This window comes from Pelodiscus sinensis, chromosome 18, assembly GCF_052426305.1.
Source record: "Pelodiscus sinensis isolate ZL-2025 chromosome 18, ASM5242630v1, whole genome shotgun sequence".
NCBI lineage: Eukaryota > Metazoa > Chordata > Testudines > Trionychidae > Pelodiscus > Pelodiscus sinensis.
Window position 1 is genome coordinate 30,040,584 of NC_143069.1, and position 139,220 is coordinate 30,179,803.

The following is a 139,220-nucleotide window of genomic DNA, read 5'->3' on the forward strand; positions in this document are numbered from 1 at the left end:
CTGACCCAATGCTGCGTCCCACCCCATGGAGCTCAGTGGACTCACTCTGGTTCACTCTGGTCTGACCCAAAGGAGAATCACTCCAGATTTGCCCAAACCAAAGTCTGCCCCCTGCCTTGACTCCAACACTCTTCTCTGAATCCAGAATTTCAATTTAGAAATAATAAGAGTGCGGCCGTGAAGCAGAGCATTGGTGATTGTTTGAAAGAAGCCACACAAACATTTCTGGATCTTTAAAACTTGCCTCCCTGTGAGCGATTAAACGCATTTGATCCATTTAACTAACTTTAGGACAGAGTACGTGCCGAGAGTGACTTGATCGTGGCCTCTCCAGTGTGTCCATCTCATGATTTTGTGGTGAGTCTCGTGATAGTGATTGTTTTCCTTTAAGCCCCAACCAAGTGGGTGTGTGCTGATTTCAGCCTTCATTCTTCAAAATAAATGACGTTTCTAGCCTCCGTGGGTGTGGTGAAATCTTGAAAACATGACAAATATTCTCTCTAAATTTTTTCATCTATGTGCAGAATAAATGTTAGGTGCACCAAGGTATGTGCAGATGTGCACCACCCATAGAACCACATGCTGCCAACTGTTTGCACTCTGCTAATCTTTCCTCAATGGCTGCCCAAGTGCACAACCTACAGGGAACTCTGACAGTGATCCCAGTAAGGCTCAGAAGCAGAAGGCACATAAAAAGAACACCAATATGCAGGGCTTGACAAATAGTGTGATCTACTCGCCCGTGGCAAATAGATTACACCCCGGAAGAGCTGGCGCAGAACGATCTGCGCATGCACAGAACGATCTGCACATGAGCAGAGTGCAGAACCCCATGGCTGGTGAGCAGGGCTCGCCGCCACTCGGCAAGCCCTGCCAATATGCATGACTTCAGCATCCCCTCATGATTTTTAAAGCCAACCACATGATTTTTGGTAAGCCTGACACATAATTCTGGATCATTTGGCAAGTCTGCCTACCCTAGGATATTTCTGACTGTTCAGTCTTGCCCACAATGGCTACGTCTACAGTGCAAATTATTTCGGAATACGATATTCTAGAATAATTATTCCAAAATAGCTTATTTTGAAATAGAATAGCTACGCTGCAGGGAAGCCTGAAAATTAGTCCAAGGCAGGCTTCCCTAATGTAGACGTGCTATGTCAATTTAGAGCCCCAGGAGAAATAACTTAGAATGGCCCTGGTGAGGCCATATTTCAAAATAGCATAGGTGGAGCATCTACACACGGCAGCTGTGTCTACATTGGCACCCTTTTCCGGAAATGTTTAAAACGGAACAGTTTTCCATTATAAGTATTTCCGGAAAAAGCATGTCTACATTGGCAGGATGCTTTTCCGGAAATGTACATGTGCCAATGTAGACGCGCTTTTCCGCAAAAAAGCCCCGATCGTCATTTTCGCAATCGGGGCTTTTTTGTGGGAAAGACTACTGGGCTGTCTACACTGGCCCTTTTCCGGAACAGTTTTTCCGGAAAAGGACTTTTGCCTGAATGGGAGCAGCATAGTTTTTCCGGAAAAACAATGACGATTTTACATTAGATCGTCATTGCTTTTCCGGAAAAGAAAGCGGCTAGTGTAGACAGCTTTCAAGTTATTCCGGAAAAGCAGCTGCTTTTCTGGAATAAGTGGCCCAGTGTAGACACAGCCGGCTTGTTTTGAAATAGCTATTTCAGAATAGGCATTATTCTTCGTAGAATGAGGTTTGCAGAAGTCAGAATAAGCCGTCCATTATTTCAAAATTATGTCAAAATAACGGAATTGCTGTATAGATGCTCACATAGTTATTTCAGAATAATGGCCACTATTCTGAAATAACTTTGCCATGTAGACACACACAAAGACTTGAAGAAGAAGCTAGATAAACTGAGACAAGAAATAAAACTTGGATTTCTAACAACAAATATCATTAACCACAGAAAATGTCTCATCAAGGGGATGAGCGTCCCCCATCCCTTCAGAGAAGGGGTCCCCATCAGTTGGTGTCTTTAAATCCAGAACAGGTGTCTTTGTCTAAAAGATCTGTTCTAGCTCAATCAGAAAACATGTGCTGGATGCAGGCACCATGGATCTGTGCTATATTGGAAGTTGATGGAAACTGGCCTGGAAATCCAAGAACAATCATATTGGTCAAAACAAGAACTCTGGCCGTGGGTTCCCAACAGTCTCTACGATCATTAAAGCTAATTGGGCTTTTTAAAGACTCATGATTCTCCCCCCCCCTTCATTTTTGCCATTTGATTTCTGTACAATACAAAGAGACCAGTCAGTTTAACCCCTGTGAAACTCCCAGGGTACATCTACAATTCAATAAAAGACTGATGAGTGGCGGACAAGCAGCGGAGCAGAGCAGCTGAGGTGCTGCCAGATTGGTCCTGCAGCGCCGCTCCTTACCCCCCTGCTTGGCAATAACTACTCCAGTCTGGGGGATGGGGAACCCGCTCCCCTCCTGGAAACTCTCGGCAGTGGTGTGGGGTTTCCCCCGCCTTCCTGCAAAACGGGAGAGGGTTCACCCCTCGCCACGTCATTCCCTGCCCACTCCCCACCTCTCAGCCTGACGCAGTGTGGGTTCCGGCGGACCCATCACACGGTATAATCCCCTTCCCCTCTTCTGCCCTGCCCTTTACCAGCCGCGAGTGTCCATGGGGCTCACAGCAGCTCCAATTGTCCGGCTGGCCGGAGCACTTCCGGGTTCCAATTGGTGCTAGACTATCGGGAGTGCCGGACCACTGGATGCCGGACAATTGGAGTCTTACTGTAATTGCTTTCTAAAAAAAAATCAAGTAGAGAATCTGACTTTATCCCAGAACTCCAGGCACTAAAGCTTTCAGAAAAACATTCTCTCTCTCTCTCTCTCTCTCTCTCTCTCTCTCTCTCTCTCTCTCTCTCTCATACACACCCAGCATAGTAAAATTGAGCATATTTCTCCAGGAATAGGGGCTTTGTGTGTTTTTTTTAATTTTCTGACATGTAGGGTAGAAATGAAGGACCCTGATAATCAGGGGATGAGGGGTACACACAGCCCCTGCCATGGGGAGAGAATGGGAGAGACTGCTAGGGCAGATAAGAGAAATGGGGGCACACAGAGCCTCTGGTGGATGGAGACAGTGGGGGATGCTAGTATACGGGACGCGGGAATGAGGGGGTACATATAACCCCTGCCAGAGGCTGCCATTGGAGGAGAATGGGAGAGCCCAGAATGAGAGTTGTGGAGGATTGAGGCGGTACACTGAGCTCCTGGAGGGTGACGACAATGGGGAGATGGTGGCATGGGAAAGTGGGGAATGAGGAGGCACACACGGCCCCTGCCATGGGGGGAATGGGGAATTTTAGTACTGGAGATGGGAATGAAAGGACACACTGAGCCCCTGGTGGTGTGAGAATGGGGGGGCACAGAGAGCTGCTGACAAGAGGCAGGCAGGATGCAGAGTCCCTGAAATCAAAGGGGCTGGAGAGATGGCACCCAAGAAGCGAGTAGGGGGGCAGATGGAGGTATGCAAGGAACTGAGCCTGCACAAGCTATGAAACATGTGACTCTTGGTATATATGAAACAGCAAGCTCTGGATGTGGGATTCCAACTCCACTGCTCTTGCTCATTAAAGTCAAGGGGGGGTTTCCCATTGATGCCCAGACTCCTATTGACCTCTAGGGTAGGGTTGAGTCATCCCAGCCCTATAGAGAACAATGGTTCCCATCCAGCTCAGAAAGGTGATAAAGGCACAGCCCATTCGGATGCTGATGCAGTTAAGTGAAACAGTTCCAGACAAACAGTAATAGAGAGGTAGCCCTGTTAGTCTGATCTTGCTAAAACAAAAGGAAAAACTATGTAGCACTTTAAAGACTAACCATCTTGTTAGTCTTTAAAGTGCTCTATAGTTTTTCCTTTAGTTCCAGACAAAGACATTCATCTCTCTCCACACCAAACACCTTTCCTCTCCTCTGTGCCATGGCCCCAGGGTTCCTGGACAAACAGGCTCTTCTCAGGCTCCCCTCCTATTTCCCTCTCTTCCCTAGCCTATGTAAACTCTTTTCTGGATCACCAAGGATAGGAGAACAATCAGAAGTGGTATTTATAGTTCATACCTCATAATGGGATAAAATGGAAGGTCCCATCATGGATCACTAACTTGTTAAAAAGAGAGGAACTAGTGGGTTTGAATAAATGGTTATTAGGAAAGGAATCGATAATAAGATGGAAGATATCATAATGCCACTATATAAATCCTTAGTATGTCCACATTGTGAATACTAAGTGAAAATCTGGTTGCCCCATCTCTAAAAATATATATTAGAATTGTAAAAGGTACAGAAAAGGGCAACAAAAATAATTAGGGATATGGAACAGCTTGTTTTTAAGGAAAGAGTTAAAAGACTGGGACTTTTCAGCTTGGAGAAGAGATGACAAAGGGTGTGTCTGCACAGCAGGGCTTAACTCAAAATAAGCTACACAAATTGAGCTACATCAATTGCATATCTTATTTTGAAATAGCTTATTTCCAAATAGGGAGCATCTACAATGCACTTATTTCAAAATAGAGCACTCTTCCTCAGACTTCCCTTATTCCTCGTACAATGCGGGTTACAGAAAACAGAGTAAGAAGTCTTCCAGCTTGACAGTATTTTGACACTATTTCGAAATAACTGCCTGCTGTGCTGACTAAGTTATTTCAGAATAGCAGTAGTTATTTTGAATAGTATTGCAGTGTAGACATACCCTAAGGCCGTGGTCACCAACCAGTAGATCGCGATCTACTGGTAGATCTCAGGGGCTCCAAGAGTAGCTCTTGAGCCCTCTCTGAACTGCGCACCTGCGCAGTACATTTACATTAGATTTCCTCATGTAATGTAGGCGGGGCTTCAAGGAAGGGGCGGGGCAGTAGATCTTCGCCTGTTCTGAGACTTAAAAAGTGATCTTGGGTGTAAAAAGGTTGGAGACCACTGCCTTAAGGGAACTTATGATGGGGGCCTATAAAATCATGAATGGTTTGGAGAAAGTGAATAACAAAGTGTTATTTACTCCTTGTTATAACACAAGAACCAGGGGTAACCCAATGAAATTAATAGCCAGCAGGTTTAAAACAAACAAAAGACAATACTTCTTAACACAGTGCAAAGTCAGCCTGTGAACTCATTTCTAGGGAATCTTTTGAAGGCCAAAACTATAACGGGCTTCACAAACGAACTAGTTAAGTTAATAGAAGACAGGTCCATCAGTGGCTATTAGCCTAGAGATATTCAGGGGTACATGCTCTGGGTGTTTCTAAAGCTCTGGTGACCAGAAGCCAGGAATGGACAATCACTAGATAATTAATTGGGGTGTATGGGGTTGCATGGTAGTACTTCTAATGGGGTAGTACCTCTAAAGTAGGGCTTGTCAAACTTCTTCGGGAGTGGCCCATCCTTTATTGATTTTTACTGGCACCCAGCACCCACCTGTGGCTCCATGTAGTTGCTTTGCATGCAGCAGTGGCCACACCAAGGGCAATGGGTTTGACAGGCGGGCTAAACCAGATAAGGGTAGCCGATGGGATTGAAACCCTCGGTGATGTTAGAAAAAAAAATGCCCCCCCCCCCCAGTAAAAAGTTTGGCCAGGACGCTCTTGCTATAGTGGGCTGCAGTACTCCTCGGGAGAAACCGGCCGCACCCTTCCTGCATACCATTGCCTTTAGAAAAAGGGAAGGTGTGGAAAGAGGAAAATAGCCTCAGACTCTCCCACCTGTCACCTTGGCCTGAGAACTGTGGGGCTTACCTGGTCACATGCTTACCTGCAGTTTTGGCCCTACCCCTGGGGCACAGACCCCCCACTTGATAACCATTGGGCCATATATGGTAATATGCAAGTGCAGGAAAGCGATGTGCGGATTTGGGGAAAAATACCCATCGCACAGTTTGCTCAAGGAGGTCTTCGCAACACATGTACTACCGTGCGTGTGCCTTCCTGTATACTTCAAAGCGCTGCCGGCCTGATCAACTGACCAGCCACCTCCCCCGACGCTCAGACGTAACCAAGGCCTTCGCAACCAAACCGATATCTTTGAAATGTTCCGTGTGCTGTGTAAGTTGGTATGTATGATTTGATTTTGTCTTGTTGTATAAGCTTAGTGTTGTAGTTGTTTTGGGTAGTACATAGAGTTTGTAGTTATCACTGTTATTTAATTAGTGTAGCTGGATATTTTTAGAATAGAGACTATTCCCCTTGCCATTCCCATCCTTATATCTCTGACACGTTTAACTAGAAATCATAGAATAAATAGAATAAATACTGTAAATTCATTATTAACATGGTATATTAAAATCTTAGAATAAATACTATACATTCATCATTGTTATAAATCTTTTTTTTTTATTTGCTAAAACGGTCCACCAGGTTCTGTCCTTCCCCACTTGAGTATGCATCATTGGACCTGTGATTCTCGCGAAGACTGCTTCGATAGATCAGGTGGAGGAAATCTTTGATTCAACGGCTGAGAAGGCATTGCAGCAGCACACTATGGAGTGCGTGGGGCAGGTCAGAGCATTTAAGGTGACATGGCCATCCAGTGCAGCCAAGGTAGTCAGCAGAAGTAACAATTTTTTTCATGCCACTGGATTCCGACTTCTGAGGCCGAGAGAGTGGGATAGGCTCTGTGCAAAGGCTTTCCCACTATAATAATATTTTTCACACACAGGTTACATTGTGCAAAAAAGGAAGTTGGTAATGGGAGCATGGAACATCCATACGCTCATGGACAGTGAGGACACAGTAAGACCTCATCGGAGAACAGCCCTAGTTGCTTAAGAGCTTTCACACTATGGTATTGATATCGCTGCCTTGAGTGAAACCAGGCTTGCTGAAGAAGGATTTCTCACTGAACTAGCTAGTGGTTATATCTTCTTCTGGAAAGGGAAAGCGCAGAATGAGGATAGGATTCATGGAGTCGGCCTGGCCGTCAAGACTAGTCTGATGAAACAACTTTTGGACCTGCCTGTCAGTATTAACGAGAGGCTCATGAAGCTACGCCTACCCCTTAGTCATAAGCGGTAAGCAATAATCATCAGTGCATACGCTCCCACCACGAACAGCACAGAGGAGACAATTGAACAGTTCTACACCAATCTCAGTTCCGTTCTGTGCTCAGTACCAGCCAACGACAAGTTGATCTTGTCGGGAGACTTCAACACCCGAGTTGGCTGCGACAACAGTCAATGGGAGAGAGTGTTAGGGAAACATGGCATTGGAAAGATGAACAGCAACAGCTTATTGCTGTTGAGCAAATGTGCAGAATATGACCTCCTCATCACGAACACAGTGTTCAGGATGGCAAACAAATACAAGATCACCTGGATGCACCCTAGATCGAAACAATGGCATGTGATAGATTATGTCATTGTTCGTCAGCATGATATTCAGGATGTCCTTATCACCAGAGCCATGCGAGGAGCAGAGTGCTGGACTGACCATAGGCTTGTTTGCACCATTTTAAAAATACACATTGCTCAGCATCACCCAAAGCACCCATAGCTTATCTGAATAGCCTTTAACATTGCCGGACTCCAGCAGCCTTCTCATCTGCGCAAGTTCCAGTGAAGCCTTGATGAAAAGTTGACTGCCAACGGACCATTGATTGGAGGTCCAATTCAGAAGTGGAGCCAGTTTAGAGAAATGGTGATGGAGACAGCGAAGTCAGTGCTTGGTCCCAAGAAACACAATCATCAAGATTGGTTTGATGAGAACAACAGTGCTATTGAGGACCTGCTTGCCAAGAAGAACAAGGCATTTATGGAGTGGCAGAATGACCCAGGTTCCATCTCTATGAAAGACAGGTTTAAGTCCCTCCAGGCCCAGGCTCATTGAGAAATCTGCAAAATGCACGATCAGTGGTGGGAAAAAAAAAGCTGAAGAGGTGCAACATTATGCTGACTTAAATAACCCAGAGGAGTTCTTCAGTTCTATCAAGTCAGTCTTTGATCCTTCTCAGTTTGGCTTTGCCCCCTTCTTGTCTGCAGACGGAGCCACGTTGATTAGGGATAAGGCTGGCATTAATAACCGATGGAAAGAGTATTTCAGTTAGCTCCTGAATCGTCCATCATCAGTCATTCAGTCAGCACTGGAACAGATTCCTCAGAAGCCAACCCTTGAAGATCTGGGAGATCCTCCATTTACTGACCAACTTAGAAAGGTCATCAGGCAGATGAGTTGCGGCAAGGCATCTGGCAAGGATGGAATTCCCGCAGAACTGTATAAGGCATTTAATGAGGAGTCACTTAAGGTTTTTCATAATGTCTTAACCAGTATTTGGGAAGAGGAAGAAATGCCATCTGACCTCTGTGATGCCATGATAGTTGCTCTGTACAAGAATAAGGGTGCAAGAGCCAACTGCAGGAACTATAAAGGTATCTCACTGCTTTCCGTTGCCAGGAAAATCCTTGCCTGTATCATCTTGAACAGGCTGACTTCGACAGTTTCAGAAGTGAGTCTCCCCAAGTCACAATGTGGCTTCTGCCCTAATCACAGTACTGTCGATATGATCTTCGTAATGAGACAGGTGCAAGAAAAATGCCTTGAGCAGAATAAGAACCTCTACTCTGTCTTCATTGATCTGACAAAGGCATTCAACACGGTTAATAGAGATGCATTGTGGATCATCCTCAGGAAGCTGGGTTGCCCACTGAAGTTCATCTTGCTCATCAAGCTGTTTCACGATGACATGACAGGAGCGGTACTCTTGGATGGTGTACCATCTGAGAAATTTAACATCTCCAGTGGCGTGAAGCAGGGCTGCATACTTACCCTGGTGCTTTTTAACCTGTTCCTCACTCAAGTCCTCATGCATGCTGTCAGAAACTTTTATCTTGGTATTTACATCAGATACCGTTTGGATGGTTCACTGTTTGATCTGAGATGCCTTACTGCAAAGACCAAGGGTATGTCTACACTACCCCGCTAGTTCGAACTAGCGGGGTAATGTATGCATACCGCACTTGCTAATGAAGCCCGGGATTTGAATTTCCCAGGCTTCATTAGCATAAGCGGGGAGCCGCCATTTTTAAATCCCTGCTGCTTCGAACCCCGTGCAGCGCGGCTACACGGGGCTCGAACTAGGTAGTTCGGACTAGGGTGCCTATTCCGAACTACCGGTACACCTCGTTTCACGAGGAGTAACGGTAGTTCGGAATAGGAACCTAGTCCGAACTACCTAGTTCGAGCCCCGTGTAGCCGCGCTGAACGGGGTTCGAAGCAGCGGGGATTTAAAAATGGCGGCTCCCCGCTTATGCTAATGAAGCCTGGGAAATTCAAATCCCGGGCTTCATTAGCAAGTGCGGTATGCATACATTACCCCGCTAGTTCGAACTAGCGGGGTAGTGTAGACATACCCCAAGACACTGGAGAGGCTTATCACCGAAGCGCTGTTTGCTCTCTTAACATTGTCTGTTGCTACTCACCCGTGTCATGTCTTGAGCACCTCCCATGTAAAAATCGCTAGCAACAGCAAAGTGCCTAGCTGACTTCATGGAACATCCAGTCTCTGAGCTTTTAAAAACCAGACACCACTGGTCTCCTTTTCCAAACATCTCAGCTCCAGTGTTCCCCATAAGCTGTGTGCTTATGTGGCTACTCATCCACAGCTAGGTTTTGTGTTTCTACTGGTGGTGCACATGCCTTGGTGCATATAAAAATCATTCTGCACATGGATGGAAACATCTGCACATGGATGGAAAATGTTACAGGGAATATTGCCGTACATGGGAAAGGATTTTTCAGTATAACCAGAGGGTGAATTTAAACCAGTGCAATAATCCCTCATTTTGTACCAGCGTCTGCGAGTGCAGACAATGGACTTGAAGACAAGTTCTGTGTGTGCTCAACACTTGTTCCTCTCAGCCCCAAAAGCTGGTCTGATGAAAGATAATATCTCACCCGTCTTGTCTCTACTACCCAGGGACTGATCCAGCGACAGAGCCACACTGCAAATTGTAATCCCTAGTGCTCATCATATGTAGGTCTCAAAGCACTACACAAGGCAATTCAGTCTCATGATCCCCATGGCACAGCTGGAGAAACTGAGGCATGGAGAAGGGAGGTGGGACTTGCCCAAGGTCACAAAGCAGCAGACCTGGGATGAAAATATTGGCCTCTTCACTCTAGTCTTCTATCCTCGAGGCAACACTGTTCTACTCAGTGCTCTATTCTTGCTGTCAGGATTTGTAGCCATCAGGTGGCAGTTACGCCAGCATACCAGGATGCATGACTGGGAAGCTTTTAGAGGGTAAGGATGAGAAGATCTATCAGCTTTATGAAGCGGTTCAAATGTAGACCAGGTGCCACCAGCTGGGGCTCCCTAAGCCACGCCTAGATGCTACTGCATGCTAAGGGATGACATGTTCTGACATTGTCTCCTACCATCCAGTGACGGGGGTGCTGAGTCAAACTAACTTGGCACCAATGTCCCCTCTAATTTTTTCCAGAAATTTTGTACAGAATCCATTTTGTCATGTGCACAAAAGCATGTGCAGATGAGCACCACCAGTAGAAACACATGCTGCTGACAGTCGGCGTCTGGGGGCTCTGCTACTTAGCTGGGCGGCATTCAAATCTCTCCTAGATGGTCATCCAAGTGCTCAGCTTATGGGGGATATTACTTCAGCAACATTGTCCACCTCTCCAGAAAAGGACAACAAAAATGATGAGGAGTTTGGAACGGGCGATTAAAAAGACTTGGACTTTTTAGCTTAGAAAAGAGGCGACTAAGGGGGGGATTTGATAGAGGTCTATAAAATCATGACTGGTGTGGAAAAATTGAATAGGAAAAGTTATTTACTTATTTCTACAATATAAGAACTAGGGGTCACCAAATGAAATGAATAGGCAGCAGGTTTAAAACAAACAAAAGGAAGTTTTTCTTCCCTCAGCGCACAACCTGTGGAACTCCTTTGGGATTGGTCCTGCCTTGGGCAGGGGGCTGGACTTGATGACCTTCTGAGGTCTCTTCCAGCTCTATGATTCTATGTGGTGAAGGCTAGGACTTTAACAGGGTTCAAAAAAGAGCTAGACAGATTCCTGGAGGTTAGGTTTGTCAATGGCTATTAGCCAGGATGGGTAGGAAAGGTGTCCCTAGCCTCTGCTTCTCTGGAAGTGGGTGACAGGGGAGGGATCATGTGAGGATTACCTGTTGTGTTCCCTCCCTCTGGGGCATCTGGCATTGGCCACTGTTGGCAGACAGGATAATGGGCTGGATGGATCGTTGGTCTGACCCAGTATGGCCATTCTTATGTTCTTATATTCTTATTGTCTGTATTCACTGGGACCTCATAGTCAGGCTGTGGGCAGAGAAGGCCAGTTAACAGAGGGAAGATACAATGGAGGGATATCTCCAGCAGCCAGGAATGTCCAAGCAAACAGGAAGGAAGTGCTGGGGGAGGAGGTTGCTGCAGCCTCCCCCAGATGCTAACTGGGCTACAGATTGTAAAGATACATCTGATAAAACAGGAAGTGGAATGGGTCTGATCAACTAATAGGGCTGGAAAGGACTCTGAGGGGACCAGCCTGTGTTTACCCTATGTGCTGTGTCCCTCCATCCCCCATATCATCTGGAAAGGCAGAAGGCTGTGCTGTCTGTTACAGGGAGGCTGGGGTCCCATTCAAAGAGAGCAGAGTTCAGGTTACATGGCAGGGAAGGTTGATCTCTTCACTGTGCATTTCTTGGGCTTCAATGCATTGTGCAGTAACTCTGCCTGTCCTGGGCTCCATGGTTTCACGGGCCCAGGCCCTCCAAGAGATTTAGGTGCCTCTTTGATTTCAGCCGCTGAGGATGTGGACCAGACAGTTTAAGGCCACAAGGAACCATATCTGAGCTCCTGCCCATCACGGGCCTCTAAACTTGACTCAGAGAGGTTCCCTAGATTAAGCCCAGAAATCGAGGTGCACTTGCCATTCTGGAAGCACCCGAGGCCCTGCTGCTTGTACTTCACTCTGAATTAACAAAGTTTTTGGACAGCAGACTTCCGTTGTTCTTTGAAAAAGCGGTAGGGGCAGGGCGAGGTGTTCCTGGGGATAACTCAGCACCGCTCAGCGACCATCTGTGTCCTCCTCCACTCTCCTGTGTGCCCCTGGGTTGGGCTGATCCTCTCTCCACCAGGCAACACTGCTAGAATAGAGGTGGTAGCCAAAGAGCTGTGAGGAGCATATCTGGAAGGGAAAATTAGTTTAGTGGGGGGGATGGGCTCTGTTTCATCCAGGCAGAGGTGTGAAGTGGCCCTTTCAGCAGTCCATCTGGTTTAGGACAGTCTCTCAGAGCCCCTGGGGTTCACAGAAATTTGAAAATGAATATAATCTCTCTAGAAGACCAGGGGAGGGATCTGAGAAGCTTTTGACCAACTACACACTTCCCACAAGAAGTTTTCCTCAGACCCCTTTTTGGCTTGACCAGGGGCCAAGAGAGTTACCCCATCAGGCCCCTGGATTTTTGGGATTGCTCCTAATTTAAGAAGGCTACAGCATGGGAACCTGTTGATCCAGACACTCCAAATGGAATTCTGATTTAAAGCCCTAACTTGAATTAGCTGGTAAACCTCACTGCAGGAGGAATACCAGCTAATTCGAGTTAGGGCTTTAAATCGGACTCCCGTTTCACTGCCGCGTGTAGACGCGGGCAGTTACTCCGGGCTAGTGAATTTCTAAAATGGCGACCGGCCGGGAACATGCAAATCAAGCGTGGGATATTTAAATCCCGGGCTTGATTTGCAACTTCGGTATGCTTCATTTGCCTCCCTACTTCGAAGTAGGGGGCAAGTGTAGACATACCCTCTCACACACAAGCACACCCTGTCTTGTTACCAAAAGTTGCTCCCCCTAACTGCACTGGCCAAGTGAGTTAGATGGGGGAGAGGTGGAGCCCCTTCTGCCTATCTGGATCCATGCTCCCATGTTGACAAGATGAAAACCCGGGGTCCCTCTGAAAGATGCCTCATATCTATCCCTCTCATGCAGCCAATTAGTCATCACTTTGCCTTTCTTAATGCTGCTTCAAAGAGAGCTCTTTGAAGGGCAGGCACTTGCTGCTTGACTCCCAAGGAGTCTGTATGTCCAGTCTTCTTAATGAGCTCACTTTACAGGTATTGTCTTGGATCTGGCTCCCAGACCTTCTCCACCCTTGGGACTGCTGCTAGAGGTACTCACCTTTTATTCTCCATTCACACCTCATTCATTTCAACAGGACAATCAAGGAAAGGGGAGAGCTCAAAAGACATTTTCTCTTACAAAGATCTATATATATAAAAAGGAAAGTTTCTCTTAATACAAAGTTATAGGAGAAATGTTACAGAGATTCTATAAGAACACTTAACAAAGATATATCTTAATACAAAGTTATATGAGAGTGATAATATTACAGAGATTTATCTACATGGGGACCCTCTCCCAAAGATGGATTGTAGGGACTGCTTCTGGTTTATGTGCTGACAAGTGTGTTCTAAGCTGCATCCCTGTCAACTTTTGTTCTAGCTGCTGGCTGAAAGTCACATCTGACTGCTGGGGAGAGAGGGGAGGCTGTAGGGTCTAGTGACTCCCCCACAGCTTGGTGACACATGGCCTCTTTGGGTCAAGTTGGACTCTATCCCCTCATTGCCCCACCTGAGTTGCACACCCCAGTGCCCAGAGAGGTGGGGAGGAACTCCCCTCCCCCTCCCCATGCAGAAAGTTCAGTTCATCCAGTGAATGACTGGCGCATTCACACTGACGCCAGGTTTCTGCAGGTCCAGGAAACACACGGCTGTCAGACAGGATTCTGCCATAGTCCTGATGTGCTTGAACATGGCTGGCATGCAACAAAGTGGGCACATTGAAAGCCATTCCCAGCAGAGGCTAGTCATCCAGGCACTAGCTGGGGAGCGGAGTTAAGGTGCCACCTTCACAAGTGCCTGGGATTCCAGCCCCTTATCGAATGTGGGGTTATGGGGAGCTGCTGCCCAATTCTCTCATTTACACCAAGACCACAGCTGAAGGCTGCATCATGCTGGGGGGGATGTGGCTCAGTCTCATGAGTGCAAGAGCTGCCAGGCCTTAGGGTTATCCATCTCTCGGAGCATGCTAAGATCACACCCAGCTAAGATCTGCTTCTGCACAGCCTGGGTCACACGCATTCCCAAACACCCTCCCTCAGCACCCCAGTGTTTGCCCAGGGTGGGCTGGGCTGACTTGTCTTTTCAACAAGCCCCTTTCACAGGAAGATCTACACATTGCCCTGGCTTCCCTCGCTGGGGGAGGGGTAGGGGGAGCAGCAAGGTGTGGGAGTTGTCATTTGCCTTCCAGGGGCAGCGGAGGATTGTCCTTCTCTTTGCATTTCAATGGCTGTGTTCCCCTGGACAAATCCCCCTGCACCTGCACTCCAGGGGGAGGGGCAGTCATAAAGAGAAGACAGCACCATTATTCTGTCAGCAGAAAAAGCAGCTTTTATTCCCTACCCTCCTGTCACTGTGCTGGGGCTGAAGGGGTTTTGAGCATGCACAGCCGAGCTGTCCAGAACTCGGGGTCTGGCTACACTACCAAATTTTGTTGACAAAACTTATGTCCACACCCAAAAGTCGACACAACAAAAATCAGAGGGGGTATGTCTAGACTACAGGCTTTTGTCAACAGAAGTTTTGTCGCATCGACAGAGCTTCTGTCGACAAAGAGCATCTGGACTGCATTACGCGGATCGACATAGTGATCTTGGCCAGATTTGCAGGGCTGGGTTTTCCGAACTGCGGTGGAGCACTCGACGGGATGCACTTTCCGAGCCGTGCACCCCTCATCGAGCAGCACAGTATATTAATAGAAAGGGATACTTTTCCATGGTGCTGCAGGCCCTGGTTGACCCCCAGGGACAATTCACAGACATTTGTGTTGGGTGGCCAGGCCAGGCACATGATGCCCGCGTATTCTGGAACTCCTACCTGTACCGCAGGCTGCAGGCTGGGGTACTCTGCAGTCAGGGATGTGCAGATGCCTACATGCATCGTGACCGATGCAGCCTACTCGCTTATGCCCTGGCTCATGAAGTCCTACACCGGCCACCTGGATATGAGCAGGGAACAATTAACTCCCACCTGAATCGGGCTCGCTTCCAGGTGGAGTGCGCCGGTGGCCGTCTGAAGGGCAGGTTTAGATGCCTGCTCACTCGGCTGGACGTGGGGGAACACAACATCCCCGATGTGGTTGCAGCATGCTGTGTGCTGCACAACCTGGTGGAGAGAAAAGGGGAGGCTTTCCTTCCTGCGTGGGGGACCCGGGCTGACGTGGAGGGGAGGCACTTTGAGCAGCCCCGGACAGCTGCCATTAGGCAAGCCCACCAGCTAGGCTTGCGCATTCGAGAAGCCCACGAGGAGTACAGGTAGTTTGGAATAGGAAGCCTAGTCCGAACTACCTAGTCGGTGCCGCGTGTAGCCGCGGGCACGGAGTCCAAACTAGCGGACATTTAAAAATGGCGGCGCCCGGCAACATGCAAATGAAGCCCAGGAAATTCAAATCCCAGGCTTCATTTGCAACTCCGGTTGACTACATTACCACCCTAGTTCGAACTAGGGTGGTAGTGTAGACATACCCTGAGGGAGCAGTTCTCCCATGGAGGCCAATGATGTTTCCCAGGGCCTTCCAAATGTGGAATTGCCCCATGCCCCCGGTGCTTTCCTCCCCAAAACCCCTCCTGGCCCCACATTCACACATTGGACTCATTCATCACACACTGAGAACAAAGACAGGTGTTGGTGAAAACATTTGTACAGTTTATTGCACTGTTGCTTTTTTGAAAAACTAAAATATAAAGCTCTTATGTTCAGAGAAAATAAAAAACTCTTTTGTTCAGAGAAAATAAACTCTTTGTAAACAAAATAAAGTGCTTCCCTCAGTGACTCTCACAGGTGGGAAGGGGGAATGTCAACCTGGAAGAGGGGAGGGAGGCTCAGGGCTGAGGGGGCTGCCTGGCAGTTCGGCTGCGGAGGCCTTCTCGCACCCGGCTGCGTGTGCGGGGTGGGACAGTAGGGGCTGCACAGGAGGTGGGGCTGTACATGGGTATGGGATGGCAGGGGCTGGGGGGGGCAGAGGTTGAGGGAAGGCAGGAGTTCGGGGGGGCAGGGGCTGAGGTGGGGGCAGGTTGAGCGGGAGGAGCAGGACCAGACAAAGGACCGGGGAAGGCCATGACCTCCTGGATCACAGAGGAATTATCAGTGCACTGCTGGGCATATTCCTGCAGCAAGCACCTGCGCCACTCGGCCTCTGCCTCCATCCTCCTATCCATTGAGTCCTGCATCCATTGCAGGACCGTGATGTGCTGGCAGCCCCGACTGGTGGGGCAGGTGTGGGGCCCCCCTCCTGGTCAGCTGGTCCGGCTGTGCAGGGCAAGAGGGAAAAGTTCTCAGTCATGCATGCTCACACTTTCCCTGAGAGGGCCTGCCCTCCTTCTTCTCAACAGGCAGTGCCTGTCCTAGGGTCAGAGGATGCTCATGTGGGTCTCACAGTAAGGCATGGTGTGGCCTGGCCAGCAGCCACGGCCTCCCTGGAGCCCAGAAGGTGTGCAGGCCACTATCCTGCCCCCTCCCTCTCCCCACATACCCCATGGCTGAGCAGCACAGACAAGTGTCAGGCCACGGTTGGGGTTCCTGTGGAGTACTGAGAGGCCTGCAGCTGTGAGGCAATCCCAGCATCCCCAACCCATGCCTGCACCTGGTATCACTGCCTGCCAGGAGTAGGTGGTGCCTAGCAGTCGTGCGGGTGCAGGGGTAGGACGGCCCTCTCTGAGGGCAGCCATGGGTGTACCCTCCTTCCCCCAGGCTGTGATCAGCATGACATGTCACAGCACTGCACCATCCACTTAGCTCCTGCCTGTCCTGCCCTGCATATGTTGGACCCTCAAAGCATGCACCTGATGTTCCCTCCCCGGTGTCCGAAGTTGCCTGGGAGGCCTCCTGCATCTGGGCATCTGGTTCCTGGGTGCTTCGGGTGCTGTCCTCCTCCTCCTCCTCTTGGAGCTCTGGGTCCTCTGGCTGGAGTTGCGGCCGCTGCTGCACAGGAGTCTCCAAGCCAGACTCCACAAGCCACTGGGGAGGTGTTGTATTATGCAAGCAAGGTGCTAACAAACTTCAACAGGCCTTTATTTAACAAAGATGAAAGCTCTTTACAAAGCTGCTGCTGCTCCCCTCTGTAGCTCTCACTCAGGCCTGGCCCATCTCCTCCCCCCTCCTTCCTGTTTCCTGTGCTTCCAGATTCCCAACAGCCAGTGCTCCTAGTTCTAATCATTACAAGCAGCATCTAAAACACCACCGGAGGCAAGGATTCCCCTGCCCCCAGGATCCTGTCCAGGCCCTCATAGTAGGCACAGGAGTGTGCCCTTTCCCCAAAGCGAGAGCTACGCTCACGGGCCCTGACGTACCCCTGCCTCAGCTCCTTCACCTTGGCCCTGCGGTGGCGTGCAGGGGTGGTGGCCTTTCCTGCCCAGGCCGTCAGCCATTCTGGCATATATGTCCGTGTTCCTGTGCCTGGACTGTGGTAGCTAAAGAGCCTCCTACTTAGCCCACAACTCCAGGAGGGCTTTGATCTCGGGCCCTGACGAGGAGGGTGCCCAGCGTTTTGTGCCCCTGGCTTCCTGGGGGGATGTGTCCCTGGAAGGGCCAGGGGAGTCCCTGCAACATGGCTCCGACTTGCCTTACTGGAAAGAGCTGTGCAGTCAGGGTCCTCTCTGTAGCCAGACAGACCGCCCCCGCCCCCCCTCCCCCCCATCTCATCTATCTTATTTGCCTCTCTGAAGCATACAGGACAGAGAAGGAGCAGTAAAATCAGCATAGTCTATGCTGGCTCATCTGATCCTGAGAAGCTGAAAAAAAAAACAGATATGTGGAGAGAGAGCGATTAAGTCGATAAGCTGGCCTCGAGGCTGCGAGAACTGCCCCGGCTGGCACCCATGTTGATTCGAACACACACACAGTCCCTGGGAGAGGAATTTCCCACTGAGAAAAGAATCCCCAGTACTTCAAATTTAATCATCTCAATTCTCTCTTACAAGTGTAAATTAAGTTCACAACTCCCTTGTAAGAACTGGTCTCACAAAAGACAGACCAGCATCATTTGGTATTACAGATAAGAAAGAGAAATACGTGACCCCATGAGTATAAAGGTGGTACAGCAACACACTCTCTTTTGAGTGTCATTCTACCCTCTACCTGCTGGTCGGGTTAGGTGTTTGACCTCCCGAGGTTCCATGGGGACGCCCACCTCGTATTTTCGTCTTTCCTAGGAATTGAGGGACCGGCCCTGGCCTGACATGCTGGAGTCGAGAGGCACAGAAGGGGGTAAAAATTGTACCTGGATGTGGTCCTCTGTCTTAAGTGTACACATAGAAAAAGTAAGCTGTTACTTGGTACCATTATTTCTATTTTTCTATCTTTATCTTCTTTGTAACCATTTTTAAGATCTATATTTTGCTAGTAGTTAAGAAATAGAACAATAGCCATTGCAACTATATGATTTATAAGCTTCCTCAATAAACCTGTAACTGTTTAAGCTTTAACCGGACTCCTTCAGTTGCTGTAACAGAACCAAGCACAATTTAAAAGAACTTCAGCCGGTCATTAGGGACAGATATAGGGAGAGCTTGGGCGTTTGGATTTGTGTCACACCCAGGTGACACAATCCACTGGGGCACCTTTCAGTGTTTCCCCAAGGCTGCCCGCTGCGAAGGAATTACGAATTCTAGCAGCTGAAATCTAAGGTGTAATAAGCTCTTCCTATAAACTTGGGGCGTCTGAGAGCCTGTTGGCTGCCCTCTGCGATGGGACCCCGGTCCTAGCAGTAAAGTCACAGACGTTAAACTATTTTTCGGGGTGCCCTCCAGCCTCCTAGGCTGCCCACTGCAACGAGACTTTGTGTCTCAGCAGTTGAAGACTTGGGTGTAACACACACGCACACACTGCCCTGACCGTTGGCTGACAGAATTGGCGTAGTCGGCAGGATTGTGCTACTGGTTCACATACAGCAACATGAAGCCTGTCATGATAGACATGGACTTTAGTGGTATAGAGAAAGGGTTTGCCCAGGAAGGTTGGGGCAACCCAAAATTGGATAGAGAAATGTTAGAAGAGGATTGGGGAAATCCTGAGGAGTTGTGGGTGCAGTTCTGTAAAGAATGGGACAAAGCCTGAGTCTGTGGAAAGGAGCCACTTTCCATTTAGCAAGGAAAACAGGATCAGGCCCAGACAAGCAGGCAGAAATGGAAAACAGGATCAGGCCCAGACAAGCAGGCAGATAACAGATAAGATTGAAAGCCTTGTGGTAGAACTGAGGAAAAGGCAGTAAGTACTGGAAATCTAAACCCTTAAAACATCCTTACAAGAGTAATAGCTGAAACAAGGCCAGTTTTTATTTTAGAGATAAGAAAGTGTTTAAAAAAAACAGAGAATTTAAACTCTGCAGAGAATGGAGAGAATTGAGCAGTTGTGCAAATGCTAAAATGGTGTAGATAGAAAACTGTGGTTTCTTTACAGTCATTCTGAAGGAAAAATGGGCCCTTTTTCCAAAGGAATGTCTGTAAATAATCCAGGCAGATTTGACTCAAATCTGAACATTTGATTAGAGAGACTGCTAAAAGAACTCTAAAGGGAGGGGGTTCTATTGGAACTGAACTACCCCATTGAATAAAAAGGGAATGTAACTGTTGTACAGCTATGTAGAAATAGTGTAAGAAAGGTTCACAGAGAATGTATGTGTATCTGTGTGTAGATATATATATATATAGTGTAAATAATATGAAGTTTTCAAGGTCCAGTAATCTTGTTTGTAGGTTTAAAACAAATTGGTTTGGTAAGACCATTTTAGTCCAAGTTGTTTAATGAAGGTACAGGAAAACTGTAAGCATAAAGAAAGAGTTACACTCTATGCAAAGTTTAATGTGGCTAAGTAGTGTTGTAAACAAAGATTGCACATTTTCCTGTAACATGCCATGTACACTATAGAATGAGTAAAAACTGCAAACAGATTAAATGCTGTGAAAGCTCCAAGAGCCACAACAGGTTGTGATTTCCTTTGTGATGTAAATGCCCTAGCTGGCAGCACAAAGAAGCTTTGCTGTGCTACCGTTCAGCCTCTCGGCAGCGCCCAGAGTATTCTCCAAGACCCTAGCGGTCGTCGCTGCCTACCTTCAACATCTTGGCATCACGATTTTTCCCTATCTGGATGATTGTCTACTGAAGGCCCTCACCCTAAACGAAGCCATGTCGGCGGTCAACACAACCAGGGCAGTGCTTGAAACCCTAGGGCTCATTATCAACCTAGCAAAATCCTCCATGATGCCCTTGCAATCTTTCGAGTTCATCGGAGCGAGGCTGGATTCGATAGCCGTGAGAACATACTTACCCCTAGACACGTTTCATACCATCCAAGATCTGGTAAACATCTTACTCATCGCTCCCAAGACTCCCATACTTACCTGCCTGCAATTGCTAGGACACATGGCTGCCACTACTTATGTTGTTCTTCACGCAAGGCTCCATTTACGGTGACTTCAACATTGGGTACTCACAGTATATACACCAGGCATCCAGAGCATGCACAAGTCAGTCGTTATCCCCAAACATGTCAGAGACTCATTAGCGTGGTGGCACACCCCCGAGAATATCCTAACAGGCGTTCTTTTCCACGGCCCGAAACCAGTTGCACAGCTCACCACAGATGCATCTTTAATTGGTTGGGGGACTATCATGCTCAGGGCCTGTGGACACCTCAGGAGTCCCTGCAGCACATAAACTTTCTCAAACTGTGGGTGGTGTTCAACGCTTGCAAACACTTTCTACGCATCATACGAGGTACCACAGTACAGATCCTCACCAATAACATATGCACCAATTATTACATCAATCGTCAGGGAGGCGCCCAATCCCGATCCCTCTGCGCTGAGTCCATCCGCTTATGGAATTGGGCTATTCAACATGGGATCACCCTTACCGCAGCGTACCTTCCTGGCAAGAACAACCCTATTGCCATTGCCCTCAGCTGGACTTTTCCCCCACAACACGAGTGGGAACTGCCCAACGACGTTGTCCGCAAACTCTTAGAGCACTGGGGATACCCCACTATAGACCTCTTCGCCACCCGGTACAACCAAAAGTGTCACCGCTATTGCTCAAGGGCGGGCATCGGCACAGATTCCCAGAGGGAAGCCTTCCTCATCGACTAGGGGCAGCACCGCCTGCTGTACGCTTTCCCCCCGATTCCACTCATCCCACGAGTACTACAGAAAATAGCAATGGACGGGGCGAGAGTGACAGTGATAGCACCATTTTGGCCCCAACAAACGTGGCTGCCCCAGTTATCACAGATATCCATATCCTAGCCACGACAACTGTTGGATCTGCACAACTTGCTTTCACAGCAACACGGTGTGGTCATCCATCCTCACATTGACCGCCTACACCTCACCACATGGCTCCTAGCTGGCTCCAAAGTCCCGAAGTGACTTGTTCTCAGGCAGTGAAAGATATCCTCATACACAGTAGACGCCAGACCACTCCAAAGACCTATCTTCACAAATGGCGTCAATTTCAGTTGTGGTGTGCGGCAAGAGGCGTCGATACTCTTTATATACCTATCCAACAAATACTTGCCTATATCCTGCATCTAAAGATGGAAGGCCTGATGCTATAGGGAGGAAGGATAGCTCAGTGGTTTGAGCATTGGCCTGCTAAACCCAGTGTTGTGAGTTCAATCCTTGCGGAGGCCATTTGGGGCAAAAATCCATCAGGGATGGTATTTAGTCCTGCTGAGAAGGCAGGGGACTGGACTCAATGACCTTTCAAGGCCCCTTCCAGTTCTAAGAAATAGGCAATCTCCATTATTATTTATATTATATCCTCCGTTAAGATCCACTTGGCGATGATATCCACCTTTCGACCTCCCATCAATGGCTATTCAATCTTCGCTCACTCGTTAACCAAAAGATTTCTGAAAGGTCTCACAAACCTGTATCCCTCCCACAGACCTCCTCCGGAGACATGGGACCTAGGTCTAGTCCTGGACACTTAAACTCGTCCCCCCTTCGAGCCAGTGGCAACATGCGAACTCCACATGCTCACTATGAAGGTGACATTCCTGCTTGCCATTACCTCCGCACAACGGGTGAGTGAACTGGCAGCACTTTCTGCTGATCCCCCATACACGCTATTCACCGAGCAGGGAGTAACGCTTCGCCTTCGCCTTTTTGCCAAAAGTGAACTCGTCTTTTCACATAAACGAACCTATAAGCCTACCTACCTTTTACCCGAAACTGCATTCCACCATGGAAGACATGTGCTTACATTCGCTGGATGTCAGGAGAGCGTTTGCCTTTTATCTAGAAAGAACACGCGCCTTTCGTAAATCGTGGCCTCTTCTGTTATCGATAGCGGAGCATTCAAAAGGCCAGCAGCTTTCCGCACAGCGTATCTCCAACCTCATGGTATCCTGCATCACACAATGTTACTCCTTGCGCAATAAACCGCTATCACAGACCAAGGGCCCATTTAGCTAGAATGATGGCAACCTCCACGGCCTTTCTCAAGAGTGTACCATTACAGGACATATGCCATGCACCTACCTGGTCCTCTACCTTGACTTTTGCCAAGCATTACGCCCTCGCAAGCATGCTAAGAACCAATTCTGCAGTGGCCCAGACTGTTCTATCCACAGCACAGAGACCTCGAATCCGCAGCACATCACTAGCACTGGACCACTGCTATGTACTCATCTTCAGTGGGGCACCCATGGGGACACTACTCGACGAAGAAGAAAGATTTACTCACCCAGTGCAGTAACATCTGTTCTTCGAGATGTGTGTTCCTGTGGATGCTCCACGACCCGCCCTGCTCCCTGCTTCGAAACCAGCATCTTTGTCTTTCAGATATTTCCAGCTAGGAGGGACTGTCGGAGCTAGACCGCGCTCCGCAAAAGGGCACGAACGGCGCGAGATGGTGAGTGCGCATGTGCTGTCCGGCAGGGCTGCTGCTAGCGAAAAATCTCCAAACTGCGGCGCTGGGACGAGCCCGACACCATCTTCAGTGGAGCACCCACGGGGACATACATCTCGAAGAATAGATGGTACTGCACTGGGTGAGTAACTCTTTCTTTTCCGCTGTTCCACTCTCAAAAATAAAGTCAGTTTTGAATGGGCACAAACTTGGTTGTGGTTTTTTAACAGAAAGTCACTGATTTCTGGAGAAAATTTACACTGACCCTCCCGCCAGCAAAAGCCCAAGATATTTTCTGCCTTGTACATCGCTATTCAGTCCTGTGACTTTATCATGAGTCTTACCAGATTTAGACTTGTCTGTGTTCCCCTCCAGCTGCTGCAAACATGAAAGAATCAGTTTTCATTTAAAAAGAAAAAGAAATGTCTAGTCCTCAGGCCTGCAGAAAACAGTATAAGAGGTTATCCGTAAAAAGGTTCAGAAAGCAGAAGGCAAGTACCAGACAGGCAGGGTGTGTACAAAGAGTGAGAAAACACCCCCATGATCCCCCAAGTAAGCATGCTCTGGCCAGCCAGGGAAAGCCAGGAGTGGCGCGCCTCCCTCTCCCCATGCTCTGGTGGACCGGTGGAAGGCTAGGGCTGATTTCCTCACTTACCTGGGGGACCTTGGAGAGATCATTCACACCCTTGCGGTCCACATTTACAAAAAAGCACCCTCCCTCCCACACACACACACACACACACACAGAAATTCCTGCGTATGAGCCTGCCAGAGTTTATTAGGGGGAAAAAACACATTTTTTTTTAGGCCTATCCCGTTTCGGGGTTGGTTTCCAAGCACATGGTGTTGCTCATTGTGCTGGTCTACCCTGGACTACAACACCCAGCATGCTCTCTGGGTTGGGGGAGCTTGAGAGAGAGAGAGAGAGAGAGAGAGAGAGAGAGGCTGGCAGGGTGCAGGTCTGGATTCCTAAGCAGGCCGGGGGAGGACTGGTTGGTTTGTTTTTTTCCAGGCCAGGCTGCTCCTTTGGTGCTGATGTCCCGCCCTGCTTCTTTTAGGACAAAACAGCCACTAGAAAGGAAGAGAAAAGAACCACAACGATCCTAGGGTTGCCAGGTGGTTTCAACAAAAATACCGGATTCACTTGACATTACATCACAATCTGCATTACATCTTAGCTAGAAAACACCGGCCATTTCTATTTTCTCATTTCTATTGTCTCAATTTGTTTCCCGAACAGAAAGCTCAAATACTGGACTGTCTGATTCAAAACCGCACACCTGGCAACCCTAAAAGATCCAGACAGCCCAGCACATGGTTTGGATCAGCCACTTTGCAGGAGGAAGGGGGATGGGTACAAGGAAAAAGCAAGGAGAAATGACACATGGAGCATTTCAACCCTCTCTTCCCAGGGATTTAGCCAGAGTCTATGGACTGGGTGGTGAAGGTGTCATTATGTAACCTTGCTTGGTCCTGGTCTGTTCTTTTAGGTGCTGGATGATGAAGGTTTGGTCCAGGAGGACTCCAGGAGATGGGTGGAAAGCCATGAAAATCAAAATCTTTTGGCTTTTTTGAAATAGAGGTTGCTGTTTTGTTTTTTCAACCGAGACAAGTGGACACAAATTTGCTAAATGTTTTGAACCGGCATTTTTCCAGGCCAAAGCTTTAGTCAAAAAGTTTCACCTCTCAAGAGCAACCTTGTCCTGCCAACACTAAGTGAAACAAACTCGGGTGATTTTAACCATAATTGTCCCCTCCCATCTCTCATCTCATGGCCATACTATCTGGGGACGTTAGCAGAAACCCTCTACGCCCTTTAGCACCATCCTTTTAAATTAAGAAGCTCAGGTTCTTGGCCAGTCTAATGGCTTCCAACTTTTGCTGGCATTGATCAACAATTAGATGCCAGAAGCTGAGCTGGGCTTTTATTATCCCAGACACCTTAAAGAACAGGCCTCTGTACAACTTTTATAGTGACCTGCCTCAGGTGGGCGGGGAGGGGGGACTCAGCCAGTTCAATGATTAGAACAAGCTGGAACACTGTTGGGGAAACTGAGGCAGGGCGTCTCACTACATGGTGGCATGATCGGGAAGGCAGGGGACAGAGCTGATCCCAATCTTGTTCCCTAGCCATGGGATTTGGAAGTTATGAAAATAAATTTCCACCTAGATACAAAATATTTGCAAATAAACATCACGTCTTTAAGGAACATACAGAGTAACAGAGAGGAAGCAGGCTTTGTTTAGACACAATCAACATCTTCTACAAAACAATGTCCAGCTATCCATGGTCTCCTTAACATTCCAAGACTCAAGACTTTATAGTGTTCCTGAAAGAAAATAATTCCAATAAGAACATGCCTAGCAGGCTTTAAATAGGTTTAAAACAAAGTTTTTTTTCTTGCAAAGACACCAGAATGAAATGAATGTCTACAAGCAAGTTTATGGCTCTAGTAGCATTCATATGCATATTTACATTCTTCTAAAGGTGGGACTTTTCTAAAACAAATGTTTTGCAAAGGCTGTGGCTTGGGATAAGACCTTGATAGCTTATCACAGGCAGCTGTGTTGTGGGTTTTGATAAAAACCAACTTTTGTTGGTCATTTCTTTTTTAACTATTCCACTTTAGATTGTAATCCTTTCAACTTGCAATTACAACCTCACCTTAAATATGGTATGCAAAACCCACAGACTGCAATAACTAATGCATTTATACATGTTTTAAACCCTAGCGGCGGGGGCGGGGGAAGTTGTATAGTATGGAAAGCTGGAGCAAAGGAATAGTTATGAAAACCGCATTTACAGGTTTTATGGCTCGGGAAGCTTATCCCCTTTTGATGTTAGCTGAAAAAAGGTAGATTTCTAAAGAATCCCCTTATCTTGAACATTTCATATTACAGTAAAACTCCAATTGCCGCTGCTGAAACTGACTAGCGGTGGACTTGGGGAAGCCGTGGAGCAAAGCAGCTGGGGTGCTGCTGGGCACCTAGCAGGAGGGTGAGTGGCGGCGCTGCGGGACCAACCCGGCAGCACCCCAGCTGCTCTGCTCTGCCACTTGTCCGCCGCTCATCAGTTTCCGCCGCTTCTCCGAGTCTGCCGCTGCCGCTGCTGAAACTGACAAGCAGCAGAGCAGCTGGGGTGCTGCCAGGTTGGTCCCACAGCGCCGCCCCTCACCCCCCTGCTCAGCGATAACTACGGCAGTCTGGGGGGTGGAGAGCCCGCTCCTCTCCTGGAAACTCTCAGCAGTGTCGCGGGGCTTTCCCTGCCTTCCTGCAAAACGGCGGAGGGTTCGCCCCTCGCTGTGCCATTCCCCGCCCACCCCCCCAGATGCAGTGCGGGTCCTGGCAGACCCGTCACAGCCCCCGCCCCCCCGGAGTACCTCCCGATACTCCAGCATATCCAATAATCCGGCACCACCTAGGTTCCAAAGGTGCTGGATTACCAGAAGTCTACTGTATTAAGTAAGCAACTGAAAACCTGAGGGCATGTCTACACTACGGCATTATTTTGAAATAGGAGGGTGAGCATCCACACAGTAAGCCCATTATTTTGAAATACCAGGCTTCTTATTCCAGAATAATAAACCCTCATTTCACGAGGAATAACGCCTATTTCGAAATAGATGTAGTGTGGACACTCCACTGCTGCTATGTCAAAATAGCTCTTCCCCAGGGCCATTCAAAGTAATTACTCCCCAGTGCTTCCCGGGGCTTAAATCAAGGTAGCGCATCCACATGAGGGGAGCCTGCCTCAGACTAATTTTGAGGCTTCCCTGTAGGGTAGATGTGCTATTTCAAAATAGTTATTTTGGGAGTTTTTATTCCGAAATAGCTTAGTCCGAAATAAGCACGTAGTGTGGACATACCCTGAGTGGTTATACCCTTCAGCTATAGCTAGTATAAAATAACTAATTCTCTCTTAAGACTAAGGCTCTGACAACTTTGAAATGGCCTAACATCAGATTGAACTACAATACAGGCAGTCCCCGGGTTACACGGATCCAACTTACATCGGATCCCTACTTACAAATGTGGTGAGGCAACCCCACACTAGCTGCTTCCCCCCAGCAGACCAGGGAGACGTGAAGAGAACCCCCGCTCCCCCAGCAGACCAGGGAGACGCAGAGCGGCTTTTCTCAGCAGACACCTCAGCTTGAGAATAAAGGACTAAGGGAAGTGAGGTGTGGGAGAATAAAACTGAGCTCTGGAGAAATGTTTGGCTAGAGTTTCCCCTACAATATGTACCAGTTCCGACTTACATGCAAATTCAACTTAAGAACAAACCTACAGTCCCTATCTTGTACGTAACCCAGGGACTGCCTGTATATAATATTATATAAACAACCTTTTGTTCTCCCTCAATAAGGTCTAACTCTTACATGTCTCTGTTTGGATGTGATAGAAATGTAGCCGTGTTAGTCCGATGTAGCTGAAACAAAAAACAGGACTATGTAGCACTTAAAAGACTAACAAGATGGTTTATTAGATGATGAGCTTTCATGGGCCAGACCCACTTCCTCAGATCAAATAGTGGAAGAAAATTGTCACAACCATATATACCAAAGGATACAATCAAAAAAATGAACACATATGAAAAGGACAAATCAAATTTCAGAACAGAAGTCCTTTTCATATGTGGTCATTTTATGATTGTATCCTTTGGTATATATGGTTGTGACAATTTTCTTCCACTATTTGATCTGAGGCAGTGGATCTGGCCCATGAAAGCTCATCACTTAATAAACCATCTTGTTAGTCTTTTAAGTGCTACATAGTCCTGTTTTTTGTTTCTGTTTGGATGTGTCTCTCTGACCATTTATTTGGCACACACAGAGAGAAGGAGGATCCGCCAGCCCTTGAAATGGTTACGATTGGATGGCTTTCAACCACAAGTCTTTGGGCAGGAGGAAGGCAGAGAGGTTGAGGGGGCAGGGAGATATGGGGATGGAGGGGCTGTGGGTCGGCAGGATATGGGGGAGGTCGCAATCAGGAAATGTGGAGGGTTGAGGTGGAGTCAGGAGCAGGAGCAGGAGGAAGGTCTGAAGGGCAGGGGCTGACCAGACAGAGGAAGGATGGGGATTGAGAGGGCTGCAAAAGAATGCAGCTCCACCAGCTCTCTGCCCCCAGGCTAGGCTGCTAGCCTGGATCCTGCAAATAACCAAGCACCAGGGTTTGTCTCCGAAAAGATGCCCCAAGCTCCTGACGTTGAACCAGGGACAGGAGCTCTTCTGGACAAAAGCCTTTCAGGGGGAAATATCTGGTGCCCTAAAGCTGTGGCCAGGAGCTCTCAATGGCAGCTGGGGGAATGTGGGGGGTGCTGCAGAACCTGTCCCAGGGCAGTAAGGTGGGGGAAGGGCCCTCTGACGCTTCAGAGACCCAAGCAGGGGGCAGCAAAGGGAAGTCACAAAAGCTTCCAGGGAAGGGTTAAGAGCTGATGGGCAGGGGTAGGGGAGTTTGTAATTCTGTTCCAGCTGCCAAAGTGCAGGGGGAAGGGGAGGGTCAGTGGTATTTTACTGCCAGAGCTCCCCACCCGAGGTGCTGCTAAACCATTACACCCTACAGCTCAGCCCCCAGGCCTCGTGATGCCCATGAGCTCAGTGTTACCCCCAGGTGTGGATGCAGTCCATGGAGGATGGGGTGCAGGTTGGAGAGGGCTCCCCTTTGCTCTCCAGAGGCTCAGCTTTTTGGGGGGCTGGAGGAGTCAGTTTTTACTGCATTAAGGCTGGGCAGGAAACCTAGAAACGTGAGCTGATCCAGCGCCACTGGCTGGACTTGCCGACCCTGAGCGCATTGCAGCGAAGTGTGACTAACCCAGTAACGCTGCCGGAGTTTGCTGAGAGCCTGAGCCAAGCGCCCTTTGAACTGCCCCATGGCTAGGTCACGGGGCTGAGTCCACGGAGGGATTGGCCGTGCTGGGCCCAGTCCTGTGGCGTGGGGGGAGGTCACTTCAGCCCACTGGCAGACTTTGCACCCTGCATTGTTGGGCCCCGTGTCATGCTGAGATTTGCCCTCCCTCCCCTTGCATCTACCACAATCCCTCCTGGCACTGTTCACAGGGGAAGGGCCCAGCTACTTTCTCCACCAGCCCTGGTTGTTTCTTTTGCCCTGCCCGCCCCCCAGAGGTCAGGAGTGTATTGGCAATCAAAATAGGCCCGGGAAATGGCTTGAGAACTAGGATTGCCAAGTGTCCGGTTTTGAACCGGACAGTCCAGTATTTGGAATAGTGGTAGAGATGTAGCCGTGTTAGTCTGGGGTAGCTGAAGCAAAATGCAGGACAATGTAGCACTTTAAAGACTAACAAGATGGTTTATTAGATGATGAGCTTTCGTGGGCCAGACCCACTTCCTCAGATCAAATAATGGAAGAAAACAGTCACAACCATATATACCAAAGGATACAATTAAAAAAAATGAACACACATGAAAAGGACAAATCACATTACAGAACAGAAGGGGGATGTGGCGAGGGGGAAGGAAGGTGAATGCCAGTGAGTTAATGAGTTAATATCATTAACTCACTGGCATTCACCTTCCTTCCCCCCTCCCCACATCCCCCTTCTGTTCTGCAATGTGATTTGTCCTTTTCATGTGTGTTCATTTTTTTAATTGTATCCTTTGGTATATATGGTTGTGACTGTTTTCTTCCATTATTTGATCTGAGGAAGTGGGTCTGGCCCACGAAAGCTCATCATCTAATAAACCATCTTGTTAGTCTTTAAAGTGCTACATTGTCCTGCATTTTAGTCCAGTATTTGAGCTTTCTATTCGGGAAACAAACCGAGAAAATAGAACTGTCCGGTATTTTCTAAATAGGATGTAATGCAGATTGTGACGTAATAGCAAGCATGTCCGATATTTTTGTTGAAACCATCTGGCAACCCTATTGAGAACAGCCCTGCCCATGACGTCACTCCTGCGTGCCCCTCAAACCCCGCCCCCTGCATCATGTCCGGCACACGGCGCAGGTGGCGGGTTGGGCTCTGTGAGCCGCAAACAGCGCAGACGCTGCAAATGAGGGGCAACACCGTGTGGACACAACGACCCACCGGGAAATTCCTGGTATCCTGCCGGGCCAGTCCGCCCCTGCCAGAGGTGCAGCAGGTTTATGAAGGGGAAGGGATGGAGGAGAGAAGGAGCAGCTAACACAGGAGTGGGCAATAAAATGGCATCAGTTTGCCAGGATTAGCCCTTGGCAGGCTGCTGCCGCTCTATTTACCTGCATGGCCACACATACCGGTGATCGCAGTTCCTATTGGCCACAGGTCACCGTTCCTGGCCAATGGGAGCAGCGGGAAGCAGCGCAGCCTGGGATATCACTTCCCACAGCTCCCATTGACCAGGCATGGCGATCCACGGCCAAGAGGATCTGCAATCACCTGTAACTGCGGAGGCATAAGTAAATACGATAGCAGGGGCCTGCCAGGGGCTAACCCTAGCGGACCGAATCTGGCCTGCAGGCCTGTATTTGCCCACCCCTGAATTCCCACATGGGGGGTAGTAGTGGCAGCAGAAAGAGCCCAGCAGTTCAGGGTGACACTGCCTGCCCCCTCCTCCCCTTCTGTACACAATGGGTCGGCCCACTCCCCCCCTCCTTCCTTGTGCAGTAGGTCAGCCTGCATCCCCCCTCTCAGCAAAGAGCTGGCCCGCTTCCCCTTCCCTCTGTTCACAATGGGTCAGCCCACTCTGCCCTTCCAGCAATGACCACTCCCCCCCTCCCAGCAATGAGCTAGCCCGCTTCCCCTCCCCTCTGTACACAATGGGTCAGCCCACTCTGCCCTTCCAGCAATGACCACTCCCCTCCTCCCAGCAATGGGCTAGCCCACTTCCCCTCCCCTCTGTACACAATGGGTCAGCCCTCTCTCCCCCACTCCCAGCAATGGGCTAGCCTGCTTCCTCTTCCCTCTGTTCACAATGGGTCAGCCCACTCCCAACATTGGGCTAGCCCACTTCTTCTCCCCTCTGTACACAATGGGTCAGCCCACTCCCTCTTCTCCAGTATGTACCCTGGTCCAAAATTTGAAAGTGGAAGGCAGCTTGGTTGAAAGCGATCATGAAATCGAGTTTGTGATTCTAAGGAATGGCAGGAGGGCGAACAGCAAAATAGAGACAATGGATTTCAGGAAGGCAGATTGTAGTAAACTCAGAGAGCTGGTAGATCAGGTCTCACGGGAAGCAAGACAAAGAGGAAACACAACTAAAGAGAGTTTTCAAAGGGACATTATTAAGGGCGAGCTGTTGTGCACAGAGCTCAAAGCAGCACACAGCTATTTGATGTTGCCCTGTTGTTCCTAATGAGCATACAGCACAAGGGAGACCCTCTAGGGCCTGGGGCTATTTTCTATGGCTAGTGCATGTTCATCACCTGCCCCCGCCAAACTGGGCTGAGGACGCCACCCTCCATCGGCATCTGTGCAACCTCGCCTCTTCCTGAGGGGAAATCTCCCATTCCCCAGCTGGCTTGCTGGATTTCTCAGCTGCTGTGGTGCTGCCGGGCAGGGAGGTTGCAGCCCTCATCTCTGCTGGAGATGCTGCCTGGAGGGATGCCTGCGGGGTATCTAGCCCAGGGACCATGGGGCTACAAGGCATGTTGTGCAAAGAGCACCTTTATTTCAGACCGAGACAGACATCATCAGCACGATTAGAAAAGAGGACAGCTGAAAAAACACAGCACCAGGAAAGCAGGGAGCAGGAGGGCATGGGAAAAGAAAGGTTCCCCTGCAGGCCACTCCGTTTCAGCCAGTCGCCTGGGGCCGTTAATTATGCCACCTACCGAAGACAACCGCGGTGAAGTCCCCGGCACTGCCTCGCCCTCCACCCTCAATTCAACACACTGGGAACCAACTCGCCCTGACACCGAGCGAGGGCCCAGCCAGCTCAACCCCCTGGACACGGCACAAAGCGAGCCAGGATGCTCTGGCTGTGGCTCCCTTGTGCCTCCTGGCCCAATGTGGTGCAGAATTCTGGGGAGGAGAGTGGCCGTGTTCCCGCGGCTGAGTTTGGCCTTCGTGATCTCCTTCCCTCCCCGCGCTCTGTGTCCGCTGTAGCAGCTGCCATGTACAGGAGCGAATCCCAGTATCCCCCAGGCGGCCTAAACTGGAGGGGAGCCCTGAGCTGCCTTGAGACAGAGCGGCCGCTGCTCCTGCTGCTGACACATCCTCCACCAGCAGTTGTCCACAGGGTCCTAGATCTCCTGCGGTAGCCCATGGAGCTGCCCCACAGTCAGCATCCTCCTCCTTCAGACCAGCTCTCCATGAGGCACAGCATCACCCAGGACACTCCCGCAGGGATGCCAGTTCTACCCTGCTGCATGGGCATGCCACCTGCTCCTTTGCTGAGGCGCACACCGGAGGACTGGCCATGAAGGTATCCCGAGAGGGGGCTGGGAGCTGCTGGAAGGGGATTGGAGACGCCGCCAGCTCCGAGGGGCCAAGTTCCCCTGCCTGGCTGGCAAGTCAGATTTGTCAAAAAATAATCACCGGGGGAAAAGGAAAACCACCTTGTGGTTCCGGGCTTGGCTGGGGAAAGCACCAGCACCCAATGGGTGTGAAAGTCTCTGGATTCAGCCCGGAATGCTCCCCACCCCCGATTCCACTGCATCCCCTAGAGTCAGGGGCTGCCTCTCTCCCCACCCCAGCTGGCATGCCGTCTCCCTCCTCCCCTGGTTTTCCTGCCTTTTCCTTTGCAGCCATACAGGTTTCTTCCTGCCCCCCCTTGGCACTCACTCACCTCAGCCTCCTCCCACTCCCCACATCCTCCTGCCCTCCACTCCCATGTCTCCCTGAGCCCTCCCTGCCCCCCATCTGTCATCCTGAGCTCTCCCTCCAGCCCCTCATCCTTCTGCAACCTCCTCAGTCCCCATCCCTCTCCTGTCCCTCCACCCCCGCCTTTCAGATGCTCCTCCTGCCCGCGACCCCACCCCAGCCCTTCACATTTCCCCATTGCAACCCCTTATATCCTGTTTCCCCACACCCTTTTCTCCTCCTATACCCCATATCTCCCTGCCCCCTCAACTTCCCTGTCCTCCTCCTGCCCCGCCTCAGCATTTCCTCCTGACCCCTATATCCCCTGCGACCCTCTACTGCTCACCCATAAGAACAGACACACTGGGTCAGACCAAAGGTCCATCTAGCTCAGTGTCCTGCCTTCTGACAGTGGCCAATGCCAGGTGCCCCAGAGGGGAATGATCCTTCTGTCATCCATTCCGAGCCTCTGACAAACAGAGGCTAGGGACACCATTCCTCCCCATCCTGGCCAATAGCCATTGATGGACCTAACCTCCATGAATCTATCTAGCTCTTTTTTGAACCCTGTTAAAGTCTTAGCCTTCACAACACCCTGTGGCAAGGAGTTCCACAGGTCGACTGTGCACTGTGTGAAGAAATTCTTCCTTGTGTTGGTTTTAAACCTGCTGCCTATTAATTTCATTGGGTGACCCCCTAGTTCTTGTGTTATAAGGAGCAAATAACACTCCCTTATCTCCTTTCCTCAAGCCAGTCATTTTATAGCCCTCTATCAGATCTCCCATTCGTCGTCCCTTCTCCAAGTTGAAAAGTCCCAGTTTTATTAATTTCTCCCCATAGGCAGCCCATGTCCTTTTCAGAACCTTTTCCCAATTCCAATCTATCATTTTTCGGTGATGGGATGACTCCATTATCCTCCTGTCCCTGTGATCTCCCTCCCCTCCTTCAGGCTGCCAACATTTCCTCCCCCTTCTCCCCTCTCCCCCCCCCCCCCCCCCACTGCACATTGCCTTTCTTCTGCCCCCACCTGGACTGTCCTGGAGTCTGGGGACATAAAGATAGATCTTTAACTAAAGATCGTGTCATGTGATAAAACCTCCAGGAACATGTCCAGCCAATGCTGGCAACCCGACGTCACCCAAAAACACAGGAGGCAGTTTCTCTCATATACACAGAGATTTCACAGCACACGCAAACTTGGGAGGTTTCTCTCTCTCTCTCTCTCTCTCTCTCACACACACACACTTGGGAGGTTTCTCTCTTTCTCTCTCTCACACACACACACACACACAGAAACTTGGGAGGTTTCTCTCTCTCTCTCTCTCTCACACACACAAACTTGGGAGGTTTCTCGCACAAGAGATTTCACATACATACACTGGACGAGGTTTCACACATACATAAGGTTTCACACACACGTCGAAGGTGTTCCTGACACACACACACAAAAGGAAATTTACACACACAGGATTTGCATCCCCACACCTGCACACATGGCAGGAAGTTTCTCACACATACGAGGTTTCAGGCACACACTCACAGAGAGACATACACACTCCCTCATGGAATTATCACACACACACACACACACACACACACACACACACACACACACACTCCTATGGACAGAGGAAGTTACCCCCCCATGGATGGACAGACATACAGATGAGGTTTCACACGCACATGGACACACAAGGAGGCTTCGCACATGCATATGTTGTTTCACACTCACATGGACATGTGGGAGAAAGAGTCATACAGATGACATTACACACACACACACACACACACATATGTTTCATACCCACAACACACACCCCGACACTATAGGAGGTTTCTCTCTTGCTCGGACACACATGAGGTTTCACACACACACTCCAGGAGGTTTCTCTCACATGGACACAGACAGACAGACAGACACACACACACACACACACACTGTTCTTGTCCTGGCACGCTGGCTGTACGCTCTCACACCATGTCTACACTGTGCGAAGCTGCCTGGCCCAACTGTTCCAGACTAATGACTCCACACTGGCTAACGGAGCTACCCTGGACCTAGCCGGCTTGTTTCTTCCCGGACCAGCACCCTTCGGCCAGCGTGCCCTGCTGGGAAGGGGTGAGGTGAAAACTGCCAAGAACGGAGGGGGCTAGTGCCTGTGACCAGCCTGGCAGAGCGGATGGCGTCTGGGCCTGCTGCCAGGGTGTGGCTTTGGGGGCAGAGCAATTGTCTCAGGACCGAGTTCCATTTCCCGCATAAGAGCGCGCCCACCTGGGGCGGCTGTTTCAGCCAATTTCCTGTCCGGACGAGGCTTTGGATATGGCTGGATTGTCGCAGGGGCAGAGCGGCCACAGCGCCAGTGACCCTGCATGCTCCCCAGGTGGGCCGCGTCGCCATCCAGGCCCCCAAGAATGCCCAGAGCCCAATTCTGGCCCAAATCCTCCTGTACAGTCGCTGCACGGCTGCGGGCATAGGAAATGCCACCCCCCCTCCTTGGTTCCTAGGCCCAGCCCAAGGGAGATGGGGTACTTCAGTGTGTGTCAGCACGGGCACCAGCTCCCTCTGCAGGAGGAATACCCCAGAGGGTGGCAGCGTGTGAACTGGTACCTTCTAAGTTCCCACACCCTTCCTTGAGGGAGGCGCACTCTGGGCGGGGGTGGCTGAGCAGCTGGCACCCCCCTGAGCCCCAAGCCCTCCAGGGGAGCGGAGTGTCTCAGCAGGAAGGGAAACAGCAGCTGGCAACCTCTCAGTTCCCCAAAGGGAGAGGGAACCCAGAGGGTGGCGGTACGGGAACCGGAAAGGGCGCTGGGGGCAGCTACTCCTGGTGGGTCCGCTGGTGGCGAAGGAGGTGGGAGGTGGCTCCGAAGCCCTTCCCGCAGTTGGCGCACTTGTAGGGGCGCTCGCCGGTATGAGTGGCCCGGTGCCGGGCCAGGTGGGCCTCGCGGGTGAAGCCTTTGCCGCAGACGCCGCACGCGAAGGGCTTCTCGCCGGTGTGGATGCCCTGGTGCCGGGCCAGGTGGGCGCTGCGGGTGAAGGCTTTGCCGCAGACGCCGCACGCGAAGGGCTTCTCGCCGGTGTGGGTGAGCTGGTGCCGGGTCAGGTGGGCGTCACGGGTGAAGGCTCTGCCGCAGATGCCGCATTGGTAGGGTCGCTCGCCGGTGTGGGTGCCGTGATGCCGGGTCAGGTGGGCGTTGCGCCCGAAGGCTTTCCCGCAGTAGGTGCACTTGTAGGGGCGCTCGCCGGAGTGGGTCTCCTGGTGCCGGGCCAGGTGGGCGCTGCGCCCGAAGGTTTTCCCGCAGTGGGTGCAGGTGTAGGGGCGCTCACCCGCCGCCGCCGGCTGCAGCGCCAGGGCGGGGCCCTTGCTGCGGTGGCTGCAGGTGGAGAGGCGCTGCTGTCCCCCCGAGTGGGTGCCCAGATGCCGGGTCAGGTGAGAGGTGCGCCGGAAGCCTTTGCCACAATATGGGCACGTGTTGGCCTTCTCGCCCATGGGCGCGGCCAGAGGGGGTCTCCTGTAGCCAGGGGTTGTGGGTGCGGCCAATCCTTCGGCAACTCTGCCTGCAATTCGGCTTCAGTCCCAGAACTGTTCCTTTTGGATCCTCCCAGGCAGCTTCAGGGATCCCACTCCTCCTGCTCCCTGTGAGGACAGAGAATCCAGCTGTGAATTGCTCTTAGCTGGGGGGAGCTTGCTCCCCAAACCTTCCCCTGCTGCCCCATTTCTGCTGAGAGGCAGGGTGGCCTAGCAGATAGAACAGTTGGAATCTGGCTTCTATTCCCAGCCCTGACCTCCTGGGCGGCCATCCAGCTCCGTGCCTCAGTTTCCCCACTTGGACAATGGGGCTTACGCTACTGAGCTCCTTCATCCAGGGCTTTGAGATCTGTGGATGGAAAGCACTATGCAGTATTATTAACAGAGGCTCAAGAGTCTGATTCTCAGGAACAAGAACAAGCCAATATTTCCTCTAATTTTTTCCATCCGAGTGCGGACTAATTTTATGCGCATTGAGGCATGTGCGGATGTGCACCACCAGTAGAAACACAAAACCCAGCTGCGGGCGCTCACCTCATCAGCTGGGTGGCACTGGAATCTCCCCCGTGCGGCTGCACAAGCGCCCAGTGTACACGGAACACTGCTGGCAGCTGAGCCTAGATCAGCTGTTTCCTGGCCGACTCAATATTCTGAGCACCAGCAGAACTGCTCGATGTCTGGCCAAGCTCTCTGGATGAGGGGAGCCAGCAGGCCCTTGCTTTGAACCTTATGCTCCTGCCCCAGTCTTGCCTTCCAGCCCCCTTTCAAACCTGCTCTGATCTGCTCCTTGTCTGTTTCTGGACTCCAGCTCCAACCACTAGGCCTGACGGCCCACAACTAGGTTTTGACACGGATTCTCAGATATGCCCAGACCCTGCCATTGGTGAGTTGAGTCCCCAAACCATAACAGGGCTCAGAAGGAGACACTCCCAGCCTTCCCCTAGTGCGGGGGCTCCAGTCCTGCTTAGGTCTCAGTGCCCCCAGGGAAAGGCCAGGAGTAGTAGGGATTGGTAAGACTGGATCCCCCCACGAGGGAGGAGCGCTCAGGTGCTGACAGAACCAGCCCCCCAGAGCTGTGTGAACAGCTGGCAGTTCCAAAAAAACTGGGGAAAAACAAATAGTTTTTGGATCAACCCGCCAATGATTTTTGTTTAAAAAAAAAGTTGCTAAAGTCCGAACAATAATTGGTTTTAGTCAAGTAAAATCTTTCAATCCATCCAAAAAATGATGGGTCAAGATTTTTTTGAATTAAAAAACCTACCTAGTGCATTTGCCTTCTAAAAGTAAAATGGATGGCAGATCCTAATTGAAATGTCATTGCAGTCGGAAATTCATGCAGAAAACGTCCTGAGGAAATAACTAGGCTTTTGGGGAGGGCTTTTTGTTTCTATTTTTCCCGTCCAAAACCTGCAATCAGACATGAATCTGGGAAGCGTTTTCCACCTCACAGAATCTGTGTTATTTGCTGGGAAAAAAATTCTGTTTAAAAAATATGGTCCAGCTTTAGTTATCTGCTAGAGGAGCTCCAGAGCGCTTTGCTGGGATCCCCATGGTCCCCTGAAAGCCTCCTACTTGGTCTAACTCCTGGCTCACCTGTTTACTCTCAGGTGTTGTCTTTCCCTCCAGGTCCGTCTGTGGTCACATCCGCAGGCGCGCACAACAGGAAACCCTGCTGGGGGAAAACATGGGGGTAAGATCAAACGTTCCGAGACAGCGCCTGAGCAATGTTCCCACTAATCTTTACCATCCAGGGGTGGAATAATTTGATGTGCACCGAGGCATCTTCAAGTGTGCACCACCCACAGAAAGACAAAACCTAGGTTTGGGTGCTCAGCTAATCAGCTGGGCGGCATTTGAGTGTCTTCTGGTCACAGGAGTGATCAGCTTACAGGGAACGCTGCTCCTGAACTGTGTCCGCGCACTCTGCTCCAGGGCTCCTCAGCTGCAGCTCCTACCTCTCCTCCACCTGGGTGCCAGTTCCATCCCCCTCCCTGCAGCCCCCTCAGCTCCCAACCGCCCCTCCTGCAGCCCCGAGCCACCCCCCAAACTGCAGCCTCTGAGCCCCCCTTTCCCAGCTGCAGTCCCCAGCCCCAACTGCAGTCCCCAGCCCCCTTCCTCAAGCCCCTCAGCCCTCAACCTCCCCTCCTGCAGCCCCTCAGCCCCCCCAATCCTCCAACTCTCCTAAGCTGCAGCCCCCTCCTCCCCTCTTGACACTCCTCGTCCAAGCCCCAGCCCCTGCCCATCCACCTCAGCTCCCAGCCCCCCAAGCTGCAGCCCCAACCCCACTCCTCCCCTCCTGCCACCCCCAGTCCAAGCCCCAGTCCCAGCCCCCAGCCTCTCCACATACAGACCTCAGACTCCTAAACTGCAGCCCCCGGCCCCCTCCTCTCTGCAGCCCCTCGTTCCCCAGTCCCCCACCTCCCCAGCAGCAGCCCCCAGCCCCTCAAGCTGCAACCCCAGCCCCCTCCTGCAGCCCCCAGCCCCCACCTCCCCAGCTGCAGCCCCAGCCCCCCACTTTCTCAGCAGCAGCCCCCTCCTGCAGCCTTCAGACCCCCAAGCTCCCCTCCTGCAGCCCCCAGCCCCCCTCCTGCAGCCCCCAGTCCCCCACCTCCCCAGCTGCAGCCCCAGCCCCCTCCTGCAGCCTCCAGCCACCCACCTCCCCAGCTGCAGCCCCAGCCCCCTCCTGCAGCCCCCAGCCCCCCAGCTGCAGCCCCAGCCCCCTCCTGCAGCCCCCAGCCACCCACCTCCCCAGCTGCAGCCCCAGCCCCCTCCTGCAGCCCCCAGCCCCCCACCTCCCCAGCTGCAGCCCCAGCCCCCTCCCCCTGCAGCCCCCAGCCCCCTCCTGCAGCCCCCAGCCACCCACCTCCCCAGCTGCAGCCCCAGCCCCCTCCTGCCCCCCACCTCCCCAGCTGCAGCCCCCCCTCCAGCTGCAGCCCCCCAGCTGCAGCCCCAGCCCCCTCCTGCAGCCCCCCCCCCACCTGCAGCTCTCAGCCCCCCACCTCCCCAGCTGCAGCCCCTCGTTCCCCGGCGCTCACCGCGCATCGCGCGCTGGACTGCGGGGCGCAGGAAGGTGCCTGGCCCGGCCCGGCTCGGCCTCTCCTCCCCCGGCAGCTCCGCTCTGCGCCGCGGCCGCTGCCAGCTCGATGGTTGTTAACCCTTCCCCCGCCAGACGCCAGGCCGCTCTCCCTGCCCCGGACGCCTGGGTCCCGCAGGAGCCCCCCGGGGAGCTGGGCAGCGCCTGGGGGGGGGGTCCCTCGGGGGGGAGGTTCCAATTCACAATCTGTAACATTTTCAGTGACTCAGAGCGCCGGGGGGGGGGGGGGGGGGGTAGAAATCTCCCTTGGGGCCAGATCGTTTCGCTTTGGAGCTTTTCAGAACCAAGCATTTTAAAAATATATAAATACAAATAAAGCCCGGGGCTGTTTCGAGGCCAGACCATGTTGGGAAGTGAAAACTAGAAACCCTCCCCCTGCCTCTGCTAGGGTTGCCAGGTGTCCCACCCCACAGTCCGGTATTTGAGCTTTCTGTTCAGGAAACAAATTGAGAAAATAGAAATGTCCAGCGTTTTCTAAATCAGATGTAATGTAGATTGTGAGGTTAAGGCAAGTGTGTCCGGTATTTTTGTTGAAGCCGTCTGGCAACCCTAGCCTCTGGAGGAGACAAGGGTGTGTCTACACTGCCCATAATTCAGCATCAGAACATAAGAGCATAAGAGCGGCCCTACTGGGTCAGACCAAAGGTCCATCTAGCCCAGTAGCTGACAGTGGCCAGCACCAGGTGCCCCAGAAGGGGTGGACCGAAGACAATGATCAAGCGATTTGTCTCCTGCCATCCCTCTCCAGCCTCTGACAAACAGAGGCCAGGGACACCATTTTATCCCCTGGCTAATAGCCTTTTATGGACCTAACCTCCATGACATTATCTAGCTTCTCTGTTATAGTCCTAGCCTTCACAGCCTCCTCTGGCAAGGAGTTCCACAGGTTGGCTCTGCGCAGTGTGAAGAAGTGTCCTCTAGTTCTATTCTGGGAACTAATAAATAACTTTTCTTTATGCACCCTCTCCACACCACTCATGATTTTATTTACCTCTATCATATTCCCCCTCATCACTCTGTATTGGCAAGGGAGAGGTCCCCTCCATTAAACAAATCCACCCCAAAGGAAGGGTAAAACTTTTGGCTGGGTGTGTATGTTTTTTTCTCACCCCTGAACAACTAAAGCGTTAGTGCTAGGAGTGGCAATGTAGACCCAGCTTGGCTTTATGTCTTGGCTTGATGAGATTTCCGGTTCGGCCGCTACCGGTACCGGCGTGGCAGTAATAGACTCAGCCTTCTCCAAGGCCTTTGGCTTGGACCACCGCACGCCATTCCGGATAAGCAACCTAGAAAGGCATAAAATGAGCATGAGCCACGCTGAATGGATTTAAAAATGGCCAATAGGGTTCAAAATGGAGCTGTAAACGGGGCCTCCGCCCCAAGAGGCTGCATTTCCAGTGCCAGATCCCTTCTTGGCCTTGCACTGCGGCTCCCAGGTGCTACTGGAACACACTCAATAAATAACAGATAGAGCTACATTAGCGCAGCTGGCAAATCATAATTCTTCACATACGGGTCCAAGGAGAACAACGTAGCTGCCCGACTTCTCTCTTCAGGAGATTGTAGCGGAGGGGAGGCCAAAACACAGTTGTTCTGGCTTTGCACCCAGCCCATAAGAGCCGCGCGGTACGTTACGTCTCCACTGGCGAATGCTGCCAGTATGGAACGGTACGAAGGCATTTAATCCCTCACCATTGAAACTGTGCCGGCAGCTAGTGTAGACGGGATGATACTGGCAAAACTGTGCCGTTCCTGGTTGTGGTGCGGGGCGAGCGGCTGTTTTCTCAGGTGGATGACCGATCCAGAAAAACCGGGACCAAACAAAGGGGTGAAATCTGGAAAGGTCAGTTGGGGGGTTGTTCTGGTGCAGGGCCTCAAACTAGGGTTTTTTTCTTCCTGGCTCAGCAGAGGGCCTGAAAGGGGAGGAGTGGGGATTGGCTGGCAGAGCGAGCAGCTGCTCCGGATATTTTGTGACAAGCAGAGACAACTTGTGTCAAAGTTGCAAAGAGTTTTGGGCAGCATATTTCAAGAAATCAGCTATTTACCCACAGGGGAGCCCACAATCACACTTAGTCTCTGGGCAACTGGCTCAGCTCTGCCCAGACTGTCATGCCCCCAACCCCCAGAGTTGACCAAAGCATGCATTGCGCTGCTCTAGCAGTGTTCTTTTGAACCACCAGGCCCTGGGGGCTGTTATCAATCCCCTTTGTTCCCCCCCCCCCGCCATGCACCCACTCTCCCGGCTTGCTTACCAAAAACCGCTCCCCAGCTCTAACCTGCAGCCTGTGTGTGCAGGGGACTGGAATTAGCTACCCCAGTAAACAAGAGCATGAATCACATCTACACATGGAAAAACAACAAATGGTCTGGTAGCACTTTCTAGACTAACAAAAGTCTTTCATGGGCACAGCCCACTTCTTTAGATGACCAGAGTTTGCATCCCATGTAGCTGTTGCCCGCGGGAGAGCGGGGGGCCGGGCGGGGAGAACCACACCCCTGACCTGTTGCAGCGATGTTGCCAACCCCCACCCTGCTGTGGAGACACAACAGTGCTTAGCTACCGTCCCTTGGCGCGTTGGGGTTCCTATACTAGCAGAAAAACTTCTGTCAATGGACCCTGCGTCTACACCACAGTATGGCTGGGGACAATTATAGATTTTCCTAGTGCAGACCGGCCTTTACTGAGTGTGTCTACACAGTTTGGTTAAACCCAGATCTGTGTGCTCCGGTGACTTGTGTTTCCAGCTGGCTTCGGGTCTCCCAGCTGAGAATGTGTCCACCACTCTTGTGACGCAGGGCTGTGGCTTGAGCTGCGTCCACACTGCAGAATGCCAGGGCTTGCATCCACACGGCAGCCGGACACCGTTCTCCGAGCTGCACCCACTCGCAGAGGCCTGGGATCCCGGCCAGGCTCGGTGTGCGTGCAGACTCGAGGCCAACTGGTTTGTGTGTGGATGGGAGCAGGGCTTGAGCTAAGGGTGCAGTGTAGACACCCCCACTTGGTGGGCTTGCATGGCCCCCCTGCGCCCTCTCAGGATCCCGGATTTGGCAGGGGGGGCTGTGACAGGCCAGGCCTGAGCATGAGGCAGGTGATGGGAGAGAGGGAAGTTACTGGACAGCCTGGATGAGGAAGAATTTCCCTAGACCCAGATGGAGCAAGACACTGATTTGGGGGAGGGGCAGGCAGTGAGTGGCCAGGATGTAGGTGTTGGGGGTGTTCTTGGAGAGCATGGGGGGGGCTGTGGGCTTGGGGGTGGATGAAGGATGTTGGGGACAGTGGGGGGAATTATGGGGGCAGGAGGGGAAATGGGGGGGCTGAATTTGTGGGGGGAATGGGGGTTGGGAGCAGAATTTAAGGCAAGGGTGGGGGGAGGGGCTGTTGGGAAAAGTGTGGGGGGTGCTGGAGGAGTGTCTGGGGACCTGTGTGTGGGGTGGGGTTTGTGTGGGATGGGAGGGGCATTGGGCAGGAGGAGTATGGGGGGATCTATGTGCAGAGTGGGGTGGGAGAACTTTGGGGTCCCTGTGCCCGGAAGGACATTCGTGCTCTGTAGGGGGCGCAGAAGAGGCTTTTGGGGGGCAGCTGTAAGTAGGGTAGGAGAGGCCTGGGGGTTGGGGAGCTGCGGCAGAAGCAGAATTAGGCAGCTGGGTGTGGGGCAGGAGAGGCATGGGGGGCAGCAAAGCATTGTTGGGGTGCAGGAGGGGGCACTGGGAGCTGGGTGTGGGTCGGGGGGGCGTTGGAGGCCTGGATGTGGGGCAGGGCTGGAGGGGCGGTGGACTGGGGGGGGCGCTCGGGCTCGGTGTGGGGCAGGCGGGGAAGCGATGGGGGCGGGGGCGCTGTGCCGGGCCGCCCCGGGCTCTGCCCGGCCCCCACTCACCCCGGCGGGGGCTGAACTTCCCGGGTCAGCGGCGTGCGCAGCGCGGCTCGGCTCGGCTCGGCCCCGGGGCCCGATCCCGCCGCGCCGGCTGGGGCTGCCGGGCCCGGTGCGGGGCAGGACGCCTGGGTCCCTCCCCAGCGCCCGCTCCGTGCCTCAGTTTCCCCCGCGTCGCCAGGGGGCTCAGCTCCCCCCTCCCCCCCCACGCCGCAAAGCGCTAGGTAAGGGCTCCGCGCCTCGCTCGCTGCCCGCCCCTGCCCCCCCGCTTTTTAGGGGTATTACGGGAGCGCCCGGAGTGCTAGGCGCTGTGCAAACCCGGACACACAGTCAGGGGGCGGGGCGGGAGGTTGGAGTGAGGGGGCAGGACTGGGAGGTGTGGGGCTGGGTTTGCAGGCGGGCAGGGCTGAGACTGCTGGGGGGATGTGGGGCTGGGGTTAAGAGGGGCAGGGGTGAGCTGGAGGGTGGGGCTGAGATGGGGTACGTGGGGCTGGAGAGAGGGGGCTGGGGTGTATGTATGGGGTCAGAGTGGGGGTAGGGGTGGGGGGCTGGAGTGAGGGAGCACGGTTGAGCTGGGGAATGTGGGGCAGGGGTGAACTGGAGGGTCGGGTGAGATGGGTATGGGGCTGGGCTAAGGCAGTTGGGGGGGTGTATGGGGCTGGAGTGAGGGTGCAGGAGTGGGGGGCTGGAGGGAGGGGCATGGCTGAGTTGGAGGATGTGGGGCTGGAGTTAGGAGGGGCAGGAGTGAGCTGGAGGGTGAGGCAGAGATGTGGGGTATGTGGGGCTGGAGGGAGGGGACAGGCAGCTGGGGGACTGTGAGGCTGGCCTGAGGGGAGGGTGGGTATGAAGCAGCTGGAGCCCTGGAGCAGGATTCTAGTTTGCCTCAGGCTCAAACCCTTCTCCTCCCAGGTCCCTGGGACGCTGGAGGCGGGTCCGATGTATTTTGCCGAGATCCAGTGGGCTCTGCTGGACCCTGCACCGAGGCCCGTTTACAGAGACATGGTTCCGGAGAACTACGGGACGCTCCTTTCTCGGGGTAAGGGTCCCCTGGGCCTTTGGGGCCGGGCAGGCTCCGATCTGCCCAGATTGGCTCTAACGCTGAGCTGTCCCCTTAGATTTAGGGTGTCAGCTCCCCCCCAAATCCAAGCGAGAGGGAAGAAGACAGTCGCCTCCATGCCTGTGACGGGAAGGCAGGATCAGAAATGCCCTGGCTTGAGCTGAGCTAAAAATTGACTTTTTTTTGGTTACGTGGCAGAGCTGGAAAACTGGGAACAAATCTTTTTTTAGCCCCTCCTGTGCTAGTTTGGAATATGGATTAAAAAACAGCCGGTCAAACGAAAAGCGGCATGTGTTAGAAACGGAAACCTTTTCAGGCATTTTTAACGATGTTTTAAAAAACCCAGAATGGAGCGAAAATGACGTGGATTTGTTCCCTGTCTGCCAAACTCACTCACAATTCATCCCGTGTGCGGGTGAGCCAGGCCTGTGGCTTTTGCAGGGAGAAAGGAGGTTTCTCCAAAGAATGTTTCTGCGACGTTGCTCATCCTAGCGTCTGGCTCTTTGTACAGCCCTTTCCCACAAGAGAGCTCCCACGCAGGCTACGGAGAGACACCAAGGTCACCCCTCAGGCTGGTGGCAGAGCTGGGACTAAAATCCGGGTCTCCAGAGTGTCAGCCCAGTGCTCTAACCACTAGCCTGCACTGCTTCCCGCCCGTTTCTTCTCCCCCATCCAGCCGTACACATTGGTCTGCTGTCCGATCTCCCCGGCTTTGGGAGAACTGCATTAAAGCTGAATCAATTGCTATCTTGGCACTTAGAGTAGGGATGGCCAACCAGGAATGGTGGGTGGGTCAGGAATGGGGCTGTAGCTCGGGGTGGGGTGATGGACAAGGGTAATGGGGCCAGACCGGAAGGTGGGTTTGTGGCCTGGAAGGGGGCTCAGGAAAAATCCAGCCAGGAGTTGGGACCAGGAGTCAAGGATGCGGGTAGGTGGCATATCTTCCCCCATCTCCCAGTTCCTCTCTGCCTCCTAAGGGGTGTGGCCAAAATATGATATTTGCATGATTTAAATGAGTGAGGGGCAACCTAGGCTAGTGGGCAGCGTGCATGCATGGCCCTCCTTCACCTCAATGGGTCACAGCAGCCTACTGGGGGATCCACCTGCAGTCCTGTGGCCCCTCCTGGTCTGCCCCTCTCCCCCACGTGCCTCCTGCACAGCTGGGGCACCGGAGCCCCGCTCTTCCCTGCGTCTCTCCCTTCCTCCCTGCACTTTCAGAGCCCGCGAATCGCCTGATTCCTTCTCCTCTCTCCCAGAGCTTGGAACGCCGCAAACAGCTGATTGGCGGCGTTCCAGCTCTGGGCGGGAGGGGCAGGGGTGGGGACGGAGTGCGAATCAGGCAATTCGTGGCCTCTGAAAGTTCTGGGAGGAAGGGGGGAAAGGCAGAAAGTGTGAGGCTCCGGTGCCCCAGTGAGGAGGAGGCGTGTGGGGAAGGGGAGGCAGACGGGGAAGTCACAGATGGAGCTCCAGTGGGCCACGTGTGGTCCATGGGCCACAGGTTGCCCAGCACTGACTTAGAGACTTTGCAGCCTGGCCAGTTCCTATGCCAAGAATCACAGAAGTGTAGGGCTTCAGGTACCTGTGAGAGATGATCAATATATGGAGAGACACTCTCCCTGCAGGATGTTTACACCCTAAGTAGCCAAGACTCGCAGGGCTGGAGAAAGAAAATGGTAGGCAGTGTGGCCTAATGGATAGAGCACTGGTGCTCTGTGACCTATTGCCAGCTCTCCGGCTGCGTGATCCCAGTCAAATCCTGTCAGTTCTGCCTCATTCTATCAGCCTTCTTGAAAAATTAACTTAAATACTCCCCCAAAATAAGCAGAATGTTTAACGTTTCGGAAGGGAAACATTTCAGTTTCTTAGGATGAAATAACTGTTGGTTTCCAAATTTTGTTTATTGCCGGGGGCGTGTCTAGACATGGATATGATGAAAATAGTTTCAAAGGGTCAAACTAAAGACACATTTTGATTTTCTCGACATGAAATGCTCCATTGCACCCAAATCGTTCCTTTTCACTTTTTTGAGTTACTTGAAAAGTGTGAAAAATGGTATTTTTGTTGGACCTGAAATTGATTTTTTTGTGGGGGGGGGGAGGACTTTTCAGAATTGCCAGCGAACTGAAAAAGCCATTTTTTGCTCAGCTCGACTCATGAGTTCTCCCAGTTGTACCTCACCCAGGGGAGGACTACAGTTTTATTGTTATGGTAAAGCTGGGAGTCCCAGGCATGGCTTAGGACCCACTGGGCTTGAGGCCGTACATCAAGCTTCAGGCAACCCAAATGTAGTTTAGGACACCACTGTGCTAGGCGCTGTACATTGTGTATTAGGTGTATTACGGTAGCTCGGGGCACTGAGCCACGGTTCAGAACCCTACTGCACTGTGCATTGTACATTAGGGTTATGTCTAGGCTACATCCCTCTTTCAAAAGAGGGATGTAAATTAGGCAGATCGAAAATGCAAATTAAGCAGATCGAAAATGCAAATTAAGCAGGGATTTAAATATCCTGCACTTCATTTGCATAATTGTGTCACAGCGTTCTTTCGAAAAAGGTATTTTGAAAGTGAAACCTCAGACTACACACGGTTCTTACAAAAAAAACCAAAAAACAAACCCTTATCTCCAGTAACGTCGTGTGAGATGGTGCCGGTGGGGCGGGGCCTCCCTACTGCATAGCTGGGTTCGTCATCCCGCCATCTGCGAGGATAAAGAGATAATCTGGCAACTACTCCTTGGGCTATTGGGAGTACGGGATCTTTCGAAAAAGGGGTTTCGAAAGAACGCTGTGACGTGATTATGCAAATGAAGTGCGGGATATTTAAATCCCCACTTCATTTGCACTTTCGATCTGCCTAGTTTACATCCCTCTTTTGAAAGAGAGATGTAGTCTAGACATGCCCTATGTGTAGTAGGTGTATTTCGGTCGTGCTAGGAGCCCAAGTCGTGGCTGAGGATACTATTGCGCTAGGCGCTGTACAAACCCAGAACAGAGAGGCGGTCCCTGCCCTAAGGGGCACACAATCAGGAGTGGCGGATGTGTTACTTGTGGCTGTCCACCCATCCCATTGGGCAGCAGCTCCCTCCCGTCTTGTCACTGCCTGTCCACGTGCGAGATGGAAGAACAACCGAAGAGGTTCATTAAGGCAGCTGGGTGTATTTTTTTCAGCATTCTCGGTTCTTTTCCATGCCCCTCTGCCATTCTTTCCTCCGCAGCTCAGGCGGCCGATGAGGGGAGGGAGAGGGAAGCTAACACGGCCCTTCCGAGCTCCACACCTAAAACAAACTCTGCCCAGACCTCTCAGCGCCGTTCAAACCGCACGGAGCAAGGGGCTCCGGCTCTCGCCAGACTCAGGCAGCACAGGGGCATCGCTGATGCCCTCAGGGTTCGTGTTCCCGGTTTTCTTCACAACCGTAGCTGCTTGAGATGTATTAGTGTGGGGTTTTTTTTTAAGAGTCCGGGGACCATGGAGGTGTCGGGGCGAGGCGCGGCTGAGACAACAGCCCTAGGATCCTTGCCGGATTCTCTCTTTATCCTTGCAGATGGCGGGATGACGAACCCAACCGGGCAGCAGGGAGGCCCCCCGCCGGCACCATCCCACGGGACATTACCGGGGCTAAGAGCCGACGGGAACGTCTACCCCACCCCAGGCCACACGGCCGCCTGCCAGAGCCAGGTCCGGCCAGCGGGGAAGCCCTGGAGCAAAACGGCAGCCGAGAGCGGGGGCTTGAAGAAACCCAAAGAAGGCGCCGCCGCCCTGCAGCGTATCCTGGCTCCTCATCTCCCCCAGCCAGCGGGGAGCCAGCCCGTGTGCACCCAGTGTGGGGGGAGTTTTGGCCAAAGCGGGCGCCCTGCCCAGCTGCCACCCCAGCCGCGGGTGCCGGCGGCGGAGAGGTTCCATCAGTGCCCCGACTGCGGGAAGGGCTTCTCCGTGAGCTCCCACTTGACCATCCACCGGCGGGTCCACACGGGGGAGAAGCCCTACCGGTGCGGCGAGTGCGGCAAGAGCTTCAGCCAGAGCTCCACCCTGGTGCTGCACCGGCGCACCCACACCGGCGAGAAGCCCTACCAGTGCCCCGAGTGCGGGCGCAGCTTCGCCGTCAGCTCCCACCTGGCCAAGCACCAGCGCACCCACACCGGGGAGAAGCCCTACCAGTGCCACCAGTGCGGGAAGCGGTTTAGCCAGAGCTCCACCCTCAACCTCCACCAGCGGACCCACACCGGGGAGCGGCCGTACCGCTGCGCCGAGTGCGGCCGGGGCTTCTCCGTCAGCTCCCACCTCACCATCCACCGGCGGATCCACACGGGGGAAAAGCCCTACCGCTGCGGCGAGTGTGGGAAGAGCTTCCGGCAGCGCTCCGGCCTCATCACTCACCAGAGGAGCCATGCGGTGCAGAGACCCTACAAATAAAGTGGGTGCTGGTCCCTTTAAGAGGAGGCGGGGCCAGCAGCAGCTGGGCCAGCTTGGTTGTCAGTCACATGCTCTGGGCGTGGCTACAGTGAAGCCTACCCACTCTCTCTTAAAGGGGCTGCAGACCCTATCACCGGCCCAGTGTTGCCAAACATTGTGCGGGGGGAGGGGGGGTTGTTTTTAGAACAGGCCGGCCTACAGGATAAGGCACTGAGCTGGCTTTCAGGAGACCTGGGTTCTCTTCCTAGCCCTGCCCTGCTGCAAGTCATGTCCCCTTTCAGTGCCTCAGTTTCCCCCATCTGCAAAGGTATTGATCCTAAAGTGCTTTGAGACTTGCTGATGAAAAGCACTTGGTATCATTATTAATTGTTTTTTGTCTGGAAAATTGGGTTTCTGATCCAATAAAATGTGTCTGGTTCCTGCAGAAAATGTAAAGTTTTCTTGCAGAAAAAAATCACCGTCAAAACCTGAGTTTTTTCTGATTTGAAATGCTGCCCCACTGCTTCATGAAAACTGTAGTGCAATTTTTCTCCTCATTCTCCATTCTAGGCGGAGCTCCTTAGTTGGACTGCGTTTCCCATGATGCCCTCCCCTGTTCCTGAACCGCTGCAGTGAATTATGGGAGCTGTGCTTTGGTTACCTCCTGCTGTAGGACAGGCTAACCATCAAGACTACATCTCCCATCATGCAATGTGGCCATGTGACTGCTGCAGTGCATGATGGCAGGTCATCTATGGGGGAACCACAATGCATCATGGGAGATGTAGGCCAACCCAGGGGTCTGACCTGTAGAGGAGAATGGGACCATGAGGCACTGCAGTGGTTCAGAGGGGAGACTGTTGTGAATTATCGCAGATGTAATCTCACCAAGGATGCTGGGATATAAAGGAGCATTGGAGCACGAGATCCCTGAACTGCAGCTCCTGTGAGGCACCATTGCGGCATTTCACAATTAAAATATTTTTGACTGGGCCAAAATTATGTCAAGTTTTGGGGGGAAATGTTTCAGTTTTCAGGAAAGACCATTTGTGTATATTTTTAAATCAAAAGCTTGAAATTTCCCGTGGAAAATTTCAGCAAAAACTGTTTTTTCCTGCATTTTTGTCTAAATTTTCTGTGGCAAAAAAAAAAATCCCATTTCTCCCCACCAGTTCTGAATAGAACTGTTCTGCCCAAAGCTGACCAAAACCACCACCTCTCTTTACGACCAGATGTCTTTCAAGTTGCAAAAAGCTGAAATTATAATATAGGATTGTAACTTGCCAGTTACCTAGGAGATCAGTGGCCTGGTGAGGCAGGAAATGCAAGTTACGGCTTTCTGGGTAACCTTAACTCTGCTCCTTTATATGTAAGACTTTCAAGAGTCTTTAATTTCACTGCCACTATTTTCTCTGACCCACATCTCCTATTTCCTCTGTCCTCTTTCAACCTAGCATCTTCGATGGTATTTTCTAGTTCTTTTCTTAAAAAACCAAAACACAGAAAAATATTAGACGGAATTATCCTTTCATGTGGAACTATTTTCACAACTGTATTTTAATGACCGTCTGCCTTGTGGATGATTTTCTCCCATCGATGATTGTGTCATATCTCTGCAACAGTGAAAGTGGCTGCCTGTCTGACAAAGGGTCAGTAGGCCGGGAGTTGACTGCATCTTTTTTCACTTCTTTTCATGTACTTTGGCAGATGGCGTGACAGAAGAAAAAAATTTTGTGTTGGAAAGTCTTATAGGTGTCATGGTTGGAGCGGGGCAAAATATTTCAACTGGATCGTCATTAGTGGTGAAAAATGGCGATTCCGCGGCACCAAAACATTCGGTGACTTTCTGCTGGTTTCCAAAAATGTCCAGAAATATCTTTTGCTTTGACATTTACAAAGTGAAACATTTTCATGTGTATTTTTTTTAATTCAATGTGACTTTTTGTCTCATAATTTCCTTCCACTGTAGTTTTATAAAATGCTCAGAGGTGAAACAAAAACATTTCATTCGAGGTCAAATGAAATATTCCGTTAGATCCAAAATGACTTTTGCCATTCAAATTTCAAAAACAGTCCTTTTAAGGTCACCTTGAAAGTCATTATGTTTGCTTGGGCTTTTTTTTGAGATCACCAGTAAACCAAAAAAAAAAAAAAGTTCTGCACCCAGGTCTAATTAGAATGTTTTTTAGGTCCTTTAATTTTGCAAATATAAGCCCTTTTATGTGCTCCAGGAGTTATGTTGCGTGGTTCTGGTCTGCTTCTGCAATAGTAACTCTCTTATAAAGATGCTTCTAGACTGGGGTTGCCAGGTGTCCGGTTTTCACCATCTTCTGTCTGGTTAAAAACGAGAAAATAGCGGACATGTAAAATGTCAGGTATTTTCTGTTTGTCTCAGACGGAAGGCCGTGAGGCACACTTTTCTACCTCTGGCAGTGGCCGGGAGGGTGGGAGCATGGGAATTTAAAGGCACAGCGACCTTTTTTTTTTTTTTTTGCTTATCAAGATTGGTCTCCTTTTGTTTTTGAAACAAAAAACAGGACTATGTAGCACTTTAAAGACTAACAAGATGGTTTATTAGGTGATGAGCTTTTGTGGGCCAGACCCACTTCCTCAGATCAAATAGTGGCAGAAAATTGGCACAACCATATATACCAAAGGATCATAGAATCATAGAATAATAGGACTGGAAGGGACCTCGAGAGGTCATCGAGTCCAGCCCCCCGCCCTCAAGGCAGGATCAAGCTCCGTCTACACCATCCCTGACAGATGTCTATCTAACCTGTTCTTAAATATCTCCAGAGAGGGAGATTCCACCACCTCCCTTGGCAATTTATTCCAATATTTTGGAATAAAATTAAAATTATTATCAATTAAAAAAATGAACACATATGAAAAGGACAAATCACATTTCATGTGTGTTCATTTTTTTAAATTGTATCCTTTGGTATATATGGTTGTGACAATTTTCTTCCACTATTTGATCTGAGGAAGTGGGTCTGGCCCATGAAAGCTCATCACCTAATAAACCATCTTGTTAGTCTTTAAAGTGCTACATAGTCCTGTTTTTTGTTTCAGCTACACCAGACTAACACGGCTACATTTCTATCACTTTTGTTTTTGGGATTTTTTTTTTTTTTTGCCTCAACCAATTTTTTCCCTGCCATGTTCGGGATTTTTTGTGAAAGTATCTGGCAACCCTATTTCAGACCTTTATTATGCACAGAAGAAATAACCGAAGAAACATTAAAACCCTTTACATTGAAAAACAAAATGGCTCTTGGCCATTATTTCTGTTTCTGTAAAGCTCTTTGGAGCCATCCTTTGGTTTTGCATTTGTACAGTGCTTTGTCATGCCTGGGCCTTCTAGTGCTACTGTACAAAGGCTTGGCTTACATTTACCAACATCTCTGTCAGTTCAAAGTAAAAAAAAAATCACACTGTGACATAGCCATGCTAGGAAAAGCCCCAGTATAGACACAGTCATATTGGCAAGCAAGATCTTTAGCTTATTTCCCACAGGGAATCGGTGTTAAATCAACTTGGCAGAATTCTGGGATTAATCAGAATTCTTGTATCTATCTTTCTATCCATCATTTCATCAAGTAATATAATTTAAAAAGAGATAGAGAATAAGACAGAGAATATCTTATTGCCTCTGTATAAATCCATAGTATATCCACACCTTGAATACTGCGTACAGATGTGGTCACCTCATCTCAAAATATATATAAAAAAAAAAACCCTTGGCATTGCAAAAAGTTCAGAAAAGGGGCAACAGAAATGAGGGGTTTGAAACAAAGGCTGTATGAAGAGAGATTTAAAAGACTGGGACTTTTCAGTTTAGAAAAGAGGAGACTGGGGGATATGATAAGAAGTCTATACAATCATGACTGGTATGGAGTAAGTGAATAAGGAACATATATGTACTTCCCATAACGTAAGAATTAGGAGTCACCAAATGAAATGAGCAGGTTTAAAACAACCAAAAGGAAGTATTTCTTCATGCAATGCTCAGTCAACCTGTGGAACTCCTTGCCAGAGGATGTGGTGAAGGCCAAGACTTTAACAGGGATCAAAATGAGCTAGATAAATCCATGGAGGATAGGTTCATCATTGGCTGTTAGCCAGGATGGATAGCAATGGTGTCCCTAGTCTGGGTGACAGGTGGGATTGCTTGAAGATTCCCTGTTCTGTTCATTCCCTCTGGGAAGGCAGGATTTCTGGGCTAGATGGACCTTTGGTCTAACCCAGCACATGTGGAATAAAGTTTTATGTGCACCAAGGCTTGTGCACGTGCACCACCAGTAGAAACACAAAATCTTCTTGTGGGCGCTCTCTGGGCCAGCCCAAGCCATTTCGGCAGCCCGGGCGCACAGCGCATGCGTGGACCCGCCCCCCAGGGTGTGCGAGCCTGCCCACAGGGCGTACAGTGCATGCACAGGCCGGCCACGGCCACTGGCGCACAGCCCGGGGCCCGCCCCCAGGGCACACGGTGTATGTGCTGCCCAGCCTGGCCTGGCCAGCGCTGCTGGCATGCGCGCTGGGCCGTGCAGGGCCTGCCCCTGGGGCTGGCACTGCGGGTGCCGAGCTCACGGCGCCTGATGGCAGCTACAAGGGACGCCACGCGCCCCTTACAGCTACCATCAGGCGCCTCCCATCGGTTGGCTCCCTGGGTATCTGTCCGGCTCGCCTACCCCTCAGTCCGGCCCTGGGTGCTCTGCTAATCAGCTGAGCGGCATGTGAATCTCTTCAGAGCGGCCGCACAAGCATCCATCTGACAGGTAACACGGCCGTGTACCCCTAAAGGACACAAAGATCTTCCAAGGTTGGGGGGGAGTGGTGTCCATCAGCTCATCTAGGTATTTTCCTAGGTTTACATCAGGCTATACAAAAAGCTCTGGGGAAAGTCTGCGCAAATTAGAATTTCATACAATGGTTTTCTATTGCTCTATTGACCGACCATTGGAATGTCAGTGTTGTACGGCAAGGCCATCCCTTCCCCAAGCCCCTGCCCCGTTTCACTTCCTTTCCCCTTAGCGATGCAGCCCGGGCGAGTACGGAGGGTGCCGGGTGACAGCAGCCGGGGTCACCGCCCCATGCAGGTGGTGGGGCCCACCAGCCCACTCCGCCTCACACTCGCCTGGCCAGCTTCTCTGTGGTGACTGGTAGTGGGGTGCCCTGGGGAAGCCGAGCGCAGCAGGCCGGGAGGGTGACAGGGTGGGTTGGAGCAGGCTGCCAGGCCCCCACAACTCCCTGGGTCCCTCTAGAATGGTTGGGGCTCCACCTCCCCCCAAAAGCACGGGGACAGAGGCCCTACGGCGTGCCCCACGGATTTGTGTGAGGTGCAGGAGCGGCCCTAGACTACCTGCCAGCAACTGGCGCCCTAGGCAAGCCATGCAATCGGCACCCCCGCCTCCAAACCCCTCAATGATATTGCGCCACCATTTGGCGCCCCATTGCACCCCATTTAACTTGGCGCCCTAGGCAGCCGCCTCGTTCGCCTATATGGACGGGCCGCCCCTGGCGAGGGGCGAAAGCCGAGCTCGCTCGCACGGTGACGGCGCACGAGGGGCCGTGACACTTTCGCACGCCGGCGCCTGACTTTGTCACCCCGAGGAGCGCGAACGTGGGGGCGACGCGGGAGCCAACCAGACTCCCAAGAGGGGGCCCGGGGAAACCCGCACCGCCCGGGCCAGGGGGTCGTTCGGGGCTGCCCAGCGCCCTGCGCTTGGAGAGCCCCGGCGCTTGGAGATCGGCGCCTCCGCGCGCCGCCGCGGCAGGATGCTCATTAGCAGCCTGTTAATGACCCGCAGGACGCCCGGGGGGGAGGGGGGGACCAGGACGCCCGGGGGGGGGGGGGACCCGGCGGGCGGGGCCTGGCGCTGCCGGAGCGGGGCGGGTTCAAGGCGGCGAGCCGGGGCGCAGCGCGCTGCGTGGGGCGGGGATGCGACGTGAGCCGGGACTTCCCCGGGGCTGCCCCCGCCCCAGCGCGGCCCCATCCGGCGGCGCGGAGCGGCCGGGGCGCGCAGGTGAGGACGGGCCAGGGGGTCCCCACTGCCCCCCGCCACGCGCTGGGGATCCCCCGGGGCGCGTCTGTGCGGGGATCCCCCTGTCCGCTCCCCCCCCCGGGATGCCCAGGGGCGCGTCTGTGCGGGGACCCCCCTGTCCGCTCCCCCCCCCGGGCTGCCCAGGGGCGCGTCTGTGCGGGGATCCCCCTGCTCCCCTCCCCCCTTCTGCCACCCCCGGCCGGCTTCGGGGCGCAAAATGTGCGGGGATCCCTCTGCTCCACTCCCCCACTGGTGTGTCTGTGCGGGGATCCCCCTGTCCGCCCCCCCCCCCCCGGGCTGCCCAGGGGCGCGTCTGTGCGGGGATCCTTCCCCCCCCTCCCCCACCCCCGTCCCCAGCTGCCACTGGGTTTTTTCTGCCCCAGCCTGGATTTCTTTGCTGCTGCAGGTGGGTGGGGGGCACCTTGCCTAGTGGCTAGAGCAGGACCCCCTGGGGGCCAGTCGTGGCTCTGCGATGTGGCTGTGGGCACGTCTCTGCCCCCTCCGCTGGGACTCAGTTTCCCTCTCTGTAGAAGGGGCTAGCAGCTTCCCCCCCCCCCACGTACGCTGGGAGTGCTGCCGATAGGGAGCGTGGTGCTAATACTGGGAGTCCGGGTGACCCCACCGTGGCGCCGTGCCTGTTCCGGGCCCCGTAGGGTCAGTCTGGGGAAGGCCTCATTGCCTTGCAGGGTACAGAGCCTGGGGGTCTCTTCTGGCCCTGCAAGCCCCTTCTCTCCTGGCCGGGGGGGGGGGAGGGAAGTGATTTGGCCCCCCCACTGACCCAGCCAATCGCAGCGAGTCTGGAACGATCCGCCACTTTCCCAGACACCCTCCCCCTCCTCCCGCCTTAAGACCGGGACTTTAATTCAGGCTCAGGTTTCAGCCTCCAAGGACCCCCTGTACAAAGCGGGGGGGGGTCGAGATCAGGTTCTGTGATGCCTGTTTGACCTTTGACCCTGTCTCCTCCCCCCCCCCCCCCCCCGCGGACAGGTTTCCCAGCCCCCTCTGCCAGCGACGTGCTCATCCAGATGCAGCGAGGGGAAGGGCCTTGGGCCCCACACGCCCCCGACTCCGCAGCACGGGTGGTCCCGAGAGACCCCCATGCAGGTGAGGAACAGGGGAAACCTGCTCGGAACCCTGCTGACGGGGTGGCTCCGGAGCGGGGGGTGGGGGGAGGGATGGACACGCGAGGTTTCCATCCTGCGCGCCCGCTCGGGCTCTGGAGGGGTCGGTCGCATCCTGAATCGGCCCAAAGAAGCCGTGAGTTTTGCACGTGGCTCAACGGAACCCAAGCGCGGCATCGCGGGCGGGAGGCGGGTCCCCGAATTTCCTTCGTGGGACTGTCACGTGTCCAGGGCGGGGTTTACTGGCTGCCGGCCACAGGGAATACACAGAGCTCAAGAGAAGGGCTTCTCAAACCTCCCTTTGAAAATAATTCAGGCTGCTATGACACTCCTGCCCCTAGAAGTGACCCACCGGTGTTCCCTGTAAGCTGAGCACTTGGGCGGTCATCCTGGAGAGATTTAGGTGAGAGCGCCCGCAGCCAGCAGCGTGTGTTTCTATTGCTGGTGCCCGTCTCCACATGCCTCGGTGCATATAAAATTTATTCCACACATCTATGGAAAAAGTTAGAGGGAACGTTGATATCCCCTCCCCCACTGTCCCATGTCACCCTTACTTCCGCGCTGCTGCTGGCGGTGGCGCTGCCTTCAGAGCTGGGCACCTGGCCAGTAGCCGCTGCTCTCCAGCCACCCAGCTCTGATGGCAACAGAGAAGCAAGGGCGGCAATACCGCGAGCCCCCTACGATAGGCTTGGGACCCCCCTTTTGGGTCAGGATCCCTAGTTTGAGAAACGTTGCTCAAGACATTGTCCATCCCGGCCATGCCTTGGTCCTCACTTTGCACAGAGCGGGGACGTGACATGTGCCGGGCAAACCTGGAGAGAAGACCCAGCTGTGCAGAATCCCGTGCTGTAGCCAGTAGGCCACACTGCTATAAAGACTACCCAGTGCATGATATTTGCTGCTGCTGGGTTTGGCAGAGGGCGAGAAGCTCCTTTAAAGTGAAATGGACCAAGCCTGATATAGGTCCCAGACTGACAGCCAGGTCTGCTGGGAGGGAAAAGGTCCAGGTGGGAAGCCCTACTGCCTTGAAGCGCATAGCAAAGCGTTCGGGGCAGTGGATATCCAGAACAAACCAGGCCATTACACGGTTCTCCTTTTAGGGCAGGAATGGGCAGTAACACGGTGGCAGTTTGAGTTGAGTTTCAAGTCAGCTTCCTTGATTCCTCACGGGAGCAGAGTACCAGCCACTGAGGGGGGGGGGGGGGGTGCTCTCTGTGTTTGATTTAGCGAGTCTTAACTAGACCTGGTAAATCAAATTCCAGATGATCGATCGCAGCAGCATCAATCTTAGAATCATAGAACACTAGAACTGGAAGGGACCTCGAGAGATCAGGTCCAATCCTCTGCCCTCACGGTCATCTTCCCTGGAGTGCAAACATGGCTACAGACCTTAACGTGTTTACCGTGTGAGGGCAGGAGGAACTGTTAGTCTTGCAGTCATAAGAACATAAGAACGGCCGTACTGGGTCAGACCAAAGGTCCATCCAGCCCAGTAGCCTGTCTGTCAACAGCGGCCAGCACCAGGTGCCCCAGAGAGGGTGGACCGAAGACAATGATCAAGCGATTTGTCTCCTGCCATCCCTCTCCAGCCTCTGACAAACAGAGGCCAGGGACACCATTTCTATCCCCTGGCTAATAGCCTTTTATGGACCTAACCTCCATGAAATTATCTAGCTTCTCTTTAAATTCTGTTATAGTCCTAGCCTTCACAGCCTCCTCTGGCAAGGAGTTCCACAGGTTGACTACACGCTGTGTGAAGAAGAACTTTCGCTTATTAGTTTTAAACTTGCTACCCATTAATTTCAGTTGGTGTCCATTTCATTTAATTTACCATTAAAAGCTGTTTAAAGCTGAACTCACTTGAAACAAAATGTTTCGGCCGGTTGAGCAATCCAAAATACTTCCCTTTGGGTCAAGCTGACCGGGCACAAAAAATTATGTTTCCATTTTCTCAAGGGAAAATTGGGGAAAATTTTTTAGCAATGTTAACATTGGAAAACCCTGACTGTTATTTTTTTGGGGGGAGGAGAGGCTCATGGCCAGTGTGGACTCTAATTTTTTCCGTGCGCCGAGGCGTGTGCACCACCCGTAGAAACGAAACCCAGCTGTGGGCGCTGTGCGAATCGCGGCGTGAGCTCTGCCCAGCAAGTCCGCCCGAGCTGGACTCCCGGTCAGAGACATGCCTGCCCGTCTGGGACCCCCGCCCCTCTGCCAGTACTTGGTGTCACCAGGATGTGGTTGCAAACCAGAGCAGGGTTCATTAGTGTCTCCGGCTCTGCCTGCTCGCTCTGCCCAGTCCCAAAGCCCCTCCTGATAATCCCCCCCAGCAGCCCCTCCCCCGGCCTTTGTCTTCTTTGCCTTCCCTTACTCCTTGCGACCCCATGGAGGACCAGGATCGAGGGGGGAGGGGGCACCATCAGCATTTGATTTAGTAGGGCTTTACTAGATCCACTAAATCAAACCCTGAAAAGTCGATCTCCGGGTAAATACAGACAAGGCCCAGACCCTAACCTCTGGCTGAGTTATCTGGGTTATTAAAGACTTCAGCGCGAATCCACCATTAACTCTTGTTTAAACCCGCAAATGACCTGTGCCCCATGCTGCAGAAGAAGGTGACCCCCCGAGTCTGGCCCGGGGAAATATTCCTTCCTGACCCCAGTATGGCGATCGGGTGAGAGCCGCCAGCTGGACACCTGGCCGCAAGTTCCCTGCAGTGAGTCAGAACCCGACCTGCCTAGTGACCCGTCACTGTCCAGTGGAGACGGGTTCTCTGCCATTGTCGGCAGGGTCACCCCCCCAACCCCCCCATAAACTTATCACGCTCAGTCTTGAAGCCAGTTTGGGTTTTTTGCCCCCAGCGTCCCATTCGCTGCTCGGGCGGTTGGAACCCTTCCTCTGACGCTGCGCTGGGACAGCCGAACGGCCAGGGGGCGGCCGTTCCTCTGTGTGCCCACGTTGGCGCTTACGTCCCTCCTCCCCCCGTCCCTGGGATGTTTAGGAGAACGCGACTCGTCCAACCTGCCCGTCACCCGCGCTCTGCCTTTCCCGAGCAGGCGGGAACCACCGGGCGGGAAGTTGGCGATTTCTTTGGCCACCAGATGGCGCCGCGGCGCCGCCTTTTCCCCTTCTCTGGCCTGGCCTGACCTGGCCCCGATCCTGATGAGCTGGGATAAACGTTCTGCTCCCAAGGATGGGCGACCAGCTCGCTCCTCGGCCGTCTGTCGCTGGAGTGCAACCGGCCCCGGTCCCGTGGCCCTGCTCCTGCCTTGGGGCGCCCGCCCTGGGGGCCTGTGTGTTGGGGGGCCCCGCAGTCGCTGGCGGCGGCGGGAAACGGGATCACCTGGGCCCAGCCGCGTCGCTCGGGGAATGGGGTGGAACCGCCGGAAGTTACTGCAAGTTGGGTCCTCACCTGCTCATCCAGGGCTGCTTCCTACCTGCGTCGGGCAGCTGCAGCCCCCGGCCCCGGCTTTGCAAGCGAGTCCCTCTGGATCTGGGGGGCAAGGAGTAGGAGGGGAAAAGCAGGGAGTGAAAGGAAGGGGGGCGGAGTTTCAAGGGAAGGGGCGGGGCCTGGCGAGAAGGGGCGGGGCAGAGTCTTGCAGGGAAGAGGTGGGGCAGGGGAGGCTCCGGGGCTCCTGCTGGAGGGTCGAAGTTGTGAAAAGCGAATTGTCCTTTGAATATTTTGCCTCCTCCCGGCGAGTGACTCTCCCCTCTCCTCTCCCCGCAGGTGTCAGGAGCCCCCCTCAGTCGGGGGAGGAAGCGAGGCAGCCGCACAAGATGTCCTGGAGAGGCTCCGCGGGGACCGAGCCCCCCGGCCCGGAGCCAGAACCTGCCTGGGGGGCCGAGGCTGGGGGGCCTCCGGGGGACTCGCCGGGGCAGCGGCTGGCCCAGGACCTAGCCTGGGGGAGCCAGGCCGAGGCCTCGAAAGCGGCGCGTCTGGGCCCAGCCTGGCGGGACGCGGCGGAAGGCGGGTCCCCGGTGGAGCGGCGCGGCCAGGCCCGGGGGGACGAGGCGGGGGAGCCGCCGGGCCCGCCCTGCGCCGGCGTCTCGTCACCACGCCCGCCGCCAGGGAAGCCCTACAAGTGCACGGAGTGCGGCAAGGCCTTCAGCCAGAGCTCCCACCTCATGCGGCACCTGGGCACCCACACGGGGGAGAAGCCCTACAAGTGTGGGGCCTGCACCAAGAGCTTCACCCAGAACTCCAACCTGCTGCAGCACCAGCGCATGCACACCGGCGAGAAGCCCTACCGCTGCCCGCAGTGCGGCAAGCGCTTCTCCTGGAGCTCCAACCTCATCCAGCACCAGCGCCTGCACACCGGCCAGAAGCCCTTCCAGTGCGCCCAGTGCGGCAAGCGCTTCTGCGAGAGCTCCCGCCTGCTGGAGCACCAGCGCACCCACACCGGCGAGAAGCCCTACCGCTGCCCGCAGTGCGCCAAGAGCTTCAGCCGCAGCTCCCACCTCATCCGCCACCAGCGCACCCACACCGGCGAGCGCCCCTACCGCTGCGCCCAGTGCGGGAAGGCCTTCGGCCAGAGCTCCGCGCTCGTCGTGCACCACAGGACCCACGTGGCCGACCCGCGATGAGCCGCCTGGGCGCTGCGGGGTCCGGTGGGGGGCCCCGCGTGGAGGGCAAAGCCGTGCCGGGCACGTGGGTTCCGTGGCAGCGCCGCGTGGATCGCACCTAGTGGCGCGGTGGCCGTGGTTGCTGGTGATCTCAGGGTTTTTTACACCAGGGTGAGTCCACGTGGGCAAGGGACTTTCATGGGATTCCACATGGATTAGATCGTGGAGGAGCCCCGGGGCGGGGAGACCATGGACATGGGACTGCTCAGGGCTTGTGATGCCTCAGAGAGGCCACATGGGACGGCGACTGTGGCCACAGAGAGTGCTCGGTGCTTGCGATGCCTTGGAGAAGCCATGGGGGGGCAGGGGAGGGGGACGAGAGACTGTTCTCCTCGGGGAAGGATTCCCTTTGAATCCACGGCGTACGGCACGTCCCAGCCAAGAGAAACCTGGAGTGGGCGGTTGACGCACAGTGGACACGTCAGCTGTGGATCGGGGTGTGCTCGTGGGTACCCTTAGCCACCCCCAGAGCAGAAACCACGTGAGACAAGGAGGGGGAGGGGAGATTGGGGTTACCCCTGGTAGAGACTCCACGAGGGGAGACATCACTGGACTAGAGGAAAAATAAACCCAAGAAATTCGACTTCTTCACCCCTCCCTCGCCAGTCCTGTGTCCAGCCTAGGGACGTACGCGGCTTGCCACGTCGCTGTATCAGAGGCAGCAATGGAGACGGGGGGGAGCAGGAGCCAGTGCTGGGGGGAGCTGGCTTAAAAGGCATCCCCCCCGGAGTGGGCGGGGGGGCAGAGGTGCAGCGGTCCGGGACCCGGCGGGAGCCAGGACTACTCAGCGTCGGCTCGCGCGAGGTCTGGGAGCGACCCCTGCTGCGGCTCTGCAGTTTAAACGGAGCAGGAGCCGGGCCGCCGCCGTTTAAACTGCAGAGCCGCAGCGGGGCCCCTTCTCGACGAATCACGTAATCGACACGATTAGCCACTTACCCGCCTCTTCACGGCCTTCGTCCGGCCCACGAGCCAAGGAGAAGGGGAGGGGGGTTGGGGAGGGCTCGGAGAAGAGCCGTGTGAAGGAGGAAGGATGGGGCTTAGTCCCGGACGCCAGCGATGCTGTGACTTCAGCCAACGGCTGGGACATCTTTGGATTCAGCACCCCCCCAGGCCGGGGGATCGACAGGGTGATCTGGGGCTGGATCTGTCCCCGCTTCCTTTCTCCCCCAGCAGCTATGGCCTTCCCTCCTCCCCAGGGACTGGGGCCAGGGCTATCCCTCCCCCCTGCTCCAGCATCTCTGGCTGGCACTGTCCCTCTCCTGTTCGCCATATGGCTGCCACTAGTCCTGGAATTGGGACTGCTCTCCCTGATGGGCCTTGGGCTGTCAGGCTCCCCTTCCCCCCCCGACCCGTCCTTAAAAGTCGCAGACAGTTCAGAGGCTTCCTGAGTTTGGGTTTTTTTACCCATGCCCCGTCTGCGATTTTTGCTAAAAATAAGAGTGACCGAGATGGACCAAAGGGCGATAAGACCTGCCCTAGGGTGAGCGAGCCCAGAAGCTCTGTCGGGTTTGCGCCACACGGAGAAGGTTCAGGGGCAATTTGGTCCCTGTCTCCATGGGGAGCATGTCGCTGCTAACGGGCCCTTCAGACTGCAGAGAAAGGTCCAGCCCAAAGCACTAGCTGGAAACAACACTGTCCCCACGAAAACAGAATGACTGTTGGGTGCATGGAGGTATGTGGACGTGCACCACCAATGGACACACAGGCTGCTGGCTAATCGGCTGGGCGGCCTTTGAATCTCTCCTGGGCAAGCGCTCAGCTCACAGGAAACACTGGTGAGGGGAATGAGCCATGGGAACAACGTGCCAGGGGAGTTTGGGAATTCTCCATTGCTGGCCCTTTGAAAGTCAAGGCTGGGCAGGTTTCTTTTCCCCCCTGAAAGATCTGCTGTAGTTCAAACCTTGGGGCAGGTCTCTGACCTGTGTTAATAGCTGAACAGATAGAGCAGTGATCCTCAGAGCCAATGTTCCCTCTAATTTTTTTCCAGCTTGTGTGGAATAAATTTTGTTACACGCACTGAGCCCTGCAGATGTGCACCACCACTAGAAATGCTGCCAGCTGTGGGCGCTCTGCTAATCAACAGGGTGGCATTTGAATTTCTCCTGGGTGGCTGCCCAGCTGCTCCACTTACAGGGAACGCTGCTCAGACCTCAAGGTCCAAACCAGTGAGCAACATGACCCGAAGGCGCCACGGCGGGGTGACTTCAGTGTTTCATTTCCTAGCTCTATGATTACTCACACAGTAAAACAACTGACCGGGTAGTGTTATTTTACCGACTATTTGGTTAATCACATCGTAAGAGCACCCTGACCGGTTAGGGGCCGCAGCAGCCCCTCCACGTGCAGCAGCCTGTGCCTGATGCGGGCCTGCCGGCAGGTCATGCAAACATGCAGGGTGGTCCCCAGCGCTCATCCATCTGCTCATCCAACTGTTACTCTCCATTGGCTGTATCTGCCCCTTTCTGCCCTCTGTTAACCAGAGGGTGTAGACAGGCCTCTATGGCCCCATCAGCGTGAAGTGGTGGGAACTTCTATTCGGCTCTGGTGAGGCCACATCTGGAGTATTGCGTCCAGTTCTGGGCCCCCCACTACAGAAAGGATGTGGACGCATTGGAGAGGGCCTAGCGGAGGGCGACCAAAATGATTAGGGAGCTGGAGCATATGACTTATGAGGAGAGGCTGAGGGATCTGGGTTTGTTTAGTCTGCAGAAGAGAAGACTGAGGGGGGATTTGATAGCAGCCTTCAGCTCCCTGCTGGGGGGGTCCAAAGAGGCTGGAGAGAGGCTGTTCTCAGTAGTGTCACATGGCAGAACAAGGAGCAATGGGCTCAAGCTGCAGTGGGAGAGGTCCAGGTTGGATATTAGGAAAAACTCTTTCCCTAGGAGGGTGGTGAAGCACTGGGATAGGTTCCCTAGGGAGGGGGTGGAATCTCCATCCCTAAAGGTGTTTAAGTCTCGGCTTGACCAAGCCCTGGCCGCGTTGATTGAGTTGGGAATGGTCCTGCTTTGGGCAGGGGGCTGGACTTGATGACTCCTGAGGTCTCTTCCAGCCCGGAGATTCTGTGGTGGCAAAGTCTCCGTTTCGGAGGAGCAGGGAGCCAGTGGGGAAGCCCCTGGAAGCAGAGACAAACAGCTACAGGCGCCGGGACAGGTGTTGGGTTCTCCGACAGGGGATGCAGCAACGTCCGGGTAATGCAGCCATTTAGGTTGCAGCCCAAGCTGGCTCTTCTGACGCAACGGGGGGTGGTTTCCAAACTCCTCTTGGGCTTGGACGCCGACTCCACCTTGAGGGCCTTGCAGAAGAGCCCTGAGGATGCCAGCACAGCAGCTGAGACAGCGTGTGACCTCCCTGTGGGAACTGGGCCTCAGGGAAGGGGCCTTGCAGTGAGAGGTGAGTCCCTGCCTCAGTGTCTTCATTGTGCCCTGGAAGAAAAGAGGCAGCGGTGGGGGCATTCTGGGAGAAAGGTCCCTTCCCAGTGGATCAGGCGACGGAGATTCTGCATCGCGGCCCCCAGCGGCTTGCGGGAAGAGCCAAGTGAGCTGGAGAACGGCTCCCGGGCGGCGACGTTCAGAAGGGGAGCGAAGCACAAAGCCGCGGTGAAATCGGGTCTCTTCCGAACTCCCCAGAGCTGAGGTCAAGGCCCGGCACGTTTATCAAAGCCCCGACGAGAAAGGCCAGCCCCAGATCGCCAACCTGAAACTGAAGGAGGTCACCCGAGACTTGGAAGGGTGCTTCCTGGCCAAGACGCACCGCCCCTGGCTGGAGTGGTATGAGCTGTCTCAGATGCTGCGGGTCGGGAGGTGGATCAGGATATAGCAAGGGCGGGGAACCTTTCTTGGGTTGGGGACTGCACACAAGTGAGAAGAAAAAACAACCCCAAAACCCAGCCTAAACCCTCATTTATATGGCCCCCAACTGAGGAGAAGGACGCTCCCCACGTTCCCCTTGCGCACCAGAGCTTAGGGGGGCCCAGCCTAGTAGATTTCGTGTGCACCAGCCCTGCGGTGGGGCCAGGAGTGGTCTGAGGCCGGCTGCGGCAGCTGGCGCCCCAGGCGGAAGGAGTGATCGGCGCTCCCGCCTGCACAGCTGTCAATGGCCATGACGTCATCATCGGGCACCCGGGCCACCGGCGCCCTAGGCAACTGCCTAGTCTGCCTAGGCTCACGGGCCACCCCTGGGTGGGTCAGTAGAGGGCTGGAACGTCAGTGCAGGCTCCTCAATGCTGGGGGGAGGGGCATGAGCCTTGGGGGCTGGATCCAGGCAAGCCGGGAGCCACATCCGGCCCCTGAGCCTGAGGTTTCCCACCCCTGGGATAGAGCATCTGAGAAAAACCAGCCCTTACTGGTTGCAAGTCTCAGAGGGGTCGCCTCTGAGCTTGTATCTGCAAAAAGAATGAGGAGTCCTATGGCACCGTAAAGGCGCAACAGGTTTATTTGGGCATCAGCTTTCCTGAATAATAACCATTTCATCCGATTCCCGGAGAGCCACTCCAGGGCTACGTCTAGACTGGCATGATTTTCCACAAATGCTTTTAACGGAAAAGTCTTCCGTTAAAAGCATTTGCGGAAAAGAGCGTCTAGATTGGCACGGACACTTTTGCGCAAAAGCACTTTTTGCGGAAAAGCGTCTGTGCCAATCTAGACGCGCTTTTCTGCAAAAAAGCCCCGATCACCATTTTTGCAATTGGGGCTTTTTTGTGCAAAATAAATCTGAGCTGCCTACACTGGCCCTTTTGCACAAAAGCTTTGCGCAAAAGGACTTTTGCCCGAACAGGGGCAGCATAGCATTTCCACAAGAAGCACTGATTTCAGACAGTTGGAAGTCAGTGTTCTTGCAGAAATTCAAGTGGCCAGTGTAGACAGCTGGCAAGTTTTTCCACAAAAGTGGTCGCTTTTGCGGAAAAACTTGCCAGTCTAGACACAGCCCATGGCTACGTCTACACTGGCCCCTTTTCCGGAAGGGGCATGTAAATTTCACTAGTCGTCGTAGGGAAATCCGCGGGGGATTTAAATATCCCCCGCGGCATTTAAATAAAAATGTCCGCCGCTTTTTTCCGGCTTTTAAAAAAGCCGGAAAAGAGCGTCTACACTGGCCCCGATCCTCCGGAAAAAGTGCCCTTTTCCGGAGGGTCTTATTCCTACTTTGAAGATACAAGGGGACTTTGAAGTAGGAATAAGACCCTCCAGAAAAGGGCACTTTTTCTGGAGGATCGGGGCCAGTGTAGACACTCTTTTCCGGCTTTTTTAAAAGCCGGAAAAAAGCGGCGGACATTTTTATTTAAATGCCGCGGGGGATATTTAAATCCCCCGCGGATTTCCCTACGACGACTAGTGAAATTTACATGCCCCTTCCGGAAAAGGGGCCAGTGTAGACGTAGCCCATATGTTTGACAAAGTGGGTTTTACCCGTGAACACTTACGCCCAAATACATCTGTTCATCTTTCCGGTGCCCCAGGACTCCTCCTTGCGTAGACTGGCTAATAAGTCAACCACACGGGCTGTGTCTACATTGGCCACTTATTCCGGAAAATCAGCTGCTTTTCCGGAATAACTTGCCAGCTGTCTACACTGGCCCCTTGAATTTCCGGAAAAGCACTGACGATCTACTGTAAGAAATCAGCCGCTTTTCCGGAAATACTATGCTGCTCCCGTTCAGGCAAAAGTCCTTTTTCCGGAAAACTGTTCGGAAAAGGGCCAGTGTAGACAGCACAGGGGTGTTTTCCACAAAAAAGCCCCGATCGCGAAAATGACGATTTATTTTGCGCAAAAAAGCCCCAATTGCAAAAATGGCGATTGGGGTTTTTTGCGGAAAAGCGCGTCTACATTGGCACGGACACTTTTCCAGAAAAAGTGCTTTTCCGGAAAAGCATCCTGCCAATGTAGACACGCTTTTTCCGGAAATACTTATAACGGAAAACTGTTCCGTTTTAAGCATTTCCGGAAAATCATGCCAGTGTAGACGTAGCCACGGTGTTTTCATACCGTGCTGCCACGAGCCACAAGAGACATATTAAAGAACCACTTGTGAGCCTCGAGCCGCGGATCATTAGAGTAGTTGATCACAATTCCTGGCCTCGAGCTCCACAACCTTATGAAAGTGTCATCGCAAATTTGGCTCTGAGCTGCTACTGATGGCAGCAGTCAAAATTCCACCGGCGTGCTGAGGGGCAGCAGCATAATATTGTCACCCTGCTTGAGGCTTACTTTTTTAATTAATTGCATGGATTAGGGTAGTGCCTCTGGGCCAGCCAAGGATGCAACTTGCAACGCAGACACCGAATAGCAGAAGATCTGTCCCAAACTGTGGACAATCTCAACAGACAGGGCAAGCATAGGATGGCGAAAGGACATAAAGCATCAGCAAAATGAAGAATGGAATGGCGGGCGCATCGTGCTCCAAAAACACCCTGTAGAAACTGTCCATATTCAGAGCAAAGCACAGACACACGGTCCAGGCGAGAGGGGACTGAATGGATGCCCACCAAGGGGACGCCGACGCTACCAAGTCTTGTTGCCCAAACTTGCCTTTTGGTGACCACACAGTGGGAGCGTTCACTCTGCAGTGTGACTTGTGTCGGCGACAAAAAAACCTCCACCCCTGTGAGAGACTTTTTTCTTTTCCCTTCTGTTGTCGACAAAGAGCCAGGGTGTATTCTGCTGTTTGGGTGGTCAACAGAACTAGATTCCGCTAGTATCCCTGATGGCTCTGCTCAGTGTTTTGATCTCTGCTGCCCTGCAGGCATGAGCCTCTCCTGTTTCAAAACACCAAGAAGTATCTGACAACTGAGTGAGCGGCTCCCTTCCGGGAACAAAGAAAGAGCAAGCTATTAGATAGAATGCTTCTGTTCTGCCTTGCACTAGGAGCACAGCGGCAGGCTGACTACTGCTGTGGGGGGGAGGGAGGAAGAGAGATTGCTGGGCCACTTTGATGTTCCTTAGCACGGAGAACACACAGAGCTCCTCCTGATGGGGCTGCAAGCAGCTGAGGCGACAATGAGAGACTCGGGAGGAAATCCCAAGAAGTGCTGGAATCAGCTCTGTCGTCACATGACAGGGCACTGTAGGGTCCATACCCACAATGCATTGCTCACACTGTCGATGAGGGTGCCCCCAATGTAGACAGGATCTGTCGACGGAGGGGGCAAGTGCGAACACCCTCCGGCGATTTTTGTTTTGTCAAGTTTGCGGTGTCGATCCGGTTTTGATTCAGATCAAAAAGCCTTTCTGGCAAATACAGTTTAATGAAGGAGAGGTTATTGGATCCAATGCTGGGGGTGACTTGGTGAAATTTAATGGCAGGTGATAGCTCAGGTGAGATGATCTCAGGGTCCCTTTTCAGTCTTAGAATCTATGAATTCTCAAAAAATGTTAATTATCTCAGGCTCTCACATACTACAGTGCTGGGATACATTCTTAAGAACATTAGAACGGCCAGACTGGGTCAGGCCAAAGGTCCATCCAACCTAGTATCCTGGTTGCCAACAGTGGCCAATGCCAGGTGCCCCAGAGGGCCTGAACAGAACAGGTAATGATCAAGCGATCTCCCTCCTGCCATCCATCTCCACCCGCTGATAAACAGAGTCTAGGGACACTATTCCTCACCCACCCTGGCTAATAGCCATTAATGAACTTAACCTCCGTGAATTTATCTAGTTCTCTTTTAAACCCTGTTATAGTCCTGCCCTTCACAACCTCCTCAGGCAAGGAGTTCCACAAGTTGACTGTACGCTGTGTGAAGAAGAACTTCCTTTTATTTATTTTAAACGTTTGTTGGCCCCTTTGTTGTAGTATCGAAGAATCCCCACCATTTCATAATTTATTTATTCTTCAGCAGAGAGATTAGCTAAGGCAGAGGGTTTCTCTCATCGGAGTTGGTAATCCACCTCTGCTAACTAAGTCAACAGAAAACCATAATGAACAGAAGAACGGCCATACTGGGTCAGCCCAAAGGTCCATCCAGCCCAGGGTCCTTTCTGCCGACAGTGGCCAATGCCAGATGCCCCAGAGGGAGTGAACAGAACAGAGAATCCTCAAGTGATCCCTCTGTCACCTATTTCCAGCCTCTGACAAATAGAGGCTAGGGACACCATTCCTATCCATCTTGATTAAGTATTGATGGACCCATCCTGCATGAATTTATCTAGTTCTTTTTTGAACCCTGTTAAAGTACTGCTCTTCACAACCTCCTCTGGCGAGGAGTTCCACAGGTTGACTGTACGCAGTGTGAAGAAAAACTTCCTTTTGTTTGTTTTAAACCTGCTGCCTATTCATTTCATTTGGTGACCCTTCGTTCTTCTGTCATGGGACCAAGTAAATCACTCTTCCTTATTCACTTTCTCCAGACCTTCATGATTTTATAGACGGCTATCCTATCCCCTCTTGTCTCACCTCTATGTAGCACTGGCCAGAGAATTTGCCCCTATGATTTGCCTCTTCTCTGTTAAAAAATGTGTGCTTTTTTTCTGCTTGTACTGGTCCAGATGCTCCCAGATGTTGGATCTCATTATGCCTCATTGATAGGACGGCACAGTGTGTAGATACCTCCTCCACGATTAGGTTTCTGTTGTGGCAGGTGCTGCACAAACACACAGTGAGGGCCAGTTCCCATCTCAAAAGGATTACAGGGAACCGGTTGCCCTTAGTACATATACATACATCAGGGGCTGAACACAAAGGAGGCAAAGGATCTGTGGAAGCTAAAGGGCAGTGCTGGCACAGGAACAAACTGGGGTCAGCAGATCGTGAACTGACGCTGGACACAAGAAGGACCTTCGGGGAGGTAGGCGGTTCTGAAACAGCCGCTGAATAGGGGGCATGAAGAGTGCCCAGGATAACTGCTTTGAAGATGGTGAGTAATAGTTTCCGAAAAGAATTCTATGTTGGGATCGGCTACACCAGTGTTCCCTGTAAGCTGAGCACTTGGGCAGCCACCCAGGAGAGAGTCCACTGCTGCCCAGCCGATGAGCCGAGTGTTCACAGCCGGCAGCGTGTGTTTGTCCTGGCGGTGCACGTTGCACATGCTTCGGTGCACATAACAAAACTTATTCCGCACATGGGCAGAAAAAAATTAGAGGAAACATTGGTCTACACCAGCAAGGGCTGAACTCAGTGACCCAATGCATCCCTTCAAATCCTGCGGTCTTAAGTTCCTATGTCTAAGGCAGTGGTCTCCAACCTTTTTGAGCACGGGATCACTTTTTGAATTTAAATGCAATCCAAGATCTACCTAAAATATAAATACCCTTGTCCTGCCTCCTTCCTGCCACTTCTCTGAGGCCCTGCCCCTGCTCACTCCATCCTCCCTCTCTTGCTCACCCTCGTCAGGTTGGGGCAGAAGATTGGGGTGCAGGTCTCTGGCCTTGGATTAAGGGATTTGGAGTGCTCTGAGCTGAGTTTGGGACAGGCAGTTGGGGTGCTCAAGAAGGTTCAAGGTGCAAGCTCTGGGAGGGTGTTTGGACACAGGGGGCTCAGGGCTAGGGCAGGGGCTTGGGGCATAAGAAGGGGTTCATGACTGGGGGTAGGGTTTTGGGATGTGGGCTTCAGCTGGGCCCTGCTTACTTCAGGTAGCTTCTGGGCAGTGAGGCTAAGGCAGGATCGCCCCTGCCCTGGCCCTGCACCACTCCCTAAAGCAGCCAGCAAACTCCCTCCATCCCAGACCCTGTTGTGCCCCCTCTCTGTTCTGTGGAGAAAGGATACAGAGTGGGAAGGGGCAGCTTGGCATCAGCGCCCTCCTCTTCCTCTGCTGTCCTGAGGGGCTCCTGAGGGAACAGCTCCAAGGCAAACGGCAGGAGACTCCCCCGGGGAGGGACAGCTGACGCGCTGGCACTTAATAATCTCTTGGCCAAAGCAGTCGGGGTCCCCTGCGAGAGGCTCAAGATCTACCAGTAGATCCCGATGGACTGGTTGGTAACCACTGGTCTAAGGAGACAGACGAGGTGGGTGACGTAATCGCTGTTATCGGCGCAGATCCTCTTGGCAAAAGAAGTTTTCCAGCTCCACAGAGCGTGTCGTAGGCCTGGGAAGGGTGCTCAGAGTCACACAAGACAGAACATCAGAACGGCCACGCTGGGGCAGACCAAAGGTTCATCCAGGCCAGTGTCCTGTCTGCCCAGTGGCCAACGCCAGGTGATCCAGAGGGAGTAAACAGAACAGGGAATCCTCACGTGATCCTTCCCCTGTCGCCCATCCCCAGCTTCTGACAGAAAGGCTGGGGACACTATCCCTGGCCAATAGCCATTGATGGACCCATTCCCCATGAATTTATCTAGCCTTATTTAACCTTGTTGAAGTCAATACCATTGAGAATCAAATGGTGGCTCTTAAGCAGGGGCCACTCCACCAAGCGTGCGCGCGCACACACACACACACACACACACACACACACACACACACACACACGGCTCACACCAAGTACACACACACACACACACACACACACAGGGCTCACACCAAGTATACACACACACACACAGGGCTCACACCAAGTACACACACACAGGGCTCACACCAAGTACACACACACACACACATACACACAGGGCTCACACCAAGTACACACACACACACACACACACACACACAGGGCCCACACCACTAAGTACACACACGCACACAGGGCCCACACCACCAAGTACACACACACACACACACACACACAGGGCTCACACCAAGTGCACACACACACACACACACACAGGGCCCACACCACCAAGTACACACATGCACACACCACCAAGTACACACACACACACAGAGTTAAGACGTTAGCACATATTGCCAGAGACCATTCAAGACAGAGTGGCCCATTAATCCCACAGCAGTCATAGGACAAAGGAGGACGGGTAGGTTCTGATAGTTGACATGCGCCAGAAATCCAGGATTGCTGCATTCATGATATTCAGTCCTGAATATAACCCCCCCCTCTTTAAAAGGTGATGTGCAGATTTCCTGGGGCAGATGGACACGGCGTAGGTGGGTTGGAGGATGTTCTATCCTGGGGCAGACAGACGTACTGAGGACAGGTGGAAGGACATTTTATCCTGAGGCAGACAGTCACAGTGTGGGCAGGTGGAAGAATGTTTTATCTAGGGCTGTCAATTGACCTGAGTTAATGCCTGTGATTAATGAAAGACAGGATTAACGCGTTCATTTTTTGAATGCGTTAATCGCAGGCATTAATGCTGCGCTGTCCCTTTGAAGTGCCGCTTCGGTTTTGCAACAGCGGAGTCACAGATCAGCTGGGGTCCCCCGCTGATCCCAGGTTCCATGCAGCGCTGCCCCGTTGAAACGCCGCCGCAGTGTTTCAAAGGGGAGGTGCATGCAATTAATTGCTCGATTAATTGTGATTAATTTTTTTAATTGCTTGACAGCCCTAGTTCTATCCTGTGGCAGACCGACATAGCATAGGTGGGTGGTAGGATGTTGTATCCTGCGGCAGATGGCCATGGTATGGGCAGGTGGAAGGGCATTTTATCTTGTGGCAGACGGACACAGTGAGGGCGGATCGGAGTTTTAGATGATAGCTATGTGGGAGGCAGCTTTTTCTTTTGCAGCACGTGGGCGATGAATCCAGCTGAGTCAGATGGGCAAGGATTTGCATTCCCAGAGAGCCCAAGGATGTCAAAGAGAGTTTCAGGGTGGCTGGGGGCTGGGAACAAGTGAGTTCCAAACCTCAAGGGGGAGGGATAGCTCAGTGGTTTGAGCTAAACCCAGGGTTGCGAGTTCAATCATTGTGGAGGTGATTTGGGGCAAAAATTTGTCAGGGATGGTACTTGGTTCTGCTGTGAAGACAGAGGACTGGATTCAAGGTCCCTTCCAATTCTAGGAGATAAGCAATCTCCATTAATTTAAATTCAATCCAATCTGAAGTACTGCTCCTTGTTAGCCCAGCTTGGGTTTCTGCTTCTATAGCCCAGAAATAGTGCTGTTTTCCCAGCTCATTTGTGAATGATGGCTAGTACTTTCAAGGCCTTTTACGGCCTATCCCCACTCAACCAACTCTCTTATTAGCTATCAAGGTGTCAGCTCCCACCTCCAGTTGGCCCAACGTACCTCCATTGGTACGTTTTCAAATAAACCTCTCAGAGCTTGATCTAGTTTGAAACACTGGCTCTATATTTGGTCCCCCATGTGCCTCTGCCACGTGGTCTTCTCAGACCTGGCTTTGATTCACAATGCAGCCTGCACCCCACCTCTGAGGATGGGCATGTGGAACGGCGTGTCCTGGGATTGCGTCAGCTCTTTGCCATCTTATCAGACTCTTGCAACCTGCACACAGCTGTTCCACCCTCCGCCCCCCCGGGCGACCGGTCCACTGGGGCACCCGGAGCATGATGCAGGACGGCAGCCCTTTGCACTGGGGTTTATTAAAACACGCGTCAACCTCAGCCTAAATAAACCTCATGGGGACGAGCATAGCCGTCGGAGGCTCCCAGAGAAGTGGCCAGCAAATTAACTGCTTCAGGGGTTATTAAAAGTTTCTTGTGCAGAACTGTAGTTACACTCCAAGTATAGTTTATAATGGCCCTGGGAAAGTTTCAGTCTGATTGGTCTCCATGGGGCCAACTCCTCTTGGCCATGCCTTGCGCAAGGTGAATGTGAACTATTCCCAAAGGCTATGTCTAAGACTGGCATGATTTTCCACAAATGCTTTTAACGGAAAACTTTTCCGTTAAAAGCATTTGCGGAAAAGAGCATGGATGCTTTTCCGCAAAAGCACTTTTTGCGGAAAAGCGTCCGTGCCAATCTAGACGCGCTTTTTCATAGAAAAGCCCCGATGGCCATTTTCGCGATCTGGGCTTTTTTGTGCACAACAAATCTGAACTGTCTACACTGCCCCTTTTGTGCAAAAGCTTTGCGCAAAAGGACTTTTGCCCAAACGGGAGCAGCATAGTATTTCTGCAAGAAGCACTGATTTCAGACAGTAAGAAGTCAGTGTTCTTGTGGAAATTCAAGCGGCCAGTGTAGACAGCTGGCAAGTTTATCCACAAAAGCAGCTGCTTTTGCAGAAAAACTTGCCAGTCTAGACACAGCCAATGGCTGTGTCTAGACTGCATCTCTTTTCCGTAAAAGGGATGCAAATTAGACACATCGCAATTGCAAATGAAACGGGGATTTAAATCCCCCCCACCTCATTTGCATAAAAATGGCTGCCGCTTTTTTCTGGCTCGGAGCTTTGCTGGAAAAAAGCGCCAGTCTAGACGCGGATCTTTCGGAAAATAAAGCCTTTTCCTAAAGATCCTTTATTCCTCTTAAAATAAGGAATAAGGGATCTTTCGGAAAAGGCTTTATTTTCCGAAACATCCGTGTCTAGACTGGCGCTTTTTTCCGGCAAAGCTCTGAGCCGGAAAAAAGCGGCAGCCATTTTTATGCAAATGAAGCGGGGGGATTTAAATCCCTGCTTCATTTGCAATTGCAATGTGTCTAATTTGCATCCCTTTTATGGAAAAGGGATGCAGTCTAGACACAGTCAGTGTGTTTATTCTGCACACCGTGGACTCAGGTAACTGGGGCACAGAGTTCCAGCTGGTTTTAAATCTCAGGGAGAACCTTAGATCATCAAAAGGGCTGGATCTGGTTTGCTAGGGTTAGCCCCTGGTGGGCTGTGGACCATTATTCCTCGCCAACGGGTGTTGCAATTGTCCAGAGCTGCGGAGGCGCAGGTGAATACGGTGGTGTGGGGGCCTGCCAGGGGCTGATCCTAGTAAACGGCTACTGTTTTATTGCCCATCCTGTCACTGGAAAAGCCCCCCAGACTCCCAACAATCTGCCCCCCCCTTATCCTTCCTTTGTTCCGAGGGCCCCAGGTCCGTTCATCGCCACGCTTGTGTTGGGTGACCAGAGAATTTCACCTAGTTACCGGTGCATTAATTCCAATAACTTGTGTTTGGCTAAAGCATCTTCCCCAAAAGCATCCTGGGCTGCATAAACAGGGACATTTGGAGCAGGAATAAACAAGTTTATACTCCGCGCTGGTTAGGCCTCAGAGTATTGTGTTCAGTTCTGGGCACCGTGTTTCAAAAAAGATGTGGAGAAACTGGAGACAGTCCAGAGAAGAGCAACAAGAATGATGAAAGGTCTAGAGAACATGAGCTATGAAGAAAGGCTGAAAGAATTGGGCTTGTTTAGTTTGGAAAAGAGAAGATTGAGGGGGGACATGATAGTGGTTTTCAGGTATCTAAAAGGGTGTCAGAAGGAGGAGGGAGAAAACTTGTTCATCTTGGCATCTGAGGATAGAACAAGAAGCAATGGGCTTAAACTGCAGCAAGGGAGGTTTAGGTTGGACATTAGGAAAAAGTTCCTAACTGTCAGGGTGGTTAAACACTGGAATAAATTTCCCAGGGAGGTTGTGGAATCTCCATCTCTGGAGATATTTAAGAGTAGGTTAGATAAATATCTGTCAGGGATGGTCTAGACAGTACTGGGTCCATGACGGCAGGGGACTGGACTTGATGACCTCTCAAGGTCCCTTCCAGTCCTAGTATTCTATGATTCTATGATTTAAGTTGCGTTTGCTCAGTATTTGGTACAGGTGCGATTGCTGGAGGACGACTCGCCCAGTTCCGATACCTGCGGTTCAAAGAGGAGCTGTAGAAAGTGGAGAGGGGTCACAGAAGAGCCTCAAGAAGGGTTAAAGGACTGGAAAACACCAGCCCAGGAGCTCCTGCTATTTGACTTAACAAAGAGCTGGCTGGATCCCTGGCAATCCTTACCGACCTGGGGATCAAATATTTGAGAATGGGCACTTCACGCTAGCAGACGAAGTTCTAAGCAGATCCCAGAGCGGGGAGTGGAAGCAGGACAAATGCAGACAGGAAATAAGGTAGAAACCGTGTCAGGGCTGTCACAGGCATGTAGGGCCTGGGGAAACCCTTCACCCCACCCTATTCCTACTCCACTTCTTCCCCTAGATTGCCTCAGGGCTGGGGGGTTCTGCTGCCACAGCGAAGCCGAGTGTAGCGGGCTGGGAAGGCAGCAGAGCGGAGCACGCTGCTGGGTCACTCCAGCTCCTGCCACCTCGGTGAGTGCGGGAGGGGAGTGACCCCACTGTTGCCCAGTACCAGACCCCCAGATAATCCCCTAGGCCCCACCCATAGGACAGCTGAGGTGGCTGCTATGGGGGACCCCAAAGTGCAGCCGCCCTGAACCATTCTATGGACAGGACGGCTCCAGTGAGCATAATTCGCCGGTGGAACGTTTCGCCGAGGCATGTGGTGGATTCTCCATCGCAGGCCATTTTTAAACCACGGGGTGCCTTTTCTAAGTAATCAGCTGCCGTTCAAACAGAAACTCATCGATTCCAAGGCCAGACGAGATCCCTGTGACCCTTCAGCTGGGCCGCCTGCTAAACGCAGGTCAGAGACCTGCTCCCTATCGTTCCTAGAGCAGAACGTTTAGAAAAAAGAGCCAGCCAATTATTGGAAGGAAGTTCTCTGGCCTGAGCTATGCAGGCGGTCGAACTAGACGATCTAGGCCCCTTCTCACCTTTGGGTCGTCGAAACCAGTCTGGATGTGAAGCACTCAAGAGATGGCGAGTCTGTGATGTCCCTGGGTAGTTAGTGCCCATGATCATGTCTCATTTGAATTCCTCTCATGAGCAACAACTTCAGCTCAAATTTGCTTAGTATTTTTTTTTAATGCTTAATTGTATCATGAGTCATGGGGGAAGCTCTCTTCAGGGAGGTTAATTCTTCGTCCAAGCCTCTTCTGCTCATGGAAGGAGCCCCAAGGCCCTTCGCCATCGGAGGAGCACCAAACCTGCCACTTTAAGACACTGGCCCAATCCCTCTGCCAGCCTCGGCACCGGTCCAAGCTGCTGGCCCAACCTCTGGGCCAATAATGGGCTTCTTAGTCCAGCATAGAAAGGTCTAACACAGCGATGGGCAACCTAGACTAAAGAGCGGTCTGCGAGAGGCCTTCCATTTCAGTGGGCCGCAAGACTGTTGTAACCAAGACACTCTGCCAAGATACAGTAGTTTTGCTGACGGTGCTGGCGTATTTAGGATTTGCGGGGGGTGCCGACCAAACCGTAGTAGCGCTGTGATTGGCTGCAGAGGGAGCGCACGGCTCTCGCAGCCACTGTTGTGTGCAATCCGCACGCACCTCCCGTCACGGGCCCTGGCTTTAAGTGCGTCACTTCAGTAACATCGGTAGGAAAGAAACGAAGCAGACGGAGACCAGTGGAACCTGGCCATCCTGCCTGTGGGCACCGGTAAACAAAATGTCTCACGGGCCACTTGTAGAACCCCGATGGGCCGCATGCAGCCTGCGGGCCACAGGATGGCTACCACTGTCTAACACAATCCAACAGCTAGAACTTGAAGCTAAACAAATTCCAACCGGATCGAAGGCGTACATTGACAAAAATCAAGGAAAAATATGAAAAACCCATAACTTGATACACTTATAAAAATGTAAATGGAAAAAAAGACTTAAATGTCCATCAAAATTATAAAAAATAAAAATTGGATTCGGCCAAGACTAGCTATACTGAAGATTAGACAGAATCTAATGGTTCCTTCTTGGTTTTGACTTCTGTGACCCCCAATATTTTTGTAGTAGAGGGGACCCCCTTCCCAATCCCCAAACAGCAGCTTATCTGTTGTGTCCCAGTCAGCGTCCTCCCATAGACTCCGAGGCAGAACAAGTGTGTGAGATCCTGGCCTCAGGAGTTGGGAAAGTCCCTCTGCCTGGTGCACTGCTTGAACCAGGCCTTCATGGGAACACAGGAACTGAAATAGGTCAGACGCAGAACTGGGACCTTGGCACCCCCCAGCTCATTGATCACGGCAGAGGGGGTGCTGAGTATTGACGGCATATGGTGGCTTCATTACGTTATTAATGAGGATTTCAGGCACTGAGCCAGCCAGCCTGCAATGTCTTCCTAGCTTTATGGGTGAGATCCAACAAACGCCGGATGAAGACCTCATGGACAACCTCACGCACGCGGGAAGGAGGTCGTGACTTCCAACCTCGGGCCACCTCTGCTTTAATACAGAGCACAACACTGGTAGGAGGTTGGGCTTCTTGGAAATAGGTAATCCAAAGCGTTCACTCGATACTTCACAAGCAAGACAATGAACGGACACTGGGAAATTGGAAGTAAGCGACTCTTTTAATCTTGCAGGGCAAAGAAAGGGGCTTGCAATTTTTTTTTATTCCTAATTTCAAGTTGAATGGAAAAGAAAAATTCCAGCAAATTGAAGTAACATTATTTTAGTTGAAACATTTGGTTTTGAGTATTTCAAAACGATTAGTGTAAAAAGTAAAACGGAAGGATCTTTCTAAACATCAAGTCATTTCCAAACAAATATCAAAATGTTTTGGCTTGATTTTGAGCATCTTTAAACATAAGACCTTTTTTTAAAAGGAAACTGGGAAACAAATCATTTTGAACCAAAAAATATGTTTTCTTTTGAGCATTTAAAAACGCTTGTATTTAAAAAACAAAACTCATGGAAATTTCAAATTGATAAACCAAAAGAATTCCCTCCCCCTCCCCAAAAAGTCAGAATGAGACACTTTATTTTTCAGATTAAAAAAACATTTTTTTCTCAAAACAATTTGGGAAAACTGATAAATCTGTGAAACTTTTTGGAGCTTCCAAAAAAAAAAAAATCTACATTTGCATTGAAAAAAAATTGGTTTAAAAAATGTCCATCCACTCCCACTCTCCGATTTCCATGTAAGTGTTCTCCGGTGTGACATAGGGGTGCGGTATTGTTAGACAAAAGGAGGGATTCACCAGCAGCCGGCGATTCTTTCATCAGCTCAGCGTCGTATCAGTGTGTTATTTATAGTTATTAGCTGTGCCCTTCAACATTCTGTGCAGCGTTGCTCTTTATACAGATGGTGCTGCCCTGTCTTACACGTTATTAGGAGCTCATGGGGGAGAGAAAGCGGGGAGATTTGAGAACTGGGGAATCGTTTGGCGTAGTGGGACAAACAGGTTAGCTGGATGTTACTTCTCAAACTAGCAGGCAGTGCTGCAGTTAGCAATGCCAACATTTCAATGGCCATTGTTAAGTTTCAGAGTTAATAACCAAAGGGGTAGTTTGGGCCTCTCCCCAGGCCAGCTTCAGGTAGACGCCAGGAAGTTCCTCTCTGCGGCACTGAGGGTGAGTCGACGCGTGGGTGACTGCCCGACGCGTGGGTGACTGCAGGAGCACGCGGATGGCAGGCCAGGGATGCTGTAGCCAGGGAGTTGCTAGAACCCCGAGTCACCTCCAAAGCCCGGGAGAGAGAGGAAGAACTGCTCAAAAAGGGGCTCTGTGGTGGTGACTTCCTTTCTAGCACTTCCCCAGGGAGCCGGACACGCTTTGGTCATGGCTAGGGTTGAGGTCGGTTTTAACCCGTGACAATGCATGGTCTGAGGGGACTGCTCCCGGTGGGTGATGTAGCCCCTACGGAGGCTTGGAAGGGAATTGAGCCCACACCAAGAACTCACCTCGGTATCAGAACAAGACTTCCCCCATGCCAGTCTGTTCCGAGTGCACATCGTACCAGCTTGGGGGGGGGGGGGCATTAGGAAAGTCACTGCTACCCCTGGTGTCTCTCTGAGCCAAGGGGGTTACTTTAGGGCTTCCCTTTCCAGGCAAGCCAGGCCCACTTTGGTATCGTTTTTCCTGGGCCCACCCCAGCCAGGCCTCCTCTCTTAGGCTGAGTGTGTTGACATGGTGCCCTCTCCAGCCGGGTCTCCTTTCCATGCGGGTGGGGTGGGGAGAACTCCTTCTGCCCCGGAGTCCCCCTTCCAGGCTGCCACGGGGCCTTCCCCACCTGGGTTCCCTTTCCAGGCAGCCATGCCGGCACCCTCGCCCGGGTCAGGTTTCTCCTTCCAGGCGCCCGCGGCGGCGGCGGTGGCAGCGGGCTCGCCGGCTTTCCAGGCGGTGTGGGTGGCCACGTGGCGCTCCAGCAGGGTGCGGTGGGAGAAGAACTTGTTGCAGATGCAGCACTGGAAGCGCTCAGGGCGGTGGGTGCGCATGTGGACGTTGAGGGAGCTCTTCTGGGTGAAGCGCTTGCAGCAGACGGAGCACTGGAAGGCCCGCACGCCTGTGTGCGTCACCATGTGCTTGAGCAGGTAGTCTCGCAGCGAGAAGGAGCGCCAGCAGATGCTGCACTGGTGGGGCTTCTCCCCTGCAAGACAGCAGCGCGGGAGGATGTGGGACTGGGAGGCAGTGCCTGGGTCAGCCAACTCAGACCCCTTCATCCACCTTCCCAGAGCCCCGTGGCTGAGCCCCAGCCCCAACCCCCCTGGTTCTGGATTCTAGGGCTCAGCATCAGACCTGACACTCCTCGATCCCCGATTTCTAGGGCAGCAACCCAGCCCGGATCCACCCTCGCGTCCTGCCCTGGCCTCTCCGCCCCGACTTCCTGGGGTTCACTGCCCCCCCCCCCGCCCAACTGGGGAAGAAATGGACCATCCACTGGAGACTGGCTTCTGTACAGAGGTAGATTTCCTCCTCTGGGACAGGGTAGGGGGTCCTCTCTCTGCAGCTCTTGGGTCCTCTCCCGAAGCCCAGAGGCCTGCTGTCCAGGAGAAGGGGGAGGAGAGCCCCTTTGGGTGACCCCAGCTGGGGTGGAGCAGACTGGCTCTCAGCCGTGGAGGGCAGGAGTTGTCTCACAGCCTGCCCAGATTCTCCAGGAGAGGACAGCGTAGAGCCTTGGCCGGGGCAGAGCACGTGGGGCAGGGACCCGCAGCCAAGTGGGACAGAGCGCTGGAGCGTCGCCGGGGCGATCCAGACCACCATGGGACCCCCAAACTCCCTGCTGGATACAGGCCCCCACCGTCCCGGCGCCATCCTGCCCTTCGGCAGCTGTGTCCAACGCGGGATCCTGTAGCACGTCCCAGGGCAGCAGGCCCTAGCGGGTAGGCAGGCTCCGCTAACGAAGAGCCAGGTCCATCCGGGAGAACTGCTTCCTATGCGGCTGGGCCTTATACAGGGTCATGTGGGCTCAGGCCGGGCAGTAAACAGGAAGGAAACGCGCCTGGGGAAAGAATTCCTCGGGGGACTTGGCTAGGAAGCCAACACCAATGGGTTTTCCCTAGGGAAGAGTCCCCAGAAGGCAGAGACAGACACCTCTGAAGGCGGGGGAGGGGAGAGGCCTACCAGGAAAGGAAACTGAGGAAGACAAGCCCTCGATGGCTCTGACAAGGCAGGCGGAAGGAGTCTCCGAGGAACTGGCTCACCAGGGTGGAAGAGAAGCAGCTGAGCTAAGGAATTCTGCCCTGTTCTGCCTGCAGGGACCTTTCCCCAGCTGCTGACAAGAGGCCCCGGCTCTGGAGGAGGGCTTGTGGTAAGAGACGGGGGACTGCCAGACAGCGGTTAGTTCAGCCTTTTCCCCCCTCCAGCGGCAGCTTGGGGCTGCAGACCTGTTTGCATCATGTTCTGCCTTTGGGTGACAAAGTTAACTGTTCAACAGCCAGCAGGCTCACAGGATTCAGACAAGGCCCACTTGGGGAAACTGAGGCAGAGACGTAATGGCGGTGCTGCCCCAGACCGCCCAGGGGCTCCCGCCGCACAGCTCTTCCCTCGCTGGGACCGCTGTCCTTGCTTTGCAGAATGGAGATGCCTCTCTAGGAGGAGACATGACTCACCGCATGGGCGCTGGACCCCAGCCCCGCCAACGAGGGTCCCTGGAACAGCCCGCCTGCTCATATAACCCACTGGTGGGTGTGTGTCACAGGTCCCTCCCCTTCTATCCCCACAACTCAGTCTGGCAGCCCTGACCTCTTAGCTTGAGAGGGCCCTGGTATGACCCTGGGGGGATGTTTATTGGCTCAGCCCCGGATTCCACCCCTGCTGAGGCGCTTCCAGCCAATCAGAGTGAGAGAATTCACTCTGCGACCCTTACCAGCTGGGGAAGGAACAAAGGGCACCTGCCCCCAGGGCCCTCCACCCCCCCAGCCCTCTTACCTGAGTGGATGAACATGTGCTTGGTGTAGTTCTTGCGGGAGCTGAAGGTCTTCTGGCAGTGGCTGCACTGGTAGGAGGGATCGGAGCAGCGGGAAGGCCCCGGGCGCTGGGCCTGCTCGCCGTGCAGGGAGCCTGTCACCATGGCGCTGGGGCTGAGCTGCACCAGGTTGGCAGCTCCGGCCTCCTGCTGGCCGCTGTAGAAGCTCTGGGCCACGCCGGGCTGCGGCAGGTGGAACTGAAAGTTGCTGGTGGTGGTGCCGGGCCCAGCGGCACTCACCTCCACCTTCAGCTCCTGCTGGATGCCCAGGGAGGAGACGAACGCCAGGCCCCGGGGCTCGGGCGCCGGGAAGCTGGCCGGGGCTGGCTTGAAGTCTCCAGCCAGCGTCCTCATGTTGGAGGCCTCCAGGCTGCAATCGGAGTGGAACTTCTCGCCCTCCCGGGCTGCCCCCTGACCAGCCTCATCGCTCTGCCAGGCCGGGATGAAGGACTCGGAGAAGACGTCCTGCCCGCTGAAGAAATCCTGCCCCTCCACGGCGGGGTAGTCCAGCTGCACCCCGTCCTTCCTGCCTGCCCCGCCGCTCCCACCTCCAGCATCTTTGGCCTCGCTGCAGCTGGGGAAGGCTCCCCCGCCGCATTCCCCAAAGCAGCTCAGCTTCCCCCGGTCCCTTTCCTCCTCCTCCTCTTCCTCATCCTTGATAATGACTGGCAAAGCGTCGGAAAGCTGGAGCCGCACTGGCTGGCGCTGCTTGCGGCTGTGGCAGCTGGGCTGAGCCTCGGCCGGATGCAGCCCGCTGTATGGCCCCTCACCATCACTGCCGGCTGCTGCCAACTCCCCCTCCGAGGCGGCCCTCTCCCTTGGCTCCCCCAGCGGCCTCTGCTGGGAAAGCAGGTCACGGAGCTTGTAGCGTACCTCCAAGGCACCCAGGAGCTTGGGGGGTTCCAGTGGGGCAGGGCCCGGAGTCTCCATCTCGCCAGGCCGGGAGGCTGGGAGGCTGACAAGGCCTGGGCTCTCCTTGGTTTGCTCCTGGGGCTTGTCAGCCAGTGGCCTGGGGATGGCAAGAGGCACAGAGGGGGGAGCTGTGGGCGGCTTGGGGCTGTGGCTCTGGGAGATGATCTGGGTGCACTCGTCGATGACCGTCTTGATCTGGAGGATGGAAGCGGCCGTCAGGATCTGCAAGGCCTCGGACTGGGCCACCACCAGGGAGCCGCTGTACATGAACTCCACCAGCTGCTGCACCACCTGGCTGGGGACCACAGCGGGCACCTCGATCTCCGAGTAGCCCAGCAGCAGCTTGTCGTGGAAGAAGGGGCTGCCGGCGGCCAGCACGCAGCGGTGGGCCCGCAGCGTGGCCTCGTGGATGTGCACCGTCACGTCGCAGAAGTGCCCGCCCAGGCGCTGCCCGTTCAGCGTCTCCAGCAGGGACTTGCTGAAGTTCTGCAGGTGGATGTAATGGACGGCCTCCGCCATGGCTGCTTCGATCCAGGCCAAATGGGCAAGCGGAGGGGAGGGGGGGGGCGGAGTGTGTCTGTATCAGGGGAGAGCTCAGGGTTCACCGGAGGATTAGACACACATCAATGGCACATGGAGAACCCTGGGGGTGGAAATGTCATGAGATGCTGCAGAGGGGGGAGCTGGGCTGCAGGGACGTGCTTCATGCAAAACCTGAAAGAGAGAGACAAGGGACAGCAGCTGCTGGGGGGTTGTCAATGGCCTGTGATATCAGTCAAGATCTGGTGTCACTCAGGTCTCAAACTCCATGACTTTAGCACAGCTGCCTCTTGCCCAGCTAGCCCCCGCTCTGTCTAGCACCTTACATGTCTCTCCTCCTCCGGAGACCATCCCAGCCCTCAGCTGACACGCAGCAAGGAAAGGCGGGGTGCATGCTGCGTGCTGTGTTTGAAGAGCAAGGCCGCTCGTGGAAAGGGGTGAGCGAGATGTGAGCGATTTGAAAGGGCTGAGTCCAGAGTGAATGGTCCAGAGCGAAAGTTAGTATCAACACCAGCCTTAGCTTAGTGATACGGCTATATGCTCGGGGGGGAGAGCTAGAGGTTGGCTGATCTAATTCCCTTCCTCTAAGACCAGTAGAGTTTGGCTGGTATAAGCTGAATCCGTGCTAGGAGCGCTCTGCCAGTACAGGCTGTGCAGCCTAGTGGAGAGACATCGAGACTAAGGACACTTGGGTTTAATTCCCGGCTCAGCTGGGCGACACTCGGCCCCCATCCCTGTGTCACAGATTGGGATAATGAGACGGACTTTCTCTGCAATGCGCTTCCCCATGCCAAGCACTGCACCAGACAGGAGTGGTGGCGCCAGCTGATCGGAGGTAGCTGCAGTGTCTCTTCAGCCTCCCAGGGCGAGAATCTGCTCCGCTTCCTCCTTCCCACTCGCAGGAGGGACGGTTGAGTCCCGTGGGAAGCAGGGGAGCCCCCGGACGCAACCGGCAAAGGAACCAGCCTGACGTGCCTTGCTGGGCTCATTAAATCCCAAGGGGTTTGAGCCAAAGGCAGGTGTCGGCGGGCGGGACAGGTGAGGTCCTCGGTCCCCCCCCGGCACTCTAGCTCCTGCCCTGAGAACCCGGGTGTCCTGGATCCCCGCGATCTAGCCCCCCTGTGTCCTAGGTCCCCCCCCCGCATTCTAACTCTAGCTCCTCTAGCCCCCCCAACATCCCTCCCAGCCCAGAGCCAGGAACCCGGGTGTCCTGGCTCCCAGCCCCCCCCCCCCCGCACTCTCCCTCCTTGTGCTCTAGCCCCCCCCCCCGAGAACCCGGGTGTCCTGGCTCCCAGCCCCCCCCCGCGCTGCCCCCCCCCATCTCCCCCCCCCCCCGCAGTTCCCCTCCTTGTGCTCTAGCCCCCCGAGAACCCAGGGGTCCTGGCTCCCAGCCCCGCCCAACCGCGCTGTAACCCCCCCCCCCTTGAGCCAGGAACCCAGGACTCCTGGTTCCCCTCCCCCCCCCCACGTCAGGCAGGGTCAGGTGAGGGGCGGGGCCTGCCAGGGGCGGGGCTTATCGGGCCGGTGGGCGTGGCCAGACGGTCCCTGGCGAGGGCGGGGCCCCGCGGGGAGGAGGCGGGGGGGCGGGGCTCCGTGAGCGGGGGCGGGGCCTCACTCACCTCCCCGGGGCCCCTCCGGGACCCGCCGGGCCTTTCCCTTCCGCGACCCGGAACCGCCCCGCCGCCCCGCTTCCGCCCGTCGAGTCACTTCCGGGTTGAGGCGGGCCTCGACTAAGCGAGCGGCCTAGAGCGGCGGGCCCGCGGCTCCCAGGCCGGAAGTGACGGCGGGACGCACCATCGAGAGCGGAAGTGCGGGGGTAGCCGGGCAGGTCATAGAGAGGCCTCTCGGGGGAGAGAGCGGCTCCATGAGGCGGGACCTCCAGAGTTGGCTCCTCTGGGGGAGGGGTTGGATTCTCCAGCCCCCCTCTGGCCCCGCCCCCGAGGAGCCTCCTCCCTGGGGGGGCGGGTATTTTTGTCCTTCTCTCCACCCAGTCATAGAGTTGCCAGATGGTTTAACAAAAAATACCCCCCCCCCAAAAAAAAAACCCGCCGGGAAAAAATTCTGTTGAGGAAAAAAAAAAAAAAAAGGTCCCTGCGCCTTTAAATGCCCTCGCTCCTTGCTCCCCCCCCCCCCCAGATGTGGCGGGGGATAAATGTCCCCGGTGGGGTTCTGTCCGAGGAAAGCCGAGAATATCGAACCCGGACGTGACATTTTACGTGTCTGGTATTTTCTGGGTTTTCTTTGCCGAATAGAAGGCAAACTGTCCGGGTGAAAACCGGACACGGGGCACCCCTACACCCAGACAAAAAGGGGGGGAATGGCTGAAAACAAAGGGACTAACCCCAATTATTGCATTTCTGGGCAGAAAAATAATTTAACATTTTTGGAAATCATCAACCCCTTAGTGCCCATTTTGAAGATAATCTGGGGCCCACACGCGGCCGTGACAGGTTCATGGGGGACCCCGCTTGAAGTCCAGTTTTAAGGTGGGCCGCCTGTCCAGGAAGCCCTGCCCTGCACCTCCTCTGGTTGTTTGCAGCTGAGGGGTTTATTTTGGCAGGCGTCTGAAAGGGGGGCCGTGTTAGTCTGTCATAGAAACAGCTTAAAAAACAACTAACTGTCCTGCGGCGCCCTTAGAGACTAACAAAGACTAACATGATCCCTTAGATGGGATCATGAGCTTTCGAGAGCACAACCCACTTCGTCAGAGGACTGGAGTTTAAGGGGTCCGGGTTCCAAATAAATAGCAGAGAAAGAGAGGGGATGGGGAAGGAAAGGAAAGTAGAAAAAAATGAGAAAAGAATAGTCAATTGGTGTGTCCAAGCTAAATGAAGCTGATAGAGTGGGATCTTAGTGCTGACCCAGCATGGCTGTGCTTATCAATGGGACACATCCGGCTCAACTAATTAGCCTCATTTACATGGGTCCGATATTTGACAGGTATTTTTTTCTGCTGTTCTATGTATCTCTTGCTTTCTGTTAGTTCCATTCCAATTCATCTGATGAAGTGGGAAAGCTCATGATTCTATATATTTTCGTTAATCTCTAAGGGTATGTCTACACTGCATTCCTAGTTCGAACTAGGGATGCAAATGGAGACAATCGAACTAGTTAATGAAGCGGGGATTTAAATATCCCGCGCTTCATTAACATGATCTCGCCGGCGCGCTAGTTCAAATCACAGCTGATTCGAACCAGGAAGTGCGCGCCGGGACGTGTTAGTTCCAACTAAAGCCCTTAGTCCGAACTAATGTTACTCCTCAAAAAATGAGGAGTAACATTAGTTCGGACTAAGGGCTTTAGTCCGAACTAACGTGTCCCGGCGCGCACTTCCTGGTTCCAATCAGCTGTGATTCGAACTAGCGCGCCGGCGAGATCATGTTAATGGAGCGCGGGATATTTAAATCCCCGCTTCATTAACTAGTTCGATTGTCTCCATTTGCATCCCTAGTTCGAACTAGGGATGCAGTGTAGACATACCCTAAGGTACCATGGGATTATTAATTGTTTTGAAAGTTACAGATGAACATGGTGACCGCTCTGAGACTTTTAATGGAGCAATCCTTGCCAGAGGATGTGGTGAAGGCTAGGACTTTAACTTTAAAAGCGCTAGATAGATTCATGGAGGTTAGGTCCATCGATGGCCATAAGCCAGGACGGGTACGGATGGTGTCCCTAGCCTCTGTTTGTCTGGAGGTGGGTGACAAGAGAGGGATCCTGTGAGGATTACCTGTCGTGTTCCCTTTCTCTGGGACATCTGGTATTGGCCACTGTCAGCAGACAGGATACTGGGCTGGATAGACTGTTGGTCTGACCCAGTATGGCCATTCTTATGTAATATCCAACCTAGGCCTCCCCCCCTGTAACTTGAGACCACTGCTCCTTGTTCTGTCACCTGTCACCATTGAGAACAGCCTCTTTCCAGCCTCTTTGGAACCTCCCTTCAGGAAGTTGAAGGCTGCTATGAAATCCCCCCTCACTCTTCTGTTCTGCAGACTAAATAAACCCAAATCCCTCAGCCTCTCCTCACAGGTCATGTGCTCCAGCTCCTGAATCATTTTAATTGTCCTCCACTGAACCCTCTTCAATGCATTCACATCCTTTTTGTAGTGGGGGGCCCCCCAGAACTGGACACAATACTCCAGATGTGGCCTCCCCAGTGCCGAATAAAGGGGAATAATCACTTCTCTAGATATGTTGGCAATGCGCCTCCTAATGCACCTCATTATGCCATTAGACTTCTTGGCTACAAGGGCCCATTGTTGACTCACATGCAGCTTCTCATCCACTGTAACCCCCAGGTCCTTTTCTGCCGAACTGCTACTTAGCCAGTCGGTCCCCAGCCTGTAACAATACTTGGGATTCTTCTGTCCCAAGGGCAGGACTCTGCACTTGTCCTTGTTGAATCTCATCAAATTTCTTTTGGCCCAGTCCTCCATTTTGTCTCGGTTGCTCTGGACCCTTTCTCTACCCTCCAACGTATCTACCCCCTAGCTTAGTGTCATCCGCAAACTTGCTGAGGGTGCAATCCATCCCCTCATCCAGGTCATTAATAAAGAGCTTGAACAAAACTGTCCATAGAACCAATCTTTGGGGCACTCCACTTGAAACCGACTGCCAGCCAGATGTAGAGCCATTGATCACTACCCATTGAGCCATGAGCCCGACAAGCTACCCAGGTTTCTATCCACTTTACAGTCCCTTTATCCAATCCATACTTCCTTAACTTGCTGGCAAAAATATTGTGGGAGACCGGATCAAAGTCAAGGTAGATCATGTCCACCGACTTCCCCATGTCCACAGAGCCATTTACCTCATCGTAGAAGGCAATCGGGTTGGTCAGGCACGACTTGCCCTTGGTGAATCCATGTTGACTGTTCCGGATCACTTTCCTCTCCTGCAAGTGCTTCAAAATGGATTCCTTGAGGATCTTCTTCATGATTTTTCCGGGGACTGAGGTGAGGCTGACTGGTCTATGGTTCCCTGGATTGTCCTTCTTCCCTTTTTTAAAGATGGACACTACATTTGCCTTTTTCCAATTGTTCGGGATCTCCCCGACCTTGAGTTTTCAAAGATAATGGCTTTTGCTGATGTCCTTCATCCATATCTCTCACACATTCCTCTCTCTTGTACAACAAAAACATGAACGAGGATTTACAAACAAAATAATAATAAAAAAAAGCAAATCATGACATGTTTCCACTATGTTATATTATAATGGCTACTGTAAAAACAAAATAATCCAAGTCTATTTCTACAATACTTCTAAATCAAATAATTCAAAATCATTTCTATAACAATAGCAACTATAAAAATCTAAATCTAGTTCTACTTCAAAATAATTTTAAAAAATATTAAAACTTGAATGCTTAAAATATCACTACAAATAAGAAATAAGACTTTCTACAAGACCTCTGCCCCCTTCCTGTCAGTAGCACGGCTGGGGCTGGGAGATGTGTGTGGGGGGGTCTGGGTTTGTGCCCAGAGTTTGACACTGACACCGTGGGGATCTGTGCAGGTGCCGGGACGGATGGCCAGGGCCGGACTCCTGCTGCTGCCCCTTCTCCTCTGCTTCGGGCCAGAGACCGCCGGGAGCATCAACCCAGATGCGCTTAGAGTGATCGTGGATTATGTGAATCTGTGAGTGACCGGCCTGGGGTTCTCTCTTCCCGTCCCTGCCCCTGTCGCCCAATGGGGACGAGCAGCAGGGAATGGCCCTGGCTGTGTCCCTCCAGCTGGCAGGCTGGCCCGGCAGGTCAGGGAGCCCCACAGTGCCTGGCTCTGCCCAGACCCTGCCTGAGAGCAGGGGGCTGCTACCGTGCCAGGCTCTAGAGACACTGAAATGAGGGCTGAGAGCAGCCAACCTGGCAGGGATGCCCCATCCTCTGCATTAGATCATACCCCATCTCCATTCTAGGGGTGATTCTGGGGGCCCTGGGGAGAGGAAGCCCAGAAGAAGTAAGAACATCAGCATGACTATGCTGAGGTCAGACCAAAAGTCCATCTAGCCCAGGATTCTGTCTTCCATCAGTGGCCGATGCCAGGTGCTCCAGAGGGAATGAACAAAACAGGGACTCATCAGGTGATTCCTTCCCTGTCACCCATTCCCAGCTTCTGACAAACAGAGACACCATTCCTACCCATCCTGGCTAATAAGTATTGAGGGACAGATCCTCCATGAATTTATCTAGCACTTTTTTGAATCCTGTTTTAATGTTGACCTTCACCACATGCTCTGGCGAGGAGTTCCACAGGTTGACTGTGTGCTGCGTGACAAAATGCTGCCTTGTGTTTGTTTCACATCTACTGCCTCTTCATTTCATTGGGTGATGCCTCGTTCTTGTCCTACGAGGAGTAAACAATACCTTTATTATTTATTTATAAATGATCTAGAGAAAGGGGTAAACAGTGAGGTGGCAAAATTTGCAGATAATACCAAACTGCTCAAGGTAGCTCAGATCAAAGCAGACTGGGAAGAGCTTCACAAAGATCTCACCAAACTAAGTGATCAGGCAACAAAATGGCAAATGAAATATAATGTTGATAAGTGTAAAGTAATGCACATTGGAAAAAATAATCCCAACTATATATACAATAGGATGTGAACTAATTTAGCTACAGCTACTCAAGAGAGAGATCTTGGAGTCATTGTGGATAGTTCTCTGAAAACGTCCACTCAGTGTGCAGCGGCAGTCAAAAAAGCAAATAGAATGTTAGGAATCAGCGAATATCTTATTGCCTCTATAAAACTATAGGACGCCCACATCCTGACTACTGCGTCCAGATGTGGTCACCTCCTCTCAAAAAAGATCTTTTGGCATTGGAAAAGGTTCAGAAAAGGGCAACAAAAATGATGAGGGGTTTGAAACGGGTCCATATGAAGAGAGATTAAAAAGACTTGGACTTTTCGGCTTAGAAAAGAGGAGACTAAGGGGGGATATGATAGAGGTGTATAAAATCATGACTGGCGTGGAAAGAGTGAGTAGGGAAAAGTTATTTACTTATTCCCACAATATAAGAACTAGGGGTCACCATGGGTACGTCTAGACTACAGGCTTCTGTCGACAGAAGTTTTGTCGACAGATACTGTCGACAAAACTTCTGTCGACAAAGAGCGTCTAGACTACATTGAGTTCTGTCGACAAAGCAAGCTGCTTTGTCGACATGGTAGTGTAGACGCAAAGGACAGTTTACATTCAATAACACCTTCTGTCGACAGAACTTCAGCGGTAGTGTAGACGCAGGTATAGTTTTGTTGACAAAAGTCCACTTTTGTCAACAAAACTCTGTAGTCTAGACACACCCCATATTAAATGAATAGGCAGCAGGTTAAAACAAACAAAAGGAAGTTTTTCTTCACTTAGCACACAGTTAACCTGTGGAACTCCATGCCAAGGGATGTGGTGAAGCCTAGGACTTTAACAGGGTTCAAAAAAGAGCTAGATAGATTCATGGAGGTTAGGTCCATCAATGGCTATTAGCAGGACTCGCCAAGCGGCGGCAAGTCCCGCTCGCCAGCCGCGCGATTTCGTGTGGTTCTGCACTCTGCACATGTGCTGATCGTTCTGCACATGCACAGATCTCTCTGTGCCAGCTCTTCTGGGTTGTAATCTACTCACCACGGGTGAGTAGATTATATTATTTGTCGAGCCCTGGCTATTAGCTAGGATGGGTAGGAATAGTGTCCCTGGCCTTTGTTTGTGTGGAGATGGATGACAAGGGAGGGATCACATGATGATTACCTGTGGTGCTCCCTTCCTCTGGGGCATCTGGTATTGGCCACTGTTGGCAGACAAGATACTGGGCTAGATGGACCTTAGGTCTGACCCAGTATGGCCGATCTTATGTTCTTTATGTTCATTCTGGGAAATGTGGGAGGAGAAGGAGCCCAGAGCTGAGATGTTTTATTTAGGACCTATTCCTCCTCCTCCTCCTTTTGCTTGGCACCTGCCGGCTCACATGGTGACCTCTGACCCCTCTGTGTTGTGCCCTCTTTCAGTAATGGGGGAGTTAACAAGCAATACGCCTTCGCTGCCGCACTGCCCCATGGCACTTGCAGCAATCCTCAGGATGTGTCCACCTATCTGCCCCGGGACCAGCTAGCAGACATGAGACAGAAGATCCGCCAGTTTGGAGACCTGTACAACCCGCCCCGTGGGAACATCGTGGCCGCCCGGCCGAAGAACGTGGTCACCCCCAAGGGGAACTACACGGAGCACAGCGAGTGGCGTCTGCTCCATGGAGATCAGAACAGCCTCGTGGCCCAGCTGAAAGCCAGGACCTATGGCCAGAACAGCTGCCTCATCTTATTCACCTTCAACTCACCCTGCTCTGCCAAGTGTCTGCGTGAGGCCGGGCGCGCCAACATCGTGCAGATGACCAGCGACGCCTTCCGCCCCCTCGACAGCAACTACAAGGCCTTCGTCTTCCAGCAAATATTCAACTATGACCTGAAGCCTGAAGTGACCCGCCAGGCCCTGCTACAGGCCTGGCACCGACTGCACGATGTCCCCTTGCTGCGCTGTGACAACAACGGCTGCAAGGACTGCGCGGTAGCGGAGCCTCAGAACAACCCCTGCCTGGCAGGGAAGAGGTAGATGATGAAGCAGAGCCAGGAACCTGTCACCTGCTAAGATATATCTTTCCTATCCTATCCTTTTCTTGAGATATTTAACGGTATGCCAGTAATGCAAGGCCTACAGGACCTCATGTATCCTGTATGAATCAGCTTTAGCAAGAGCAGTGTGATAAGTACAGGGTTAAGATTGATTTCTTTTATTTTTCGTGTTTTTCTTGAGAGATGCATTGCAGAAGGGTTGTGAAAGGCCTTTGCAGGTAAAACTTACAGTAGATTCGTGACCAGTACTCAATATTGCAGGAATAAACATAAATCAAACATGCGAAGTGCAGGAAAACTTGAGAGATCAGGTTTCTTGGTACCTAACCGCAGTATTTCCCGCCCTTTTCTTTGTTCAGTCCAAGAATCATAGAATGATAGAACACTAGGACTGGAAGGGACCGCGAGAGGTCATCGAATCCAGTCCCCTGCCCTCATGGCAGGACCCAGTTCTGTCTAGACTAGTGGTTCCCAATCTTTTCGGCATCACGCCCCCTTTTTGATTTTTCAGAATCCCTCACACCCCCAAATAGCAGCAAAACTTGTTGAGCAAAAAAAAAAAAAAAGATCACATGACTATGAAAGTCTATTAGGTAATTAAGATCTGCACACTTAGATAAGTCCAGTTTTATAACATAGATTTTGTTCATGTTATCCACAGAGGAGATTCAATTAATCTGGATACTCAGTGCTATATTCTTTGTAATATTTGCCACAGTGATTCCCGTGATAATAAAGCTTATTTTAATTGCATTTCCTGATTTGAAGTGTGACTGTCACTCGGCACCTGCACACCCTCCTGACGGGGAATCTTATTGTTTCAGCAGCTTGTAACCTGGGATAGGGAGGACAAACTTAGAATCTCTGATAAGTTTGAGCCTTATCCACCTAAAATGTCACTATAGTTCCTTCCCAGATTACAAACTGCGGGGGGTTCGCTCCACCACTGGCCTTTCTCTGGCTGGGTGAGTGGAAAAGAAACACGTCCCAACCAGGCTGCAAGCTACAATCTAGAACCAACCCCATTCCGTGTGCCCCCGCTCTAGAACCCCAATCCACAAGAGTGCTCCAATCTAGAAGAGTGTTCCCTGTAAGCGAGGTGCTTGTGCTGCAGCTCAGGAGAGATTCGAATGCTGCCCCACTGATTAGCAAGTGCCCACTGTTAGTTTTTTTTTGTTTCTATTGGTGGTGCCCATTTCAACATGCTTCGGTGCACATAAAATTTTTATTCCACACATGGATGGAAAATATTAGAGGGAACATTGATCTAGAACCATATTCTCGGGCAAGCGTTAATCTAGAACCTGGCACATGATCACAATCCAACCTAGAACCCCTAAGAGGATGTTCCAGTCTAGAACCCCATTCCTGGATGTGCTAAAATCTCCAAGCTAGAGCCCATTGGTGTGTGAGTGCCAATGCAAAAAACACTTCCCTTCTCCGGTTGTTCTCTGGCCAAGAACACCATTCCCTGGCTTTGTCCAGTTCTGGGCTGCCCCTCTCCCCAAGTCTGCTCCAATCCAGAATTGCCACCCCCAGAGTGCGCATCATGATGTATTCTAAACCTTCATCCCCTGCCCTCTGTGTCCAGCTCCAAATAAGAACATGACCCCCATCCCTGGAACATCAATCTAGAACCCACATTCACCAGAACACCACTCTAGAACCCACATCCACCCAGCATTCCAATCTAGAACCCAGCCTCCATCCCTGCAGAAGGCCGGGACAGGGGGTAAGGGAAGGTGGCTGGTGACTGTATCCTGGGGCTGGATCTGATGGGGGAGCCCTTTACTCAGATGGTGGGGCAGATTCCTGGGCATGGCCAATAGCCAAGGTGGGGCCATGGGGATCTCAGTGCATGGAGCTCCATCAAGGGGGGCTGCTTTGGGCTTGTTCCATTCTGCGGGTGCCACTTTTTGCCAAGTCTCTGCCTTGTGATTGCTGCCAATAAAGCTTGAGAGCATCCTGCAGCCTGACATCTCTGTCAGTTGCCGGGTCTCCCATCTCCATTTATATGCCTGGGGGTCTCACGTCATCCCGTGGGGGTGCTGAGTCTCCAAGGGCAGCCCCTTGTCAGGGCTGGTTCCCTGCTGGCAGCTTATGGCACAGATTGAGTTGTACTGGGTCCAGGAGTTCCTCTCTCCACCTCTAGAACTCCCATCCCCACTCCCTGGGTGGGGATCCCCTGAGCAGACAGCCCGGATCCCCAGGGGTGGGGCACAGAGCTAGCAATGGGGGACAGAGGCCCCAGCCCCACGCTCTGCTCCCCTAGAAGACAGGAGCTGCGCCTGGGAACCAAACCCCCATTTTAGAGTTCCCAGAAGGCAGCTCCCCCCGCAAACTCCTTGACTCCCAGAAGGGACCCTCCCCGCTGGGCGAGACTGAGACGACTCTTCTGGTGTCAGGGCTCGGAAAACTCTCCATTTACTCAGATAATCCTGAAATTTGCTGTGGTGCAAGAGGGGCTGGGGTTAGGTAAGTGACCCACCTTTGGAGCCCTTTCACCATGGGGTTCCCAAGGTACAGCCCGCCCATGACCAGCTTCTCTTAAGATGTTCTATGGTGCAGTTGTGTTCCTCTGTCATGCTGTCTGCGTTGCTGCTGATCTCTGGACAGACTGTGAGGAAGCGGGGCACAAACCCTGAATTGGCTGGGAGCGCTGTAATTTCACTGCTCCGCTTCCCCCCCGTGACAGCTCATGACCCTATATAGTTGTGGGAGTCTCTCCGGTGCCACAGGACTACTCACTGTATTTAAAGTTACAGACGAACATGGGTACCCCCTAAGACAAATATTCAGGTTACTCCCAGTCCCAAGGAATAAGTCCCTCATCGCAGGTCAGAGACACCTTCAATCTTACACCAAAGAAAAAGCTGGTAGACAGCTCCATAGTAAATGACATATGGAGTGATTAACAAGGAAAAGATACAGCAAAGTCAGGATTTGGTTGTCCCAGGACTGTGGGAAGTGCTGGGAATTTGATTGTTTCTCATAAAATGACAAGGGACTGGTCTGGTAGCAGGGATGGTTATACTGCAGAATGACCACATGGGGGCAGCAAGGAGTCAGAGATGGGCACCAGGACAGCTATAATGCCATAGGGCCAGCTGGGGCTCAGAGGTGGAGAAAGAAACAGATATCTACTGTATATTTCAGAGAGTGTGTCTGTGTGTCTGCATGGCCCAGCTGGGTCTGCTGCAGCTGCAGCAGCCATGGAGAGATGCTTCTTACCTGGCCCCAAGCTGCTGGGGTAAGAGAAGGTTGGGGTGGGCCTCTCTCTCTGGGCCAGCGTGCCTACTGAACCCCGCATCCCCAGGGCAATGATTTCAATGAAGAAAAACAAAACGTGTTTGAGTTAAGGACCCGAGCAACGCCGGATAAATCTAGTTAATATTAAGGCTGTGCGATGGGACATTGTCACAAGGGGGCGCTGTGATCCTGTTGATCATGCTGTATCACACTACCCATTTTGTTCAGTATTCACAGAACAAAAGAGTCTTTCACAGTATCTTAAATATACCTTTAACATGTTTATTGCACTCAATTCAAGAGCACTATCTGTATATGTATATTTAGTATTAAGCAATTAAAACAGCATTAAAAACATTAAAAGGCCTCCACAAGCATTAAAAGGCATTAAATACAATATTTAAATTGAATAATTAACAATTTACATCTAATCCTTAACCCAGGCTCACAGCAACACATCCACGAGAAGCACCAGAGTGCCCAGGGGCAGTTCCGGCTCCATGTTGCAGAGAGCTGTGGTGTCCTGAATGAGGGCAACCAGACCAAGCAGAGACAAAATGCTTTGTTGTCCCTCATCGAGGTAGGCAAGCAAGCAGGGAAAGCTGAGAGCTGGCTGTCCAGGAGGGTCCCTTTAAGCACAGGCCTCAGATAGCCTCAGGCAGAAGCCACACAAAGTAACTCCTGATCTGATACCCTGCTGGACCTGGTTCCAGCCGGCCTTAAATACGATTCAGCGTCCACTCAGTGTAGACGTGCTATTCCAAAATAGCAAAACGCTATTTCGAAATGCATTTTGTGTGTAGACGCATTATTTCGAATTAACTATTTATTTCTTAGATATTTCAAAATAATGCTGTAGTGGAGACATACCTTAAGTGCCATAGGACTACTCATTGTTTTGAAAGTTACAGACAAGCAGGGTGACCTCTCTGAGACTTTTTAATAGAACAACCCTTGCCTACTTGTCGGAGGATGTGGTGAAGGCCAGGACTTTAACAGGGTTCAGAAAAGAGCTAGATAGATTCCTGGAGGTTAGGTCCATCAATGGCTTGTTAGCCGGGATAGGCAGGAATGGTTCCCTAGCCTCTGTCAGGGGCTGGAAGTGGATGACAGGGGAAGGATCGTGTGAGGATTCCCTGTTGTGTTCCCTCCTCCTGGGGCATCTGGCAGTGGCCACTGTCGGCAGACAGGGCACTGGGCTAGATGGACCTTTGGTCTGACCCAGTGCGGCCGTTCTTATGTTCTTATGTTCAATTGATTAGTCATCTACCTACAGAATTGGAACGTCTTCAGGCTAGAAGGTGTGGAGCGCTGGCCTGATCTTCTGATCTGTGACCCTGTCATGGCTACCTTGGGACTCACTACAGGTAAAATGACCCTAGTGTGCAAGATGTACCAGGGATGTGTTGCTTCTTACCTAGGGACATTTATGGGGTGTGTGCGTAAGGAAATGGGGAGTGAAGCATGAGGCCTGGATGCAGGAGTTGTGCTCACAGCTGGGAGTTCGCTGAATACTGTCCATCTAAGGAGATGTCCTGCCCCGGCTCCAATATTTTGCATTCTCCTTCTGAGAGACAAACAGGTAACCACAAACGGGCCAGCAGACCGCAAGCTCCTGCAAACTGGGAGTGCTGGGGAAGTTAGCAATGAAGTGGCTACGCCATGGCTAAGCCGTTTGACCACATTTACATACAGGCATTAAGAAATAAGTGCTGCAAATCATGAATATTAATGCTTAATGCTTACCTATGAACACCGCAAACGCCTAATATGGATCGGGCCAGCCTTATTATAATCAAAGATCCAATATGATTCACCACCCTGTATTACCATATGGAATGGTATAAAATACCGTCCCTGCGTCCTATTTTTTTTGATTCGTTCGGTACTTGAGACAGTGTAAACGGAATCAGGACTCGCTTCGGATTGGCAGCGCTTTCCTCTCCTTCCGTCTCTGTCTCCAGCGGTCTCTGTAACCGGTAAGTATGGGCCATGCGGGGCTGGGGGTATGAGCCAGGCAGGGACTGAGGAAAATGAGTTTATTCTAACCGTCGTGCGCAGGATGTTGCCTGTATCAAATAATGTGTCTGGAGGCACGTCGACGCAGCAGGACTAACGCCGAAATGAGCTACGCAACTTGAGCTACGTCAATTGCGTAGCTGAAGTCGAAATAGCGTATTTTGGCTTTGGGCTCTGTCTACACAGCAGGATGCCCGAGAAAGAACGCTCTTCCCCCGACTTTCCTTGTCAGCCGAGGGATGTAAATTAGACGTTTTGAAAGTGCAAATGAAGCGGAGATTTAAATATCCCGCCCTTCATATGCATAATCGCGTCGCGGCGCTGTTTTGAACCAGCGCCATGTCGAAAGTGAAACCGCGGTTTAGATGCAGATTTTCTGACAACGGGGCGCTTTTTGGGAAGATCCTGTACTCCTCATTTTTTCATATTGAAATCCCCGCTTCATTTTCACATTCGAGACGTCTAATTTACATCCCTCTGCCGACAGAGGGGTGTCGTTCAGACGTCGCCTAGGTTGAAATAACTGCTTGCTGGGTAGAACGTACCCTGGGTGTGTTTCACCAGCTTCTCTGTTAACTTACAGCAGCTGCCTAGGAAAAGAACCTGTTATTGTCCTTGCCCCAAGAGAGAGCTTCATGCCCCTTCCTGCCCATGGAAATGCTGATGACTCCTCCGCTGCCTGCTGCCCCATGGAGACCCATATGGTCCCTCTTCCACCTCTCCTGTCGATAGCACAGCATGGGCTGGGGGATGTAGGTCGGGGGAGGGGCTCTGGGTTTGTGCCCAGGGCTGGGGGTCACTGACACTGCGGAGATGCCAGGACGGATGCTCAAGACCAGACTCCTTCTTCTCTGCCAGTATTCAAATATCCAACGTCCTGCTCTCTTCCCCCAAACCCTGGTGTCTGTGGCCCACAGCAACCATCCGACAGCCTCTCCTGTTTGACAATGTTCCCTCTATTAATTTTCCCCACCCAAAGTTCAGAATAAATTTTATTATGTGCACCTAGGTGCATGCACCACCACTAAAAACACAGGCTGCTGGCTGTGGGCGCTCTGCTAATCAGCTGGGGGGCATTGGAATCATCCCAGGTGACTGCCCAGGTGCTCAGCTTAAGGGGAACACGGACGGTTGATTAGGACAGAAGTAGAGGGGCCTCGCCCTTCCTGGCTGCAGTCCCCACATCTCTTCCCTCCTGCCCCTGTAGGCCCAGGGGAGTCCCCTCTGCATCCCACCTACCCTGCACGATGGAGCATCCGCTGAATCGTCCCTACTCCCCATGTCCCCAGTGTCCTCGGGGTCCCTCGGTTATGCTGATAAGACGCACCCGGGAAAAGGCAATACGCCATGTTCACTGAGGACACAAAGGCGCACACGCACACACATCCTCTGCCACGGATGGTATAGTTATCAGCCAGTTGCTCTCATTAGCCCGGTGGGCTAATTGTGAGGGAAGAACCAGGTTCCTGTCTGGTAATGGCAGGACAAATCCGGCTCTTACGGGAAAGCCGCCCCCTTTTGTAATCACCAAATCCTAGAACACTAGGACGGGAAGGGGCCTCGAGAGGTCATCGAGTCCAGTCCCCTGCCCTCACGGCAGGACCAAGCACCGTCTAGGTCCGTGGTCACCAACCCATCGATTAGGAGGCGTTCAGGCCCCCCCCAATTCCTCCCACCCCCGGGAAGCCCCACTACCTCCCGCCAGTGACTATGGAGGTCGTGCCGGCTTCCCGTGGGGTGCACAGAAGTCCGGCAGCTGCGCGCCACTTCTGGGGTTTCTGGAAGTGCACTGCCTGCTCCCCTCCTCCAGCTCTGTGGCGTGCTGGGGACTTGCTGTGCGGGGGGCGGGGGGAGGAAGGAGGAGTCCTTGGGAGAGGTGTGCAACGGGGCTTCCTTCCTCCACGGGGGAGGGGGGGTCAGCCCCGAGGGGGGTGCATGCGTGGGCTTCCCTGCTCCGCGGGAGGGTGAAGTCGGGCCCGGAGGCGTGCGACAGGGCTTCCCTCCTCGGGGAGGGGGGGGGGGGGGGATCCTGGGAGGAATTGGGGTTTTTTTTGCATCTCCCTTGTGTGGCCCCAGCTGACTTTTCTGTGGGGCAGTGACCCCGGATTCAAAACAGGTTCCCCACCCCTCTCAGAAATAAAGACAATGCAGAAACCTTTTGTGTTTGACACAGTATTTTATTTAAAAATGAAGCCTGGCCAACAAACCCCCAACTGGGGCCAAGCCCCCATCTGCCCACAGCATCATGATACACCTGCACTCCCCCTTCCTCCAGACCCTACATCTGAGCGTATCATAGACTGGAACCCCCTGCCCTGAGCCCCTCACACACCCCAACCCAAATTCCTGAACCTTCATACCTGTGGCTTGCTTAGTACCCTAACCCTACATCTGACCCCAACACTGCCTGGCTTGGAGCCCCCTCCCCGAACCAGCGTCCCCTTCTCCACCTCCTTCTGCGTCCAGGTTTCCTCCCAGAGCTTGCACCTCTCACCCCTTCCCACACCCAAATCCCTCATTCCCACCCCGGAGCCTGCACATCCTGTCTCAACCCAGCGAGGGTCCGGCTAGACTGCAGGAGTTTTTCTGGATTCCGGAGCTACCCCAGAAAATCTCTTCTGCGTCCAGGGATGTGTTTGCTCTTCACTTCTTTTAGTGGAAGAGCAAACATGCTCTTTTGGTCACCCCATATTCCTCTTTCCACAAGGAATAAGGGGGCTTCCAAAAGAAGGGGTTTTTCTGACATTTGGTCCAGTCTAGACAGGCCAAATGTTGGACAAACCTCTTCCTCCAGAAGAATTAAAAAAAAAGAAAAGAAAAAAGCAGCAGTGTAAGGGTTGGGGTCACAGGCTGGTCTCAGCCCCTTGTGTTAATCCAGAATCAGTCCTGTTTGCACTGGGGGCAGGGCGGGGTTCTGATCTCAGCCCCTTGTGTTAATCCAGAATCAGTCCTGTTTGCACTGGGAGCGGGGCAGAGTTCTGATCTCCGCCCACCCCTAGATACCTTTCCACAGTATCCTTCCTAGACAGTCACTTCTCATTCTGTGTGTGTGACAGGGATTGTTCCTTCCTAAGTGGAGCACTTTGCATTTGTCCTTATTAAAATTCATCCATTTACCTCAGACCATTTTTCCAGTTTGTCCAGATCATTATGAATTATGACCCATCCTCCAAAGAACTTGCAACCCCTCCCAGCTTGGTATCATCTGCAAACTTATTAAGCATCCTCTCTATGCCATTATCCAAATTGTTGAAGATATTGAACAGAACGGCTGTGTCTAGACTGGCAAGTTTTTCCGGAAAATCAGCCGCTTTTCCAGAAAGACTTGCAAGCTGTCTACACTGGCCTCTTGAATTTCCGGAAAAGCACTGACGATCTCATGTAAGATCGTCAGTGATTTTCCGGAAATACTATGCTGCTCCCGTTCGGGCAAAAGTCGTTTTCCGAAAGACTTTTGCACAAAAGGGCCAGTGTAGACATCATAGTGCTGTTTTCCGCAAAAAAGCCCCGATCACGAAAATGGCGATCGGGGCTTTTTTGCGGAAAAGTGCGTCTAGATTGGCCACGGACGCTTTTCCGCAAAAAGTGCTTTTCCAGAAAAGCGTCCTGCCAATCTAGACGCGCTTTTCCGAAAATGCTTTTAACGGAAAACTTTTCAGTTAAAAGCATTTCCGGAAAATCATGCCAGTGTAGACATAGCCAATAGGTCCCAAAACAGACCCTTACAGTATCTCACTTGTTATGCCTCTCCAGCAGGATTGTGAACCATTAATAACTACTCTCGGAAAACGGTTTTCCAGCCAGTTAGGCACCCACCTTATAGTAGCCCCATGTAAGTTGTATTTGCCTAATTTATTGATAAGAAGATCATGCCAGACCATATCAAATGCCTTACTAAAGTCCAGGTATACCACGTCCACCTCTTTTCTCTTACCTGCAAGACTTGTTATCCAATCAAAGAAAGTTTTCATGGTCCTTCCCCATTAGGATAGGTGGGTGTTGCATGGTCAGGCTGTTTTTCTGATGGATGTGTGTTTCCATGGTTGTTCTTCTTTCACCTTCTCTTCTTTATTCTGCCAGGCTAAGCTGGCATGAATATCTTGTTCCTATTGACAAAAGCTCACCCTTTCCCGCAGGCTAGATCTACACTGCAACACTATTTTGGGATACTGGAGTCTCCCGAAAGAGCTATCCCAAACTACCCAGCAGCCTGTTATTTCAGGCTTGCTATTCCTCCGACCCTGTAAGCCTCATTCCACGAGGAGTAAGGGGGTTTCAGAACAGCGCTTTATTTCAAAATTGACAAAATAAATGATTTTGAAATGGCATCAAAATAAGATACACAATTTGCGTCGCTTAAATTGTGCCGCTTATTTTGAGTTGCAGGGCTGTGTTGATGCACCCTCTACCTGGGTTGCCAATCTGCCCTCTGTTGTTACGCATTCTAGTCTGTTGTTCAGTATCCCTGGTTCATAGACTCATATAATCCCAGGGCTGGAAGAGACCTCAGGAGGTCATCGAGTCCAGCCCCCTGCCCAAAGCAGGACCAATCCCAACTCAATCATCCCAGCCAGGGCTTTGTCAAGCCGAGACTTAAAAACCTTTAGGGATGGAGATTCCACCCCCTCCCTAGGGAACCCAGCCCAGCGCTTCACCACCCTCCTAGGCTGTGTCTAGACTGCAGGGTTTTTTCAAAAAAAGTAGCCTTTTTTTGAAAAAACTTCACCTGTGTCTAGACTACAGCCGCGTTCTTTCGAAATTAAATCAAAAGAACGCGGCTTTTCTTTCGATGGCGGTACTCCTCATTTCACGAGGAAGAACGCCTTTTTTGGAAAGTGCTCTTTCGAAAAAAGGCGTTCTTGAATGCAAACAGGGTTTTTTCGAAAAAGAGCATCCAGACTGCCTGGGTGCTCTCTTTCGAAAAAGCGGCTTGCTTTTTTGAAAGTACTGCTTGCAGTCTAGATGCTCTTTTTCCAAAGAGGCTTTTTCGAAAGTATCTTTCGAAAAAGCCTCTTTCGAAAGAGGCTTGCAGTCTAGACGCAGCCCTAGGGAAAAAGTTTTTCCTAATGTCCAACCTACACCTCTCCCACTGTAACTTGAGACCATTGCTCCTTGTTCTGCCATCCGTCACTACTGTGAACAGCCTCTCTCCAGCCTCTTTGGAACCTCCCTTCAGGAAGTTGAAGGCTGCTTTCAAATCCCCCTCCCCCCCCCCCCGACACTCTTCTCTTCTGTAGACTAAATAAGCCCAAATCCCTCAGCCTCTCCTTGTAGGTCATATGCTCCAGCCCCCTCATCACTTTGGTCGCCCTCCACTGGAGCCTCTCCAATGCATCCACATCCTTTCTGTAGTGGGGGGCCCAGAACTGGACACAATACTGCAGATGTGGCCTCCCCAGAGTCGAATAAAGAGGAATAATCACTTCTCTGGATCAGCTGCTAGAAGTGGACCTCATCTTCCCTCACTGAATTAACCTTGTTATCTCTAGCCTTACTCTTGCCTGCATATTTATGCCTGCCTCTGGAAATTTCCACTACATGCCTCTGATGAAGTGGGACTTTGCCTACAAAAGCTTAGGGTCCAATAAATCTGTTATATGTCTACACTACAGTGCTAATTCAAACTAACTTATTTCGAATTAGTTAATTCGAAATAAGCTAATTCGAAATAACGCATCTAGACCCAAAAACTAATTCGAACTAGCGTTTTGCTAATTCAAACTAGCGCGTCCACGCTGATTGGACACTGGGTCGCATTTAAGGGCAGCTGAAACCGGTCCTGGCAGGGCATCAGGTCAGTAGTTGCTTTGTGTGGCTGCTGTCTGAGGCTATCTGAGGCTCGAGCTTAAAGGGACCCCCCTGGACAGCTGGTTCTCAGCTTTTCCCCTTGCTTGCCAACCTCGCCGAGGGACAGCAAAGCGTTTTCCTCTCCGCCTCCTGTGTCAGTGGTTCCCATTGCGGACGCCGCCGCAGTCGGCACCATGGAGCCAGAGCTCGCCCTGGGCATTCTGCTCCAGTTTTTGGACTTGCTACTGCAAGCCTGCCAGCAATGGCTGGAGGCTGCCTGGCACCATCTGGTGCACGTCAGCCCCCTGCCTCTCCCCCTGGCCTCCCTGGGGGCCATGGAAGAGCTGCAGTAGTGCCCGGACACTAGAGTGCCCCGCCGCATCTGGCGTCTGGACACCAGCAGCGACTGGTGGGACCGCATCATCCTGGAGCACTGGGGAGACCAACAGTGGACCCAGAACTTCAGGATGAAGGACACCTTCCTGGAGCTCTGCGAGTGGCTCGCCCCTGCACTGCAGCGATGGGACACTCGCATGAGGCCCGCCATCCCCCTCCAGAAGCGTGTGGCCATCGCCCTCTAGAAGCTCTCCTCACTGGACAGCTACCGATCCGTGAGGAACCAGTTCGGCGTGGGGAAATCCACCGTCGGAGCAGTGCTCATGCAGGTACGGCACACACCGGCCACTGGGCTGGGGGCTCAGGGGGGCTGCAAGGAGGGGATGGGCCGCCCCAGGAAAAATGGGGGGGGGGAGGAGGTGAAAGTGCCCCACACGGGAGGGTTCGCGCTGTCCCAGCTGTACTACACACTGCCCACAGCGGCCAGGATCACAGCTGGGGTTGCATCTGGGATGTGGGGCACTGCCAGGGAACGAACACTCCCCTGCCACCTGGGCACCCCAGTGATTCACAGTTTGCTGTGTCTCTCTGCAGGTGGTCAAGGCCATCAACAGGGTGCTTCTCCGCAGGGTGGTCCGCCTCACCGACCCGGACGCCGTCATCCGGGCGTTCGGCGCCCTCAGCTTCCCCAACTGCGGGGGGGCCATCGATGGATGCATATCCCCATCTGTGCCCCAGAACACCAGGCCTTCCAGTACATCAACCGGAAGGGGTACTTCTCCGTCCCCCTGCAGGCCGTGTCTGACCACAGGGGCCAGTTCACGGACATTAATGTGGGCTGGTCTGGCAAGGCACACAATGCCAGGGTGTACTGGAACTCCTCCGTGTGCCAGAGGCTGCAGGCTGGGACCTTCTTCCCCGACCGCCACATCAGGGTCGGGGACGTAGACATGTCCGTGTGCCTGGTGGGGAATGTGGCCTACCCCCTACAGCCCTGGCTAATTAAGCCCTACATGGGACACCTCAACCCCTCCAGGCAGGCCTTCAATGCCAGGCTCACCAGGGCCCGCATTGTGGTGGATGGGGCCTTCGGATGCCTGAAACCCCGATTCCAGTGCCTCCTCACCCGCCTCGACCTCACCGACCACAATATCCCTCCCGTGGTGGCAGCATGTTGTGTGCTGCACAATTTGTGCGAGCAGAAGGGGGAGGCTTTCCTGCCAGCCTGGATGGCTGAGGCTGACCGCATGGCTGGCCAGTACGCGCGGCCCCGCACCGCCGCCATCCGGGAGGCCCAGCGGGGGGCCGTCCAGATCCAGGAAGACCTGTGGGAGAGCTTCCAGGTGGAGGAGGACTGAACTCTCCCTGCATGCCCCACTGGGGCCTTCTTCCACCCTCCCCCACTTCCCCTTTCCCCTCCCTAACCCTTCTTCCTAATGTAAAATAAAAACACCTGTTTTGCCAGAAAAACCTCTATTTATTTTACATAACTGGGGTTGGGGGAGGGAGGGAAAGGGGAGGGGGAAACCTGGGAGGAGGGAGCTGGAAGGGGGAGGAAAGGAAGGGAAAGCTCAGGGTTGGGGGTCCTGCTGGCTCTGCCGTCTCGCAGCACTGTGCGTGTGGGGGCGTTGGGGGGGGAGCGGGTGTGGAGGGTGGGGCAGGAGGGATGGGGGATGCGGAGGAAGCAGGAGGGGGCGCAGGGGTGGGAGGAGGAGTGAGAGCTGGGGCGGCTGCAGGAGTTGGAGCAGGAGGAGGCAGGAACCTGTCAACCAGGGTCTGGAGGTGACCTTGGAGGGCACGGCTCTGCTCCTTCAGCACCTCCACACTCCGCTGCCGCAGCCACAGATCCTCCCGGACCCAGTGCTCCTGGGTGCGGAGCTGGTGTTCAAGTAGCCGCAGGTGCCACCACTGGTAGTCTTCCAGGTTCCTGGCGCGCCTGCTGGCCCGGGCGTGGGCGGCTGTTGCAGGTGGAGTGGTGCACCCTGCAGTCCCAGGTGCTGCAGCTGTGGTGAAACAAGAGCAGTGGTCAGTTCTCCCTGGGGACACAGTGGGTGAAACCCAGCCCCCCTCTGCAAGGCCAGGGCCCCTGCATGACACCCAGCTGCTGCTCCATGGTGAGCAAGGCCCAGGCGCATGGTCCCTGGGCTCCCTCTCCACCCAGCCCCATACACATAAGGAAAGCATGATGGCACTCACATGTGGAGCCCTCCCCGGCCTCAGAGGACACAACCGATGTGCTCTGTAGGATGCCTCGGGGGTCCTGGGTCCTGGGCAGTCTCCCTGCAGGCTCCTGGCTCTCGGCGTCCTCTTCCTCCTCCGTGTTCAGGACGGGTCCCTCTGCCCCGGGGTCGATCACCACCCAGGGGGCATGGACTGCATGAGCCCCCAGGATGTGGTCCAGGGCCTCATAATGAGGGCATGCCTCTGGGTCGGCCCCGGCTGGGAGGCCCGGGAGTAGGCCTGCCGCAAGTCTTTAATCTTGCAGCAGACCTGATCCTGGGTCCACATGTGGCCTCTGGTGGCCAGGTTGTCAGCCATGCGGCAGTAGATGGCCGCATTCCTGTGGCTAGTGCAGAGATTGTGGACGTTCGAGGCCTCCCCCCAAACCTCGATGAGGTCTACAATCTCTGCACTAGACCAGGCAGGCACCCACCTCTTGCGGCCCCGGGCAGGCTCCTGGGAGCCGCCAGCCTGGTCCTTGGAAGAGGTGGAGGGCTGGGGGGCAGCGGGTGGCTGGCTCATCCCATGTCAGGTGCAGGGTATACTTGCTGGGTGCTGGCAGGCTTGCAACTGGTACGAGCACCATAGCCAGACCGTGCCCCTTTAAGGGCTCCGGGGCCGGGATGGGGGCAGAAGAGTTTCCCTGGTTTGGCCCAGAGTGGCCACCAGGGCAACCTGGGAAGGGCTAGCCTCCCACTAGTTCAAATTAAGTGGCTACACAGCCCTTAATTCGAACTTCTTAATTCGAACTAGACGTTAGTCCTCACAGAATGAGGTTCTTCTAGTGCGAATTAAGCGCTCAGCTAGTTCGAATTTAATTAAATTCGAAATAGCGGTTTGTATGTGTAGCCCCTATTAAAGTTAATTCGAACTAACGACTGTTAGTTCAAATTAACTTTGTAGTGTAGACATACCCTGAGTCTATAAGGTGCTACAGGACTCCTCCTCGTTTCTCTAGATCTTTTGGCAATGCTCCTCCTAATGCATCCTACCATGCCATTAACTCTCTTGGCTACAAGGCCCCACTGTTGACTCACATCCAGCTTCTCATCCACTGTAACCCCCAGGTCCTTTTCTGCAGAACTGCTACTTAGCGAGTCGGTCCCCAGCCTGTAACAACGCTTGGGATTCTTCCGCCCCAAGGGCAGGACTCTACACTTGTCCTTCTTGAACCTCATCAGATTTCTTTTGGCCCAATCCTCCAATTTGTTCAGGTCACTCTGGACCCTATCCCTGCCCTCCAGCATATCTACTTATCTACCCCTAACTTAGTGTCATCTGCAAACTTGCTCAGGGTGCAATCCATCCCCTCATCTGAGTTATTAATACAAATGTTGAACAAAACCAGTCCTAGAACAGATCTTTGGGGCATCCCACTTGAAACTGACCACCAGCCAGATGTTGAGCCCTTGATCACTACCTGTTGGGCCCGACAATCTAGCCAGCTTTCTATCCATCTTACAGTCCATTTATCCAAACCATGCTCCCTTAAATTACTGGCAAGAATATTGTGGGAGACCGTATCAAAAGCTTTGCTAAAGTCAAGGTATATCACATCCACTGTCTTCTCCATGTCCACAGAGCCAGTTACTTCATCATAGAAGCTAATCAGATTGGCCAGGCATGACTTGTCCTTGGTGAATCCATGCTGACTATTCCTGATCACTTTCCCCACTTCCAAGTGCTTCAAAATGGATTTCTTGAGGATCCCATCTATGATTTTTCCGGGGAAAGAAGTAAGGCTGGCTGGTCTGTAATTCCCTGCATTGTCCTTCTCTGTTTTAAAGATGGGTACTACATTTACCTTTTTCTGATCATCCGGGAGCTCTCCCGATTTCCGTGAGTTTTTAAAGATAATGGTTTTCACTGGTGTCCTTCATCCATACCGCTCACATATTCCTTACTCTCCCACACAACAAATACAAAAACAAGAATTATAAGCTTTTTTTTTTTTTTTAAAAAAAAGCAAATCATTTTATGTTTCCACTATATTCTATGATAATATCTACTTAAAAAGTAAAAACAAAATAATCAAAACCTATTTATGCAATACTTCTCAATCAAAGAATTCTAACTCATTTCTATAACAGCAACTACAACAATCTAAAGCTATTTCTACTTCAAAGAAATTAAAAAAAACATATTCAAACTTGGTACATTAAAACTAGAATGCTTAAAATATCATTACAAATAAGAAATAGGATTTTTTTCTACTAGACCTCTGCCTCCCATTCCTGTCAATAGCACGGCAGGGCTTGGGGGATGTGGGTTGAGGGTGTGTCTGGGTTTGTGCCCAGTGTCTGAGGGCACTGACACTGAGGGGTCTGTGCAGGTGCCAGGACGGATGGCCAGGGCCGGACTCCTGCTGCTGCCCCTTCTCCTCTGCTTCGGGCCAGAGACCACCGGGAGCATCGGGCTGGCTGCTCTCAGAGTGATCGTGGATCATGTTAATCTGTGAGTGACCATCTTGGCGTAGGGAATGGCCCTGGCTGTGTCCCTCCAGCTGGCAGGCTGCCCCAAGGGGTTAGGGGGCCCTACGGTACTTGGCTCTACCCAGACGCCACCTGAGAGCAGGGGGCTGCTACCATGCCAGGCTCCAGAGACACCGAAATGAGGGTCAAGAGCACCCAGCCTGGCAGGGATGCCCCGCCCCCTGCGTTAGCTCATGTCCCGCCTCCATTCTAGGGGTGATCCTGGCCGTTCTTATATTCCTTCTGGGGAATGTGGGGGGAGAAGGAGCCTGGAGCCGGGATGTTTTCTTTAGGGGCTATTCCTCCTTCTCCTCCTTTTGCTTGGCACCTGCCGGCTCACATGGTGACCTCTGGCCCCTCTGTGTCGTGCTCTTTCAGGAATGGGGGAGTTAACAAGCAATACGCCTTCGCGGCCACACTGCCCCACGGCATCTGCAGAAACCCCCAGGATGTGTCCACCTTTCTGCCCCTGACCCAGCTGGCAGAAATGAGACGGAGCATTCGCCAGTTTGGAGACCTGTACAACCCGCCCCATGGGAACATCGTGGCCGCCCGGCCGAAGAACGTGGTCACCCCCCAGAGGAACTACACAGAGCACAGCGAGTGGCGCCTGCTCTCCGGCACAAGGAGTCTCGTGGCCCAGCTGAAAAACAGGACCTACGGCCAGAACAGCTGCCTCATCTTATTCAGCTTCAACTCGCCCTGCTCCACCAAGTGCCTGCGCCAGGCCGGGCGGGACAACATTGTGCAGATGACCAGTGACGCCTTCCACCCCCTCGACAACAACTACAAGGCCTTTGTCTTCCAGCAAATATTCGACTACGACCTGAAGCCGGAAGTGACCTGCCAGGGTCTGCTGGGTGCCTGGCACCGGCTGCGCGACGTCCCCTTGCTGCGCTGTGACAACAACGGCTGCAGGGACTGCGCGGCGGCGGCACCTCAGAACCACCCCTGCCTGGCGGGGAAGAGGTAAATGATGGAGCGGAACTGGGAACCTGTCACCTGCTAAGATACCATAAATTACTATATATAGCCTGCGAGTTAAACCCTTTTTTACAAACCCCGCCCTGCAGCGTATACATGTCCGCGTCTTATATAAATCGATTTTTACTCCAGGAGCATCAGTTCCCCTAAGTGGCTCTGCCCCCCATTAGAACTGATGAGCTTCCAGCGCGTCTGCGCTGCGCTTTGCATTCTCCCCACACAGAGGAGGGTGGGTGGCACCTGGTTGCGGCTGTGCAGGGCACAAGTGTGGCTCCCCTCCGGCAGGCCGGCCAGCTCGCCGACAGCAGGATGGCCGTGGCCTTGTGTCTGCTCTCTACGCACTGCTGCTCAAGTGCCTGGGGCTGCTGTAGAAGTCTCTGCGGGTTATACACGTCCGCGGGTAGTCTATAATTTTTTTTACACAGGATAGAAAAATCTCCGGTAATACAAGGGTGCGGGTTATATATGGATGCGGGTTGTATACGCTAATTTATGGTATATCTTTCCTTTACTCTCCTATCCTTTTCTTGATATATTTAATAGTATGCCAGTAGTGCAAGGCCGGCAGGACCTCATGTATCCTGTATGAATCAGGCTTAGCAAGAGCGGTGTGATAAATACAGGGCTAAGACTGATTTCTTTTATTTTTTGTGTTTTTCTTGACAGATGCATTGCGAAAGGGTTGTGAAAGGCCTTTGCAAGTAAACTTACAGTTGATTCATGACCATTACTCAATATTGCAGGAATAAACGTAAGTCAAATCTGCGAAGTGCAGCAAAACTTGAGAGAACAGCTTTCCTGGTACCTAACTGCAACATTTCCAGCCCTTTTCTTCGTTCTGGAAATCAGTCCAAGAATCATAGAATACTAGAACTGGAAGGAATCGCGACAGGTCATCGACTCCAGTCTCCTGTCCTCACAGCAAGATCAAGTACAGCAAGATCGATTAAGGGGTACTCGAGAGAAGTCTGGGGGGAGGGTAAGTCAACACAACTGAAATGTGGAGACAACTGAATTTTTGTTGTAAGTTTCACAGCGCTTTATTATTTTTGTACTTTTTACTCCCAAAAATTTCATCGCCCGCCTGGCTACGATTAAGTTGTTGAAACAAATGTGTTGCAACAGTAGAAAAAAAATGTGTGTGTGAAAACTATACGTAGTGGAGGTACTTACACATTTTTGTATAGGGATACTTTATAAAAAACGGTTGAGAAACACTGATCTAGCCCATCCCTGACAGGTGTCTGTCTAACCTGCTTTTAAATATCTCCAGGGATGGTGAGTCCACAACCTCCCTAGGCAACTTATTCCAGTGTTTAACCACCCTGACAAGTAGAAAGTTTTTCCTAATGTCCAACCTAAACTTCCCTTGCTGCACTTTAAGCCGATTGCTTCTTGCCCTGTCCTCGGAGGCTTTGGGCTTGTTCCATTCTGTGGGTGCCGCTTTTTGCCAAATCTCTGCCTTGCGATTGCTGCCAATAAAGCTTGAGAGCATCCTGCAGCCTCACGTCTCTGTGTGTCCAGGTCTCCCATCTCTGTCCATATGCTAGGGGGGGTCTCATTTCATCCCCTGAGGGTGCTGGATCTCCAAAGGCTGCTCCTCATCAGGGCTGGTTCCCTGCTAGCAGCCTATGGCACAGATTGAGTTGTACTGGGTCCAGGAGTTCCTCTCTCCACCTCTAGAATTCCCATCCCCACTCCCTGGGTGGGGATCCCCTGAGCAGACAGCCCGGATCCCCAGGGATGGGGCACAGAGCTCGCAATGGGGGACAGAGCCCCCAGCCCCACGCTCTGCTCCCCTAGCCAACAGGAGCTGCGCAGATAATCCTGAAATTTGCTGTGGTGCAAGGGGGGCTAGAGTCAGGTAAGTGACCCACATTTGGAGCTCTTTCACCATGGGGTTCCCAAGGCACAGCCCATCCATGACCAGCTTCTCTTCTGGTTAATTTGGCTGAGGTGGAAGTCCTACGTGCACATCACCCCAATATGCCGAATCAATGGACTCCAACTTGTGGGGCAAATTGGTGTGGTATATATCCCCTCGGCAGGGGCCAGTCTGATGGGATGCCACCCACTGGCTCCAGATGATGTGAGCTGAGCCATATGGCAGAAAAGTTCTCCGGGGACTCTCATCCAGGCAGACCGAGTCAGCCACAGTTTGAAGCTCAGGCCTCCTGTACTATTGCTGAAGTTATAGTGAATGAGGTGCCCCGGCCTCAGGTAGTTTTTTTTATATATTCATTACTGCTGTGGAAAGGCAGACGGTGAAGAGCTTCAAAAGGGTTTCGCAAAACAAAGTCACCGGGCCCCAGAATGGCAAATGAAATAGACAAAGGCTAAGAAATGCAGAATGGAAAACAATCCCCACGTGTAAACTGTTGGCGACTGAATTGGCTTTTACCACTCGAGAGAGATCTCGGAGTCACTGGGGATCGTTCTCTGAAAACATCCACTCAATGGGCCACAACAGCCAGAAAAGCAAATGCAGGTGGCTACCGACTTGCGACGCGATTGGTTCCTGGGGAAGCGTCACAAGTTGGGGGTGTCATAACTCGAACCCTTATTGACAATAGGTGCCGTGCACTGTCGTAAATGTGGGCCGAGGACGTAAGTCGGGGGGTTTTGGCCCCTTCCGCACTTACAGAAATGGTCGTCCGTGCGGGGGAGGAGGGTCACAACTCCCCTTACAGTGGATGAGAAGCTGGACATGAGTCAACAGAGCGCCCTTGTAGCCAAGAAGGCTAATGGCATATTAGGGTGCGTTAGGAGGAGCATTGCCAGCAGATCCAGAGATGTCATTATTCCCCTTTATTCGGCTCTGGTGAGGCCACATCTGGAGTATTGTGTCCAGTTCTGGGCCCCCCACTACAGGAAGGAGGTGGACGCATTGGAGAGGGTCCAGTGGAGGGCAACCAAAATGATTAGGAGGCTGGAGCACATGACCTATGAGGCGAGGCTGAGGGAATTGGGTCTGTTTAGTCTGCAGAAGAGAAGAGTGAGGGGGGATTTGAGAGCAGCCTTCAACATCCTGAAGGGAGGTTCCAAAGAGGATGGAGAGAGGCTGTTCTCAGTAGTGACACATGGCAGAACAAGGAGCAATGGTCTCAAGTTGTGGTGGGAGAGGTCCAGGTTGGATATTAGGAAAAACTATTTCCCTAGGAGGGTGGTGAAGCACTGGAATGGGTTACCTAGGGAAGTAGTGGAGCCTCCATCCCTAGACGAGTTTAAGTCTCAGCTTGACAAAGTCCTGGCTGGGTTGATTAGTTGGGATTGGTTCTGCCTAGAGCAGGGGGCTGGACTTGATGACCTTCTAAGGTCTCTTCCAGCTCTATGGTTCTACGAGTCTATGGTTCTATAACTCGGGCCATCGTAAGGCAGGGATTTCCTCTAGAATATTAAGAATCATGAAAAAAGGATTAGAAAATAATCCTCTGTATAAGTCCATGGTACACCCACATCTTGAATACCGTGTTCAGATATGGTTGCCTCATTTAAAAAAAAAGATACCTTGGCATTGGAAAAAGTTCAGAAAAAGGCAACAAAAAAGATTAGGGGTTTGGAACGGCTGCCATATGAGGAAAGAATTATAAGTCTGGGACTTTTCAGGTTGGAAAAGAGATAACTAAAAAAAGGGAATGATAGAGGTCTGTAAACTCATGACCGGTGTGAAAAAGTGAATAAAGAAGAGTCATTTACTCCTTCCTGTATCACAAAAATGAGGGGTCACCCAATGAAATTAATGGGCAGCAGGTTGAAAATGAAAAAAAGAAAGTCTTTCTTCACACAATGCAAAGTCAACCTGTGGAACTCCTTGCCAGAAGATGTTGCGAAGACCAGGACCTTAACAGGGTTCAAAACAGAACTGGATAAATTCGTGGCGGTTCGGGCCATCAATGGCTATTAGCCAGGATGGGTAGGAATCGTGTCCCTTGTCAAAAGCTGGGAATGGGTGACAGAGGAACGGTCAGTTGGTGAGTCCCTGTTCTGTTCATTGAAGCACCTGGTGCTGGCCACTGTCAGCAGACAGGATACTGGGCTAGATGGACCTTTGGTCTGACCCAGTGTGGCTATTCTTATGAATGGGACACATCTGACTCACTTAATTAGCCTCATTAACACGAGTCCTACATCTAACAGGCATTTTTTCTGCTGCTATATGTATCTCTTGCTTTCTGTTATTTCCACTCCAATTCATCTGATGAAGTGGGAATGCTCAATCTCTAGGGCTGTGTCTACACTGGCATGAATGTCCGGAACTGCTTAAAATGGAATACTATTCTGTTTTCAGATTTTCTGGAAAAGGAGCGTCTACATTTTCCGGAAAAGCGTCTGTGGCCAATGTAGACGTGCTTTTCCAGAAAAGAGCCCTGATCGCCATTTTCGCGATCGGGGCTTTTTTCCGGAAAAGACTACTGGGCTGTCTACACTGGCCCTTTTCCGGAACAGTGTTCCGGAATAAGGACTTATGCCCAAGCGGGAGCAGAATAGTTTTTCCGGAATAGTGGCTGATTTTGTACAGTAGAGCGTCATTGCTTTTCCGGAAATTCAAGGGCCAGTGTAGACAGCTCGCAGCTTATTCCGGAAAAGTGGCTGATTTTCCGGAATAAGTGGCCCAGTGTAGACACAGCCTAGGGGTATGTCGACACAGCAAAGTTATTTCAAAATAACTTTACTAGCGCCTACACAAGCCAACTGCTATTTCGAAATTAATTCGAAATAGCGGAGGGCTTATTTCGAATTTGGTAAACCTCATTCCACAAGGAATAATGCCAATTTTGAAACTGCTATTTCAAAATAAGTGCTGTGTAGACATTCATTTTGAAATAGGGGGCCTTTGGCCCTTCCCAGGGTGCCCTGGTGGCCACTCTGGCCTCAAGCAAGAACACTCCTCTCCCTCCCCCCATCCCTGGAACCCTTAAAGGGGTTGACTCTGGCCACAGTGCCTGTGCCAACTCCAAGCCTGCCAGCCCAGAGCCAGCAGTCACTGCCCCTGACCCAATGGCCCCAAAACATGAGCCAGCAAGCCACTGGCTGCCAGCCCTCCACCGCTCCCCAGGAGCAGTCTGCCAGCTCCCAGGAGCCTGCCAGGGCCCAGAGAAGGTGGGTGCCTTCCTGGTCCAGGGTGGAGATCATGGACCTTATTCAGGCTTGCGGGGGATGCCCCCAACATCCGTGATCTCCGCACTAGATGGAGGAACATGGCTGTCTATGGCAGGATAGCTGCCAGCCTGGCCACCAAAGGCCACATGTGAAACCAGGAGCAGGTTTGCATAAAAATCAAGTTAGTTCGGTGTGACGGAGCAGGTCTGCTCCCCCCTTGGGAGGCGAGCCCACCCTGCACTAAACCCGCGGTCGCCCTGACCGTCCTCGGGGTGACTCAACCCCCGGGGGGGACGTGCGCCGTGTGCTCAGCCGCCGCCGCTCAGCTGAGCGGCGGCACCAGGGATTCCCCGTTGGCCGCAAGCTGGGGAGAGGGGAAGGAGGAGGAGCCTGGGTACATGGCGTGGGACGTCACCACGCCCGCATGCCGGGGGCGGGCCATTCAAAATGCCGGCTGTCGCCGACAGGGAGGAGGAGAGGCGGAGGGCAGAGCAGGGCATAGGGGAGCGGAGCGGGAGAGCAGAGGGGAACGGGGCGTAGCGGGGCGGGCGCTGGGAGGCCCGGACACCCCCAGACGAGCCGGAGACTGGGAGCGCGGGAGCAGAGGGCGCCGAGGGTTAGGCAGGGAGATCCGCGGGAGGGAGATAGGAAGTAGCCCAGGGCAGGGCAAGGAGCCGGCGTGCTGGTGAGTTGTGGGCCAGCACCCTCCCCCCCCCCAGCAGGGCAGGATTAATTGATCCTGACCCTAGGGCCCTGGGCTGGGGTCCAGGAGAGAGGGAGGGCCCGGACCCCCCTATCTCCCCGGTCAGCACGGGAGATTGGAACCGCAGCTACCTCGGCGTGGCAGCGACAGCGGGGAACTTTAAGAGTTGAACGGAGGCGGCGGGGCACCACTCCGTCACATTCGGCAAGACCCACAACCCTAAGCCCTGAGCTTCCCCTCCCCCTTCTTCCTTTTCCTTCCCCCTTCCAGCTCCCTCCTCCTGAGTTTCCCCCTCCCCTCTCCCACCCTCTCTTCTCCCCTCTCCCACCTCCTTTCCCCAATCTCACCAGAGTTTCATTCCCCTCCTCCCAGTTTTGTTAAATAAAGAGAGTTTGTGTTCATGAAAATACATGTATTTTCTTTGACATCAGGAAGCGGGGTTAGGGAGGGGTAAGTGGAAGGAAGTGAGAGAGGAATGAGGCACAAGCCTCCAGTGGGGAAGACCAGGAAGTCTCTGAGGGTATGTCTACACTACCACCCTAGTTCAAACTAGGGTGGTTAATGGAGTCAATCGAAGTTTCAAATGAAGCCCGGGATTTAAATATCCCGGGCTTCATTTGCATCTTGCCGGGCGCCGCCATTTTTAAATCCCCGGTAGTTCGGACTCCGTGCCCGTGGCTACACGCGGCATGGAGTAGGTAGTTCGGATTAGGCTTTCTTAGATATTTAATTCTTAGATATTTCAAAATAATGCTGTAGTGTGGAAAGACCCTAAGGGGCCATAGGACTACTCATTGTTTTGAAAGTTACAGACAAGCATGGTGACCTCTCTGAGACTTTTTAATAGAGCAACCCTTGCCTACTTGCCGGAGGATGTGGTGAAGGCTAGGACTTTAACAGGGTTCAGAAAAGAGCTAGATAGATTCCTGGAGGTTAGGTCCATCAATGGCTTGTTAGCCGGGATAGGCAGGAATGGTTCCCTCTGTCAGGGGCTGGAAGTGGATGACAGGGGAAGGATCATGTGAGTGTAAGCGGGGTCAGGGTAAACTCTATCCTGTCATCTGGTGGTGAACTGTGGCAAGTGGTGCAAAGAGACCTCAGGGACTGAGCCCAATTTGCATAGACACACCCACCCTGTCTAGTATGTGCTCACAGCAGCCCAAATAGTCACTTTGGCCACTGTGGGATCCCCCGTCTCTCTGTTATTGAGGCAGGGGGGATAAAAGTGTTGTTACCCTGATTATGCGAATCAAGGACAATGGAATGGTGGAACTGTTTATGACAGAGGAATTCGCCATAACCTAAGTAGCACTTGCTAGACAAGGGGCATGGGTTCCAAACTGAGTCAAATTGAGAGATGTTGTGGATAGGTCTTTGTACTTGGTGGTGAGGTCCTGAACAATGCCAGTTGTACTGCCTTCTTTCTTCACTGTGGAATATCAGAGTTAATTTGGATTCCATTAGGAGTCTAGTTGTGAACTGTGGAGTTAGCTTCACTGTGGGCCAGTAGAACACTAGTGCTAAGGCTCCTATGTTATGGAATGAAATTGCTGTGAGGAGCCTGGTGCTAGGCTACTAGCAGAGCAGCTTGCAAGGGACAACCAGTAAGTGCAGGTGGACATCTGCGTACCATGCATCGATCCTCACCTCTCTGGTTGGAATGGTGTGGTATTACCTTGTTGGGAGGAGACCCCTAGATACTGGAGGATGTTGTGTTCCCTTCTCCTGGGGCATCTGGCAGTGGCCACTGTCGGCAGACAGGGATACTGGGCTAGATGGACCTTTGGTCTGACCCAGTGCAGCTGTTCTTATGTTCTTATGTTCAATTGATTAGTCATCTACCTACAGAAGGCTAGAAGGTTCAGGCTAGAAGGTGTGGAGCGCTGGCCTGATCTTCTGATCTGTGACCCTGTCATGGCTACCTTGGGACTCACTACAGGTAAAATGACCCAAGTGTGCAAGATGTACCAGGGATGTGTTGCTTCTTACCTTGGGACTTTTATGGGGGGTGAAGCATGAGGCCTGGATGCAGGAGTTGTGCTCACAGCTGGGAGTTCGCTGAATACCGTCCATCTAAGGAGATGTCCTGCCCCGGGTCCAATATTTTGCATTCTCCTTCTGAGAGACAAACAAGTAACCACAAACGGGCCAGCAGACCGCAAGCTCCTGCAAGCTGGGAGTGCTGGGTAAGTTAGCAATGAAGTGGCTATGCCATGGCTAAGCTGTTAGACCACATTTACATACAGGCATTAAGAGATAAGGAATTAAGAAATAACTGCTGCAAATCATGAATATTAATGCTTGATGCTTAACTATCAACACCGCAAACGCCTAATATGGATCGGGCCAGCCTTATTATAATCAAAGATCCAATATGATTCACCACCCTGTATTACCATATGGAATGGTATAAAATACCATCCGTGCTTCCTATTTCTTTGATTCGTCCGATACCTGAGACAGTGTAAACGGAATCAGGACTCGCTTCGGATTGGCAGCGCTTTCCTCTCCTTCCGTCTCTGTCTCCAGCGGTCTCTGTAAGCGGTAAGTATGGGCCACGCATGGCTGGGGGTATGAGCCAAGCAGGGACTCAGTAAAATGAGTTTATTCTAACTGTCGTGTGCAGGATGTCGGCTGTATCAAATAGTGTGTCTGGAGGCACGTCGCACAGCCGGACTAGCGCCGAAATGAGCTACGCAACTTGAGCTACGTGAATTGCGTAGCTGAAGTCGAAATAGCGTATTTTGGCTTTGGGCTCTGTCTACACAGCAGGAAGCCCGAGAAAGAACGCTCTTCCCCCGACTTCCCTTACTCCTCGTACGATGAAGGTTACAGGAGTTGGAGTCGGCGTCGGAGTCGGAGTAAGCAGTCCTCCAGCTCAACATTATTTTCACATTAGAGCCATGTCTAAACTACACCCCTCTGTCGGCAGAGGGATGTAAATTAGATGTTTTGAAAGTGCAAATGAAGCGGGGATTTAAATATCCCATGCTTCATTTGCATAATCGTGGCGCGGCACTGTTTTGAACCAGACATGGATGTCTGTCCAACCTGCTCTTAAATATCTCCAGTAATGGCAATTCCACAACCTCCCTAAGTAATTTATTCCAGTGTTTAACCACCTTGACACTTAGGGTACGTCTAGAGTACATGCCTCTGGTGACAGAGGCATGTAGATAAGACTAGCTGGCATAGGAAAACGAAGCGGCGATTTAAATAATTGCCGCTTCATTTAAATTTAAATGGCTGCTGTGCTGAGCCGATCAGCTGTTTGTCGGCTCAGCGCGGTAGTCTGGACGCTCCGCGGTCGACATCAAAGGCATTTGTCAACCTCCCAGGTATGGCTCCTGGGATGAGGTTTAACAGGTAGTTCGGAATAAGACTTTATTCCGAATGCCCGTTTCCCTGCTGCGTGTAGACGCGGGCAGTTAGTTCGGGCTTGTAAGTTTCAAACATGGTGACCGGGCGTGAACATGCAAATCAAGCACAGGATATTTAAATCCCGGGCTGGATTTGCAATTTCGGTATGCTTCATTAGTCTCCCTAGTTCAAACTACGGGGCTAGTGTAGACATACCCCATGAGTTTTCAAAGATAATGGTTTTCACTGGTGTCCTTCATCCATGTCTCTCACATATTCCTTTCTCTCACGCACAACAAATACAAAAACAAGAAGCACAAGCAACGTTTTTTTTAAAAGGAAATCATTACATGTTTCCACTATAGTCTACGATAATATCTACTTTAAAACTAAAAACAAAATAATCCAAATCTCTTTCTACCATACTTCTCAATCACATAATTCTAGATCATACCTGTAACAACAGCAACGATACAAATATAAAGCTATTTCTACTTCAAAACAATTAAAAAAACCCCAAACATATTCAAACTTGGTACATTAAAACTTGAATGCTTAAAATATCACTACAAATAAGAAATAGGATTTTTTCTACTAGACCTCTGCCCCCTTTCCTGTCAGTAGCACGGCAGAGGTTGGGGGATGTGGGTTTGTGCCCAGTGTCTGGGGGCACTGACACTGAGGGGTCTGTGCAGGTGCTGGGCCGGATGGCCAGGGCTGGACTCCTGCTGCTGCCCCTTCTCCTCTGCTTCGGGCCAGAGACTGCCGGGAGCATCGACCCGGACACACTCGAAGCCATCGTGAATCGTGTGAACTGGTGAGTGACCGGCTGGGGGTTCACTCTGGCTGTCCCTGCCCCTGTCACCCAGCCGGGAATGGCCCTGGCTGTGTCCTTCCCACTTTGCCTGGGTCCAGATCCCGCCTGAGAGCAGGGGGCTGCTACCGTGCCAGGCTCCGGAGACACCGAAACGAGGGCCGAGAGTGCCCAGCCTGGCAGGCATGCCCCGCCCCCTGTTAGCTCACACCCCGCCTCCATTCTAGGAGTGATTCTGGGGGCCCCGGGGAGAGGGGGCTTAGGGGAAGGGGGGGGATGCTGGGTTGCAGGGGGGAGATGAAGCCCAGAGCTTGGATTGCATTTCTGGGGGGCTAGTCCTCTTTCTCTGCCTTGTTCTCGGCCTCTGGTGGCTGGTTCTGACCCCCGGTGCCCTGCCCCCTCTCAGGCATGGAGGGGTCGCACCGAGGCAGTACTCCTTCGCCGTCAGCCTGCGCCACAGCACCTGCAGGGACCGCCACCACCTGAGGAGGTACCTGCCTGAGCGCCATCTGGAGAGGATGAAAGCCAGCCTTTCCCGCAGCGGTGGGCTGTACAACCATGGGCACATCGTGGCTGCCCGGCCACGGCACATGGTCACCCCCAGGGGGAACTACACGGAGCACAGTGAGTGGCGCCTGCTCTCTGGCAGAAGGAGCCTCGTGGCCCAGCTCAAAAGGAGGACCTACGGCCACAACAGCTGCCTGATCTTCTTCACCTTCAACTCGCCCTGCTCCACCAAGTGTCTACGCCAGGCCGGGCGGGACAACATCGTGCGGATGACCAGCAAAGCCTTCCGTCACCTCGACAACAACTACAAGGCCTTCGTCTTCCAGACGATCTTCCACTACGATTTAACGGCTGCTGTGACCCGCCAGGCCCTGCTGCAGGCCTGGCACCTGCTGCGTAACGTCCCCTTGCTGCGCTGTAACAACAACGGCTGCAGGGACTGCGCGGCGGCGGAGCCTCAGAACAACCCCTGCCTGGCGGGGAAGAGGTAGACGATGGAGCAGAGCCGGGAACCTGTTGCCTGCTAAGATATATCTTTCCTATCCTATCCTTTTCTTGAGATATTTAACGGTATGCCAGTAATGCAAGGCCTGCAGGACCTCATGTATCCTGTATGAATCAGCTTTAGCAAGAGCAGTGTGATAAGTACAGGGTTAAGATTGATTTCTTTGATTTTTCGTGTTTTTCTCAAGAGATGCATTGCGGAAGGGTTGTGAAAGGCCTTTGCAGGTAAAACTTACAGTTGATTCTTGACCATTACTCAATATTGCAGGAATAAATGTAAGTCAAATTTGCGAAGTGCAGCAAAACTTGAGGGAACAGATTTCCTGGTACCTTTAGGGTTACCAGGTGAGTTTAAAAAAAAAAAAAACAGACACACTTGATCTCAGATGGGGGTGGGGAGACCGGCCAGGAGGCGGGCAGGGCTGGCCAGGAGGTGGGGGGGGGGGACGGCCAGTAGGAAGCAGGGCTGGTGGGGGAGAGGGGTGGGTTGTGGGAGATCGGGAGGAGGAGGGGAGAACTGGCTGGCCAGGAGGGGGTAGCGGAGAGCGGCAGGGGGGGGAACGAATTGTCCGGTGGGGAGCGGGAGTGACCCAGGCACATGCAGATCCCAGGGCGCTGCCTGTGCCCCACACAGTCCTGGCAAAGTGCGAGTGAGTCCGGCTACGGCTCCACAAGGCGCTTGACCAGCGTTCAGGATCACAGACAGGGCTTCCCCTCCTCCCCAAGGCATCACACGCAACAAGAGGCTCCCAGCGCCGATCGCGCCCCCCCTCCCAGCCACTCCCCCCGTCCCCGACAGACTTCTGTCCAGCGCCCAGCCGGAAAACCAGAAAATACTAGACATTGCACATGTCCGGTATTTTCTGAATTTTTTTACTGGACAGAGGGCCCAAAAACTGGACTGTCCGGTTGAATACCGGACACCTGGCATCCCTAGGTATCTAACTGCAACATTTCCCGCCCTTGTCTTCGTTCTGGGAATCAGTCCAAGAATCATAGAACATTAGAATTGGAGGAGACCGCGAGAGATCATTGAGTCCAGTCCCCTGCCCTCGTGGCAGGACCCAGTACCACCTAGACAAGTGTTTCTCAACCAGTAGTACGAGTACCCGTAGGATACTCGAGAGAAGTCTGGGGGAGTACGTCAACACAACTGAAATCTGGAGAAAACTGAATTTTGGTTTTAAGTTTTACTGCGTTTTATTATTTTTGTACTTCTTACACCCCAAAATGTCATCGCCTGCCCAGCTACGACTAAGTTGTTTAAACAAATGTGTTGCAACAGTAGAAAAAAAACCTGTGTGTCTGAAAACTGTAGGTACTGGGGTACTTATACATTTTTTAAAGGGGTACTTTATGTAAAAGCAGCCTCTTTTCTGGCCAGGCCTCATGCATGTGACTTAAGATCAGTAAGAAGCAGGAGTAAAAAACCAGGCAGGTAAGGGTCATGCAAAGTTCTCGCCTGCCAAGAGCCATCTCTCCCCCTTCCCTCCCCCCCCCCTCACTAGGCAGACAGAATCTGATAAGCCTATCACAACTAAGTGCGGGAAAGCTCTTGCTCTCTCTATAAAGCAGCTACCCCACCTGCATCCAGTTGAGGGTTCCCGAAAATTTGGAAGGCAGAACATGAGCCAGATTTTGAGGGCTGATCACCCAAGGGCCCCCTCCCGCTCACCGAATCCACTAAATCTTCCGCAGAGCGTAATGAATAACGAATATGCTGTTGTCTCTGTTGTCCCTTGTATGTCTGGTACGTGTGGGTATTGCTGTGTAAAGTTAGTTAGAGGTTTGATAAATAATAGTGTTAGGAGTAAGTTAGTTAGAAGTTTGTTAAATAGTACTGTTAGGAGTTTAGATAGATGTTAGACCTTATGAGTGAAATTAATGTAAATATAACTGATAAAAATCCCTGGGTTGTTATTGATAATTATTAGGACTTGGAAAAACCTCAGGGTATTTTCCTCTATTGCACTGCAGTTTGTTTTCTGTTCCTGTTAATAGTTATCTGGCGCCTACGCCTGTAAAAAACTGTTAAATAGTAAGTTATAGTTAAAAAGCATCTTAATAAAAGTTAAAAGACATTCAGTACAAGGTTGCCTGTTTCTGCACCTCTCCGGGGCTGGCCACATTCCTGAACCTTCCACTTTATATCAATACTTCATTAAAAAAAGGTTGAGAAACACTGATTTACACCATCCCTGATAGATGTGTGACAGGGTGCGGTCACAGATGACCCTTTGGGGGTGCTTCCCGGGGTACGGCCACTGCCACTCGCCTTCTTGCTCTCTGGGGCTCCTCACCACCTGGTCCTGTTGGGCCAGCTCCCTGGTCTCCCCCAGCTGTGGTCCCTGCCCCCACCGAGAAGCAGCACAGATTCTGAACCACTTCAGGTCCAAGGAGAGGGCAGTTTGGGGCCCAGCCTTCCGAGAGAGCACTCCCCAGATGGGATCAGACCCCAAAGAATTAGGTCAACCCCCTCTCACAATGAAAGGGGGAATGTGCCCACTGGTTGCACCCCCCCCCCCAACACACAGGTAACAATTATTTACACTGGGCTTGATAGAAAATAAAAATGATTCTATTAAGTGGAAGCAGTAGGGTTTAAGTAGTAATAAGTGAGAACAGGCAGAGCAAAGTAGGTTACAAATCAAAAGAAACAAAACACTTGGCTAATTCTACACTGAAACCTCAGTATAAACTCTCCAAACTCACCCTAAAACCTCTTTTCCAGTTACCACTCCAAACCAGGGCTTTTTCCAGGAACTGTAACATGCACAGCAATACAGTCAAATCATATTCCATCCATACACGAAATCCTACTCCACTCCTAAGTTTCCCAGGTGTCCGGTATTCACCTGGACAATCCGGTATTTTAGCCTCCTGTCCAGTAAAAAAATTCAGATAATACCGGACACCTGAGATGTCGGGTATTTTCTGATTTTTTCCCCAGCCAGTAGGCAAAAATGCCGGGCACCTGGCAACCCTACAAACACTCAGCGCCCGGCATTTTCATCTACTGGCTGGGGAAAAAAATCAGAAAATACCGGACTGTCTAGACTGGACCAAATGTAAGAAAAACCCCTTCTTATGGAAGCCCCCATATTCCTCGTGAAAAGAGGAATATAGGGGTGACCGAAAGATCATGTTTGCTCTTCCACTAAAAGAAGCGAAAGAACAAATGCATCCTTGGATGCTGAAGAGTTTTTCTGGGTTATCTCCAGCATCCTGAAAAACTTCTGCAGTCTAGCCGTAACCTCGCTGGGTTGAGGCAGGATGTGCAGGCTCCGGGGTGGGAATGAGGGATTTGGGTGTGGGAAGGGGTGAGAGGTGCAAGTTCTGGGAGGAAATCTGGATGTAGGAGGAGGTGGAGAAGGGGACGCTGGCTCGAGGAGGGGGCTCCAGGCCGGGCAGTGTTGGGGTCAGATGTAGGGTTAGGGTACTAAGCAAGCCACAGACTTCTGGATGTGAGGGTTCAGGAATTTGGGTTGCGGTATGTGAGGGGCTCAGGGCAGGGGGTTCCAGTCTATGATAGGCTCAGATGTAGGGTCTGGGGGAAGGGGGAGCGCAGGAGTGTCATGATGCTGTGGGCAGATGGGGGCTTGGCCCCAATTGGGGGTTTGTTGGCCAGGCTTCATTTTTAAATAAAATACTGTGTCAAACACAAAACGTTTCTGCATTGTCTTTATTTCTGAGCAGGACGGGGAACCTGTTTTGAGTCAGGGGTCACTGACCCAAGAAAACTCAGTTAGGGCCACACAAGTGAAATGCAAAAAAAACCCTCCTCCAACCCCCCTCCCCCAAGCTTCACTAATGTGGCCCCAAATGTGTTGGTGGAAGCAGGGGACATAGTACTGGGGAAGGGTGCTAGTGGGTGCTTCGGCAGGGGAGAGGGTGCCAGTGGGGACAGGTTTCTGCAACTGGGGACAGAGTTCTGTGGCTGGGGACAGGGGAGTGGGGACAGAGTTCTGAGGACAGTGGAGTGGGGAAAGGGAATGGGGAGTGGGGAGAGGGAGGGTATGTCTACACTGCCACCTTAGTTCGAACTAGGGTGGCAGTGTAGACATACCCGGAGAGGGGAGAGGGAACAGGGGAGAAGGGAGAGGGAACAGAGAGGAAAGGGGGCAGGGGCAAGGGAGGGAGGAGAGGGGAGAGGGGGCAGGAGGAAGGGAACAGTGTGCCAGTGGAGGCAGAGAGTCCCCTGAACCTGGACTCCTCCCCCCCAAGGGAAGTCAGCGCGTGCCTCCTCCGGGCCCGGCCCCTCCTCCTGCAGCGCAAGGAAACCCCCATGTGCTCCTCCACCAGGGCCGACCCCCCCCCCCCCGCAGCACAGGGAAACCCCGTGAGCGCCTGCCCCGGAGCCGCCCCCCCCCCCCCCCGCACTCCACAGCGCGCCTGGCACGCCACAGACCTGGGGGAGGGGAGAAGTCAGCGCACTTCTGGAACCCTGGGAAGTGGCGCGAAACTGCAGGACTTTCGTCAACCCCGTGGGAAGCCGGCACTACCTTGTCACTGGAGGTAGGTGGTGGGGCTTCTCGGGGGTGGGTGGAAATGGGGGGGCCCGAATGCCTTGCAGTCGACCAGTCGATTGCGGTCGACCAGTTGGTGACCACGGACTTAGGTACTCAACTCCCAGTGAAGCTTAGGGGAAATGAGGAGTAGAATTTCCTTAGGATTTGTTTACACGGTGACGCTCAGGAAAATTAATTCAAATTAACTAAAGGGGTGACTTTAATGTAGATTTGTTAAACTGTATTACATCCCGGTATGGGCACACTCAATCAGAATTGAAGGTGACTTAATTTGGGTTTATCTTACATTTATTTTAATTAACGACTCAAATGAATTCAACATCCAATTCTTCCCTGTGAATATTCATTCTAGGCTCTTCCATGGTAGGCATTTTCCACAGGCGGGTGCTCCCCATTTCATGACAACTGGAGACACACCAGATCTTTCTTTTTCACCTGAGTTTAGGGCTGAGCCTCAGCAAGAACTCTTCAGATCAATAGCTTCCAATATTAACTATAAATGTACAATGGTCCCATTCAATGCCAATCACATGCACTTGATCTGAAATGTAGGGATTCCTCAGGAGAATACCCTCTTCCCATTCAAGCTCCTTAACCAGCAAACAGTACAAGAAAACAAACAACAACCTGTACTTAATGCAGTCCTCTGAGCGAGGGTCAGAGTGGTTGACATGGCAGTATCCTGGAATCAAACTTCACAGGTAAGTCAGAATCTTCCTTTTCTCAGTTCTCTCCAGGTCACAACATTTTCTTCACACTGGGATATAGAAAATAGTCTCATTCCTAGGGAGACAGGATGATTCAATTCACCCAAGTAGGAATGAAAGAGATACCCAATGGTTACTGGTCTTTCTATCTTATGCTGCTTCAGCAGGTGTGAGATTGTCAGTTTTATAGGGTTTGAGAATGTATGGAGGAAGGGCTCAGTAGCAGCCTTACAGTCCTCCTTATAACATGCATGGCTACGTCTAGACTGGCATGATTTTCCGCAAATGCTTTTAACGGAAAAGTTTTCCGTTAAAAGCATTTGCGGAAAAGAGCGTCTAGATTGGCACGGACGCTTTTCCGCAAAAGCACTTTTGCACAAAAGCATCCGTGGTCAATCTAGACGCGCTTTTCCGCAAAAAAGCCCCGATTGCCATTTTCGCGATCAGGGCTTTTTTGCGCAAAACAAATCTGAGCTGTCTATACTGGCCCTTTTGCGCAAAAATTTTGCCCGAACGGGAGCAGCATAGTATTTCCGCAAGAAGCACTGATTTCTTACATGAGATCATCAGTGTTCTTGCGGAAATTCAAGCGACCAGTCTAGACGGGGATCTTGCGGAAAATAAAGCCTTTTCCGAAAGATCCCTTATTCCTGATTTTAAGAGGAATAAGGGATCTTTCAGAAAAGGCTTTATTTGCCGCAAGATCCCCATCTAGACTGGCGATTTTTGCCGGCAAAGCCCCGAGCCGGAAAAAAGCGGCAGCCATGCTCATGCAAATGAAGCGGGGAAGATTTAAATCCCCGCTTCATTTGCAATTGCGCTGTGTCTAATCTGCATCCCTTTTCCGCAAAAGGGGTGCAGTCTAGACACAGCCCATGTGTTTTGATTGCCTCTGCTACATGCTTCAGCATTTATTCCTTTGCAGACTCCATTCCCATCTACCTTATGCATGTCTCCTTCCTCCAATCCAAAGGGGCACAAGGTCAGATTTTGTATGAGAAATATTGTTGTGGCCTTGGAGAATGGGGCCAGTTTAGTGCACAGATCTACCACGTTTGACAGAATGTGTAACCAAGGTTCCCTATAGAATATACCAAGTTCCAAATCTCCCTTTAGCAAGGTGGTGATGAGCAGACAAGCTACCTGCAGTGAAAAAAGGACAAAAAGCTGCCAGCTTTGGTGGTGAAAAGTCACTTTTTGATTAGGACTTATGACCCACAGATCCAACTCAAAACATGTATCTGCACAGGAGGCAATAAAGAGGTAGTCCTCAGAGGTCAGTTGTGTGCCAGTGGGTAGAGCTTTTGATGGGTTCTTACTGTGTAACATGCCTGCAGTTGCTGACTTGTCTTTCCAAACGCTGATGGCCTAGAGCCCCATGGGTAGGTCATTCTTGTAAAAATGCAACTTCAGCTGACTTTGTCTTATGTGTGTCTCCTGTGTCACCCCATCTGTGAATTTGTGATAATCACCCTTCAAAATGCTAAGAGGGTATCTATCAGCATCTTTTCGAATGAGTGACTGTAGTTCCCTCCTCTCTGCTCCCTAGCTGACAAGCTAGATGGCACTAAATACTGGTTCAGGATAGGTCCCTGTTGTACTATATTTTGTATGGGTATATTAGAAGCTTGAGAGAAAGGTCCAATTACATCCGTATAAAGTCTGAGAATCAAGGTACAGTAAAACCTGTGTTATCCAGCATGCTCGGGGACTAGGGCGTTCCGGTTATCTAAAAATTCCAGTTATCTGAGGGTCCCATCAACCTAGGAAAAACCAATGGACAATAATAGTGAAACTCAAGTTTTTAATATTGGTAGTTTTGTAGTGTGAGGCAATTGGTCTCACATTTCTATTTTGAGTTAAAGATGATTAGTACTTCTAAAATACAAAACTGTTAAGCATGGTTTTTCCTTTTGTATCATCCAGTTTACATATTGAATAAATGAAGCCAAAGCTTTGGGCAAGCCAAGGTTAGTGATGGTTGCGGGGTGTAAACTTAAACATGTTAAAACTGCTTCAGGGAACAACTGTGGGGAAAGCAGGTTTCCTGATTTGTGTCCTTTACAAACTCATTCGGTGATGTCAAGGGGTTATGATTTAACACAGTATTGAACGCTTTTCTTAAATCCTTGCCTCGTGGAATCGTAGTGCATGAGAACTTCATTTTTTGAAAAAGGTAAGTTTCTATGTATGTGCAGAAAATGTTGAAAATGTGAATCTTAACGGTTCCAGAAACATGCCAGAAAGCTAAAGCCTGGGTCTGAGTCTGCTACAAGACAGTATTGGCTGAGGTGAGACAAGGAGGAGGCTTCTGTTTCTTCAGTGGGAAGTGCAGCTGTCTCTCTGCTCACTCATGGGAATGATGCTCATGATACGTCGTAAAAATGCCAGCATACACCTGCTCATAAGAATTGCTTTATTTATTTGCTGCAGCGCAGTGATGGATACTTACAAACCTAAGTACTGTTAAGTTTATAACAATTGCCACTGGGGTCAATGGGTAATGACCCGGCTGTGTGAGATGGGGCATTAAACTTTTACCCCGGCCCACGTCAGGTGACTGGGGCCAGGGAATACGGAGCAGTCTGTTGCTCCCTCTTTCATAAGAAAGCCCCATCTCCAGCAGCTCTGGATTGCAACTGGGGAAGGCAAAATGTACTATCCCCTATACAGGATCGCCAGACTAAGAGTCAATTCCAGCAAACAATTAACTCCACAAGAATCAATGAAAACCCACAGGCCATATCTGTATAAGATCAGACTTTCTTTAACACTTGTCCTATATATAGACACACGCTGTTAATTCCACACCAAAAACTGTTATTACCTCTCAAGCAGCACATCAGAAGTGCCAAGCCAGTGACCACCATCTCTGTCTTCATCCTTCCCGCCCCCAACTCCAGCCCCTACAGAAAAAAGCAACAACCAGTCTATACCAGAAGCCGCAAATCATGAATATTAATGCTTGATGCTTAACTATCAACACAGGAAATCTCTAATATGGATTGGGCCAGCCTCATTATAATCAAAGATCCAATGTGATTCACCACCATGTATTACCATATGGGAGAGTATAAAGTTCCATCCCTGCTTCCTATTTCTTTGATTCGTCTGATACCTGAGACAGTGTAAACGGAATCAAGGAGCTGCTTCGGATTGGAAGCGCTTTTCTTTCCTTCCATCTCTGTCTCCAGCGGTCTCCGTAAGTTGTAAGTATGGGCCACTCAAGAATGGGGCTATGAGTCAGGCAGGAACTCAGTAAAATGAGTTTATTCTAACCGTTGTGCGCAGGATGTCGCCTGTATCAAATAATGTGTATAGTCCCCTTACTAAAAGTGCCTCTGCTTATTCTCTGGGAAGATCCTGTGTGTGCGGCAATCTAGCCCCAGAGACTACAATTCGTATGAGCCCTGGAGGAAACCAGGAAGGAAGTGACACTTGTTTGGTGGGGAGGGGGGTCGCCACATGTGTGAAGGAAGCCTCAGCAGTCTGTGGACTCTTCCCTTTGTTTTGGGGGGAAAAATGGAGCCAGGCTGCTGTGAAGGAGTTTGATCCAGTCCAGCAGCTGTTAGGTTGCAGCTACAGACTTGCACTAAGAGCCTTTGGGACTAGAATCTAGCAGGCTGCTTTTGATTTCCCTTTAGCTGTAGTTGTGGCTAGAAGCTTCAGGGGGTAGCCATAGGGTTGCCAGATGGTCTCCGGGATGTGGGGCTGGACCCTGGCAGCGCTGGCCAGAAGGGGCAGGCAGATAAGAAAGGGCCCTGATGGGCTGGTGGGGGGGTGCCGGAAACGGGGCATACTCGGGCCAGGCTGGTGTGCGTGGGAGGGCTCAGTGCAGACCCTGGGAGGCCCCAAAGTCGGGGTCCAGCCCCTGCCCAGACGGGTGCTCACAAACAGGCTGGGAGGCGGGGCCGCGATCAGCGTTGGGAGCTTCTGGTCACTTGTACAGGCTCCCAGCGCCAATCGTGCCCCGCCTCCCAGTCGCTCCCCCACCCCGGCCAGGCTTCCGTCCGGCGCCCAGCCGGAAAAACAGAAAATACCGGACACTGCACATGTCTGGTATTTTCTGAATTTTTCTACCGGAGAGAGGGCTCCAAAACCGGATTGTCCGGTAGAAAACCGGACACCTGGCAATCCTAGGTAGCCGAGATAGTCTGTTACAGAAAAAAACAACAAATGGTCTGGTAGCACTTTATAGACTAACGAAACTTGTAGATGGGATCATGAGCTTTCGTGGGCACAGCCCACTTCTTCAGATGACTGGAGTTATGAGTAGGGGATATAAAAACTCGAAATAAATAGGAGAAGAGAAAGGAACGGGGGTGGGAGACAGAGCATCATTCTCTCCTCCCCCATACACAGACGCCCCCCCCCCCACGCCGCTTTCCCTTCTCCTATTTATTTAGAGTTTTCATATCCCCTACTCATAACTCCAGTCATCTGAAGAAGTGGGCTGTGCCCATGAAAGCTCATGATCCCATCTACATGTTACGTTAGTCTATAAAGTGCTACCAGACCATTTGTTGTTTTTTTCTGTGGCTAGAAGCTACTCTGCATCCAGCACACAGAAGGAGACTAGAACCAGCCACTCCAGCTGCAAAATCTTCAAGCGCGCCCATGCAAGCAAGTGTATGGTACTGTGAGTTCTGAGGAGTGGGATAAATTGTGGCAGGGCACATGCCACATAGATAAGTTTCCTATTACTGCTGTGTACTTTGTTATTGTTAGTCACTGTTAATCTGTTCAACCCTGTTTCTTTAAGTTAAGTAAAGGTTGTTCATTTTAATGTAATCTATTAGATGTATATGATTTGTAGTTGTTCTGGAGTTAGATTCAGTTTATTGCTGGAATAATTTTATTCCCGGAGGTTCCCCGTGCAGGCACACCACTAAGTGTGTACAGGGCCAGCAAGGTGGGGGGACTGCTATTGTGTATTCTTTGTGAGCAAGGGACTGCAGCAAAAGGGTAGATAGGGTTTTCCCCAACTAAACACCATCACCACTGGGGTACTCAGGATCTCCTTTTATGTTAAAACCATCAGGTTAAAACCTGTGAGTGTGACCTGCTCCCAAGTAACCCGGGGAGGAAAAAGGGGGTTATATGGGTTTGGAGGCATGTCGACACAGCAGGGCTGAAGCCGAAATGAGATACGCAACTCGAGATACGTCAATTGAGGAGTGGTTTGAGGAGTACAGGATGTTTCAAAAAAGCGCCCCGTTGTCAAAAAAACGTGTCTAAACCACGGTTTCACTTTCGACATGGTGCTTGTTCGAAACAGCGCCATGATGCGATTATGCAAATGAAGTGTGGGATATTTAAATCCCCACTTCATTTGCACTTTCAAAATGTCTTATTTACATCCCTCTGCTGACAGAGGGGTGTAGTATAGACGTAGCCTAGGTTGAAATAACTGCTTGCTCTGTAGAACGTAACCTGGGTGTGTGCAATCCATCCTCTCATCTGGGTTATTAATACAAATGTTGCACAAAACTGGTCCCAGAACCAATCCTTGGGACACCCCACTTGAAACCGACCACCAGCCAGATGTCAAGCCATTGATCACTACCCATTGGGCCTGACAATTTAGCCAGCTTTCTATCCACCTTACAGTCCATTTATCCAATCCATACTCCCTTAAATTGCTGCCAAGAATATTGTGGGAGACCGTATCAAAAGCTTTGCTAAAGTCAAGGGCTACGTCTACACTGGCCCCTTTTCCGGAAGGGGCATGTAAATTTCACGAGTCGTCGTAGGGAAATCCGCGGGGGATTTAAATATCCCCCGCGGCATTTAAATAAAAATGTCCGCCGCTTTTTTCCGGCTTTTAAAAAAGCCGGAAAAGAGCGTCTAGACTGGCCCCGATCCTCCGGAAAAAGTGCCCTTTTCCGGAGGCTCTTATTCTTACTTTGAAGGCTCCGGAAAAGGGCACTTTTTCCGGAGGATCGGGGCCAGTCTAGACGCTCTTTTCCGGCTTTTTTAAAAGCCGGAAAAAAGCGGCGGACATTTTTATTTAAATGCCGCGGGGGATATTTAAATCCCCCGCGGATTTCCCTACGACGACTCGTGAAATTTACATGCCCCTTCCGGAAGAGGGGCCAGTGTAGACGTAGCCAAGGTATATCACATCCACTGACTTCTCCATGTCCACAGAGCCAGTTACCTCATCATAGCAGCTAATCAGACTGGTCAGGCAAGACTTGCCCATGGTGAATCCATGCTGACTATTCCTGATCACTTTCCCCTCTTCCGAGTGCTTCAAAATGGATTCCTTGAGGATCCTATCTATGATTTTTCTTGGGACTGAAGTGAAGCTGACTGGTCTGTAGTTCCCTGGATCGTCCTTCTTCCCTTTTTAAAAGATGGGCACTACATTTGCCCTTTTCCAGTCATCCGGGATCTCTCCCGAACTCCATGAGTTTTCAAAGATAATGGTTTTCCTTTGGTGTCTTTCATCCATATCTCTCACATATTCCTTACGCTCATGCACAACAAATACAAAAACAAGAAGTACAAGTGCAGCGCCCCCTCTCCACCTGGTTACCTTCTTTAATGCCAGTCTGCTTACAGGTTTGGATGGACAGGTCTGGGTTCATCTGGATCCCGCCACACACTCAACTTTATTTTTTCCAATGGATTTATTTGGCGGTGCCTCCACCCCCGTCACTCCTTCCTGGCAGAGTTACCAGGACAGCTTGGGAGGAAAATTCTAACCACAGGGTAATCCCCACATACTTGCCAGGTAGTTGGAGACTCCCAGAAAATAACACAAACACATACACTATATTCAACACAATTATATTAAACAGGAGACAAATATAACAGAACAGGGTAAAACACTATTTTTAGGGTCACCGGTGCCCAGCAACTGTAAGATCAGTGTCCCATTAGTACACGTACTCTGTTGGGGCCCTTGATGACTTATGACCACAAATTTCTTCTCTGCAGAGGTTTAGCAGTGAGGCTGACTGGATCCAGTACAGCCCAAAGGATTCACAAGTGGTAAATCCCTCCATAGATTTAATATGCAGCAGGTTATAAAATCATCAAACAAATTCCCTGAGGGTATGTCTATACCACAGCACTAATTCGAACTAACTTAATTCGAATTAGTTAATTTGAACTAAGCTAATTCGAACTAACGCATCTAGACCTAAAAACTAGTTCGAATTAGCATTTTGCTAATTTGAACTAGCATGTCCATATTGAGTGGACCCTGAACCGAGGTTAAGGATGGCCGGAAGCAGTGCCGGCAGGGCATCAGGTTAGGACTTAGAGCGTGGAGCTGCTGTCTCAGGCTAGCCGAGGGCTGTGCTTAAAGGGACCCGACCCCCATCCCGGACAGACAGTTCCCAGGGGTTCCCCGCTTGCAAAGCAGTCCTGGCTTCTAGTGCCCTGAGTGCCCACACTCGGCACATCACAGCACTCGGCCATCAGCCCGGCTGCACTTGCCGCAGGCTGCCATCCGGGGGGGTCAATCGGGGGGCTGCAGGAGAGTTTCCACCCCGAGGAGCCCACGGAGCCAGCCCAGTCCTCCTCATCGGGGGCTCGTACCCCATTCCTCCCTCACCTCCTTTCACTTACCCCTCCCTAGCCCCCCTTCCTGATGTACAAAATAAAGGACATGTGTGGTCAAAAATAGAAACTCTCTTTATTGAACAAAACTCGGGGAGACTGGGAAAAGGAGGTGGGAGAGGGGAAGAGAGAGGATGCGAGAGGGGAGGGCAACTAAAATGATCAGGGGTTTGGAACAGGTCTCATCTGAAGAGAGGCTAAAGAGACTGGGACTTTTCAGCTTAGAAAAGAGGAGACTGAGGGGGCATATGATAGAGGTCTATAAAAGCATGAGTGGTGTGGAGAGGGTGCATAAAGAAAAGTTCTTCATTAGTTCCCACAATAGAAGGACTAAAGGACACCAAATGAAATTAATGGGTAGCAGGCTTCAAACTAATAACAGACAGTTCTTCTTCACAAAGCAAATAGTCAACCTGTGGAACTCCTTGCTGCAGGAGGCTGTGAAGGCTAGAACTAGAACAGAGTTTAAAGTGAAGTTAGATCAATTCATGGAGGTTGGGTCCATGGAGTGCTATTAGCCAGGGGTTAGGAATGGTGTCCCTGGCCTCTGTTTGTGGAAGGCTGGAGATGGATGGCACGAGACAAATGGCTTGGTCGTTGTCTTTGGTCCATCCCCTCCAGGGTACCTAGTGCTGGCTGCTGTCGGCAGACAGGCTATTGGGCTAGATGGACCTTTGGTCTGACCCAGTACAGACATTCTTATGTTTTTATGTTCTAAGCTCAGGGCCCAGGGTCGGGGGTCTCACTGGACCACCTTGATTTTCATGCAAACCTGCTCCTGGGTGGCCAGGCTGGCAGCTCTCCTGTGCTAGACAGCCGCTTTCCTGCACCTAGTGTGGAGGTCGTGGACGTTGGAGGTTTCCCCCCAAACCTGGATGAGGTCCACGATGTCTGCACTAGACCAGGCGGGCGCCCGCCTCTTGCACCAGCCTGGTCCCGGGAAGAGGCGGAGGGCTGGGTGGCAGTGGGTGGCTGGCTCGTGCCGTGCCAGGTGCAGGGTCTGCTGGCTGGGTTCTGGCAGGCTTGCACCTGGCACGGGCACCGTAGCCAGCCCGTGCCCCTTTAAGGGCTCCAGGGCCGGGAGGGGGGGCAGACGAGTTTCCCTGGTGGTGCCCAGAGTGGCCACCAGGGCAAGCTGGGGAGGGCTAGCCTCCCACTAGTTCGAATTAAGTGGCTACTCAGCCCTTAATTCGAACTACTTAATTCGAACAAAGCCTTAGTCCTCGTAGAATGAGGTTTACCTAGTTCAAATTAAGCGCTCTGCTAGTTCAAATTAAGTTTGAACTAGCGGTTTGTATGTGTAGCGCCTATCAAAGTTAATTCGAACTAACGTCTGTTAGTTTGAATTAACTTTGTAGTGTAGACATACCCTAAAAGACGGTGCACTCACACACTCCATGAATGAGGCTCAGGTTCAGCGATGGCTCAGTCTCTTCTGGCAGAGATCCTCTTTAGCCAGGAATCAGGCTGCTTCCGTCACAGGATTCCCCTCACCACAAAGGGGTACAAGATTCAAGGTGCAGGCCACACAACTGCACTAAAATTCAAACTATAATCTCCTACCCCAGCATTCAGACACACACACACACAGCAGGCAGCAGCCCCGAACCAGCAGACTCCATAAACTGGGAATCAACAGCGGAGAAATAAAACCCAGCTGAGGGATCCTGCCTTCAGGTCCCTAGAGGCTAGTTCTCAGGGGGATCCCTGCATGCAGGCCTGGGGCTTACTAGCTCCCACACAGCCAGTCCTCCCCTTGATTTGTCTGGCTCCAGACTCCTCAGATAATGGCTTCTCTCCCCCCTCCTGAACTCCCTCTCAGGCCCTGTGGATTGCTGGTCAGACTCTGTCCCTGGTATGGAGGGGGAGCCAAGGCAAACTCAGTTTGTCTGTCCCTGAGCTGCCAGCAGACAGAGCCCCAGGAATCTAGGTAAAAAAAACAAATCATTACATGTTTCCACTATATTCTATGATAATATCTGCTTTAAAACTAAAACCAAAATAATCCAAATCTCTTTCTACCCTACTTCTCAATCAAAGAATTCTAAATCAAGTCTATAACAACAGCAACTATAAAAATCTAAAGGTATTTGTACTTCAGAGTAATTTAAAAAGACATATTCAGACTCGAAGCAAAATGCAGGACAATGTAGCACTTTAAAGACTAACAAGATGGTTTATTAGATGATGAGCTTTCGTGGGCCAGACCCACTTCCTCAGATCTGAGGAAGTGGGTCTGGCCCACGAAAGCTCATCATCTAATAAACCATCTTGTTAGTCTTTAAAGTGCTACATTGTCCTGCATTTTGCTTCAGCTACCCCAGACTAACACGGCTACATCTCTATCAATATTCAGACTCGGTACATTCAAACTTGAATGCTTAAAATATTACTACAAATAAGAAATAGGACGTTTGCTTCTAGACCTCTGCTCCCCCCTCTTCCTGTCGGTAGCACGGCAGGGGTTGGGGGATGTGGGTTGGGAGAGTGTCTGGGTTTGTGCCCAGGGTATGGGGGTGCTGAAACTGTGGGGTCTGTGCAGGTGCCGGGACGGATGGCCAGGGCCGGACTCCTGCTGCTGCCCCTTCTCCTCTGCTTTGGGCCAGAGACCACCGGGAGCATCGACCCCACCGCGCTCAAAAAGATTGTGGATCATGTGACTGTGTGAGTGACCAGTTGGGGAGGGGGTGTCTCTCTGCCTGTCCCTGTCCCTGTCACCCGGCTGTGAAGAGCAGCAGGGAATGGCCCTGGCTGTGTCCCTCCAGCTGGCAGGCTGTCCCAATGGGTCAGGGGTTTCCACGGTGCCTGGCTCTGCCCGTCCCCTGCCTGAGAGCAGGGGGCTGCTATGGTGCCAGGCTCTAGAGACACCGAAATGAGGGCCGAGAGCGCCCAGCCTGGCAGGGATACCCCGGCCCTGCGTTAGATCATGGCCCATCTCTTTCCTAAGGGTGATGCTGGCCGTTCTTATGTTCTTTCTGGGGAATGTGGGAGGAGAAGGAGCCCAGAGCTGGGATGTTTTCTTTAGGGCCTATTCCTCCTTCTCTCCCTTTTCCTTGGCACCTGCTGGCTCACATAGTGACCTCTGGCCCCTCTGTGTCGTGCTCTTTCAGGAATGGGGGAGTTAACAAGCAATACGCCTTTGCTGCCTCACTGCCCCAGGGCACCTGCCGCAACCCCCAGAAAGTGTCCACCTATCTGCCCCTGGCCCAGCTAAAAGAAATGAGACAGAGCATTGAAAAGTTTGGAGACCTGTACAACCCACCCCGTGGGAACATTGTGGCCGCCCGGCCGAAGAAGGTGGTCACCCCCAAGAGGAACTACACAGAGCACAGCGAGTGGCGCCTGCTTTCTGGCGCAAGGAGCCTCGTGACCCTGCTGAAAAACAGGACCTATGGCGAGAACAGCTGCCTGATCTTATTCACCTTCAACTCGCCCTGTTCCACCAAATGCCTGCGCCAGGCCGGGCGGGACAACATCGTGCTGATGACCAGCAAAGCCTTCCAGCGCCTCAACAGCAACTCCAAGGCCTTCGTCTTCCAGCAAATCTTCAACTACGATCTGAAGGATGAAGTGACCTGCCAGGGTCTGCTGGGTGCCTGGCACCAGCTGCGTGACGTCCCCTTGCTGCGCTGTGACAACAACGGCTGCAAGAACTGCACGGCGTTGGAGCCTCAGAACAACCCCTGCCTGGCGGGGAAGAGGTAGATGATGGAGCGGAACCGGGAACCTATCACCTGCTAAGATACCATAAATTACTGTATATAGCCTGCGAGTTAAACCCTTTTTTACAAACCCCGCCCCGCAGCGTATACGTGTCCGCGTCTTATATAAATCGATTTTTACTTCAGAAGCATCACTGATGAGCTTCCAGTGCGTCTGCGCTGCGCTCTGCATTCCCCCCACACAGAGGAGGGTGGGTGGCGCCTGGTTGCGGCTGTGCAGGGCACAAGTGCAGCTCCCCTCCGGCAGGCCGGCCAGCTCGCCGAGAGCAGGATGGCCGTGGCCTTGTGTCTGCTCTCTACGCACTGCTGCTCAAGTGCCTGGGGCTGCTGTAGAAGTCTCTGTGGGTTATACATGTCCGCGGGTAGTCTATAATTTTTTTTACACAGGATAGAAAAATCTCTGGTAATACAAGGGTGCGGGTTATATATGGATGCAGGTTGTATACGCTAATTTATGGTATATCTTTCCTTTCCTATCCTATCCTTTTCTTGATATATTTAATAGTTTGCCAGTAGTGCAAGGCCGGCAGGACCTCATGTATCCTGTATGAATCCGCTTTAGCAAGAGCGGTGTGATAAGTACAGGGCTAAGACTGATTTCTTTTATTTTTTGTGTTTTTCTTGACAGATGCAAGAAGGGTTGTGAAAGGCCTTTGCAAGTAAATTCACAGTTGATTCGTGGCCATTACCCAGCAGCGTGCGAATAAACATAAATCAAATCTGCGAAGTGCAGCAAAACTTGAGAGAACAGCTTTCCTGGTACCTAACTGCAACATTTCTAGCCCTTTTCTTTGTTTTGGGAATCAGTCCAAGAATCATAGAATACTAGAACTGGAAGGGATCACAAGAGGTCATTGAGTCAAGTCCCCTGTCCTCATGGCAAGACCCCGTACCATCTAGAGCAGTGTTTCTCAACCAGTGGTATGAGTACCTTAAGGGGTACTCGAGAGAAGTCTGGGGGGAGGGTAAGTCAACACAACTGAAATGTGGAGACATCTGAATTTTTGTTGTAAGTTTTGCAGCGCTTTATTATTTTTGTACTTTTTACACCCAAAAATGTCATCGCCCGCCCGGCTACGATTGAGTTGTTTAAACAAATGTGTTGCAACAGTAGAAAAAAAATGTGTGTGTGAAAACTATAGGTAGTGGGGGTACTCAAAATCTTTTTGAAGGAATACTTTATAAAAAACGGTTGAGAAACACTGATCTAGCCCATCCCTGACAGGTGTCTGTCTAACCTGCTCTTAAATATCTCCAGGGTTGGTGATTCCACAACCTCCCTAGGCCACTTATTCCAGTGTTTAACCACCCTGGCAGGCAGGAAGTTTTTCCTAATGTCCAACCTAAACTTCCCTTGCTGCAGTTTAAGCCCATTGCTTCTTGCCTTGTCCTCGGAGGCTTTGGGCTTGTTCCATTCTGTGGGTGCCGCTTTTTGCCAAGTCTCTGCCTTGCGATTGCTGCCAATAAAGCTTGAGAGCATCCTGCAGCCTCACGTCTCTGTGTGTCCAGGTCTCCCATCTCTGTCCATATGCTGGGGGGGGGGTCTCATCTCATCCCCTGGGGGTGCTGGGTTTCCAAGGGCAGCCCCTTATCAGGGCTGGTTCCCTGCTGGCAGCCTACGGCACAGTTTGGGTTTTACTGCGTCCAGGGGTTCCTCTCCCCACCTCTAGAACTCCCATCCCCACTCCCTGGGTGGGGTTCCCCTGAGCAGACAGCCCGGGTCTCCAGGGATGGGGCACAGAGCTCGCAATGGGGGACAGAGCCCCCGGCCCCACGCTCTGCTCCCCTAGAAGACAGGAGCTGTGCCTGGGAACCAAACCCCCATTTTAGAGTTCCCAGAAGGCAGCTCCCCCTGCAAACTCCTTGACTCCCAGAAGGGACCTTCCCTTCTGGGCGAGACTGAGACAACTCTTCTGGTGTCAGAAATCTCCCCATTTACTCAGATGAGCCTGAAATTTGCTGTGGTGCAAGGGGGGCTAGAGACAGGTAAGTGACCCACATTATGAGCCCTTTCACCATGGGGTTCCCACGGTACAGCCCGCCCACGACCAGCTTCTCTTAAGATGGTGCAGTTGTGTTGCTCTGTCACGCTGTCGGCGTTGCTGCTGATCTCTGGACAGACTGTGAGGAAGCGGGGCACAAACCCTGAATTGGCTGGGAGCGCTGTAATTTCACTGCTCCACTCCCCCGCCCCATGACAGCTCATGACCCTATATAGTTGTGGGAGTCTCTCCGGTGCCACAGGACTACTCGCTGTTTTTAAAGTTACAGACGAACATGGGTACGCCCTGAGACAGATATTCAGGTTACTCCCAGTCCCAAGGAATAAGTCCCTCATCGCAGGTCAGAGGCACCTTCAATCTTACACCAAAGACAAAGCTAGTAGACAGTTCTATAGTAAACGACATATGGAGTGATTAACGAGGAAATGTTATAGCACAGTCAGGATTTGGTTGTCCCAGGACCATGGGAAGTGCCAGATTTTGATTGTTTCTCCTATAATGACAAGGGAGGGATCTGGTAGCAGGGACGGTTTTACTGCAGAATGACCACATGGGAGCAGCAAGGAGTCAGAGATGGGCACCAGGACAGCTATAGGGCCAGCTGGGAGTCAGGGTCGAAAGAAACAGCTATCTACTGTATATTTCAGAGAGTTTGTGTGTCTGTATCCCCCAGCTGGGTCTGCTGCAGTAGCCATGGAGAGGTACTTTTTACCTGTCCCCAAGCTGTTGGGGTAAGAGAAGGTTGGAGTGGGCCTCTCTTTCTGGGCCAGCATGCCTACTGAACCCCGCATCCCCAGTGCAACGATTTCAATGAAGAAAAACAGAATGTGTTTGAGTTAAGGACCCGAGCAACGCTGGATAAATCTAGTTAATATTAAGGCTGTGCGATAGGACATCTTCCCCCGCACAGGCAGAAAAGGGGTTAAAAGCAGCCTGAGAGAGGCTGCACAGAAGGCATCCAATCAGAGAAGGGCTGAGGGGAGCAGCCAATCAGGGCCAAGTAGGCCTATCTATATAAAGAGAGCTGCAGGGCAGAGGAGGTAGTTCTCCCTTGGGTGCTCAGAGAGGCTGCCAGGACCTTGGATAGCGCAGAGCTGTCCAGGAACCCCGGAACAAGACAGCTGACTGGTACCATGCTGAGGCTCTGAGGCAAGGGCGGAGAAGGGGCGGCAGTGGTTGGGAAGACACG

At 52.1% G+C, this 139,220-nt stretch overlaps 7 protein-coding genes and 1 pseudogene across 19 annotated transcripts; 6 read left to right on the top strand and 2 right to left on the bottom strand.

The window, feature by feature from the left end:
- Positions 1-34,943: 34,943 nt before the first annotated feature.
- LOC106732692 (uncharacterized) lies at positions 34,944-39,445 on the bottom strand. Of its 4 annotated transcripts, none has more exons than XM_075915211.2 (3): positions 39,263-39,445; positions 37,821-37,896; positions 34,944-36,335 (listed from the first exon to the last, which is right to left on the bottom strand). In XM_075915211.2, the coding sequence occupies exon 3, from the start codon at positions 36,186-36,188 to the stop codon at positions 35,517-35,519; it is 672 nt and encodes a 223-aa protein (XP_075771326.2). In that variant the 5' UTR covers positions 36,189-36,335; positions 37,821-37,896; positions 39,263-39,445; the 3' UTR covers positions 34,944-35,516. The 4 variants fall into 4 exon arrangements, with proteins under 4 accessions (XP_075771326.2, XP_075771327.2, XP_075771328.2 ...); XM_075915212.2 differs by having other exon boundaries at positions 37,821-37,899; XM_075915213.2 differs by lacking the exon at positions 39,263-39,445 and adding an exon at positions 38,117-38,251 and having other exon boundaries at positions 37,821-37,899.
- Positions 39,446-42,795: 3,350 nt separating this feature from the next.
- LOC102461432 (uncharacterized) lies at positions 42,796-60,523 on the top strand. The gene is made up of 6 exons (XM_089770435.1): positions 42,796-42,903; positions 44,100-44,226; positions 47,791-48,656; positions 54,496-54,667; positions 55,673-55,789; positions 59,531-60,523. The coding sequence occupies exons 1-6, from the start codon at positions 42,796-42,798 to the stop codon at positions 60,385-60,387; spliced, it is 2,247 nt and encodes a 748-aa protein (XP_089626561.1). The 3' UTR covers positions 60,388-60,523.
- A 21-nt stretch (positions 60,524-60,544) lies between these two features.
- Positions 60,545-65,012, top strand: LOC142823791 (transcription termination factor 4, mitochondrial-like; annotated as a pseudogene).
- Positions 65,013-77,520: 12,508 nt separating this feature from the next.
- ZBTB45 (zinc finger and BTB domain containing 45) lies at positions 77,521-84,584 on the bottom strand. 3 transcript variants are annotated; one of them, XM_075915177.2, is made up of 3 exons: positions 84,447-84,584; positions 81,339-83,001; positions 77,521-79,557 (listed from the first exon to the last, which is right to left on the bottom strand). In XM_075915177.2, exons 2-3 carry the CDS (start codon positions 82,804-82,806, stop codon positions 79,079-79,081), a joined length of 1,947 nt encoding a protein of 648 aa, XP_075771292.2. In that variant the 5' UTR covers positions 82,807-83,001; positions 84,447-84,584; the 3' UTR covers positions 77,521-79,078. The 3 variants fall into 3 exon arrangements, with proteins under 3 accessions (XP_075771292.2, XP_075771293.2, XP_075771295.2); XM_075915178.2 differs by lacking the exon at positions 84,447-84,584 and adding an exon at positions 83,593-83,730; XM_075915180.2 differs by lacking the exon at positions 84,447-84,584 and adding an exon at positions 83,154-83,535.
- Positions 83,729-92,197, top strand: LOC102461190 (uncharacterized). 7 transcript variants are annotated; one of them, XM_075915206.2, is made up of 3 exons: positions 83,729-83,865; positions 88,346-88,467; positions 90,827-92,197. In XM_075915206.2, exons 2-3 carry the CDS (start codon positions 88,358-88,360, stop codon positions 91,422-91,424), a joined length of 708 nt encoding a protein of 235 aa, XP_075771321.2. In that variant the 5' UTR covers positions 83,729-83,865; positions 88,346-88,357; the 3' UTR covers positions 91,425-92,197. The 7 variants fall into 7 exon arrangements, with proteins under 7 accessions (XP_075771321.2, XP_075771322.2, XP_075771323.2 ...); XM_075915207.2 differs by lacking the exon at positions 83,729-83,865 and adding an exon at positions 84,514-84,635; XM_075915208.2 differs by lacking the exon at positions 83,729-83,865 and adding an exon at positions 84,532-84,655.
- A 3,944-nt stretch (positions 92,198-96,141) lies between these two features.
- Positions 96,142-110,006, top strand: LOC149523359 (uncharacterized). 2 transcript variants are annotated; one of them, XM_089770052.1, is made up of 4 exons: positions 96,142-96,672; positions 107,388-107,509; positions 107,905-108,495; positions 109,177-110,006. In XM_089770052.1, the coding sequence occupies exons 2-4, from the start codon at positions 107,400-107,402 to the stop codon at positions 109,196-109,198; spliced, it is 723 nt and encodes a 240-aa protein (XP_089626178.1). In that variant the 5' UTR covers positions 96,142-96,672; positions 107,388-107,399; the 3' UTR covers positions 109,199-110,006. The 2 variants fall into 2 exon arrangements, with proteins under 2 accessions (XP_089626178.1, XP_089626177.1); XM_089770051.1 differs by lacking the exon at positions 96,142-96,672 and having other exon boundaries at positions 107,369-108,495.
- A 7,129-nt stretch (positions 110,007-117,135) lies between these two features.
- LOC149523360 (uncharacterized) lies at positions 117,136-119,866 on the top strand. The gene is made up of 3 exons (XM_089770436.1): positions 117,136-117,174; positions 118,369-118,490; positions 118,894-119,866. The coding sequence occupies exons 1-3, from the start codon at positions 117,136-117,138 to the stop codon at positions 119,483-119,485; spliced, it is 753 nt and encodes a 250-aa protein (XP_089626562.1). The 3' UTR covers positions 119,486-119,866.
- Positions 119,867-135,047: 15,181 nt separating this feature from the next.
- On the top strand, positions 135,048-137,501 carry LOC149523361 (uncharacterized). The gene is made up of 3 exons (XM_089770437.1): positions 135,048-135,091; positions 135,417-136,007; positions 136,657-137,501. The coding sequence occupies exons 1-3, from the start codon at positions 135,048-135,050 to the stop codon at positions 136,733-136,735; spliced, it is 714 nt and encodes a 237-aa protein (XP_089626563.1). The 3' UTR covers positions 136,736-137,501.
- The last annotated feature ends 1,719 nt before the right edge of the window (positions 137,502-139,220 follow it).

Excerpts from the sequence above, each read along its gene's own strand:
- LOC106732692 (XM_075915211.2), bottom strand. The coding sequence starts at position 36,188 with ATGGGCGAGAAGGCCAACACGTGCCCATATTGTGGCAAAGGCTTCCGG.
- LOC102461432 (XM_089770435.1), top strand. The coding sequence starts at position 42,796 with ATGGGGGGATCTATGTGCAGAGTGGGGTGGGAGAACTTTGGGGTCCCT. Across the intron at positions 48,657-54,495 it reads CGGTGCAGAGACCCTACAAA|GGGACCCGGCGGGCGGGGCC; the intron begins TAAAGTGGGTGC and ends CCGGGGGGGGGG. Across the intron at positions 55,790-59,530 it reads CCCGAGAGACCCCCATGCAG|GTGTCAGGAGCCCCCCTCAG; the intron begins GTGAGGAACAGG and ends CTCTCCCCGCAG.
- ZBTB45 (XM_075915177.2), bottom strand. The coding sequence starts at position 82,806 with ATGGCGGAGGCCGTCCATTACATCCACCTGCAGAACTTCAGCAAGTCC. Across the intron at positions 79,558-81,338 it reads GCACATGTTCATCCACTCAG|GGGAGAAGCCCCACCAGTGC; the intron begins GTAAGAGGGCTG and ends GCTGTCTTGCAG.
- LOC102461190 (XM_075915206.2), top strand. The coding sequence starts at position 88,358 with ATGGCCAGGGCCGGACTCCTGCTGCTGCCCCTTCTCCTCTGCTTCGGG. Across the intron at positions 88,468-90,826 it reads ATCGTGGATTATGTGAATCT|TAATGGGGGAGTTAACAAGC; the intron begins GTGAGTGACCGG and ends GCCCTCTTTCAG.
- LOC149523359 (XM_089770051.1), top strand. The coding sequence starts at position 107,777 with ATGTGGGGGGAGAAGGAGCCTGGAGCCGGGATGTTTTCTTTAGGGGCT. Across the intron at positions 108,496-109,176 it reads CCCTGCCTGGCGGGGAAGAG|ATGCATTGCGAAAGGGTTGT; the intron begins GTAAATGATGGA and ends TTTTCTTGACAG.
- LOC149523360 (XM_089770436.1), top strand. The coding sequence starts at position 117,136 with ATGAAGGTTACAGGAGTTGGAGTCGGCGTCGGAGTCGGA. Across the intron at positions 117,175-118,368 it reads GAGTCGGCGTCGGAGTCGGA|GTGCTGGGCCGGATGGCCAG; the intron begins GTAAGCAGTCCT and ends GGGTCTGTGCAG. Across the intron at positions 118,491-118,893 it reads ATCGTGAATCGTGTGAACTG|GCATGGAGGGGTCGCACCGA; the intron begins GTGAGTGACCGG and ends GCCCCCTCTCAG.
- LOC149523361 (XM_089770437.1), top strand. The coding sequence starts at position 135,048 with ATGGCCCTGGCTGTGTCCCTCCAGCTGGCAGGCTGTCCCAATGG. Across the intron at positions 135,092-135,416 it reads CTGGCAGGCTGTCCCAATGG|GAATGGGGGAGTTAACAAGC; the intron begins GTCAGGGGTTTC and ends GTGCTCTTTCAG. Across the intron at positions 136,008-136,656 it reads CCCTGCCTGGCGGGGAAGAG|ATGCAAGAAGGGTTGTGAAA; the intron begins GTAGATGATGGA and ends TTTTCTTGACAG.